Genomic DNA, 128424 nt, shown 5'->3' on the forward strand with positions numbered 1-128424 from the left:
TGGCGAAATATTTATGCCTGGCAAACTGCGAGACTCTCACAACACTGTGGGGTAATCCTGAAATCTGGGATAAACTGAGCCACTCAGTAAAACAACAGGATCTCAGGTCCAGCTCAACCCAGAAAACGGTTGGTACTGCTGGTGCTGTACTGTGCAAATCCATTGAGCTGCTGCTGGAAGTGAAGAATTCGAAGCAGCCGAAGTCAGACTCTGACATACAGAAACTTATGAAATGGAACACAGATGCGGTCGCTCTCCTGGGGCATGCACATGTTGACCTGTCCCACTGCCGCAGGAGTCGATCAAACCGCATCTAAATAAAGATTATGCAGGCCTGTGTGCTTTGCATGTTCTAGTAACAGTTTTACTGTTCAGAAACGACCTACAAACCCAGCTGAATAATATATGAGCATCCAACAGGGTAAGCACCACAGCAGTTGGGAGTCGCCCCAAAAACGTAGGGACACCCTTCACGAAACTACCAAAAATCTGATCAGCGAAGCCAGCCTTTTTTATCGAAAGGTCATCAGTGGAACTCAAAACCACCCCAAAAGCCCTTCTTCCGATTGCAGGACCAGGGGAAGAAGCAGCAATGATTTCCGTTGACACACTTGATAACTTAGAGGTAAATAATCTTTTGTTGTTTGAGACCCATATGAAACATTATTTTGCCAATAAGGTGCAAAGCTTCAAGGGTGGCTAACTGGTACGTTTCCTCGACAAATGGAAGGAAATAACTTCTGACTCAGAAGTCCTTAATTGTGTTAAGGGTCAGTATATTGAATTTTCCACACAGTCCACAAAGAACTTGGGCCCGAAAAGGAAAACATTCAACATCAGTGACTCACTGGTTAAAGAAGCTGGAAACCAAAAATTGCTTGAGATAAGTGTTATTGTATCCACCCATCATGAAAGTGGGGAATATATTTTGCCAATTTTTGTGGCAAAAAAAAAGATAGATAATATTGAATGATCTTGAATTTGAAACGCTTTAACCAGCATGTTGAATACCAACATGTCAAAATGGACTCAGTCTGGACAGCAATTAGGCTTATTACCGCAAATTGCTACATGGCATCCATTGATTAAAAGGACGCTTATTGTTCGGTCCCTATTGCAAACCCACACCAAAGGTACCTCAAATTTGAATGGAACAACGTGTTATTTAAGTTTACATGTTTCTTCATGTCCCAGAAAATTTACCAAGCTAATGAAACCAGTATTTGCCACCCTGCGACAGCTTGGTCACTTGTCGTCAGGTTATATAGATGACCTTTGGTTAATGGGGCCAATCTGGGATGACTGTGCATAAAATGTTGTTGACACAGTCAAACTATTGGATACTTTGGGTTCTGTAGTACACCCTGAAAAGTCGGGGTTCATCCCAACTCAGAAGCTGGTATTTTTAAGATTCATTCTAGACTCAGTTTTCATGCTAGTTTACCTTACCCCTGAGAAGGCTCTTAGGCTAAAACAGGCAGCTACTGACCTGTTTAACTGCAAAAATCTTACTATTAGAGATGTAGCCAAGGTTATGGGGCTTATAGTGTCAAGTTTCCGTGACATTACCTATGGACCCCTCCACTACTGCTATTTAGAATGAGACAAAACCACAGCTCTTAAAACTAGCAAATGGAACTTTGATGCGAAACTGTGTCTATCCAGCCAAGCAGGGGAAGAGTTTAAGTGGTGGATTGACTCAATCGAGTCTGCATCCAACCCAATTACTCGAGGAGACGTAGATATTACCATTACTTCTGATGCCTCAAAACAGGGTGAGGGTGCAGCAACCAGTGATTCTTCAAGTGGGGGACTCTGGATGGCTGAGGAGGCTAAAGAGCACATAAATTTTCTTGAAATGTTGGCTATGTTGTTTGCCTTAAAATCATTGGGTTCCTTGACTCATGGCAAACATGTCAAGGTCATGGTTGATAATACAACCACGGAATCTACCATCAAGCAGATGGGTACAAGCCACTCACCTAAACTAAATAAGCTGACAATAGATATATGGGATTGGTGTATTGAGCAACATATATGGTTTAGTATGGCTCGTATACCAGGGTCATGAAACTGTCGAGGCAGACAAAGAGTCGCATACATTTAGAAGGTGTACTCAATGGTGCTTAAAGAAAACCCTTTTCACAAATGCTTGCGCCAAGCTCAATGTTACCCCGAACATTGACCTATCTGCCTCCAGGATCGATTCCCAGATTACACCTTATGTCTCCTATCAAGCAGACCCAGCTGCTTTTGTTATTGATGCTTTTCACATGTCATGGCAGCATCACCTATTTTATGCTTTTCCACCCTTTAGTCTGATAACAAGAGTTCTCCACAAGATTCAAGAAGAGAAAGCAACAGGGCTCCTGCTTGTGCCAAAATGGCCAACCCAACCATGGTGGCCCAAGTTAATGCAGATGTTAATCCAGCTACCAATACAACTTCCAAGGGACAGAGATACTCTGTTTCTACCCAGCAACCCACAGGAACCCCACCTACTTCACAAGAAACTGTGTCTGATTCTATGTCACTTGTCTGGAGATACCTCAATGGCAAAGGCCTTTCGACAACAGCTACCAAAGTCATGGAACAATCCTGGAGGTCAGGGACTAGAAAGCAATATGCTACTTACCTTCAGAGATGGAGACGCTGCTGCAGTTCAAGGGGCAATGATCACATTTGTGCCTCTGTAGAGGATGGAATCAATTTTCTTGCTGAACTATATGATTCTGGCATAGGATACAGTGCTATCAACACTGCAAGGAGTGCTGCCTCATCCATTGTTACATTGCCTAACAATTCGTCCTTTGGCGCCCACCCCATGGTGTGTCGTTTCCTCAAAGGGGTGTTTGAATTGAAGCTTTCCTTACCAAAATACAAGAACATTTGGGATGTCAATACTGTCCTGATGTACTTGTCAAGCCTTCACCCACCTCAGGATTTAACTTTGAAGGATCTCACATACAAAACTACAATGATTTTAGCATTGTTGTCTGGGCAGAGATGTCAGACACTGCATTTGCTGTCTGTCAGAGGTATGGTATTGAAGCATGATAGCTGTGTGTTCACTATTCACAAACTTTTGAAGACCTCTCAACCAGGAAAGCATGTGTCAGCATTAACATTCACAGCCCTCTCACCAGACAGCCATTTGTGTCCTATTGTTTGCCTATCTGAATATGTCAAAAGGACAAGTGAGCTTAGGAAAGGGACTGACCAGCTGCTAGTGAGCTTCCAAAAGCCTTACCAACCAGTTTCAACCGACACAATTTCTCGATGGCTGTAAACGGTTCTACAAAGTCCGAAATAGATACCTCGGTCTTTAAAGGACGTAGCACCAGGGCAGCTTCTACATCTGCAGCTGCAGTGTGCAAGGTTGCTTTATCCACTATCCTGGACAATGCAGGCTGGTCAAATGCCACAACCTTTGGAAAATTCTACAAGAAACCCATTGTCCCAACAAGTAAAGCTTATGGACAGCTCTTGTTGGAAAACCTCCAAACATAGGATTATTGCAGTTTTTTCCACTGTAAACCAGTACTTATTATCACATGTTGTTGCGTTTGTTTAGTGCCTTCTATAGGCAGATTTCCTTGGATAGGCAGCAGGTCATTGTTTACTGTCTTTATTTATGTGCATTCTGTGTACCATAGACTGACAAGCCATATACTGTAGCTGTTTACACCAATATTTTGGGAATTAAAGCTGTTTCTGTTTATTTTTTCCGCTCATGATTGCACGCTTTGAAGTCTCACGTGACTGACTAGTGAGTAGGACTAGTATCGAAATAGAATTTATAAGTTAAACGAGATTTACCTGAAAGTTGAAGTTTGACTGTAATTCTATGAGATACCATCACGAACTAGGGAGTCACGTGCTCTACCCCTTCACTGGGTTCTGTAGTTTACTCTTCTACTTATTTTCCCACCCATTATTGTTTGCAATTACTTGTTATCTTTAAAGACTAATCGCTCGGGCTACTCGCACATATCTCACGTGACTCCCTAGTTCGTGACTGGTATCTCATAGAATTACAGTCAAACTTCAACTTACAGGTAAGTCTCGTTTAACTTATAAATTATGCAATACAATATTAACTCTTGTTAGCAATAAAATATTGAGACTTTCTTTTTTCCATTTTACTATCAATGTTGGAAAACAAATCAGCATCTAAGTATCATTCTTTTTATTTTTTAATACATTGTGTTAATTTCTTTTCAACCAATCTAGTTAATGTAAAGTTACTTAGTGGTCTTGTGTTTCTTTTTTCTTTTTTTTTTTTTTAAGGAAGAAAACGTTATCTCTTTTAAATCTGAAATTATGCAATACAATATTAATCCTGTTAGCAATAAAATATTGAGATTTTCTTTTTTCCATTTTATTATCCATGCTGGGAAACAAATCAGCTAGTAAGTATCATTCTTTCTACTTTGTAATGCATTGTGTCAATTTCTTTTCAACCAATCTACTTAATGTAAAGTTAGTGGTGTTGTGTTTCTTTTTAATTTTTTTTTTTAAAGGAAGAAAACGTTATCTCTTCAATCTGAAATTATGCAATAAAATGTTAATTCCTGGTAGCAATAAAATATTGAGATTTTCTATTTTTTCCCATTTTATTATCAATGTTGGGGAACAAATCAGGGGGAAAGGATCATTCTTTCTACTTTTTAATGCATTGTGTCAATTTCTTTTCAACCAATCTACTTAATGTAAAGTTAGTGGTGTTGTGTTTCTTTTTTAAATAATTTGTTTTTTTAAGGAAGGAAACGTTATCTCTTTTAAATCTGAAATAATGCAATACAATATTCATTCCTGTTAGCAATAAAATATTGAGATTTTCTTTTTCTTTTTCCCATTTTATTATCAATGTTGGGGAACAAATCAGTTCGTAAGGATCATTCTTTCTACTTTGTAATGCATTGTGTCAATTTCTTTTCAACCAATCTACTTAATGTAAAATTAGTTAGTGGTGTTGTGTTTCTTTTTTAAATAATTTTTTTTTTTAAGAAAGAAAACGCTACCTCTTTTAAATCTGGAATTATGCAATACAATATTCATTCCTGTTAGCAATAAAATATTGAGTTTTCCTTTTTTTCCATTTTATTATCAATGTTGGGGAACAAATCAGCTCGTAAGTATCATTCTTTCTACTTTTTAATGCATTGTGTCAATTTCTTTTCAATCAATCTGCTTAATGTAAAGTTAGGTAGTGGTGTTGTGTTTCTTTTTTAAATAATGTTTTTTTAAGGAAGAAAACATTATCTCTTTTAAATCTGAAATTATGCAATACAATATTCATTCCTGTTAGCAATAAAATATTGAGATTTTCTTTTTTTTCCCATTTTATTATCAATGTTGGGGAACAAATCAGCTCGTAAGTATCATTCTTTCTACTTTGTAATGCATTGTGTCAATTTGTTTTCAACCAATCTACTTAATGTAAAGTTAGTGGTGTTGCGTTTCTTTTTTAAATAATTTATTTTTTTTAAGAAAGAAAACGTTACCTCTTTTAAATCTGAAATTATGCAATACAATATTCATTGCAATACAATATTCATTCCTGATTTGTTCTAATTTGGTATAAATTCTTATCCCCCTTCTGCCTTTCTTAGTTTTGGACAATACTAAGTCTCATTGAATAAGCCATAACGAAGCTAAGGGATGTTAATCCTTTGCCCATTTGACTTGGTTTTCCCACCTGGCCTAATGATTCTTCCAAAGTCAATTGCCATGCAATAACCCTTGATTGAAACTGTAAGCTTGCAAAGTTCTTTTCTGTTGTTGTTGTTTCATTACTAATGTTAAGTTACAGATTGACGTTATTCAAATTATTTACAAATTAATGTTGAAAATGACCGAGAAACAAACAGTAATTTGGATTTAAAGTTCATGTTGATCCTGCATTTATATGTGAAACTGGCTATGAACAACAAAGTTTTGAGATAGAGAATGCTCATTTATTTGGTTAAAAGGGTTTGACGTAGGGACATTATGTTGTCCCTACATTTACAAGGACAAATGTTGCCTTAAACTTTGTTTCTCCAACAAAGTCCATCTTGTATGTGTGAGGCAATAAAGAAACCCAATTAATATTTTTTAAACTTATTGCTAACCTATCCTTCATTTCTAATTCTGTAATTCCACAAGTTCCTGTACGCTTAAATGGTGCAAAAGTAGATTATGGTGGAAGAGTGGAAGTTTTTTACCACGGAAAGTGGGGAAAGATCTGCCGTAAAGAATGGAATTTTGAAGATGTGAAGGTTATCTGTCGTCAACTTGGCTTCAAATGTGCACTGGCTGAATTTGTTGTGGACGATATCAGGGATGAGTACATTCCTTTTATAATGTCTGATGTAGCCTGTAATGGAGATGAGCCCAAGCTGGCATCCTGCCCGCGAACTGATGTGAATGTTGACTGTCAAAGGGATGACACAGGTGCTCAGGCATTGTGTGAACCAAAAAGTAAGTGATCTTTTAGCATAGTTTAGCCATCAACTTACTTAATAGTCAAGTATTGTCATAGCTAGAATGGCAACGAGGAGGTCTTACTAATATTGTAAACCTCAGGCATGGTTTCTTCCTCATCACCACTCTTTGCCACTAGTGTCTCTTAATTGTACATTCATATCTTAAGTTTACATGCATTTCTGTATGTGTGGGAAATAAAATAAATTCAAACTCAATCATCAAATAGAATTATATTTTGCCTTGATCATCTTCTTTAGTGTACAATGTACTGTACATGTGAGGTAACTTGAAAGAAATTGTCAATTTTGCCAGTTTTGCGAGATTTCAAATCCCTTAGTGAGGGTTTAATAAGGGTCCATTATTAATTTGTCTCATGGTTGTATGCTGATCAAAAGAAATCGAAAGTAAAACTGTAGTGAATGTTTTCATTCAGCCCCAGCCATACCATCTACATGTAGCAGCTAGTGTTCTTATCATAAATGACCTGCCTTTTACTCAACAACAAACTCTAAGAGACTGTTATATTGAAGACCCAAGACCTTAGATCTAACACCTGGTAATTAAAAGCAAATTAAAGTTCTCATTCTAAGACCTTCACATACAAAATTTTAAGACCTCGAAAAGGAACATCTACAAATGCTAAGACCGGTAAAAAGAAACTTGAAAACTAATGAAGTCCTGGGAAAACTGACCTTTAATGTTAGGAATGGCATGACTCAGGTATAGCTTCACTTTCAACAGACGTCATTTGCATAATAAATTATGCCCAACCTTATATCAGTAGTGGTCAAACTGTTCTTAGATGAAGAAGCTGTCAGAAAGTAAATGTGAGGGAAGTAAATCACTTATATTGGCAGGGAAAATGAAAAAAAAAAATAAAATAATAATAATAATCAATAGTAGTAATAAAAATAGGAAAGAAAATGACAAACAGACATACAGTGATCTCATTACTTGGTTACACATCCAGTAGTTAAAGCTTAGCTTTTGTGGTCGGATAAGAAGCCGTTAACTTTCCTTGTGGTAACCATCTCAGACAAGGCTGACCTCTTGCCTTTGCGGTGTCACGTCTCTATATGTATTCTCTTACAATTGCACATTGCACTATTTGTTAACAATGCTAGTGGGCTTCCACTTCATTTTTAGCCTCTGTAGTTGATAAATTATCTAAAATTAATGACATATGATCTGCTCAAAGCTCAGCTTGAATTCAGTGGCATCACAATTTCCATTTCTTAAAGAGGTCCATCCATTTTTTAAGTATGGTATATTTTAGTCATATAGCCACTTATGTAGCCATTATCAAAAATATGGCACACTGCCCTAGCTAGATCCTTGTTCTCTCTGAAATATTGGTTTGTTGTAAGAAACCAAGTATGTACCAGTATGCATTATCTTAAATTTACCAAACTATATAAACTAAGAGCTTTTTAAGGATCAAAAGACATGCAAAAACTAAGCATAAGACCAACAGTGAGTAGGAGGTATTTACTTGGAACTGTGTTAGTTGCTGCATGTGCACACTGCATTGCCTCCATAACTTGACACCAAGTTAAACATAACTTAATTCATTATTATTAATTCTGACATTGTCTTTCCAGCCATATGTTCTTAACATACAAATCCTGCCACAACCCTTCAACAGTTTTTTTGGGACAAGATAAATCTGTGTACAGTCAAAGTTCAAATGGCAAAAGTGCAGTTATTGATGCCAATCAGAATTTTTCAACCAATCATAGGAATGTAATCAGTGAGATGGCAAATTAGATGGTCAATATAACTGTTATCTATTTTTCATATCTACAATGGGTGGCACAAGTGTTGAGACACTTGGCAGTACAATTTGATTTTTGAGGGTCTTGGAAACATTGTCCCCCTACCCCCCCCCCAAACCCCCGCCACCCCACCTCCCAAACAATGTTGATTTTTCTATTTCTTAGGCGTCACAGACCACAGCACTTACACAACATTGAATTGGGGGGGGGGCATGGGTATTAGGGAATTAACGCTAAATGCAAATAAAATAGTATAAGTGGCTAAATGTCGAAAAGCGCCATTTTCTGAATGTGACTCATCAACTAATTTTGTCGCCCAATAACTGTAGCGAAACTACACTGTATGTGGATGGCAATGGTTTTGCTACTAACAACATCCCACCTCCTTTAAAGCAAAGGGTTGAGTAATTAACTAGGCTAGAGATAAGGTTTACTGCCCCTTTGTTGCATTGTGTTTAAGTGAACTTTGTCTATCATCAGTTTTATTTAGAAGCATCCTAGAATCTCAGTTATATCACAATGTGCCTCACATAGAAGTCTTTATCTTTCAGCGGACAAAACAGTATTGGAGGTATCGCGAGAATTTTTAGATGTTGAAAGCTGGGAAATTATTAGGTGCTCTCTTGAAAATGAAACTACCTACATAAGATGGTTCAATAACAAACATCAAGAGGTTAATTCTACATCTGGGACAAGGCTGACGGCAAACAATGGTGAACTGGCCATTAAAAACGTTCAGCTGTCTGATGGAGGAACCTATGAATGCAGGGGATTAGAGTACATCCGATACTACACCATCTATGTCAATGGTAGGCCAACTTATTTTTACTTGGTAGAATATCATTAATTTTGAGTATTCTGCTTCACCATGCATCTGTGTTTTTCTTGATGGCTGCATGTAAATGCATACAGTTTTTTGTTTCATCCACTTTTAGTCCAGAAGTCTAATTGACGGACCAACTTTTTGCATTCTGAGCAATTTCTACCATTGAATCTGCTACAACTGGAAATAAGGACACTCGTAGAACTTGTACTCCACACGTTTATTCTTAATTCTTTCTTCAACTTTGACGTAAATTGTAAATCATGGAGATGTAAATTACATCACAATGATTAGAGTACTTTAGACTTATACTAGTGATTGAGGAACAAGATTGTATCATCTTAGGGACAATTGAAAGAAGGCTGAATAAAGTCAGCTTGAAACCTGAAAGTAACCTGAATAAACTCAGGAGCATAAAGCAAGCTTGAAGCCTAGCTAAATTCAGCTGATGAATGGTGATCCCAACCAAGCTAGTTTCTCATATACGCCTGCTATTTGTAGTCTCAGCCTAAAAAGCTTTGTTAGGGCAGCTTAGCTTTGTATTTTCACCCTTGAAAGTTGTGTAAAGGCAGCTTTCATTCATATGTTCAGCTTAGAAAGCTGTGTACAGTCAGCTGCGTTTTCTTTTACAAAGTCAGCGACAATAAATTCATTCTATTTAAGGGACATACAAATTGTTGTGAAGGTGAATTAATCAACATGACACGAGCGTGGGACAAAGAAAAATTCTGAGTCCCCGACAGGAATCAAACCCATGACCTCCTGAACACCGGGCGGGCGCTCTATCCACTGAGCTACGAGAACTCATGAAGAGCAAGGTCATTTCACTGAGTTCATATATGATAGGTGTCCTGCATACTGCTAGGAGTATGCAGGACACCTATCATATATGAACTCAGTGAAATGACCTTGCTCTTCATGAGTTCTCGTAGCTCAGTGGATAGAGCCTAGCAGTATGCATACTGCTAGGAGTATGCAGGACACCTATCATATATGAACTCAGTGAAATGACCTTGCTCTCCATGAGTTCTCGTAGTTCAGTGGATACGGCAGGTTTCTTTTACAGGTCACAGGTCACAGGTCACAATCCAAACACTCAGTAAATTTACTCCTACAATAAATTTTCACCGAAGATTTGCATTTTCTCGACAGAATTCCACAAAGCTGATGATTTGATGTCCTCAAGTGTGATTTCAATAATTTACGTTAATTTGATGTTTTTGTTTTTAATTTTTAGAATTAAGGTAAAGCATTCAGTAAATACTCCTAGCAGTATGCAGGACACGTATCATATATGAACTCAGTGAAATGACCTTGCTCTCCATGAGTTCTCGTAGCTCAGAGGATAGAGCGCCCGCCCGGTGTTCGGGAGGTCATGGGTTCGATTCCTGTCGGGGACTCAGAATTTTTCTTTGTCCTACGCTCGTGTCATGTTCATTAATTCACCTTCACATTTCATTACCGAGCTTAAAATTCACCATCTTTATTAACTTATCATACAAATTGTTATTTATCCAGGTGTAAGATCTAAAGTTCGGTGAAAGTACAATATTTAATGCACTATTTTTACAGGTTTCCGGCAAAAATAACTTCTAAAACACCAAAAATCATACTTTTGTCTTTTTTCAGTTTATGTGAACACTATAACCTCAATGAGCCTATAAATTCTTGTAACAAAATGACACCCGTGGTAAACAATAAATTTTCACTGAAGATTTGCATTTTCTCGACAGAATTCCACAAAGCTGATGATTTGATGTCCTCAAGTGTGATTTCAATAATTTACGTTAATTTGATGTTTTTGTTTTTAATTTTTAGAATTAAGGTAAAGCATTCAGTAAATCCATGAATAAAATTTGATCCAAAATTGATAAACACTGGGATAAAATTTAACTTCATAGACTTGTTTGCAGATAGACAGTAATTGAAGACTTTTAAGGTGCAGCACTATTTACGTAAAAGTCATGTGGTAGCAATATCGTTTATTGTTCTTTTATATATTAAGTGCAAATAGCTCACTCAAAAGATGATATAAAATTAACTTACAAATAAACCAATGTTATTGATTCTTTCAACAGCAAGATTTATTGATTTGAAACCTCAACAAAATGTTATTGCTGATTCTTGTGGGATTATAAGCTGTAGTGCCGAAGGAACTCCAACTCCACAGATTGAGTGGAAGAGACAAGATGGAATACGACTGGACGAGGGAAGATTTACACAGCATTCTCGTGGCAGTTTAAACATTAATCCAGTTCGCCCACAAGACAGTGGAACATACATCTGTACCTTCAGACAAAGTAAAGGAAGTAAAAGGGTTACAACAAAAGAACTAGCCATCAATGTTTCAGTCATAAGTGAGTAACAAAATTAACCAAAGAAATTTATCAGACGAATTTATTAATAATATTAATAAACAGCTGTATTTAGAAGGCACTAGCTTCCATGCAACGTTTGCTTAGACTGAGATTTATGAACATTTTTTTGTGATAACTTGATAGGAATCGTTTGTTTTTGAAATGATTAACAATTATTCACTGAAGTGGAGGTGAATAGTGGTGGATATTTACCAAACCACGAAGCGGCGAGGTAAATATCCATCACTTTCACAGGCACTGAGGTGAATAATTGTTTTAGTATATACCACACAAGCTGAATAATTAGCAGACCAAAACGTTATTTTACGTGTGACAAGCGGTCGGAAATGTTATAATCTCTCGTGCCGACTGTTCAGAGGTGAACAGTACTTGCTAATTACCTCCGAGTTAACCAATTTATTAGGGAGCGGACATTTTTATTGCCATGCAGCTAGACCCTTGAAAACTAAGACATAAGACCTAAGACCCATCTTAGTTTTTGTTCTGTGACAAAAGATCCCAATGTAAAGCGATGTATAGACTATGAGAAGTCCCTCTTTCACTTAGTCTGTCAAGTGAGACCATAAATAAATCATGAGGAGAAAATGGCCATGTAAAATCCTGGGGGCGAGCTGCGAGCGAAAGGAGTGACTACGCGTAAGCCATGAAATTTGAATTATGGGTTGCCCTCACAACGCAAAAATATGACTGGCTTTTTTTAAAATAATGTTAGGAGCATTGACAACAGGTTGTCACCATTTGAGATACGTGTGACGTCCTGCAGGAATGTTTACTTCGTTCTCTTAAAAGAGGACGTTTTGGAACTGGAGCAAATCAAAGCATTGGAATTGCATCTCACAGACTGTTATGGGCTAGAGATTCTGCCAATAAACAGGCTATGGAAAGAGTTAAATTTATCAATTGTTTTGTTTGGCAAAGCTTTTTGCATCGAATCTTAATGCAAACATCTTAGTGATTTTGCCGCTCAACACCAGGTCAACTGCATCGTCGAAGAACAATTCCTTAAATATGAATTGATTGAGCTTGGCCTTTCTGCTGTTCATTTGAAAGATTGAACTGGACTTTCACTTAAAACGGACATTCACTTGAAACTCTCCGCTGCTATCGGCAAACATGTCACTACAGTTGGATGATCTCGAGTCTATCTTTTTGTCGAGGGTCGAGGGTCCCATGTCGAGGGTCCAGGGTCGAGGGTCCAGGGTGATATTTTTTTTCTGAGTTTTTTTTTTTTTTTGCAAATGACACAAATCGTAGGAGTTGTGAATCGGAGGCTTGCCAACCCTATTCACTACATTGAAGTGTGTTTGCTTTGTCATTAACATCAAACCTATGTGAAGATGAATTAATCAACATGACACAAGCGTGGGACAAAGAAAAATTCTGAGTCCCCAACAGGAATCGAACCCATGACCTCCCGAACACCAGGCAGGCGCTCTATCCACTGAGCTACCAGAACTCATGGAGAGCGAGGTCATTTAACTGAGTTCATATATGACAGGTAAGGCTCGTGTCATGTTGATTAATTCATCTTCACGTTTCATTACCGAGCTTAAAATTTACCATCTTTATTAATTTATCACAACATCAAACCTAATTTGGTAAAATGTTGGCGTGACTTCCTGTCACACGATCAGTCGAACTTTTCAATAAATTTTCTGAAATACATGCCGTAACTACACTGTAACTACTACAATGGTGGACAAAATTCCTTGGGACACTTGCGTCATTGCATGAATTATCTGTACTTTTAAAACGGAGTTTAAAAAAGCACTGTTATCCTTTTCGAAATTCGTTTCAGCCCCTCCCCCCCACCCCATACAATGTTGAAACTCTTGAGAAATGTCCAACATTGTATGGGGAGGGGGGGAGGGGCCGAGCAAGTGTAGTTGAATTCACGCGTGACTGTTTGTTTGGCACGTGTGAAAAAGCGCCACAAGTGCAAATTTGTCCCAAGACTTTTGTCCATGATTGTCTGAATTTTAGTTAGAAAAGAAAATGTCACTTTTCAGTGTTTTTCTACAGTTTAGATGGTTTTTTCCTCGGCTTTGTTAATAGATCGTATTACAGTAACTATTTTTGAACTATTTTGGGGTTTGTTAACGGGTTTTTTTCGGAAGGCTGGAAAAGTAACGGTCGTAAACGCGTGGTGTACATCCGAACTCGTTCTGTTTACTCGCGCGTGCAGTATTTGAAAGGATAAACATGCTTAACGGTAAAGGGAATAAAAGGCAGTTAAGATCATGGTGTTTTCGAGGAAAATCTCTGCCGAAAAGCGAGTAAAAGCCTGCTTTCTCAAGGAAAACACGAGATTTTCACTCCGGGAAATCGCGCCGATATGTCACATCTCAAAGTCCTCTGTAGCACGAATATGTCATTTATCCACGACGCGGACCTCGCTTAGGACCAACAGCTCATCCAGAAAAGTAGGTCGGCCAAGAAAAATAACCGAGAGAGATGGCCGTGCCCTTTGTCATGCATTAGAAAGATTACGTGCGAGAGGCGCGAACATTGCCGTGAAAAATGTAGTGAAAGAAAGCGGGTCCTCTTTGTAGTGTAGCGGCTAACAGCTTCAATTGTTCACTTGGTGATACAAGCATGAAATTTGGCAGGAACATTCTAAATTGTCTGCTCTTTCATTCTAGTCGATTAGCCACTTGAAATTCGCATTTACAAGAGTTTTTTTCAAAAAGGCAAAAAATGGGTGCGATGTGATCAGAATGGCGGCCATTTTAAGTAATATCTTTACTTCCAACTCACCTTAAGTTTGAAGCAACATTTGAGCAGTTTATTACTCCCTGATTACAACTTTTTGCTGCTAGCATCCTTTAACTACAACTGATTATTCCATACATCTTTCAGTTTCTGAAAATGGCCAAACAATTCTAAAGAATTCTTTCTTTAACAAGCGCTGATCTCATAGTGCTGTTATATACAGGTTACATCATGTGCCTATCCGGTATTCAGTACGGTAATTCAGTATGCTCAGCAGTTTCTTGGCTGGGTAATTCCCAAATGATTCTTTTTTTAAAGAACCTCTGATCACGTATACGTTTCAAATACACAAGTTACATTACGTGCGTACTTCAACCGAATTCTGGTATTCAAGACGGCAATTCATTACACCCAGCAGTTTCTAGCTGGTTAATTCAAAAACGGTTTTTTAAACAAGCTTTTGATTTCGTAACAGTGTCAAATAGTGCTGCTATACAATTAACATTGTATGCCTACTATAGTCGATGACCAGGTGGAGCTACTTTTCACACGAACAGCTACACAAAGCTGAACAGTTCAGTCCAGAGCGAAGACATTTGCACCTGCCACAACAGTCTTTCCTGCAGCCACATCTGGTTAGTTCTTGACAACTTGCAGCAACTGATGGAATGTCAGTCCAATGTATCTTCCACGTGTTGCCTTGCCTACTCCATCCCCAGTCAGCTGGACTTTTTGTGACAGGTCGAGGGAGAGTGGCTTGACCCCAGTTAATTCCTCCTTGGTAGGCAGCACGCTTTGAATGTAGCTTGAGGGCAGACTGGGTAGGTGGTATTGCATCATACGGCCTCTGTTTGCGAGCGAAGAGATTCAGTCTTGCATCATTCACACTTGTATCTGCACTGGACCTGTCATACATGACCACAACAAACTTCTCTAGAGTCTGGAGATCAGCATTGTCAATAGCTGTCACACACTGACTGAGTTTGGTGAAGGTGGTCGAGATCTCTTTACAGACATTCCATGTTTGCCATGCAGACTTCTTTCCTTTGCCACGGAAAGCAGACACAGTGTCGCATCCAGTGAATGCGTGAAAGAATGGGAGTGCACTGGCTTTCTCTGGACCGATTGTGTTAACCACTTCGTGCACTGGAATCCATCGAAAATTTCCTCCTTGGCCAAACGCAATCCACATTTTTTCAAGACCAAGCTCGTTTAAGGATTTCATGACAGATATGGCAATAACTACCACATCCGTGTCGTTTGCCTTAATCATTAAAGCCTTACTACCGTCCATTGCCGCATGTCGTGCGTGCACAAAAATACGTGAGTCTGCCTCTTCGTGCGTACATGGTGCTAAATCTTCTAATGCAATTACGCGATTGCAACAGACGTCTTCTTCTTTTGTCACAGTGACCAAGCACAGCATGTCTGCTTCGGCCAACCGGTCCGCAAGAAAATGGAAAAGTTCAGTCTTGTTGTTGTCATCTCTCAGGAAGCTTTTCCAATTTTGGGGGGTCTTGTTGGTTGGTGTTACCCTTCTTCGTATCCCTTTGCCCCTTTTGGATCGTGCCTCTACTTTCAGGCTGGACTCCTTATACACATCAAAAACAATGTCAACTCTTTGGTACTTGGTAGAATATGATCTAACTCTTGGTAGGATGTCCTCATTTGCATAGTCATCAAATGTCTTGGACGTACGTGGGGGTTGGGAGTTGACAAGAGCTGATCCATCTATGATGATTGCATCTGCCTCTGGTTCTGTGTTTGGCATCAAAGTCGTAGACTCAAGTATCTCAACCAATTGCGATTTCTGGCATGTGTGAAGCTTTCCACTGTCACTGAGGGAAGCTGGAGCTGACTGGTTTTCATGCTGGAAAAATTCATGTAAATCACACTGTCTGCTTTGACATGAAATGAAGAGTTGGGAAAATAGGTGACAGTCCTCTTTCAGTGTCTTCTCCTTGGAGCTGGCGGCACTGGAAATTTCCTCTTGCTTGAAGAAAATGATCTTGTTCTTTTTGATTGGTTGATAAAACAAGGTCTGCTCTTCTTTCTTCAGTCCTTCAATAAAGGATTGGAACTGATCTTTGCCTCTGCTATGGTGAGTAGCGACAAGTCTTGAATTAGCTGGATCGGCAATGTCCTTTGTGTCTAATACGAGGAGGTCCGCGGACTCTTCTTCAAAAGGATTGCCCAGTTCTTTAAATACGGTGAATAGCTTTTCCACTTTCTCAAAGAATGTTATTTGAGCACTTCCGCCTTGTTCGTGATGCTTGCTACTGATTGTTGCATCTTTAGTTCCAGCAACCTCTTCGTAGCGAGCGACTAGGCGGCTCACCTCTGGTCCAGCTATCATCCACCTCCGGAGTGCTGTTGGGTCCTCTGTCAAGCCTATCGCTCCTCCATCATCCTTGATGACAGCATTGTTTTGTTCGTGGGCTTGGTCGATTGCAATTGACGAGAATTCTTTGCAAGATTTGTGCACGACAAAATTTCCTTTGAAGAACTCTCTTGCTACTTCTGGATGTTGTTGATCGATGGTCATCATATCTCTGAGGTGAATTGAAAGCCACCGTGCATAATTCACATTGTTGTTTGCAAAGAAATAGGGCAAAAGTTCTGCCAGCGCCTCACGATACAGGCAGAAGTCAGCTTCTCTGAATGAACGGATCAGTGTTAGAGTGGTTAGCTCTTGAGCTAAAACAAGATCCCAAAATGCGAACTGTGGACTTTCGAGTCTTCATTTCTTACACCACTCTTCGAAATCAAGAACACCTTGTGAACTTTGAGATGCATCTCTGCTATAGCTGTTATATGCAGCTTTCCTCTGCTTGTATAGACAACATGCTGTGATCTGATGTGCTTGACGAGTTCTGGTAACACTTGAGGCTGACAGATAAGATTCTGCAGTACCAGATGAGGCAACTCCTGCCTCAACAAGAGCACTTGTCCAACCACTGTCTTGAAGTAAAGAACCTATCGATTTCAGGGCAGCCATTTCTATGTGAAGACCTCCAAACATCATTACAACCTTGTCCTCTCCGTACTCTGGCCACTGCCACTGAATTTGCTTAGCAAGGGAATAAAGCGGCTGGTCAGCAGCAACGACAGGTGTCTGTCCTGGATTCAGAAACCTCACTGTTTCTTTGATCTTTTCAAGTACGTGTTTAATTGTGGCAATAGAATGCGCCTCATCTCGAAGGAGGGGCAGCAAAGATGTGATGCTCACTTTGAATGGCTGGCCCCTCTTCTGCGTTGCATGGTGGGCTGACCATGTTACTGAAATGTTATTATCCACTTTCTCAGTAAGGTCCACTACCTCCAGCCATGTAAACTCCTGCTTTAACTGTATTTTGAATGATTCCAGGGCTGGTAGGACCAGAACTGGCGTTGTTGGTGGCGTGGGTTTCGTGGCAATGTAAGCAGGGGCGACATTTGTGAATGCTTCTGGAAGTTCAGGTACCTTCTTAACCTTGCTTTCTCCTTGTACTTTAAGCGAAGAACGCTCCTCACCAGCATTGTCAAAGTTGGGATGTTGGAAAATTGAAACACTGGTGCCATGAAAGGAAGTTGTAGCTGTGGTGGCAGTAGGGTTATGGTCGATGTTGTCTAACGCAGATGTAGTGAACAACCCTTTTCTCAGACTTGGTGGACAAACGACCCCATCCTCAAAATATTGGGTTATCACAGCTTCTCCCAGTTGTGCAGAAATTTGCAAAACTCTGTCGTATGAAATGCTAATCCCGTTCTCAAAAAGCATATCTATGAGTTTCCTTTTTCTGGTTTTTGCAAAAACTGACAGGCCAACATACACAGCAAAAGGCGTCTCACGATCTTTAGAATGTCTGTGAACTTTGACTCCTTCTTTGTATTTGTCAGAGCAGTTATACTGTAAAAGCTGTGCTAGGGCTAAGTCCGATTTAGATGCGCCACATTTTAGCTGTGATTTGATATCTGCCCCATGCTCGATCATGCACACGAACTCCAGAAGTGATGGTGGAATGGCTTTCTCAAGGCAATCATCGCTCAATGTGAAGTCAAATTTTGATTTGTGACCGAGCATCTCCCTTCGTAAGACGGCAGCAGCTTTAGTCAAGTGAACAGCCTCGCTGTATGTTGCAGACTCTGTCAGGATCGAACCGACATCATTCCGGAAAGCTAGCAGTACATCTCGTCCTGGACGGTGAGCTTCTAGCTGGGGAACATGTGACAGCAATTGTTCTTTCAACCTAGTAGCATTCACATCTGGTGAAGGAACACCTAATTGTTCAAGTCGTTCCTTGTAGGGTGATATCAGATCCGCCAGCCTAAATATGACAGCTTCTGAACTACTGTTGTTCGTCTCAATGATATAGGTAACTAGTTCGGAGAAAGCGGTTGGATATGCTTCTTTCCTGGTTGCCAGCTCTGTACTCTCCTTGTTACGTTGCCTATTTAAATGCAATCGCTCTTTGTTGTATAATGCTGCGAGGCAGGCGGGGTGATACTTTAACTCAAGTGCCACTGCATCTCCTACACTAAGTTTTGCGAGCAGTTTTTCATCGTTCAGTATCCTCGCACATCAGTTTAGCCTGTCATTAAGCTCCATCGTCATGGCTTTTCGCAAAGATGATTCTTGATCTTGTTTTTCACACAAGAAGCATACCGAAGCTTTAAGATCTAAAGTTCTCCTTCGTTTTCTGCCAACATTCTCTTCCCCGTGTGATAAACTGGCACTGGTAAAAGATCTTTTTTGTGCTCTTTGTAACTTTGAATTGCTGAATAGCAGCCTACAGCTTTGATGATATTTTGCATTGTTTTTTCTCAAAGTAGTCTCAATACCTTGGCCTTCATCTAATCTAGCTGGATCTAGCACTATCGGTAGGTCATTGATGGCATAAAACAAAGGAACATTTGAGCTTATGTTGCTATAACCATCTTCTCCTCGTTTGGTGGGGTTTGTAATTGGTGAAGTCAGAGCTTCCTTTTTATCTTGTTGACAAAGACAGCACTTAGCCCAGTCTGTCTTCCACTTACACTTGTCCGTTGCATCCATGGTCATGTTCTAGTCAATTAATTTCAAACAAAATATTAAAATGTGTTTCTTTAATGTCAGCCCTGTAAAACTCAAGTTTAGACAGCAATTTATTATTTAGTTATATATATATTATATTTTATTGGTTATTATTTTTTAGAGACCACTACGACAAGAATACATATGCGAAAGCATACTCTCCAGCATTACACAGAACAAAGAAAAATTACCAGCTGTTTGGCTGTGGAGGAAATATTTTTAGCGCAATAGATTTAACGCTACATTAATGTTTTTGTAGGCTAATATAATTGCAGTCATGATTTATTGTGGAAACTGAAAAGGTTAACGTGCTTGGTTAACTATTTAGTTATACGCCGGACAATAACTCAGACATCCGATTTCCAAAAAAAGGCAAGCAAACGGAGATAATCTTCTGAATTGTTTATTTAAGCCTTTACTTGTCTATTCATGGTTTACCAATGCCCATTTGCTAAAAAACTATAGTTAGTATTTTAATAAAAGACAACAGAATCATATAAAATTATTAAAAGATTGAGACAAATTGTTTAGACTACTGATGCCACATAAAAATCGATTTAACATGCATTGAAAAGAAAACATTTGACTCCTCAGGTATTAAATATTCGATGGAATTAGTCTTGGAATCCATTGAAATGCATTTGGTGTGACGCATACCCAAGTTTTTGCCTTTCTATAAATAGCTAAGAACGAACTTAACTAGAATGCGGTAAATTTAAACCGAACGTTTTATAACTTGAGATATTACTGTCCACTTGGTACGAATCTTTTATCATCTTTTTCACTACTAGCCAGAATTTGCTTCATTGCTGTTGATGGATTTTAAAAGTTAGAGAAAGTGAAAATACAGCATGTAACTTCCACCGGCAACTTGCAAGCAAGACATGATCATCAAAATGCTTTCTTTGAGATGAATCGTTTGAAAGGTTTAAAGTGCAAAAAGCTGTAAAACATACGTCAACCTTTCGACCCGAACACAAGTAATATATGAGGATTACGACGAACATTTATTATCGTAATCACCTAAGTACAAAATTCTTAAATACTTACAGGCATGCTCCACTGACCATGATAATGGTGCTCCTTCTGCGACTCTTGATAGCCTGCGAACGTTTTCACCAGCAATCTTTCCTATGTTAGTTGCCAGGTCTACTCAGCTATAGTATTTTTTTTAAGTTTCTTTCGCTCGACAATGAACTTTTGTACTGCAAAATCATCAACTTCTGCCGCATAAGGCTGTGAATTAACTCCATACCTCAAGTCAGTGGCAGCCATGTTGAGATATAAACCCCTTATTTGTAAATTGTTAAAAAAAAGTGTTATACCGCCAAATTTGACGTGGCTAATCGATCAGAATGAAAGAATACTTAATTTAGAACATTTCTGTCCAATTTCATGCTTGTATCACTAAGTGAACAATTTTGCCAAAAAAATGATGTTAGCCGCTACACTATTGCAAATGGCACATCGCCAAACGTTTTCTCGCTTTCTCAACGAAAGAGAATACGGCTATTTTGTAGTCAGAAGGAAAGGAATCGTTTCTGGAAAAGACCGAAAGCAACGCCTGAAATACGCTCGAAAAATGAAACGTGAACTAGCGAGAAATTCGGAGTTCTTCAAAGATGAAGTTGCGTTCTATTTAGATGGTGTCTCTTTCGTACATAAACAAAATCCCCTTCAGGCGGCAACCGGCACGAAAAGCAGAGTATGGAGGAAAAAAGGGGAGGGCCTGAAATTTACGGCGAAAGGCAGCAAAGACTTGGCTGTGGACATCAGTTACATTTAATAGTAGCTATCGCTTGCAGTAAAGGTGTAGCTCTTAAAGAGGCCCACGAAAAAATGAATGGGTGGTTTTTCGCACAGGTTATTCGGGAACATTTTAACATCGTGTTTGCACGATCTGGGCCAAAAAGAAACGGGCAATGACTTTTCATCATGGACAATGATCCCAATCAATGGAGCAAGGTTGCAGAGAAGGCCCTTGAGGACATTGAGGTGGTGTTGCACGAGATACCTGCCGTTCACCGGATATCAACGTCATTCAATCTATTTTCCACCTCTTAAGGATGGACCTCAAGGACAAAGCAATTTGTGAAAACATTACATCGGAGACATTTGAACAATTTTGTGACCGCGTCTTCAGGTCTCTCGAGAGACTTCCTGTAGATCTTATTGATCGCACTATTGAAAGCATGAACAATAGGATTGATGCCATAATTTATTCCAAAGGTTACCGAACCAAGTATTAGAAAATTGTGTCCAGGTATTGGAAGTCATTTCCTGTTCTATATTCATGAAATCATGTTGCGTGACACTTGTGACACGTAGTGCACTTGCTGTATTAGCATAACCTACGGTTCTCAGTGACAGTTCTCAGCTTAAAACTTTAAAATCTGTCTATGTAGTTGCTAAACCTCACATTAAAGACACGTTGAAGACAAATGTATTTGCCATTCAATCTTTCTACACTATTACTGCGCGAAAAATCTTAACTTGAAGCTCTACAAGCACAGTTCTCACTTTGCATTCCTTAAGTAGTGTTTTATAGTTAACTCTTCCACCTTGAATCAACTGAGAAATGTCGTATTCACTATCAGCGTGCCTTTCGCAGACCAATTTCGAAGAAATATGATACATTTCGCGTTGACAGAGGTATTTTAGTTGACAAAACAGTCTCTTTTTGTCGCCGAGAACATGGGTGAAGCCAGAGAAATGTTGACGTCACTGGGTGTCATTGTTACATTTGTCAAGATGAAACGAGCAAAGCAGTGTCTGCATGGAGAAAACTGACGTTGTTGTTCCTGCGGGATTTTTTTCCAGAAATGAAAAAAACGCCAACGGACATCCATCATTTCTGTACTCGTTCGATCTACTGATCCCCCGCAAATTAACACCATAGGAGCGTCAGCCGTTGCGAAGAAAGGTGTGTCCGCTGTAAACTCTAAATCCCTCTGACAAAACGTTTTAGGGGCTGGGAGGTGAACTACGCCTCCTTCAAGCGCCTGCAAAAGATCGGCCCAGGCAATAAGTTTTGGGTCCCACCTAAAGTCATCTAAGAAAATTACTTCGGCTTGCTCTGCCCCTATCCAGGTGAAAGAGCCCGTGGCTGGATTCGAAAATGTGTTGGAAATGACTTTCAGCAGCGAGAGAATAAAGCTCTTACCACAGTTTGAGCCTCTGTGGACATAAATGTTGCGGAATTTTCCTCTTCCCTTGGAGAGAGCCTCGTACACGGCTCCGCAAAAAACCGATGGCATAATTTCTTGGTTTGCCAGAACCTGGACAGCTGCCTCGAACCATTGTCCCGCACACCCCATAACACATTCGCCATCTTTGGCTTCTTCCAAGAGTTGCACTCTCGTTTTCTTAGAATGTGCCATTAGCGATTGAGCTGTAGAAAATTCTTTCGCTAAAGCTAGGGCTTCGTCCACAGCTTTATGGCCATGATTAGCAATGAACTGTGCCAAACACAGCTTCCCTTCTCTTTCTTGAGCCGTCGCGAGGCAAACCAACTGAAGCCTGCTCGTGATCGATTTCGCTTTGATGATTTCAGAGACGTCGTAGACAGTCAATCGTTCTTCGTCTCGTTTCCTCTTTATCCCAGCAGAAACTTCTTTCCCCTTTTGCTTTTTTCCTGCCATAGCTGCCTGTGTTTTAGGTACTGTGGTCAAGTCAGGGTGCCCCGGAAAGTGTAGTGCCTCAGTATCTTCTTTGGTGACGTACTTATATGCGCCATAGTAACCGTTATGGTGATCACTGAAATGGACTTGAATGCCGAAGTTTTCATTCAAGTACTTCTTGACCTGCAGCCACCGACCTCTCTTTTCTAATTTCACAGCCATGTGGAAATGATAATAGTTAAGATCATCACCGCTTTCAGAGTGTAAATTAGCATGAGCCTCTACGCATACTACCCAGTGCAGTATATTAATGCCATAGAACTTCCACGCTTCTATGATGGCTTGACTAAAGCTCTCTCTCGTTCTAACTTGGAAACTTTGATGTGTCAGCTCAACTGTACGTTATCATGTACACCATTCGCTGAGTTTGCAAATCAAGTGACGCCATAATCACTGAGATTACATACACTGTACAAGGCCTTTTATTTCTTCCGAAATCAACTCCTTTACCGGTGGAGCCAGAAACATTCCAAAAAAAATTGCGAAAAGCTGCAAAACAGGTTTCAGAAATGTCATTTTAATCTGCCATGTTCATATAGTCGTGTTCCAATAACATATAGGCCTGTAAAACACCCCAGTTGTGAATTTTCCCTCGAGACGCGCATATACGTGAAATTCAGACAATGGTGGACAAAATTCCTTGGGACACTTGGGTCATTGCGTGAATTATCTGTGTTTTTAAAACGGAGTTTGAAAAAGCACTGTTATTCTTTTTGAAATTCGTTTCAGCCCCTCCCCCCTCGACCCCATACTATGTTGAAACTCTTGAGAAATGTCCAACATTGTATGGGGAGGTGGGGGGAGGGGCCGAGCAAGTGTAGTTGAATTCACGCGTGACTGTTTGTTTGGCGCGTGTGAAAAAGCGCCACAAGTGCAAATTTGTCCCAAGACTTTTGTCCATGATTGTAGCTATTACAAGGGAAGAACCCGGTGGAGGAAATGTTCAAAAAGGTCTTACCGTCGCTTGCAACTGCCGATCAATCAAAATTCAAAGTTTTGACAATCAAACTTCAAAGTTTACCCGCCCACTTGGGAACGGTTTGGCACCTCTCCGCAAACACGTGAAGAGGAGGAAAATCAGCAACACGTACGGGCATTTTGTCTTTAGCAGTTTTGAAAATCAGAATGAATTATAGGAAATTTATAGAGGAATTTCTGTCGGATATCGACTGTGATCTTTTACAATATGCAGGGGAATTAAGGAAGAAAGGCTAGGGTTCACCTCAACATTGTCCGCGCGGTATCTAGCTGAAGATGATCTTCATTTTCTCCCTGAAGGCCACAAAAGGTAACAAAAGACTAGTCTTGAACATGATTGCACGGCTAACAATGCCTGAAGAGTAAAAAGAAGCTTGAAGCGTCAAACAGCGTCAACACAGCAGTTACAAAGCCCTGAATCAAATTTAAAATCTCCTGCACGAAAAAAGGTCTCCACGTCGGGCTGAACTGAACAACGATGCGGACGAGTATGGAGTACCGAAAACGAGCGACGTTTCTCTTCCGATAAGCAGGTGTCAGTTACTCAGCCCATGTGAAAGGTTCATTGAGGAAAAGACAGGGGCACCCTACGGATTGTTTCGGTAAATTATCTGTTCAGGAGGCCTTTAATCCCCTCTGATTTTCTGAAGAGAATTGTCACCTCGAGCTTTCGTGATATGAGAAATATCATGTAAGTTGTTTTCGAATTGTAAAAAATGTCGTTTTGGGTACCAAAAAAAGGTCAGCTATCATTTTCAGAAAGGCGACAAGACATAAGGTTTTAGGGGAATTGGCAAAAAAGCCCTAATAAATTTGAGAATACTCAAGTTCCCCTAGAATAACCGAACAGATAAAATCTCTTTAGCTCAACCTAAAATTAACCTACAGAGCTTAAAATTAAAAGTACCCCAGATAGCCTAAAACAGCATTTAAAAGCATTTGAGAGAAAACGGTCGTTGGCTGCCCCTGAAAATAGGCAAGAGGCTGGTTTTCACTAGAGCATAAGCACAAGCACAAGCATAAGCATAAGCACAAGTGAAAACAGCCGCAACATAAACATAAGCATAAGCAGAAACAAGAAGAACGAACCCACTTATTTGTCTTGTGCAGTTTTCACTAGTGATGCGCTCGACATAAGCATAAGCACAAGAAAAACGGAACTGTTCGTTTTTCTTATCCTTATGCTTATGCTTATGTTGAGCGCGTCACTAGTGAAAACTGCATAAGACAAATAAGTGGGTTCGTTCTTCTGTTTCTGCTTATGCTTATGTTTATGTTGCGGCTGTTTTCACTTGTGCTTATGCTTATGCTTGTGCTTGCGCTTATGTTCTAGTGAAATCCAGCCTTAATAAGGAAGCAAGCGCTAAAAGATAAGAACTTGAAGAAACCTCTGCCAAGATAAGAGACGCAGCTTCTGCGCTTGGAAATACCGGTCAACGGTATGTAAGCATAATTGTCATGAAAGAATTCACACAGTTCGCACCTGCTGAATGGCAAAATGTGAGTCAGTGTTTCTGTGGATGGTTGGGTAGGCATCCAGATGAAAAACAGGATTTTCAAGAAAAAAAAAAGGGAAATAGCAGCATTAGAAATGGCTGCCGTGAAAATAGAACTGGATTTGAACTGGCTTTCTCCCAAGTGAAAGTAGTTCTTTGAGTAGACACGTAGAGGAAATTTTGCTTGAAAAGTTTCTCCATGAATACCTTTAATATGTTTGAAATTCCTCTATTTATTTCCTATCATTCATTCTGACCAGGTATAAAATTCCAGGTGGAAGATTGTATTCACCAAGTTTGAAGGATGTAGCTTAGCTAGAGGACACTCAGTTAATTTTTCTAATTTTCCACACCTTTGTCTGTATTTTTTTTTCCCACGAATTGCGTCCACCCGGCCAAATTTACAGACAAATGTATGGAAAATTAGAAAAATAAACCGAGTGTCTTCTAGCCAAGCTACATCCTTTAAACGTGGTCAATAAGCTCGCAAATCTCACAAATGTTTTTCATTGCGACCAATCGCAAAGCCCTGTAAGTTTACCAAAGGAGAGTGTAATTTAGATCACAAAACTCAGAGATATTTTTTTCGACAGCAAATTTACCGAAGGAAGAAAATAGCCGTAAATTTGCTTCCAAAGCTTCCATCGCCTCCAGATTTCACCTACCGGTACATTTCCTGTTTGATAGATGGCAAAGGAATATTTCTCATCGCGGCCCGTCAATAACACTGGAAAACAATGAAGCCAACACTCCATGAAATCGCATTGGTAGTAACACGACCTAAACAATTCAGTACAGCGACAGAAAAAAAGGTACACAAATGAAGCCAAGGAAGGCGTTGTTATTTGTTTTCCACAGTGAAAAATTTGAAGCTAAAAATGTGAAATTCGAAGCGAGTGAGGCACTCTGACACAACATTGTCACTATCAATACAAATATTAACGCAAACCACATTCTGTTATCCCTATGTGTTATCTTTTTGTTGAAGAAATAACAACTGCAAAACTTAATGTTTAGATTTATTTCTATGCGGATAGCCATTCAAAAGTTGATGGCATTAGTACATCGGCCAAAGCATCCAGCGTGATGAAGTCACATGAAAAACCGGACTCTGAATGTTATAGAAGGTTATAGATAAATAATCAGGTCTGTGATATATTTTTAAACTCTCGACATGGGACCCAAAAAGATATCTGAATCGAGAAGACTACATTTAACCAAATCGGGGAAGAACATGTAGACCAGACTCGACTGAGCGGCGGAAATCGAGCCTAAAACAAGGAGTAAAACAACAAACCCAGAAAAAAATATTACCCTCGACCCTCGACCCTCGACCCTTGATATGGGACCCTCGACTCTCGACCCTCGACAAAAAGATAGACTCGATGATCTCCTATGTCAAATACATAATGTAAATTCCAGTTGAACCCTGCATTTGAAAATTTCGCAATGACTTTTAAAATTTAAACCTACAGATGACAAAAAATTGTTACAAGATGCCTCCTTTGCCATCTTTCAAAACTTTTTAAGCAGTTTCACTTGATGAACACCATAACGAAGTTACATTTCTCACGGCATGGTTTTGTTTTCCTACTTGAAGAGAAGAGCGATTTTATTCAAGACATCTCCCAGGGCCATTCGCAAGAGGCAATAATGAGAGCATGTCAAGATAAGGAATCCTATTGGATACGTGTGGTGAGATTAAAAATTTACACTGAAAAATCACTTGCCCGTGAGAGGTCAAATTCTCTGGCTTAGGTGGTAGACCCCCTTTCGCGTGCTTCTTATCCCCAGGAGTTCACACAGCGATTTTTTCCTCACAGTTTTCTTTCACGTCATGCACGACAGACTGAGCAAGAGGGACTACTTGTAGTCTAACCAATGTAAACCGTCAAATTCTGGGTTATGCAACATTTTACTGCTGTGTAAAGGCCAATTGGCTGCAATTGAAGTGTGGGATGTTTTCGTCAATTCTGTTGTCAGTCCTTACAAGCTCAGGTAGGTTGAACTTCCAAAGCATCAACATTCTTCAAGATTGTCAGTGGCCCAGTCTTACAAGAAAGATGCCTTGCGGTTATTTTTCCTTTCAAAACATCCCTATGGCTGTTGTGACAGGGCTATCATGCCATCTCACTGTGACGCGCGGCCATCACATGACAAGAATTTGCAATGTTGGCATGACTTCCTGTCAGTCAAAGCTAGTAAAATAAGAGAACTCAACTGAGATAAACACTAACTGACAAAAATAAAATAATCCCGGATTATTTTATTATTCGGTTTTCCTATAAGATCAAGAGCCACTTAGTATTCACAGCAATTTCTCACCAAAAATGTTTTGCTGAATATAGAATATATAACTCAAGCATTATTTAAGGATTTGCAAAGATAACTTTATTCTTAGTATTATGTTCCTTCACACAACCCTTGGTCCTCATGTAAGTAAACTTTTACACAGCATTCAAATTGACCGGTTTACATCGGGTTTCCTAGTTTTTCTAGTATGATGGTGTCTAAAACTGGGCTTCGGGTCTTAGGTCTTAGTTTTCAAGGGTCTTAGTTTTCGTAACACCCTTCTCAGGCCTTGCCTCTAATGAGTGAGGCAGCGATGAGAGGGATACCTTTTCTGGGCTGGGATTTGGTGAGCTCAATGGTATGGAAGGGTAAGAAGAACTCCCATGAACGAGTATTTTAAAAGCCCTTTAAAAAGTATGTTAAGAGGTTACTCAATCCATGATTATAGAAAAGGAATGTAGTGTGCATAATATTAATGTAGGTATGTGTGAAAAGAGCACCATTTTGAATTACAGAGGTACATGAGAGGGGTCCTTTTTCTGACATGAATGGCAATTGAATTGAATTGGCATATAAAAAGGGTACAGTTAAGACCTTGGGGCAAGGCTCCCCATATTAAACCTTGTTCAGCAGGGGGAGGGTTTATAAAAATTATGAAACTATCTTTTAATGCTGTTTAATTGTTTGTTCTTTTCAATAGTTCGCCCAAAGGTTTTGTTAAAAGCAAAAAGGCACATGCTAGAAGGAGATAGTGTCAACCTGACTTGTAAAATTATTGACGGTTTTCCTGAACCACAAATATTCTGGTCTAAAGATGGAAAACGTCTGTCTCAGGATATGAAGACAACTTTGATCTTAACAAATGTAACAGACAGGCACAAGGGAAGGTACACCTGCGAAGCACAAAATGCTGGTGGTAGTTTCACTAGTAGCATAAATATCATGGTTAAAAGTAAGTTAATAAAAATTGTCATGAATATACCAACAATTGAAAGCAACAGAATTTATTTTGCTAACTTTCTTCAATAAGATATTGCTTATTGATGACAGTATAAAGTTGGGCTTCCTATTAAAGGATTAGTTGTGATATAGTCTTGAAATTATTGTCATTATCAATACGGTAAATATAGAAACCCTGTAAATCAGCCATCTCTGTTGTTTGACTCCAGAAAATTTAATCCAAGTATACCTATCTTGTGCACAAGTCACTGGACATTCTGAGAGGTTAGGAGTTTCAAAAACCAAAAGGAGAGGTGGTGGGGGAAGGGGAGGGTAGTCCAAACCAAAATGTCTTCCATGGGAGGAATATGAATATTTCCTGGGCAAAAACACATTGAGTTGTTGTGGTCAACAAAGGCAGAGTTCTTAAATTGTTTTTACCTCTGTTTTAAGCAGCCGACAATAATTTAATACTTGTAGTTTGGCCTTGGTTTTAAAAAGATGGGAACAGGCAAGGGTCTGAAGAATCTAAGGCGAAGATAATGAAAACTGTCACATCTTTATTGTTGTGTTGATGTGATTCCTGTGTGACTAAAATTGATGATCATTTTATTTTCTCGTAAGTTACGCTAGAAACTGCCAATTTTTGAGATTTGTTTTAAGCAACCTTTACATTTCCCAAAGGTGGCTACTTTGTACAGGTTTGAATGTAGTACAGAAATATTCTATTTAGCCGTGCACTAGCTGATACCTCCACTCAGTGCACATTTGTTTTAACTGGAAAGTACATGTACAATTGCATGCATGCAACTTTTATATCCAAAGGTTTTACTAAGTGAAAAACATCCACCTCATTGTAATCTATGTCTTCTGGCTATGCTCTTTTGAATTTAACTCAGTATACATGTACTTATTCAGTCCTTAATGATTGGAAATTACATGAAAACAGCAAATTCACTCCTTTACTTTTTTTGCTTTTCAAGCTCCACCTACACTGAATCTGGAACTCAGGAATCGTTCTGTTGAATTGAACTCCACACTGAACTTGACATGCATTGTGAGAGGTGATCGGCCGCTACTGATTAACTGGACAAGGAATGGTGTGGATCTTGGTAACAGAAACAATAACACATACACTGTTGATCACATGACTTTTAACCACACAGGCTTGTATGGATGTATGGCCGAAAACTGGGCGGGAAAGACACATGCTTTATTTTGGATTGACGTAACAGGTAAGGTATCAAATTATTAAAACCATGGTTCCAATCAATAACCGAACCGGTTTAATGACACTTTTGGTTCAGTTGTTCAAAATTGGTGCACTTCTCAATCAAGTAATGGCATGAATAGTTTTTCACATTTTTGCCTTCTGTTGGATATTTAACATTTTAAACTTGTAACTATTGTGTTATACAGAGCAAGACTAACTTTAATTTCCTATAAAAATATTAAAAGCAACTATCCTCACAACTTTGAATAAAGGAACCTTTTCTCCCTACTTTCAGGGAATTGCTACTTTAAGGAATTAGCGAAAAGGACATCTTTTTTATCAGTTAACAATTTATTGTGACTTGTGAAAATGTGCTGGATTGATTTTGTTTCGAGTCCTTTTTGTTTTCAAGGAAATTCTGAAGAATCTGTTCCCTTTTTCACTCTTTATACTCTTAGGGTTAAGTTTAAGGGGAAGCTGTTTTTTAGCAGTTGGCACAAGATAGTGCTCTGCATGAGCTGTTGGAACAAGTTATGGAAATCAGATGTCTACTCTCTGAGGGTCAATATTATATTTATGGGGGCTATGCGTACCCTCTGAACTTTATAGTGCATGGATGCACTGTTTTTGTTAAAACTCATAAGATTTAGGTTACATGTAAGTAATAAATAACTGTTAGTAGTATTGCTTTCAGTCTTGAAATAAATTATTATATTGAACATGGAAAATACACAGTACAAAATGCTGAACCTAGGGTCGAGGCTATAAGCAAATATTTTGGGCTTACCCCTATCGTTCAGTATTCTTATTGAGCTTGGAGGGGTCCTAAAGCGCATGCACTGATTTAAAACTAACTTGAAAGATGTTGAAGTTATCGTGGTCAAGCCTGGAGACTTTCCGTGAAAAGTAAGGTGTGCTAATGATTTGTTCATGATCCTTGACGCTTCTTTGACAATCTTGTTTTGAAAGGAAGTTTTGTTCGAAGTTGAGTTTCAATTTTTGTTTTGTGAGATTTTAGATTGTTTAAAGTTGTTCAAGCTAAAATTCTGCGTTCTCACAAAAAAGCACATTCAGGCCAAATAAAGGGTTAATGACTGCGTGATTTATTTTATTGTTTGATTGCCCTAGCTGAGACCATCAGTTTAAAAGAGAATCTGTTGGTAAAAAGTCTCTCCTCAGATTTATGTTTCTCCAAGAAACAAGTCTGTTACTGAGGGCTACCCAGCAAACTTCAGCTGCAAAGCCACAGGCGTTCCCAAGCCAACATTGTCCTGGACATTTAATGATGGGGAGCTCCCATCAGGTGTCAATCAAAACAGTCTTGGTGAAGGATCATTTCTGGAGTTGCCTGACACTACAAAGCAAATGGAAGGCAGCTACAAGTGCACAGCAGAAAATAAAGCTAACTCAACGACTTCCTCTGCTTATCTTCATGTTTTTGGTAAGGATAGAACAATACATAGTATACTGTAATAAAGATCATCACAGTTATGAATGCAACTCAAGCTGTTTCTGAGAGCTGCAAACATAAACCCTAAAGAAAGTCAGGCTTAAAAGGGATTTGAAACCTTGACCTCTTAAGAGTTGGTTTAGTACTCTCACCATAAAGACAACTGTATTTGTGAACTTGTGCCACATTTGATATGATCTCCTGCTTCCTAGTATCTTGAATTCCAATAATTTTCTCTTGAATATCTTGTTTAAGGTGGCCGAACACAGTTTTCGCGCATGCTTTTGCTGATGCAATTCAGTGCGCGCACAAGGATTGCAAAAAATAAACATGCCGTGAATAGAGCGATCATTTTATTTACTGAATGCCCACGCTATCTGTACTATTTTTCCCTATAATTGAACGCAGTGTATTGATGGCTTTAGTCTTTTATTACAAAGATATGTTAGAAAAGGTAACGATGCAAAGAACCCAGCAATTCTCAGCTTTTTCTTTCTTACCGAAAGAACCCAGTTAAATGCAGCGCATGCATAGTAAGTCAAAAAATTGTGATTGAATGAAAAATTGCACTCTCGGGAATACGCCTATTTCTCGAGAACCACTCTTTAGAATTTCATGAAATTTGGTAGGAAAATACTTTAGGAAATAAGTAACTGGAGTATTGAAAATAATTGAACTTTAACAAAGGAAATTCTAGATATCTCAGGGAACCTTCAACAAGGGATAATTAAACATCTCTCTGTTAAATTATTAGCAAAGTGGTGTTAACTTGTGAGAATCGCTACAAGCTTATTGCATGCAAATTATAAAGAAAATCTAATGACTAGATTTTCTACAAATCAACAAAACCGATTTTAAAGACCTGTTTATATTTATTCATGTTGCCATGGCAATGGTACACACCTCAGCTTAACTGTCAAAAAACCAAAGTTTGTGTTGTTAACTTGCTTGTTGCCATTTCTGGCGATCAAGGGATCAAGGGTTTTCGAGTAAAAGGTGAATGAAACACAGGTATCAAAAACTGTGTTCAGCCACCTTAACTCATATCTTGAGAGGGGCTCAACTGTATAAACATGTCAACATTTTTACCCATCTCCAGAGGCAAATATTTGTAATGGATGTATATCCATAAACTGCTAATGGCCACAAATTGTGCTGATTGGCGAATCTAAATCAACTCACATGCTTAAATTCTTTTTATGGCGAGTTTGGTACTTGCATTGCCATGTTGAGAAAAAGGTGAATTGTATCTCTTTTCTCAGTAAATTTACATGTAGGGGAGATGAAGCTCAAACTTGGTGAAGATAAATAGAGAATGAAAATATTAAGCACTCCTGATAATAAATACCCCAAAACACCATGTCAACAAAATTGATATAAGCCCGTGACTTATCGGAATTTGACTGTTTTCTGTTAAACTTTACTGTTTGCTTGGTGGTGTTTGTCTTTAAAGAAAAACCCAGTGCTGAAGTGAGCCCAAGGCCTTATCCAAAACTTTCAGTAGGAGATGAGCTCAGATTAACTTGTCAAGTCAATGAAGCTACTGTGAAGATCATATGGAAGAAAGACGATGATGCAGTAATCCCGAGAGCACAGATTGATACACAGTTAGATGGCAAATTGAGCAAACTCTTTATTGAGGGAGTCGTTGAGGGTGATAGTGGTGAATATTCTTGTGAAGCACATAACAGACCAGGTATCGTGGTCCGCTCTTCTGTGAAGATCAATGTCAAGGGTAAGATGACTTTTCCATTTGTTTGGTAGAGGATAATTATCATTTTTATACTAATCAAATTGTTCTTGCATTTTGATTGGTTCTTACTTATGATCTTTTTTGTTTCGTTGTAACATAAAACAAATAGATTCTATGTTGCTGTTATTTGCTCAGCAATTAACCACAGAAGAGGAAAAAATGTAGTAAAAACATCAGTGATTCACTCACCTATTGGTAAAAGTGAAGAACAGTTGCCAAGAGATATTGTTGGGCGGCTGTCAGCCAACTGTTTGCCGACAGATGGCCAACAATTCTCGTTATGTTTCAGGCCAAAGTGTGGGCCAACTGTCGGCAACCTATCGGTAACCTGTCGGTGGGTCATAAACTGAAATGATCCTAAACATTTACTTATCTATTGCTTCTAAAACTACATAGAAAGGGGAAAAGTCAATTTAAAAAGATACCTTGCCCAGCACTTCCGATAGCTACTACGGCTTTTGCCCCGTGGACATGTTTCTGAGGGCCAGTGGGTGTTTGGAATGGTAAAGCAAGATGCTGGGAGAAGTCTAGTTTTTTGCATTCCAGATCGCCAATGAGAGACCTTGGTAACCAGACTAGTGCGCAATGAAGGTGAGAATGAGATAACCAAAGCCAAACTGCCAGGTTACCTTGACGAGCTCAACTGGAGTAAACTCCATCAAGAGGCATTTGGTGATGATGTTCAACTGGAAAAGTTTTGACTCTGTTTTTGGTCAATTTTTGGTCTATTTAACACTGTCGGTAATGTGTCGGTAACCTGTTAGCCGACAATTGACCAACAGGTTACCGACAGCCAAAAATGGGAGCCATTGTTCATTACTACATGGCTATTACCTTTTGTGCCACTTTTTTTGGTCTTACCACATTTTGATGTCATCTGTGATCAATTAACTGATTCATAACAACGTGAAATCTATTTGTATAAAAGACACAGGCGTTTTAGTGGAAAATACAGTACTCGTGAAATTCATATGAAAATACATCTGGAAGCCAAGTGACATATTTTTCATGTGCTCACTAGTGAGGATATTGATGACGTCATTTCCCACTTTTTCAGGGTTGTTTGCCCAAGCAGTGAGTTTGTCTATATAACAAGAAGAAATTTACTTAGTGGCTTGAAGATATGCATTTTATTTTCTCCTGTTGAGAGCAATATTTTACGCACTTACTATACTGTGCTTGTTTGTAAAATGTTTTTAATACTTAAAATAAATTTCATATATTCATGCCACCGTGTAATATTCTCTATTTATTACTGATCTTTTCCCTACAAATGGTAAAAAATGTTACAGGTAGTCTTTCATTGTCACTGTTGTGGCTTAACTGCTATGACCAGCTGCTGCTAAATTCAGCAGGGTGATGCTGGCAGGACTACTCTACAATACTAAAAATCTACAAGTCTACAATAATATTGTATAAACTCATAACTGCATATTTGTAAGCTACAGGCTATCTATTAAAGGCACAACACTTCAAAGTAACTTAGCAGTATATGTGACAGATGGACTAAATTTAACTGCTTACAATTTGGGAATATGTGGAGGCTGCAATGGTGCCTCATGGTGACCAAATTAGACATCCCGGTCCTCTAGGTTGGGTGTTGGGCATAGCGCTGACAAACCTACCCCATAAAAAGCTAATTGTTACAGGAACCTACACCAGAGACCATTAAGCTGTGGCAGCAGAAACAACACAATCCAAGCAACTGGACCAATGACAAGTGTTGAATTGGCCAAACCCAGTTGAAAGCCAACATCTTCAGAGCAGAGCTTCTGTTTTCAAAAGAGAAGATCAGAGTTGGCTGCTGGAATGTATGCACCATGTATCAGACTAACAAGCTGGCTCAAGTCATAATGGAGATGGACAGGTACAGAATAGACATCATTGGGATAAGTTGAAGGAAGATGGACAGGACCAGGGATGATAAAAGAAAGAAAGATCTGGGCACAAGGTGATATGCTCGGTATGAAAGGACAACCAACATGCAGAAGGGGTGGCGATCATCATGTCAGACAAAGCAGCAAAGGCATTGACAGAGTGGTAGCCATTTAGGGAAAGACTTGTCATGGCTATACCAAACTCACTATCATGACATGCTCGCACCCAAAAAAGATGCTGAGGAAGAGAAGAAAGATGTTTTCTATAATGAGCTACAGCAAGTCAATCAAGAGGTACAGTCACATGATGTGCTTTTCGTAATTGAGGATTTCAACACTCATGTTGGGAATGACAGTAAACGTCATGATAAGATTATGGGGAAGAATGGGTGTGGTAACATCAACAGCAACAGATGCAGATGTGTGTGAGAAGAATATAATTTGGCCATTTGAGGAAGTCTATTGCAGCACAAAGAGATTGGCAAGATAGCTTGGTCATCACCAGATGGCAAGACGCACACCCAGATAGATCACATTATCATTAGCAGCAAATGGAAGAACTGGCTTTCAGATAAGGAGGTACAAAGAGGAGTAGATGTCTGGAGTGACCACCGGTTGCTGATGGCAACACTGACCATCAACCTGCACAAAACTAAGTTCCAGAGACCAAGACAACCTCTAAGCTTGAACTCAGAAACTGCCTCCAAGCCCTCAAGGAAGAAGTGGTGGAACCTGACCTCTGCACTTTTCACTATTGGACAGTGAGAGAAGCAGGAGAGAAGTTCTTTTGATTCAGAAGGAAGAAAGAAGACTGGATTCAGGAAGGAACATGGGACAAGATGTCAGAAAGAATGGGGATGAAGGAGAAGATAGATTCTACAAGGTCAGAGAGAGTGAAAGATTGCTACAGAAAGAAATACCAAGACCTGGACTAGGAGGTGAAGAAGATGGCCAAGAGGGACAAGAAGGACTACATTGAAAATCTGGCTGAGAAAGCAGAAGTGGTTACAGCATGGCAAGAACTGAATATGCTTTATACCATCGTGAAGATACTCAGAGGTGGATATAACAGTGGAAACATGCCTGTGAAGGATGAAACAGCAGAGTTTTGTCTCGAGTAGAAGACAATCTAAAGAGATGGCATGAGCATTTCCATGGTATCTAACCCTAACCCTAACCTCAATCGTCCTAAACCTAAAAACGCAGCCCCAACATCCGAAGATGCTCAAGACATGGACATAAACACTGAGCTGCAGTCAATCCAGGAAATCAAGGCCATCAGAGAGATGACGAATGACAAAGCACCTGGATCATGGAGTAGTCGACATCACCACTGAACTACTAAACACAGTCGAATTTCTAATGCCCACCACCCTGCGGAAGATTTTCCACGAAAATTGATTTCCAAGAATATGCCTGAAGACTCTAAGACTGCCTTGATGGTGAAGCTGGTGAAAAAGGGAGACCTATCTAATTGTAACAACTGGAGGGGTATAACACTCTTGAGTCCTACAAGCAAAGAAGAATGAAGAAGAACATGCAAAGGGAATTCTTGCAGTGACCACATCTTAATGCTCAGGCAGATCTTGGAACAGGTATGAAAATGGACAGCACATAACAAAGAAACAAAAAAGCAGTGTTAATGACATCTATGCCAACTTCATAGACTTTGAAAAAGCGTTTGACAGTATTCACAGAGAAATGCTATGGCACATCCTACGACACAAGTTGGCACAGACTTCGCTCATCGAAACAGGTGTCAATCAAGGATGCACACTCTCCTTATTCCTATGAAGCAAAAGATGACAGGGGCATTTGATGGACTTTCTCAGACATGCTCGATGACCATTATGCAGATGACATTTTCCTCTTAGCCTACCACCACAGCGACATGGGGGCCATGGCCATGGAGCTATCATCCACAGCTGCTATGCTTGAGCTCGGGTGGGTTGGTTGGTGTGTGCGTGTGATGATAACTGGGACATCCAGAGGCCTCCACATTTGCTCACATTTAGGGTGTTCCTGGGTTAGCGCTAATCAGCTTTTGAACAACCAAGGTGAGATTGAGAGTGACACTGTGATTGTCTTAACCAAGAACTCAATGCAATGACCCTGGTCAGGGCTTGAACCTGGACTGCTTGGGCCCAAGTCCAGTGTGCCAACGTTAGGCCACTGTTCCTCACACCTGACCTCCACGGAGGTCTGTTGGCATCCCTAATTAACACCTTAGGAACAAATTCATCCACACATGATAGAAACAAGTCATACCAGCAAGCAGTACTGGCGTCGATGTCGTTGTCAACAAATACAGTGTCCCAAGGGAGGTACCGCAGCGCTGACTTTAAGCCAGACAGGTCAGCTTTCTTTAGGTTGTAAACGGACCGACGCGATTTCTTTAAGCAGGTAACCTTGGTAAACAAGGAAAAGTTAACCATAAAATGATCAGAGCTGAGGTCCTCGTGAAGGCTAACATCGATTATTTCAAAATTTTTTATCCTGATTATCTTATTTTTTAATGAGTTTAGAGTAATTTTTATCTAGCTGTACAATCATACAATGAAACACTAAGGCGGCTTATATTAAGGAATCTTGTATTCTGTTTTAAGCTGTCCTCAAATTCATTGGATTGACTTGTTCAATGGAATGTAATTTGGAATTTGTATTAAAGATTAAAGGTTAAAGATTAAAGATAAACAACACTAAATTAGAAAACTACCAAACGGAAGTTTTGTATAGTCATGCTAAATGTTCCCTACTCAGGTTCTATTTCCAAGCTGGCTCTGGAGTGGTATTATATTGTGGGACCTGTGCTTGGTTGCATTGTGATATTTGCTGTTGGCTGGTACATCTGCAAACGTCGAAGGGCAGGTGAAAAGATTTTGCTCAAACTTTGAGCAATAGGTGCAAAAAATATTTACTAAAAATCCACTCACAGCACGGTAACTTTTTGAATACTATTTAAAACATCTCACTGTAATTCATTTCTGTAAGTGACTCCACAATTAAATCCCCAAGCATTCTCTAGAAAGTTAATGTCAAACCTCGTAAGAAGGCTTAACACATGAGTTATTGTGTTTTCAACTAATGCAAAACGTCAGTTCTCATTGAAATATGGATCACTTCGAGTTCAATTTTCTCTTGCGGGGTCAGCTTAAGAGCTTAAGTCTCAATAAGTTCTTCTTACCTTTAATCAAAGTATTACCATGCTATGGGGATTTTTTGGTAACTTTATTTTTGCCATTATTGCTCGAATTTTCTGGGGAGATCATCTTAAAAGTGTTTATCTTAGTCCTCTGTTTTGCTGCGCTAGTCTTGCTAAAAGATTTTGTTTTAAAGAAGAAATAATCCACTTTGGCTCTCTTCTCTACCAATAAGTCACAGATTCATAAGAAATTTAGTTTCAGTGTCATGTAAAACACTAAAGTTGAACTGCTCAGCCCAAGACATAAATTGTTGTCACCTACACTGTAATTTAGCTACACCAAGTAGTGAATGCCAGATTTTAGAACATGTATTTGATAATAGACCATAAAATTATTCGTATTCTCTGTATTGGACTGGAACTATAGCTTGCAACTGAGGCTAACGCTGGGAATCTTTTTAAATCCAAATGACATCTATCTCTTTTCAATGATATTCCCCTGCATTGCAAGCTAGTTCCAGTCCAGTCTACTGAGAATACGAATATGGTTTATTGCTATTTAAGAAATCACTCTAAAGTCCAATACAGCAATTTTTATAGAATTTTTAACACACCTCAGGTCTGGCACATATTACACCTGACATTATTTTTTTGTTTGTGTCTTCTGCACATGTGTAACTTTTGTTATCTTTCGTTGGGAATGTACATTTACAGCTATGGCAAAACTGTAAGTCGAGAATTTTTGTTATAATTTTTTTTAACTGTAGGTGGTTACATAACATTTTACATCACTGAGTTTAAACATCCACCGATAACCCCGAGAAAGCTTGGTAAATACATATAGGAGATTTATTAAATGACAGAAAATGTTCAGAAAAAGTGCCACTATCATTGACTGGAAAAACATTGCAAACTTCAAGTTTGCAATTCTGATTGGGCACCAACCAGGCATATACTCTCACCTCAGCTGTTGAACGAAACAGAAGGGAGAGTTGAAAGAAAAAGAAAAGGAATGTTTTAGGTGAAAGCAAGTTCTTTAAAAATCATAAGCCACAAACTTACCAGAAAAGCTTAAAGGGTTATCATGGGGAAGCATTTGCGACAATGTCCAGTCCAGTACCAAGGACATTAGACTGGTAATAATAGTACAATCTGATTGATTAAATTTAGTTATTGGCCCTCTGAAGTAGCCTAGTCATGTAGTAATAGATCGTTTTCACTGTCACGCAATGAAAAAATAAATCGAAAACCATCCAATGGACAAAGCTATGAAATTATGATGTTATAGAAGATAACTAAATAAGACACCTCTCCAAGTTTTAGGCCTGTGCGTTTCCCCAAACTTCAGATATTCGTCGAAATGTTTTGCAGATATTTACAGAGCCCAGTATGAAAACGCCATGTTGGTGGACCTCCGTGGTACACCAATATGGCGGCCGAAAAATAGTGTAAACATCTGGAACTTACTTTGGCTATCTAGGCGACTGATTATCAGTACTGATCAAACAAGCATTTACATAAGCACTTTTCCTAATGCTCTAACTTCTAAAAAGGCTCAAAATCATGGGATAAGTATATATTTTTCGACAAACTCGATCATAACCTTGTGTCACGCACCTCCATAACCCTGAAATTCAAAATGCTCTGGTTTCCAAACGAAGCACGCTATTGAGCTGTAAAATTGTAAACAGATATAAATATACCGTCTCTTATGCCTGATGAGGATAAAAACTTTCTTGGCTCTTTAGTTTTGGATTTTAGAAAGTGATGACGTCACTTGAAAACCATCTATACAAGGTATATTAGTGGGGGTGGGAGGGAAGGAATGAATTATGGACAATAATAACCTTTGTGACTGGGTTTCTTGAAGGAGGATCTGTCTGTAATTGAATAATTAATCTCTTTAATTTTTTTGGTGATGAATGTACACACGGTGTGTTGCTTTACTTTATTCTGTTATTGCCCAGTCATAGAGGTCAGTAAGTCCAGATATGCAATTTTGATTAAGGCTTATTTTCAGATTCTTTGGCTGAGGGAAGACATACAGTAAGCAAGACCTCTGCATGAACTACACTTTTGAGGAATGCATGTCTTTAGAATACAAACTGATTAAAGAGGCTTTTGGATTATAAATATGATAACAACAGATAAGAGGTGCCCTTTAATTTTTGCAGAATGCTCCTCTTCATCAAAAAGATAGTTTTATAGATTTGTTAGGTTTGTCACATTGTGTTTCAATGTATCACAAAATCACTGACTTATATATAATTAGTTGCAATATTTTTTTTTTATTATTAGTTAGCCCTGCACTGTCATGGTTTTAATAGTGTTGACTTAAATTGTTTAGTCCGGATCAAGAGCAAGCAGTTGAGATGCAGTTGCTAAACGTTGAAGTGGATGAATGGGAGATTGCAGTTGACCGTATAATACTTCAAGAGGTCATTGGCAGGGGGGCATTTGGAGCAGTCTGGAGAGCACTTTTGAGTGAATCAGATGGAAAACCTGGAAATCGGACAGTTGCTGCAAAATCCTTTACACGTAAGATCATGTACAGGTGTACTGTAGGAGTAGCAAGACAAGCCGAGATGTGTGCTATTGCTATACTAAATACTTGATTGTATTAGATTTATATCTACATTGGTGTAGATATAGTAAATTGAAGTAAAAATAATAGTTATACATTGTTTATGTTTGCTTTTTTGTAAGCTTGAAGAATATACACATACAAACTGTACATTATTTGTTATGTACTAGGTCATTAAATAGGCAGCTAATACATGTAGTTGATGTCGACATACCAAATATAGTATATAGCTACTACGAATAGTTTATTTGTACTTTATTATGTTGTGGTGTTACACTGTAGCCACTTCTGGCGAAGATGGGAGGAAGTCTCTGATGAGAGAAATTGAGCTGGGAAAGCTTCTTGGAGGAAACCATCAGGCAAACATTGTCCAGTTTATTGGCTGTGTTACCACCCAAGGTAAAACGTTGCAATTATTGTGCTTGGTAAATGAATTATGGAAATTATTTCTTGTTTGGCTGCCTTCTTGCATATCTGAGAGCTCTATTTGATACGTTATGCCTAGGATAAAATGTCTCCATAGGTCTAAGTAGAATGAAGGATGTGACCTGTGGAAATACAAATGAAATGAGGTTGTGATCATCGCAGTTGTTGTCACAATTTAAGCAATTGTAAGTTAAGCCCTACAAAGGGCTTTTGGGCTTCATCAGGATTGGGACCTGTAGCCTGCATTACTGCTGCAGTGCAGAGCTGTGAAGACCCATACATTGGAGCAGACCAGTTTATCTTATCCTGTGAAAGGAAGTGAAATGTAGACTGAATGATGTGAACTGCAGAAATACAATAGAAAATGTAATTTGTGATAATCAGTATTGACATAAATTAATATTTTGCCGACATGAATCTAAGAACTGGGTGCGAGGGAAGTATGCAAAGGCTCATGGGTGGTGCATTTGTAAAAAGAGACAGTTGAGAAACTTGTGACATTTTACAGTCAGCCTTGCCACTAGCACTTTCGCATAAGGTTTACTTTTATTGTGAAATTAGCGTTATCTGATTTGTTTTTTCATTCTGTTGTTTATATATCAACCTTAAAACCCCAGAGGTGGCACCACTGCATTTGGTCGGGGGTACACGGTCCCTATTTTTCCTAACAAGAGGTTTTGGGGTTTACGTGTCCAGCTTTGGCGCATGTGGGACATTACTTGATGTATAGTTTATCCACTTAGTTGTAAGCTTATATTCACAATTAAAACATATCTTGGGCCTGGCTGACCAACGCACCTGGCTGACCAACGCACCCATGCCTCAACCTTTGAGTGTGTTTGGTTGTGTAGTGAAGGCACAATTAAAATGTGATCATAGTTATCGTAATTTAAGCAGAAGACTTCTTAACCTGTAAAAGGAAATGAAACTTTGTCAACGTTGACATTGCATACCCAGCATTGTCAAACAAGACGCAACAAGTGCTCAACAACACAGCAGACCTGGACCACGCAATCCTGTGTCCTGTATAGTAATTGTTAGGCAAGCACATTTATCAAATTTCACAGTAATATAGAGCACCTCAAAAGGTGAGTTGACTGTACATACTATTCTTGAACATGCTCTCATGCTCTTAGTTCATCCAATCATGGTCATGGAGTACTTGGTGCGCGGTGACTTGCTGGGTTATCTGAGGAAAAGCCGTGGAATCCATGATAAGTATCATCTTGGACAGGGAAGTGTTTCAGAACTGCAAATATATGACCTAGTGTTGTTTTCCAAACAAATTGCTGGTGGTATGGTGTTTCTTGGATCTCGAGGGGTAAGTAACCATCTCCAAAAAATAGGATTGCAACAAAATTCTACAAGTTAACACATTAACACTTACAAAAAAAATCATACTCGTCCTGTATTTTATTACAAACTCTAAATCTCCAGGTGGTAGTATATTGGTGTTAAGTGATTTTTTAAGCATATTTTCATTGAATAGGTTTTCTTCTTTACATAGTGTTAGGTCTGTGCTTGAGCCTGTTGACTCCGGGACTATGAATATTTCCACTCTCCCCACCCCCCCCCCCCCCCTCTAGATGGTATGCTAGTCCATCGCAGGGCCACCCCCAGCATTAAATTTGCTGCTACCCATTTTATGGACCTGGGTGAGGGAGGCACTGTGAGAGTAAAGTGCGTCGCCCAAATGCACTCCTGAATGTTCCCAGTTCGGGCTCGATTCCTGACTGTTTGATCTGGAGTCCAATGCAGTAACCCGCTCTTGATGATATGTACTTTGGGAGTGGAAATACTACTTTGTTATTACTCGCGCACTGTAATGCCTAGTGTTGTGAAGCGCCTGCAATCAATTTTTAACAAAAAAATTGTAGCTTTTGGAATTTGTTTAGAGTTTGAATCCTCTTCTATCCTTGGATTGCAATATAGCACTGACTTATTTGCAATGGTCAAAATGGAAGGCCCCTGGTTTCAAAACACTAGGAAAGGGTGTTGGCTTCTAGTCAAATTTATGTTTTTCCTTTCAGAATTACAACTAAGAGACTGAGACTTTTTGAAAAGTGTTAACATATTCAAAATGTAAAATAATGACTTTTTGTAGATAATCCATCGAGACCTGGCAGCTCGTAACGTTCTTCTTGATGACAACTTTGTTTGCAAAGTTACCGACTTTGGTCTGGCTTATCAAAATTTCAAGTATGGCCATGGCAATGCTAAAAAGGTATTTCACTTTACAATTGTACACACCCAAGACAAAATTAACACACCAATACTGGCCGCAAGGGAATCACTCATGGTGGCTTAAAACTGTTTCCAATGTTTTTCGGTATTTTCTTTATTGAATCAATACTATCACTCTTTTTACTTGACAGTATAATTTTGACATCAACCAAAGTCTCAATCATTATTAAACAAGTTATTAATAGTTCATGTAAGTTATATTCCTTTTCCTGATGCAAAAGTTTACCATAGCAATACTACAGGCCATTCAAAACATGCTTAGATTTAGCTTCAAGTACTCACAATTCGTTTTGCCAAGTTTAAAGAAAGTGTTTCAGGGTCTTTAGATCCACCTTGATTTTTTAAATGTTGATTTAGCGAAACAAAATTGAAATGAAATATTCCAGTGTCAACTTACAAGCTTTACACTGTTTGTATTTACAGGGCTGTATACCAATCAAATGGACGGCACCCGAAATTCTCTCAGGAAGTTTTGCCGAGCTCTCAACCCAGAGTGATGTGTATGTACAACACAAATTCTTTTGGTTGTGCCTCAGTTAAGGCTCTGTTAAACAAGGCCATTTTTCTTTACAACAACAACAACAACAACAACCATTTATTTGTACTCACAATTTATAAAATAATTACAATAAACATTAAATTAGTATAGAGTACTGTCTGCCCAAAAAAACCATGAGGGCTAAAAAGAATGGGCAGACATTAAGTTACATAGATTATTTATACAGTTATCGGTCGGTAACACACTTACACACGCACACACACACAAATACAAAGATACAAACAGAATGGAAACTTACAGCGGAACAGAATATATCCTTATGAATTAATTAAAATAATTGTAATATTTAATATGAATCAGTAAAGTGTATTTTTAATTTCTTCTTTAATTGAAAATCAAGTAATTTTTTTTTGTCAGACTCATCAAGAGAATTCCAAATTTTAGGTCCCTGATATCTAATGTAACTTAATTATCTTGAAGTTTTGTTGCGCCGTTGCAAAACAAGTTGCACAAGACATTGCTTAGTTTTACATTTACTGAATATATTGAACAATGTGGCAAAAACTAGAACTTGATTCTACTTTGTCCAAGGGTTTTTGCGACAAAAACTTTAAGAGACATGTTCATTTCAGGGAATTATACACTAAGCAATTTTTCATGCAACTTGTATCGTAACAAGAATTAGTAGTCAGACAAGGTGTGCAAAGAATTGCCTAATGTAACAGTGTTATTAATCTCATTGTTTTTGTCAAAAGAAAAGTTAAAACGAGTAGCTACTTTCAGAAATGCTGCTTTTTTTGCTGGTCATTGTTGCAACACATTCTGGCTGGATTCTCAAGGATTTGACAGACATACTAGATGAGATAGTCAACTACCAATACAATAAGCGTTAAAGCTAATTATTATTCAGTTGTAAAAAGACTCATGGCCAAATTTCAAATTGGTCGAATAGGCATTTCATCATGTGGTTTGCTGTGAATGCAATAAATTTGGTAGAATTTGGAAAGAGTAGGAGAAAAGAAAACCATAATTTTGTCATAATTTTGCATTTTGTTCTTCGATCTGTAGAATTCTAGTATACTCTCTCACCTGATCTTTAATGATCTTTAAAGCAGTAATTATCTTTCTATTACATTCCTTGTAGTTTTTCCTTGAAAATAGTACATTAGCTTAACCCAACTGTGATCTATTTTACTAATTTACAGGTGGTCTTATGGAATTGTCTTGTATGAGATCTTCACCATCGGTAAGTTTCAACATTTGATGAGTAATGACAGCAATGAAAAACAAAACAAAACAAAACAGAACGAAAACTAAAATCATGCAGTGTCAAACAACTAGCCAGCAGATCACAGCACACTTACATACATGTATTTAAATACGATTATTATTATTCCTTTAGTAGTAGTAGCAGTAGCAGTAGCAGTAGCAGTAGCAGTAGCAGTAGCAGTAGCAGTAGCAGTAGCAGTAGCAGTAGCAGTAGCAGTAGCAGTAGCAGTAGCAGTAGCAGTAGCAGTAGCAGTAGCAGTAGCAGTAGCAGTAGCAGTAGCAGTAGCAGTAGCAGTAGCAGTAGCAGTAGCAGTAGCAGTAGCAGTAGCAGTAGCAGTAGCAGTAGCAGTAGCAGTAGCAGTAGCAGTAGCAGTAGCAGTAGCAGTAGCAGTAGCAGTAGCAGTAGCAGTAGCAGTAGCAGTAGCAGTAGCAGTAGCAGTAGCAGTAGCAGTAGCAGTAGCAGTAGCAGTAGCAGTAGCAGTAGCAGTAGCAGTAGCAGTAGCAGTAGCAGTAGCAGTAGCAGTAGCAGTAGCAGTAGCAGTAGCAGTAGCAGTAGCAGTAGCAGTAGCAGTAGCAGTAGCAGTAGCAGTAGCAGTAGCAGTAGCAGTAGCAGTAGCAGTAGCAGTAGCAGTAGCAGTAGCAGTAGCAGTAGCAGTAGCAGTAGCAGTAGCAGTAGCAGTAGCAGTAGCAGTAGCAGTAGCAGTAGCAGTAGCAGTAGCAGTAGCAGTAGCAGTAGCAGTAGCAGTAGCAGTAGCAGTAGCAGTAGCAGTAGCAGTAGCAGTAGCAGTAGTAGTAGTAGTAGTAGTAGTAGTAGTAGTAGTAGTAGTAGTAGTAGTAGTAGTAGTAGTAGTAGTAATCGGACCGAGTGGAGTACAATTCGTATAGGAAATCGATCTGTTCGAGAATTGTACACGTGAGCAGATCGGACTTTTTAGTAATTTCCACAAGTGGCTGCCGCAGCCATGAGTGGAAATTACACAAAAGACCAATCTGTTCACAAGTACAATTATCCCTTATTGTTTCGAGAAAAAAGATCGATTTCCTTTTAATAATACGGCAACCGTAAATGCAAGCATTTATCTGACGTCTTTTCGTTATAGAGGGTTGCTAAAATGAAACCACGCTGTGATTAAATATTTTAGTTTGCAACTTTGTTTTCTCAACACTTTTCGCCAAAGTTCTCCGTAAAATAATTTTTTTCTTTCGCAAACGAGTCACAAAGACGAGCATGTCCCAAATTTGCATTATGAAGATGAATTCTTTTTCGTCATTGGCCTTTAGTCGCTACGGAGTCACGTGAGAAAAAAAAACCGAGAAGATCAGTTGCGTGCGATCCTTCGGGAAGGTCGGACGTTTGTTGTTTCGCTCGCTTAGTGTTGAGCAAACAGTGAGAAAATCGCAGCATGACTGCCGAAAATATGAGTAGAAGGGACCCCCTTTCACCGGCAGAAGAAGAAAATCTACTTTTTGAAGAAAACGAGTCAGCGAATTCTTCGCACCAGGGCACAGACAAAGTGCTTACTGACGTATTGTCAGCCATGACCCAAATGAGTTCCACCATGCTGTCCATGGAAAACGCAATGAAACGGTTAGCTGGTGCACCAGAAGACCATGCTACGCCACCGAAAAGGGGAAAAAACCACCTGCAACTAGTGCAATGAGCGATAGCGGAGATTCAGACCCTGAGAAGTCAGATTCCGAGGAACTCAATTTCCCGCCCGATGGCGACCCGCCAAAACTGGGCAGCTCTGTCACAGAGGACGCATTGCTCAATGAAATTGCTCAAGACTTTGAGTCGGACAAGCAAACTGACCCGAAAGTCGCGCAGAAATTTTCGGATATCGTCAATAAGCGATGAGGTTTTAAGTTGGAGGAAGCCAAATTAAAATAAAAATTGGCGAAATACAATCGACCCGATAATTCTGAGAAATTAACTGTGCCAAAGGTCAACCCCGAGATATGGAGTAAGCTGAAGCACGTTAAAAGAGCGCGGATTTACGTCTTGCAAACATGCAGAGAGTACTTGTCAAAGTCGGTAGTGCAGTCGCCAAATCGACTGACACATTGCTGGCTATCCGTGCAGATCATGAGAAGACTTCAGCGTCGGCTCTCACTGAGAAATTGGGGAAGTAAGTCACGTATAACGCGGACGCTCCCGCATTGTTAGGCCATGTAAACATTGAGCTGTCTTACCGTCGACGCGACGCTATCAAACTAAACTTAACGATATTCCTTGTTGTGTGGCTCTCAAGTACCCATCACGGGCTTGTTATTTGGCGATGAGCTGCAATCTCAACTTAACAATATCAAAGCAACTAACAAAATTGGCCATACGACTACTGCAAAGTCATCTTACCGAAACCATAGCGACGGCTGGAAGGGCAAATCTTCTCACTCTAGTGGAAAGCCTTTTTTAGGGAAGAGGGGCCGGTCTTACCGGCCACACAACAACAATTCCTACAAGCCACGGGAAACCGAGAAGAAATCCAGCCAGTGAAATGCTCTGATATCCCGACAGACAAGGTAAATATGTTACAGTTTCTTGAGCACAAAGTTCACTGCTTTAAAGCAGGGGGGCTGAGAGAATATTATAATCAGTGGCAGGCCTTAACCTCAGACCCTGAGATATTGCAAATGATATCAGGCCAGCCAATTGAATTTACTAGGACTCCATATCAAAGAGTAGTCCCTGGAGAGAAGAAAACCCTTGATTTGGATGAACAGCATGTCATTGATACAGAAATAGATAAACTACTTGCTAAAGGTGTTATTACCCCAAGTAGTCACGAAGAAGGGGAATATATCTCTCCTATTTTCACTAGAGCCAAAAAGGATGGCTCTTTCAGAGTTATTTTAAATCTCAAGTGCTTAAACACTCATGTGCAATATCACCATTTTAAAATGGACTCACGTTATACTGTTATACAAATGGTAAAACCTTGATGCTTTATGGCTTCCGTAGACTTGAAGGACGCTTATTATTCTGTGCCTATCGGCACTGCAGACCAAAAATACCTACTTTCAGTGGCGAGGAAAAGTGTATAAATATGTTTGTTTTCCAAATGGATTAGCATTTTGCCCCAGGAAGTTTACTAAATTATTAAAGCCAGTATATTCACAAAGCAGCTGGGGCACCTTTCAGCAAGTCATAATTATTGGTGACTCATATCTCCAGGGTGATGACTGTGATGAATGTGAAAAAAATGTTAGGGATACTGTCAAATTATTTGATTCTCTTGGGTTTACTGTCCAACCTGAAAAATCATCCTTTGTTCCACAACATCAAATCACCTTCATGGGTTTTATTATAGACTCAATTACAATGACAACCTCTGAGAAGATCGAGAAGATCGAGAAGATCATTCATACCTGTCAAGGCTTGTTGGAGTGTCCACACCCCACAGTAAGAGAGGTGGCATCCACCCTTGGGTTGCTCATATCAAATTTTCCAGCAGCAAAGCTAGGGCCCGTGCATTTTAGGTCACTGGACATGGACAAAACTGAGGCCTTGCGCCTAAACAAGGGTAACTTTGATGCATTTATGCAACTGTCTGAGTTGTCTCGCAGTGATTTGCAGTGGTGGATAAACTCAGCAAGGTCACTGCATAACCCTATAAGCCTTCCCCAGCCAGAGGTCACTTTATACACAGATGCAAGTATAGAAGGCTGGGGAGGAGTACTCAATAATGTAAAGATTGGGGGGCATTGGACTCCTGAAGAGGCTTATAATCACATTAATTATCTTGAAATGCTTGCAGTGTTGTTTTCTCTCAAGGCATTTCATAAAGAGTTATCAAGGAGTTATCAAGGAATCGATAACACGACTGCTGTGTCAGATTTAGGTAAAATGGGCACAAGCCATTTCAAAAAGAGAAATGATTTAACCCGTACGCTCTGGGAATGGTGCCTTGACAATAATATGTGGTTAACCATAAGTCATATCCCAGGAAAAGAGAATACTCTAGCTGATGCAGAGTCCAGGAAATCCAGAAAAGAAACTGAATGGACCTTAGACAGAGGAATTTTCCACGAGGCTGTCAAGAAAATTCATCTTGAGCCTCAGATTGACCTATTTGCCTGTAGGCTTAATTACCAGTTAAGTCCATTTGTTGCCTACCAACCAGATCCTGAAGCAATGGCTATTAATGCCTTTTCAATTTCTTGGAAACTTTATGTTTTTTATGCTTTTCCTCCTTTTAGTATCATCCCAAAAGTGTTACAGAAAATCCAAGCAGAGAAGGCCACAGGACTGTTGGTTGTGCCATGCTGGCCGACTCAGCCATGGTGGCCATTGGTAATGAGACTGCTGGTGCAGGAACCCCTTGTGCTTCCCAAAAAGAAACACACCTTATTTCTACATCGACGGCCAGACTTGGTGCATCCACTGCACCAGAAGCTCGCACTTCTGATATGCCACTTGTCCGGAAATCACTTGAAGGCAGAGGCCTTTCGGAATCGGCTACCTCACTCATCCTGCAGTCCTGGAGAAAGGGCACCAAACAACAATATAGACCATTCATCACTAAATGGGAACAGTACTGTAGTCAAAGGAAGATTAATCCTTTTTCAGCAACTATAGAACATGGGATTAATTTCCTGGCAGAACTTTACCAAACAGGGATTGGATATAGTGCCCTCAATACAGCACGGTGTGCTTTATCTCCTGTTTGTTTTACATCAGAGCATTACACTTTTGGACAGCATCCCTTAGTCTGTCGTTTCATCGAGGGAATTTTCGAATGCAGACCCTCTCTACCAAGGTACCAAGAAACTTGGGATGTGACGGTGGTATTAGACTATCTAGCTAAACTTGGCCCTCCTGAGAAACTTAGTTTGAGGAACTTGACTTTGAAAGTGGTTATGTTGATGGCATTGCTTTCGGGACAGCGTCGCCAGACTCTGAACACATTATCAATTGATTGTATGCAAATAAGTTCTGATAAGTGTGTGTTTTCCATTAACTCATTGTTGAAAACTTCGAGACCTGGTGAACATTTAGCTTGTATTGAGTTTCTGGCCTATGCACCAGATGTAAGTCTTTGTATTGTAAAGCAGCCTTTTATTAGTTACTCTAAGCCTCACAAAGCTGTTTCCCCTGATACAGTAAGCAGATGGATTAAGACTACACTGGTTGATGCTGGAATTGACACTTCAAAGTACAGTGCACACAGCACTAGATCAGCATCTACATCTGCAGTAAAAGGGAACAGCATTTCTATCGCCACAATTATGAAAAGTGCTGGGTGGTCCCAGGAGTCCACATTTACAAAGTTTTACGACAAACCAGTGGAACCTCGAGAGAATTTCCGGGCTGAGCTCCTTAAAGCTGTATGTGGTGACAACTAAGATAGTTTCTTACAGTTGCATGTTTGATGGCTAAGAGAGCATGTTGTTTAAGCAGATTCATATTGATATAAATCATTGCTGTCTCATTCGAGTTCGCACTCACACTGCTTTAAAATCTCACGTGACTCCGTAGCGACCAATGACCAATGACGAAACAGAATACCTAAATCAAACGAGGCTTACCTGTTAGGTGAAGTTTGATTGGGATTCTGAGTCATTGGTCGGGAGCGAAGGAGTCATGCGCTTTCTCACATGACTCCTTCGCTCCCGACCAATTACTCACAGAATCCCAATCAAACTTCACCTTACAGGTAAGCCTCGTTTAATTTAGGTATTTTATTGGCTTGAGAGCTCTCAAAACTCTTAACGCGTGAGCGACTTTTTGATAAATGACCTACAGGAAAGGAAGTGCGTGTCGAAACGGTAAAAGCGTTATTTTACGGACAAAACTCGCATGAAAACGTATTTTTGGTGTTTTTACTTACCGCTGCTTGTTCATAAGAAGCTTTTTGTTTGTCTGAGACGGAAAACGTGGAAGTTTTGTCCGACTCCATTGCTCAAATGTGACCGATACAATTAAAATTTAATTGTTCAGCTATCGATACCATTTGGGATAGCTAGGTCCGCTTCCAACCAATCAGAAGCGAGTATTTACGGTAGCAGTATTATTAAGGGAGTAACCGCGTGAGTAATTTGAAAATCAGACGAGCGTGAAGCGCAAAGCCGATTTGAAATTACGAGCACGATTACTCCCTAAATTGTTCAACATAAGGTCCAATTACTAATTAATCGTATCTATAACAAATTTCGGGAGAAAAAATGTCTTTTGAGAACTTCGTTTGAGCGAAAACCTCTGTAGCGCTTTTCATAAGCTTTGAAAACTGTAGAAAACAGTGCAAAGGAAGCTATTAAAGCGTATTTAAACATTTTTTTATCATTTACTCTTTGACTTGATAATGACGTTAGCAAAACGTCGAAACGTCGTCAACAAACTTTTAATATGCTTTTACGAAATGTTTTATCACAATTTTTTATCGCTCAATTATCATTAATATCATTATTACATTGATGGATAGATTGATCTAATACGAAAGAGTTTTTTTCTTTAAATCAACTTGTAACAAAGTTACAACACACCTGTATTCCTTAACAGGAGGAATTCCATACCCAGGATGGTCAGAAGGCAGAGTGGTTCAAGCAGTCCTGGATGGATATCGAATGCCAAAACCTGACCACATTGACGACCAGTTGTAAGTTTATTTACAACTTATACATTTTTTTTTTACAATTTTTACCTTAAGTTACATTAAAGTGCGTTCCAAATGTTAAATGCGTTAATGAGAACTTTTTTGTGATATCTGAGAATCTGACTGGTTTTGATTATAATGTTATGTGGCAGAAACAACTCAAAGCTGATTTTCTTTTGACGTAGTAAATGCTTCTTGAAAATTAATTTATTAAAACATGTATTAAATAAGACTTGTAATGTTTACAAATTTTAATGTGTATATTTTTAGGTATGATGTAATGACAAGGTGCTGGAACTTAAACCCTGAATTCCGTCCTCCTTTTGAAAACCTACGAAAAAAAATGGATACGTACCTTCGTGAGGAGGTTTGTAGTAATGAGACAATTATTAATCGAGGTCAACAGAATTCCATGGACTTGTTTAAAGACCATGACGATTATAATTATAGAATTACGCAGCTGTATTCTCTAACTAAAAAAAAAAAAAATCAGAAAAACTAAAAGTTCGATTGTCTGCCTCTCTGTCTCTCTGTCATATTTGAAGGCAAGAATTTACCTACTGCAAACATGCCGCATCTTATCCAGAGAACTTTTTAATCACTTTGTCCCATCCTGGCTATTCTGGGTTAATACTTACTATTTTAAACTCTTTGTAATACTAATTTCTTATTATTATTATTATTATTATTATTATTATTATTATTATTATTATTATTATTATTATTATTATTATTATTATTATTCCTTTCAGACATACACGGAACTGCTCAACATGGGGAAATATGACAGCATGCAATACTCCAAGGTTGAAGATCTTGGAGCTCAAGATGAACCAGCAAGTGAGCAAGTCAAGACGAGCACCACCGGAAAGAAATTGGGAAAATGGTCAAGTGTTCGTTAAATGAAAGTAAATATATGACATAATGGTTGCTATTATGTTTCTAAGCACAGCAATATAGTGTAGTGTGTGTTTTGTTCAGGATGAAATAGTATTTTTATGTACCAAACTGTAACCTTGAAAAACCGTCACCAAGTAAGATATAATGATTTAATTTGTAGGCTTTTTGTGAAAACTTAATTTTAAATCTGGCATTTTCCTTTTAAGCAGTAAAGAAAATATTTACTACAAATGTTACTGGTAGTAGTCAAACAAATCTGAAACAGACCTTGTGAAATTGTTCTTTGTTTTGGAGCTACTTAGTTCTGTAATCGCTTTAAACCTTGTTTGCTTTTTTTTGTTTTTGTGGTTATTGAGTTGTACAAATTTCTGCACCGAAAATGAGACGAAATTTGCAATGATTTCAGTTTGTTTGCAAATGAAGCAGCTCTAGTTGGTCAGAATAATATAAGAACTTTCCCTTTAAATGCTACATGAACAAAACGAAGTAACTAAGTAATAGTCGTAAACAGCCTTTGTGGAAGTAAACAGCCTCCATTACCTTTGAAATAATGTTAAGTTTACAAAAGATATTCGTTACAGTAACTTATCTGAAGAATTCTCTGATCAGTTCATTAATTTGATCAATTTAGAATAGTATGAGATAGACTCTTCTAAAAGGGCTGACTGTTTATTTAACTCTGTGCCGATGTATGCACGGAAAAAATTTTTACCTATTTAACTATTTACGTACAAAGTTAAACATGTAAACGTTATAACATGTGAAGGTTTCAAGTTAGGTTACATAATAAACTGCCTTTGGTACTATTTTACCATTGGTATCCATCATCACTGGACCTACTTATTCATTCTCTTTTTTGTTATAACGCCAGATTGCTCGTTTACCGTATAGTTGATTTAAGTGCGATTACGATGGTTTGCTTTGGTAGATACGAGCTAAAATTTCATAACTGATCAAGTCAGAACAAGGAAAGTAAATAGAGTGGTGAGTTTTTATAAAGCAACTCACTGTTTTAGTGACAATTCGTTGATATGTCAGTAGTAATGTTAACCGCAGTTTGCTTTAATAAATACGAGTTAAATTTCATTAACTGATCAAGTCAGAACAAGGATATTTCATAAATAGTTTGCAGAGTTTTTATAAAGCAACTCGCTGTTTTAGTGACACTTCGTTGATATGTCAGTAGTAATATTAGCTGCAGCTTGTTTAGTAAATACGAGTTAAATTTCGTAACTGATCAAGTCAGAACAAGGAAAATATTTCATAATTAGTTTGCAGAGTTTTTATAAAGCAACTCGCTGTTTTAGTGACACTTCGTTGATATGTCAGTAGTAATATTAGCTGCAGCTTGTTTAGTAAATACGAGTTAAATTTCGTAACTGATCAAGTCAGAACAAGGAAAATATTTCATAATTAGTTTGCAGAGTTTTTATAAGGCAACTCGCTGTTTTAGTGACACTTCGTTCATATGTCAGTAGTAATATTAACTGCAGTTTGCTTTAGTAAATACGAGTTAAAATTTCAATAACTGATCAAGTCAGAACAAGGATAATATTTCATAAATAGTTTGTAGAGCTTTTGTAAAGCAACTCGCTGTTTCAGTAGCACTTCGTTGATATGTCAGTAGTAATACTAGCTGCAGCTTGTTTAGTAAATACGAGTTAAATTTCGTAACTGATCAAGTCAGAACAAGGAAAATATTTCATAATTAGTTTGCAGAGTTTTTATAAGGCACCTCGCTGTCTTAGTGACACTTCGTTGATATGTCAGTAGTAATATAAACTGCAGTTTGCTTTAGTAAATACGAGTTAAAATTTCAATAACTGATCAAGCCAGAACAAGGATAATATTTCATAAATAGTTTGTAGAGCTTTTGTAAAGCAACTCGCTGTTTCAGTGGCACTTCGTTGATATGTCAGTAGTAATATTAACTGCAGTTTGCTTTAGTAAATACGAGTTAATTTTCAATAACTGATCAAGTCAGAACAAGGATAATATTTCATAAATAGTTTGTTGAGTTTTTATAAAGCAACTCGCTGTTTTAGTGACACTTCGTTGATATGTCAGTAGTAATATTAGCTGCAGCTTGTTTAGTAAATACGAGGTAAAATTCATTGACAGATCAAGCTAGAACAAGAAAAAAATATTTCATAACTAGTTTGCAGAGTTTTAATAAAGCAACTTGCTGTTTTAACAACACCTCGTTGATATATCAGAGTAATATTAGCTGCAGTTTGCAGTTCAATTTTCATTATTACCAGCTGATTAAGTCAGAACAAGGAAGATATTTCATATAGTTTTTATGGGTTGTTATATAACTTGAGGTTTTAGTAAAACTCACTCAATATATCAGCAACAAGTAAGAATATATTATTTCTCTGGTCAACACAATTCATGATTACTGAAGAAAATATTTAGTACAGCAGTTAGTACAGTATTTTCACGTTGTTATTTAATGATACTATCCGATCTGCCTTGTTCAATCAACATGTTCTTATTGATATGAGTATGCTATTGCTCGTTTGTCGCACATTACAGTGCTTTGTTTCTGATATTAAAACCTATTAACCATTTTGCTGTAATTCGATAACGATTTATGTTAACTGCTTTTTCTTAAACAGAGGAATACCTCTTTATAGAGTGTTATTTAAGTTAAAATAGCTATTTTAGTAACGGAGTTTAATGTGCAGAAGAAAAACACTTGTTGACAGTGCACGTAACAACTTAACCACGTGAGAGGGGTTTACTTACCATCAGCAACAAAATTTCATTTCACCCCATAGTCAAAATGAAAGAAGAATTCACCAGTGATATTTGAAAGCAAGCATGATGGGGGTGCTGGCTAGCCGAAATAACCTCATAGTCGAGAGGCACTAGAATCTGAAGAGGTGTTTTGAACTGCACAACTATCCTTAAGTAATATTTGATTCTTGTTAAACACTCTATATAACAGCTCGAATAAAAACGTAAAACTAAAAGCTAACTTTGTGTACAGATATTTTGCGGTACAGATTCATTGTCGTTCCCGTGGGTACCCTGTGGAAAACTTCAATTGACTAGCAATTGTTATTGGCTTCAGGTCAAGAGGACTTGTACTAAAATAGCCGGACTTTGTGCATTAATGAACCTAAAATTTCAGTTTGAAAATATCGTGTGCCCGACCTAGAATAGGCCCTTTTACAGTTGTGTGCTTAGTTACCTGGCCTATGAATGCAAGCGAGGCTGGAGGTGACCTTGCTTTGATACAAACCTCTCGCCTCTCCTCATTTAATGCCAACTATTTAGCATTTGACCAACTTGATTTACACAACAAAATCAGTGAGATCATTATCAAAACAAGGTCACCTCCAGCCTCGCTGCCATTCAGAGGCCAGGTCACTGAGCAGACAGCTGTAAAATGGTCTATTCTCCCGCGGGGTACGATGTATTTCCCATCAAAATCAAAATCAAACCAACGGGTGTTGGAGAAAAAGGTGTACACCTGCTGTCCAAAAGGAGCAAATACAGAACACACCTTATAAACTAATGATGGTAGGAAGAAAGCCGGTAACCCAGAACACGTTAAAGAAATCAATAGAAATTCCAAAGAAATGCTCGAAACTGTTTCAAGTTTCCATACAGTTGCTGTAGTTAATGAAACACTTTTTCAAGATCTCCCAAATGTATCACATGTAACATTCGGTAGTGATGGGTTACAGAAGATATTAATGCAATGTCCAGGATCAGTTTGTTTCACAGAAACATTGCACTTGGCCCAGAATATGTATGCACTTGTTGTTGATCAGTTGTGGTACAAGTCCTCTGTGGTGAAATGCTCACAAGATGTGGTCAAGTCCTGCCTTACTGGTTTTAAAAGTGTTAATGACTCTGAATGGATTTGTATAACTTGTGATTCAAATCTGAAGAAAGGCAAGTTGCCCAGCTGTTCTAAAGCCAATAAAATGGAGTTTCCTGACAAGCCTGAAGTATTAAATTTGACATCTTTGGAAGAGTGACTAATATCACCACGTATACCTTTTATGCAACTCCGTGAACTACCTAGAGGAGGTCAATTGTCTATTCATGGAAACATTGCAGATGACCCAAGTGATGTCAATTCCACTGTACATTGTCTCCCAAGGCCACTAAATGAATCACAAACTATTCCTATAAAATTTAAAAGGCGTCTCAGTTATAAGCACCATTATCAGTTTCAGAATGTTAGAACTAAGAGAGTATTAGATGCAGCCAAATATCTTGTAGACACAAGTGAGACCCTGTTGGGGGTAAATTCTGACAAGCGACATGGCCTTGAAACGGCGACATGAGAGCAATGAATTGGCGACGAACGACAGACTACCCCAGCGAAATAGGGAAAACGACACCAATGGCAAGATAGACCGACAACGAATTTCGGAACTAAGAATGCAGTGATTGTTTTAAACGTCTGAGTCGAAGTAAAGACGCATTTCCAGAGTTTTAAATGTGTTTTCCTCTCTCACGTGCGATGTCGACTGGTCGTGAAACCCAGGCTTTCTTATATATGCTAAAACGTCCAACGTTGAATAAATCGAGTCCGTCATTGCTGAGTATTTTTCTCACTCTCAGTTGAGTGAGCAGCGCCCTAAAACCGCTAAAGACACGCTTAAGGAAAAAGGAAAGAGATCTTCGAAAGGATGCTTCATATTTTTATCAGTGGGTCACCAGTAAAAAAATATGAAGTTGTATTATCAACAAATGGCATTATGGAAGGAAAAGAGAGACAGGGGGAAAGCTGGCAAGGTCTTCTCGTCTTCAGCAGAAAGTAAGGGTTACGCCAAATTCTTAGGAACATTATAGATAGGAGAGATTATCTGACTGAGGCCGTTGAGATTTTGAGTTAAAGAACGGTTGTTAAACATAGACATGGTAAAAATAGTCATAGGTTCGACTGTACTTTAGGTCCAAATAGTGACTGGAAAAAGGCTGAAAATAGCAATACACCGATTCCAGAAAAAAACCGGAAGTTGCATGCAAGCCAGGCTTAATAACCCTCGAGCTTTCAAAATGGTGGACGAAATGTTGGGGAAGAACGAAAAAATCTGAATGTATGTAGCTTAGAGCTACTTGTCTGGAGCAAATGTGGTAAGGAAAAGGAAAAGAGTTGGACACAAGTGTTGTGCGGCTGCAAACTCTAATAATCGAAGCAAAAACCGACCTGATTTATCATTTCCACGACTGAGATTCCTTCGGACAAGCCAGATAAACAAAGGATGAAAAAGTGGGAAATACTTATGAAAAGGGGAGATGCCTATTTTACTTCGGTAGGAAATAATTTCTGTTGTTCCGAGCACTTCTTACCAAGTGCTTTTAAACTGAGTACACTTATTGAAACTGGGAGCCGTACCCTCGGTTTTCCCCTGGACAAAAGTTGATGAGGAATCTCTGTGTAGATCGACAAGATGCGAGGCATCTGAGTCAGGCAAAGAAAAAATGAATACCCATCAGCTTCAATCAACTTAGGAATTAATCAGCTTTCATGCCTCTGAGGTAGACAAAAAAAGTTTCCAAAAAAACAGTGCTGAATATGGAAGGACATTAGTGATTTAAATACAGCCATTGATGAATTTTGAATCTTTTTTTACTCGCTTAATATTTCAGCAAGAACTGGCTTTTAGGTTTAGCAGCAAATATTACTATTCAACATGTCATTTGATTTGGTTTGAATTTTTAAGTAACTACATTGAGGATCGGAAAGGTGATGGCCTGCTGGTTAATGCGAACGACTCCGGATCGAGCAGTCCGGGTTCGAGTCCTGTTTGAGGATATTGCGTTGTGTTTTTAGGCAACACACTTGACTATTTCAGTGCCTTTCTTCCCCCAAGTGTGTAAATCAGTACCGGCGAATTTAATGCTGGTGGTAACCTTGCGATGGACTAGCGTCCCGTCCCCGTCTGGGAGGAAGTAGAAATACCCCTATTCGCTTCATGCTTCAGAAACCAGAGATAAGCGCCGACTTGGCTCGTATGCAGACCTTATCTACCTCTGCATTGAGAACTTATTTCTGAACCTAAGTCGACCGATTGATTCGCAACATTTACAACGGTCGAGAAAGAAGACAGATGGCTGACTTATTATGTAATAAGATAGAAGCATTCGAAAAAAGAATACAATCAAAAAACTTATATGCACATGACACCGGCTTTGGTGCCAAAAGATATTAATTTCATTGCATTACGGTTTCATTACATTTCAGATAGCATTGCAATCCGATTTTATTTCAGCCAGATTTCATTTTCCTCCTTTTGTTTTTGTTAATGTATCACTGCTTCCTTGAGTTTGTTGTTGGTTCTCGCCTGGCTCCAAGGGTTTTTTTCCCGGTCACTCCGGTTTCCCTCCATCCTGAAAATCCGGCATTGCCAAATTCCAATTTGATCAGGTTAGAGGACCTTCATGAAAACTAGCTGTGGCTGATTTGGCTTCCTCTCTAAATATTATAATTTATTTATTTATGCATTTATTTTTTTCTAGGAGGAACTCATTTGACGTATCAGCACATCAAATTCAGGAAAACGGAGCACTTAGAGAGATTTTCAAAGCCACCGGCGGTAAATTATGGCGGACAAAATGTTAAAAGGCAGTTCAGAAACCTTCTTGAATCAATTTTTACCCAAACGTTTATCGAGAATTATGCCCGTCAGAACCCCGTCGATCGATTTTGCCTCATGGAAAATTTAGAATGGAAGAAACGCTTGAAGCGACTGTTGGAGGGACAAACGACAAGGGGTTTGGTTACCTAGTAGTTTTACAGACAAATTTCCAAGCAGCGAGGGTTGAGATATAAACGCTGTGATCCAACAGCAATACAGCCTGGACGAAATCAAAGTCCCTCCGTAACGAGTACCTTTGTCTTGCGCCAAGAGTCACAAGGCAGCTTTTTATTCCAGCCTTGGATGGCGTCATTTTGCATTTCTGCAATCTATTCTCCAGACCAGAATTGTCGAGAGTTAAGTAAGTCTTTCTCGTAGGAGGTTTCGCTGACTCGGCAATTCTTTAGGAAATGATCAAGAGTCATTTTGGTAGCCCTTACCGCATTTTATTGCCGCGCAACGCTACTATGGCAGTTGTTCAAGGAGCAGTGATGTTTGGGCAGAAACCTGACCTACTTGAGTCTCGAATAATGACTTTGACCTACGGCATCCGTGTACACAAGTGGATTTTAGATGGGCTGCATCCGGAATCGAAGAAAAAAGTCATAGCAGGAATCCCACGCTGTAAAGATGTCTTCCTCAAATTCGTCAAAGTCAATGAAGTCGTTAAAGTCGGAGAAAAGCGTAGATTCCCCAGCTTTGCTTGTTTAACAGGCGAACAAAGACACGGAAAAACTGGTTCTTTCCGATCAGGACGTTCAGATTTGGAGTCTGTCACCGATTCTGATGTGGAAAAGACTCCTGGTCGCGGATTGGTACTTGAGACACCAGAAGCTTGGAAAACCAGGGACATTGAAATAAAGGTGCGCGTGGTAAATCTTACGAGTAGCACACAGTCTACAGCCTATCTAAACTTTTTAGCTACCAATTAGTGCATTGCTGAGTTCTGCAGTTGAATGCAGCACAGTGGAACAATAAGGTAAACATGTACGTCATGTTGGTGTTAGTGGTTTTTTGTTTTGACAAAGGAGGGAAACGTCTCGAAATTTATCCATTTCATAAAGACAACGACAACGCACACGTTCATTTTTCTTTAGTTTACAGAGGAAAAAATATGCAATATACAAATACAGAAAAGAAAAATCGAGTAGGTAATATTGATTTCAACAACAACAAGAAAAAATGTTTTTACAACTTGATGAAATAACGGAAAAACGGATCTCTTGAATACAGTTTTACAATATATGAAGTCATTAACTGGTAATTTTGTAATCATATAGTTGCTTTTTTTTGCTAAGGCCTAGCTGATGACCTTGTAGTAATAGATAGAAGTCGATATAACGACAACAAATAAGGCAGCTTCCACACTACGCCGGAGGAATTTGAAAATGCAGCTTTATTTCTACGGTTAGGCCTGCCGTCCACACTAAACGGAGCTTTCCGCAAACGCTCTTCAAACCGGAAGAATTTGGAAACGACGGCTTTCCGATTTCCCGAGGACGGAAAACATTTTGAAAATGGAGCTTTTCTAAAACGATGACGTCACGATAATCATGTGATTTCCCTGACCGCCGGAGTTTACCTCAAACACAAATCCAAAATGACCGGTGATTGTTGTGTCTTTAAATTCCTCCGGCGTAGTGTGAATGGAAATCATTTGATGCGTTTTCAGAGTGAAAGCTCCGTTTTCAAATTCCTCTGGCATAGAGTGGACGGGATCTTATTAGTAGTAGTAACTTATTTTATCCACATATCGCATATAATGAATGCAAATATGCCCTACTAGATGTAATAAATAAGATGTTAATTTTAATTAGCTCTTAATAACCGAGCAGGAGGTCTGTATGGGAGAATCTTGACCGAGGTCGTGAGTACAGACCGAACGCAGTGAGGTCTGTACTCACGACAGGTCAAGTTTCTCCCATACAGACCGACTTAGCTCGGTTAATAAGATGTTTATTATATGGCAAAGAAGAAAACTTTAATTTGTTTAATGTAACTGGTTTGCTGACATTTTGCTTGCGAACGGCGTTGAGCTTAACTTAAACCTGGTGAAATTTGCTCGTTCTCTTTACTTTTCTTTTGTCATCAAGCTTTTGGCACTTCCATAAATGTTTGAGAAGAAACTAAAAGAAAATGGTCAACATTTTTGTATTTTAGTTTGCTACTTTTTTTAAACGCAAAATGAAACCGGTCTAGATGCCGATCTAGACGGGAAAATCTAGACCGCGGTCAATATCGATTTCAGCCAATCAAATTCGTGAATTCGGTAGATACCAGTCCTTGTGAGACACAGCCATATAATAAATAGTGATATTAAATCGCTTAAGTATAGAAACAAAAGTAATAAAATGATAATATAAATAGTAAAAAGTCAATAATGCTTTTACTATTAACTGAGATCACGGTTACTTTCACACGAAAATGGCAATAGCAGCTGTTTTAAGGTTCTCCTAAGTACTGGAAGTGACGCTGATTTCCTAGTCTTGTCTGGCAAATTGTTCCCTGGTAAAATTAAAATGCTCTATGAGCAAACTTGTGAAAACAACAGGTGAATGAAATTTATCAGGAACTCCTGAATATCGGCTCCTGATTATGATTATAATTTTGTCTTTGATTTGCATGCTTTGAATACGAGTTATGTTGTACTGAGTCGCTTGCCAAAGTATTAAAGAGACATTTAAATGAGAATGCATGACGATATAAATGAACAGGTCATTGCATGTACGTAAGGCCATGAAACTCGATTCCGAAGGTGGTGTAACTCGCCTAGCTGTGCTCAAAAACTAGCCTGTGTTTGCATGCAGCCTTACCAGCCCCGCCATCCTTTAGTGAACTTCCTTAAGGGGAAGTAACGGATCAATTAATTCCAGCAGTGTCTAGGTCCCTGCAGGCAATAGCTGGATATTTGCTTATGTCGTAATTCTGAAGGTGGGGCATTTGATATTTTATTATTAAGCAGAAGACGGGCATTTTGGCTATCCCCGGAACAACTAAATGAAAGTTTATGTCGGTTAGCTTTTTGCACACACCACGAGCCAGAGCTAACCGGAAGCTCAAAAATTCGCCAGGTCCGGTTGTTATGGGGTGATGTCATTTATCTGTTGGGTTGCTGTCATCGCGAAACTTTTGCGGTTCTATTGTGGTTAGCGATAATTGCTTCCAGTGAGAGTAATTGTGTACAAAAGTAACCTGGTTATTTTCAGATATGATCTGGCCACATAATTGATATTTTATAATAAATTTTCATAACGCGGGAATATTGCGCGGTCATATATAAAAAAGACTTCGACTTCGAATGAACCCGTCATCGGTCGTTGAAAACGGACACAAAACGAGATGTGCCTCTGAGTTAGAAGATATGGTGTCTCTCTGACGCATTTGTGCGAAATTGAGCCAATTTCCAATCGAATTTGCCTCGAGGAGTCAAAGAAGGCGCGTGGGTTTTCTTTTCACGGGAAGGGAAACAAAGGAGCTGCCCTGACTATACATTTGGATTGGTTTTCGCTTAAACCATAAAACAGTTGTTGAAAACCAAACGAAACCGCCAGCCACAATTGCGTTATACATGAATTCATTCACCCAAGAACGACGGAGAGAACCAGAGAGTGTTTTCAGCTTGCGCTGCCCGTGACCAACCTCCCAGAGCATCGAATCAAGACAACAGCTGCAAAACTCAACAAGTCAAACGCACCAAGTTAAGTTTTCTGATTAATATTTTATTTACATCATAACTAACACCCATTGTCATGCTTTTAGACTGTATGGGGACTAGATAGCTTCTAAAATGTTAAATCACTATTTTCATTCGTGGGTTAGACCCCCGGGGCAGGTACTTTGGGAATTTCTGGGTGGGGATGTGCCGCTGTGTGACCTTGGAACCCTTAGCCTATACCAGAGCTAGTTCAGCTGAATTTTGCTAACCTATACTAGAGTAAACTCCCCAAATCCCCCCATCTATTGACACTGTTAAGGCTGATTTGCGTAAATTCAAACTTGCAGATTTGATGTTTTTATATTTTTGAGTGGCAATTTCTGGTTTCCTTACTCTAGATAAAATCTTCAACCAACCAGTCAGTTTTGTGAAAAATGATACCCTATTCTAGACCCAAACGCTCTGATTTATATACCCTATCCTAGAGTAAACTGCTTGAAAACCATACTTTTCACAGCGGCACATACCTATATAGCCCATTTATGGCAGTACACCAGCTTTCTGAAAGACGAATCCAGATATATAGTAAAATCACCATATAGCTACATATTATAAATCCGCTCTGGTTTGCCCACGCAAACGTCCTCGCAGTATTTCTACGTTACCGACTGCTACAGGATATTTTACAAAAACCACACAATTTTTCAGTAATAAGTGACACTATAGGAAACAAAAACAACAACAAAATCGTCATTTTTCCCTCGTGCGTGACATTACAGGAACATGTTACATATCCTTCTCTGGTTCATCCAGGCTGAGGTCCATGCAATACAGTCGCTGAGTGCTTCCGGATATGTAACAAAATCGTGATAGTGATTTTTCCGTCGTGCGTGACATTATAGTTAGGAACATGTTACATATCCTTTTCTGGTTCATCCAGGCTGAAGTCCATGCAGTACAGTTGCTGAGTGCTTCGGGATATGTAACAAAATCGTGATATTAATTTCTCCGTCGTACGTGACATTATGGGAACCTGTTACTTATCTTTTTCTGGTTCACCCAGGCTGAAGTCCATGCAACACACTTGCTGAGTGCTTCCGGATGTGTAACAAAATCGTGATAGTGATTTTTCCGTCGTGCGTGACATTATAGTTAGGAACATGTTACATATCCTTTTCTGGTTCATCCAGGCTGAAGTCCATGCAGTACAGTTGCTGAGTGCTTCGGGATATGTAACAAAATCGTGATATTAATTTCTCCGTCGTACGTGACATTATGGGAACCTGTTACTTATCTTTTTCTGGTTCACCCAGGCTGAAGTCCATGCAACACACTTGCTGAGTGCTTCCGGATGTGTAACAAAATCGTCATGGTGATTTTTCCGTCGTGCGTGACATTATAGGAACATGTTACATATCCTTTCTGGTTCATCCAGGCTGACGTCCATGCAATACAGTTGCTGAGTGCTTCGGGATATGTAACAAAATCGCCATAGTTATTTTTCCGTTGTGCGTGACATTGTAGGAACATGTTACATATCCTTTCTGGCTCATCCAGTCTGAAGTCCATGCAATACAGTTGCTGAGTGCTTCGGGATATGTAACAAAATCGTCATAGTTATTTTTCCGTCGTGCGTGACATTATAGGAACATGTTACATATCCTTTCTGGTTCATCCAGGCTGAAGTCCATGCAGTACAGTTGCTGAGTGCTTCGGGATAAGTTACAAAATCGTGATAGTGACATTTCCGTCGTTCTGTTTCCAGAATCGCTCGGCATTTCTCGTAAAGAATTACATTATGTACTCGAGATTTCTATCGCTCTTGAGAGCTTTGTCATAATTTTTGAGATAATTTCCTGACTGCCCATAACATTAACTGATTTTCAAAGTGTCGGTGCACATGATCTTCGAATTCGAATACTAGAAAATTCAGATTATTTTTAGAATCGCTAAGCAACAAACATGTATATAGAGAATACCCTAAACTGCCGTTTGCGCCCCAATCTAGAAAACACATTACTTCAACGTTATTTTTTCTTTTAATCCAAATTCTTCACGTCAGTCGCGCGATTTCCCGAATCGCCAACTATTAAAATGTTTTGTATCTTTCTGACACGATGGAATTGTGTTACAGTAAATATAATTTCACACTTTAGGATTATGACACATTAGTGCAAAACTTGACGCGTTTTATGGAACATAAACGATCACCGACAGGGATATGATTACACTGGAATGTTGTAAGCCACTGGATATCCCGTGGAGATGTAAGACTAAACGTTCTACATCTCCACGGGATCCCAGGTCTGTTTTTTGGTTGCTAAGAACGTCGACGTCTGGCTCGTTATGAAACAGTTGTCAATGCCTGTCTATTTCTACAAGCGGCACCATCTTCGAGTGAGATCGTTCAAGTCTCTCGGCGTGTACAAAAGTGACGCTCTGACGTGGACGGTACACTGCGACAATATAGTACAAAAGGCCAACCGATGTCGGTCACTAAAACGCAGCGGTGCTCCTTCTTCTGACATGTCAGAGTACACTGCTCACTTGTTCCGCGTGTCGCAAGTTTATTTGTACCTTGACTTCAGTGAATCCTGTCTATAAGCTCGTTAAAAGTCGCATACCTGATCTGCAAACCAATCAGTCATTGAGAGCTAGGAATTGAACTGTCTGTGCCACAGCCACCAATAGTTTTGGTGACTTCGTCACAGACAAGTAGCTGGCTTCTACGGCTTACGTATAACGTGGCACCGATACCGGGTTTCCTAACTGCTGCATCGTTCACTATCCAAAGCATATCATCAGGTCTTGGGAGGGTTATGGAGCGATTAGTGGACAGAGCGTGTTGGGCTGCATGGAATACGGTTCTAAGGTCATCGGACCATGTAATGGTCGCGTTGGACTGTCGGCTGGCTACTGTGTCGTCAAGTGGGGCCAGAAATGTCAAACATTTAGAGATTACCTTAGCGAGGACCTTGTAAGCGCCGATAAAGAAACGCAACGACCTGTCTTCGGGCTTTTTGAAGTATGTTTTGGACGTGAATCAGACCACAAGCTGCCACCACGCCATTAGTTTAACGAGTAAATCTATAGTTAAACGAGTAAATCTATAGTTAAAGGAGTAAATCTATCACACAAGTGAGCCGAAACACAACATGGCCGAGAAGAGCGCAACAAACGCACACAGCGAAACTAACGAAGTACCGCTGACCGGCACTGGCGCAATGAATAAAACACGATACAGGAAGACAGTGTCCAGTGCACTGTGGGTACAGATGACACTAGTGTTTTAATGGTTATCATCTATTTGGTGTCGTCACAGCTATACGCCATGACTGAATACGCCAGACGACCGACTTTGTCAGGGAAACAACGGTAGTCGTTTTGTTTAACTCATCCCTAAATATCTTTATTTACTTCCGGAAAATTAAAAAATATAAGACAAGCAATGAAGGACATTACTCGGTTTTGCTTTATCCCAAGCTAAGTGTCTACATCTCCAAATGTCCTTGTGAACGCTCTAAGCATAGAAGGCAGTCCACTGATGTTCCCGAAAACAGTGTCAACTACAATTTAATGATGGAACTTGGACCTTAACCAAGTACAAAAAGTGAAACTTCTTGGAAAGAAAGCAAAACTCGTTCAGTGGCTAAAATGAGAAGTAATTGAGATATATTACATGTCGCCTCTTACTACATGTTAGTAATTTGCTTTCATAGATCTACATTATTGATAATATATAGATTTAGGACAGCCTAAAAGCGTAGCTCCTGAGCCGAGTTGTTCAGAGCCAAATAACCCAGGAAAAGGTAAAATTTCGATTTGAGTTTTGTAACTTTGCGTTGAGGTTTTCTGTGTATTGTTTGGCCTTCTGTTTTGAGTTTTAATAATCACAACACACACAAAACAAAGCAGCAAAAAACATTTCCATAGAAGAAAAAGTTATTATTTGGTTAACTTTTAATCTTGGGTTAGCGTTAACCGGCTTCCGAACAACCCTGCCTTATTTTCAGCAAGTTAACCTCAAATGAGCCCGCGATCCAATCGAAAACTAGCACTTGATCAGCGGTCAACTTAAAAAAAACAGGCGACCTCGATGAGCTGTAAACTTGAGCCCGCGATATGGTCACGTGACACTGGTCAGCGGATACCTTGTTTTGACAGGTGTCAATGGATCATAACATGGATGTCTAATATCAAAGAAGTACACGGCAAATCAAGGCTGCATGTCTCTGTCAACCGATTATTTGGAGTATGGCCGCCATGTTGCGCGTTTCCGTCGTCGTCGTCGTCGCCGTCGTGCGTACGCGCCCACGAGCAATACCGCTAGCCATGATAACCAGGAGAAAATCAACTCACGGGTTTCCTTTTCTTTCCTATATGAGTATGGGGCTCTGCTTGGCGGCCCTTCGGGCCGCCGGAGCTCCGCTATTATTTTTCAGGATACTACACGACTTGGTAGAGTGAGAACAAAAAATTAAACTAATATAGAAACTACTCGATGTAGAGTCGTTTTTCGTTCTTGAAGTGGTCAGTTTGGCTAATCAACAAAATAGACATTTTTACAAACTGCCTAAAAAACAAAATGAATAACAATAACAATAATTTTACACAGTAAATGGTTTGAACCCAGGAGTATCAGTAGTTCGTATAGTTTGTCGACAAGATCAAGTGCTCCGACTGCCAGGCTTCCTACATTGGTGAGACTGGCAGAAACCTTAACACGAGACTGACTGAACACAAACGAGCCACGAGAAATGGTGATGCCAACAATCACATTGCTGTACATCACCAACTGACAAACCACAACATTGACTGGGACTCTGCTCAGTGCTTAACCTACAGTACAAACTATTTTCAACGACTGACTCTGGAAAGCTGGTACACTAACCTAGAACAAACGCCTCTTAACAGATGTCAACAACTACCGGCGCCTTACAAACGACTTATTCACGACAGAAACGAAGCCGACAAACGGACTTCTAACAGACCGACTTAACAATAGACGGACCAAAAACCGACCTACTTGACTAACAATAGACGGATCGAAACCCACCAATGACTGATGACAAACTTTACACGAGTCTTTCAGCCAATACCATCATGACTATACTGACCAATCACGTTCAACGGACCAGACTTATAACATCATCGACTGACAAACACTATTCACTTGACTCTGAAGATGACTTCCGCTCAGGTTGTCGAAACGTCAGTCACCAACAACAGTTCTTTTCAGAACTACACTCACCCGGACGATCACCCTATACGAACTAATAATTTTACATGTAGTCTACGATAGTGGAATGTGTGAAGATTTGTAAATAGGTTTTCTGAGGAGATTTTAATAAAGTTCTTCTTCTTATTATTATTCAAAAAATAGAATAATAATAATAATAATAATAATAATAATAATGATAATAATAAAGATTTAAGTAGGATTCCGAACGACCTTTGGTGCAGTTTCCAGCTCTTTCTAGTAGTTTTACTTGAACGGATCAATGCTATCTCTCTTTATCAACTCACGTTAAGATATCAGTAACACGCAAATGCCCAATATCATTTGTGTTGAACAAGCTGCAGTTATTGTAAAATTGATTGTGAAGCTGGGAACATGACGTTACTATTTTTTATTGATCTCCGGCTGTCTTGTTGACTTATTTCCCACGCTCCGGAACAGCTGACTAATGATAATTTGCATTCAGAAAACGATTCAGACCTTGGTAGTACGTGTTTTGCTTTGCAAAGAAAGTAGTTGTTTATTGGTCTTAAAAGAAGAACCGAAGAAACAACTCCGATAATTAATTAAAAAGGCAAGTACATAACTCAGTAATGGCTCATAATATTACCTTTAAAAGATACATTGCAAAGTGCACACTTGGGGTAGGGGATAAATTGCGACGGTTGTTACTTCACCCCCACACTCGAGAGCTCCTACTAAAACGAGACGAAATTCGTTATGGATAGAAGTGAACATCATTTTCTAGAAGTGTTCGATTCATTTAACCGCTATGCGTGGGAATAGGTTTGCTCGCAGTGTTAGTGTTTTGCACTTGGTAAATAAATGAACTATTTTTGATATTTTAGTGCATAACAGTATTTTGCTCAGCCTGTAGGGCGCTTCAAAATCAAATTGAGAGGTAAAAAATGTGCAGCTATACTACAGATTAAAAATGTTCAATAAGATATATTTGTCATCCCATGATTTCGAAACTTTGAACAATGTTTCCTTTGATTCCTGGGTTACCAAATCCATGGACTATTTGTACCTGTTAACTTGTAGTAAAGACTCAACTTGACATAAAGTTGTACCTTCTCGTACCTTCTTAACTTATATTCAGTTGAGTGAAAACATGTAGGGTTAAGACGTTGTTCGTAGAAAAAAGCTTGAGACTAAGTTATCATCATATAGTGTCCTTTGACTAGCCATTCTACGTTAACGAAGGTATAGTATAGCCCATTAAGGTAAACCATTGTCGACTAAAGGCAAATCACCGGAAAATTCGATTTAAAATTTTCACTGCATTTCTTGCGCTAGTAATATTTCAAAACGAAGGGAAATTGTAGTAAACTGTTACCTATATATATTTTTGGTATCGTTACCTCGTCTAAATAATCCAAAACAAATTATCGGGCATATTTCCTAACAGATATTGCCCCCCAAAATTGTCTTAAAATTATACACCCATGAACACTTTCCACAATTAAAAACAGTTAAAGCGCGTGGCAAATTTTCGAACAACTTTTGTTGACACGTTAAAACGCTCTTTTTTTTTTTTTGGGTGAAAAACACTCGAAATGAGATTTTAATATTGTTAGGGGAAAAAATATGTGGTTTTATTAACATCAGTGGTCCAGAATTTTGAATCGCACAATTATATTCAAAGTATATATCTTTGAACACCTGAGTAAATATGTGTGTTAATGTTGCACGCCTGAGTAAATTAAAGTCTGAATTTGCATTTTAATCTCCCCGAAGATCACGTAACTGTCTTGCGCTGTTCTTCTAGTTTTCACCTATAAAAAAATGTTTTCTCTGTTAGAGACGTACCAAAATTTCTTGATTTCTGCATAAAATTGGCCACAATTTTTCGTTAATTTTTAATTTGCGCTGCCGTGCAAATTACTGCGCGCACTTTGGTTAGCCTAAGGGCTTGTGCAATATACAGATAATTTTCAATTCTCAATCATAGATGTAGTGTAAGTACTTTATTGCACTCGTATTTATATGATTAACTAAACAATTCCATACGGTAATAGGTTCTATTCTTGTTTTTCTGTTTCTTTTTACTCTTTCTTTCATTATTATAGCCAAAGGTGGCAGCAAGCTGTTTGAAGGAAGACACTGAGACTCTCTTTACCGTTGTTGCAATTAACTGTAAAGACTACTGACCGCCGGTGATAACAGTGAAAATTCAACACATATATACTGACGTTCCATATGCATTTTATCCTGGATTAACCTGAACGAGCTAGAGCTGCGTTTATCGCTGATAAAATGGCCAACTTAACAGAAGATGGAAACCACACGACTCATGAAACTTTCTATTGCTCTGTAGCGATTAGTGGAACACAACAAAGTATATTTCTTTCAACCTTGAATATTCTTATATCTATCACTGCATTTCTTGGGAATGCTTTGATCATTGTCGCTCTTCAAAAGGTCTCGTCTCTTCATTCGTCGTCAAAGCTTTTGTTTCGTTACCTTGCCTACACCGATCTTTGCGTAGGCCTGATTTTACAGCCTCTTTACATTACATATTTACTGTCCGCAGAAAGTTCCAAATATTGTTACTATTTTGAGCCCATTACGTACATGGTAGCTGCCGTTTTTTGTGGAGTGTCGTTATCAACATTGACTGCAATAAGTGTGGACAGGCTTCTCGCCCTGTTATTGGGGTTAAGATACAGACATGTGGTAACTTTGAGGCGAGTACAGGTTGTTGTGGTTTTGTTTTGGGTTTTTCACGGTGCCACGGCGATGACATACCTTTACAGCGACATTCTCACTGTAGCTATCGTCGGTACAGGACTGTTACTTTGTTTAGTAACCTCGATCTTCAGTTACACGAACGTCTATATTATGCTCCACCATCACCAAACTCATGTTCAAGTACACGAAGATGACGACCAAGAGGAGTCCAAAAAAGTGGAAACTCATATAACTATAACAAAATACAAAAAGACAGTATCAAGTGCAATGTGGTTGCAAATGGCATTACTAGTTTGTTATCTTCCTTTTGGTATAGCAACGATGGTAGTTTATTTAAGTGAAGCTTATCCGCCATCCCTGGCACTCGTTTGGGAACTCACATTATCTCTCCTTACTTTTAACTCTTCTCTTAACCCGGTTCTTTATTGCTGGAAAATCAGAGGAGTACGACAAGCAGTAAAGAAAATAATAAGGAAGCTAGTCTGTCCTGTCAAGTTAACTGTACTATTGGCCTAGACTGCAAAGAAAATAATTATACTGAGAGCATGTTAGTTACAAAAGTGTTATCGCACACATTATTTCTGAGTTCTAGGAAAAGTAAATAAAGGAGCCTAAGTGTGAAAGCAGTAAACATTTTTACTTTTCTTTATTTTTAACTATTCAGTCAGGTCTGCATGATTAGAGCCGAGTTTCTCTCCAGAAAATCGTTACAATTTCCAAAATAACAGGTAAAGAAGTGATAAGTTAATAAAGATGGTGAATTTTAAGCTCGGTAACGAAATGTGAAGGTGAATTAATCAACATGACGCGAGCGTGGGACAAAGAAAAATTCTGAGTCCCCGACAGGAATTGAACCCATGACCTCCCGAACACCGGGCGGGCGCTCTATCCACTGAGCTACGAGAACTCATGGAGAGCAAGGTCATTTAACTGAGTTCATATATGATAGGTGTCCTGCATACTGCTAGGATCAACGCTATCGAATTCACCATCTTTATTAACTTATCACTACTCACGATGAGAATCTCACCAGTTGTCCAGCTTAACTCTCAATGTCTATTCCTTACTGTAGACAACATTTCTGAGTTCTAGAAAAAAATTAAACGAGCTTGAATGTAAAAGGAGGGAACATTTCTCTTTATTTTATTCCTTACTATTTAGTCAAATCTGAAAAGAATCAAGTTTCTTTTGAGAAAATCGCCTCAATTTTCCAAATGACTGGTAAAGAACACATATCAGATCAGCAGTGGGCGTTGTTTTGATGTACTCAATACAAATTTCAGGAGCAATAATAACAATAACAACAATCCTCATTGAACATCCAGATTTGTTGCTTCCTACAAGTATAGGCAAGAGAATCTCACCAGTTGTCCAGCTTAACTCTCAATGTCTATTCCTTAGCTCTGAATTTTGCGATTGCCGAACTAAGACTGCTATATATTCATTAGGAAAGTTACACTAGCTGATTATCACCGGAGGCCTATCAAGGGGAATGTCGAGGAAATAGGAAGCAACCTATTTTCGTTTAAACAGCTTGATAAAAACACTCAATGCAAGAAGAAAATAAAAAGGTGTAAGATAATAAAAAAAACACCGCAAACACTCAAACCAACTGAATGTACCAAAGAAAATATCTTGGCAAGTACCTCAGTATATCACAACAAGAGATTATAATCCTGATCACAAGACGATGATGGTGAACCTAACTGTGGATGAAAACGAGACAGTAATGGAAGATTTGTCATGTAACACAAGACTTTTTGGCGTGGATCAAAATGTATTATTTTCGGCTTTTAATGTTCCTCTTTCAATCGTTGCATTTCTAGGGAATGTTCTCATCATTTTTGCTTTTTAAATTTCGTCGTCCCTTCATCCATCATAGAAGCTTTTGTTTGGTTGACTTGCAGTCACCGATCTCTGCGTGGGTCTTATCACGCAACTTCTTCGTGTTACACACCTGATGTTTCCATTAAATTCCAAAGTTTGTTGCTGTGCTCTGAACCTTTAAAATTACCTTGGGACTAATTTTATGTGGAGTGTCTTTGTTGACACTGACTGCCATAAAAGATGACAGACTTCTCGTCCTAATGTTGGAGCTAAAATGGAGACACGTAGCTTTAAGGAGAGTATCACGGGGTCGTTGTTCAAGTTGTTAGTTTTTGGCTTCCTTTAATTGCCATTACAATTATAATGGCAATTGTAATGGGATAATTAGAACTTATTTTGTCGTCTGCACGATAAAACTGCTGTGTTTAATAATTTCATCTTGCTGTTACACGAAAATTTATTTCACATTAAGAAAACATCAAATTCAACTACAGAGTCGTGTTCACTAAGCCCAACCAAACGGAAGATACTCAGGACAATCCAAGATATCTACTCCACTGAATTTAGCACGATACAGAAGGTCAATAGATAGTGCATTGTGGGTACAAATGACGTTAATGGCTTGTTATCTTCCATTTGGTGTCGTCATAGCTATACATACCCTAAGTGGACTAAATACGCCATCTCTAGACTTGGCTTGAGAGACAACGATAGTTGTCGTAAATGTTAAATTCACCACCAAGTCCATTTATTTAATGCTGGGAAATTAAGGAAATTAGACTAGCAGTGAACGACACCATTAGTCAGTTTTATTGTTGCTCAAGGTAAATAACTCTGAATATCTTAAAGAAAACATGAAGCCTATAAAACAGGTCATTTATATTCTAGAAAACAACATAAATTACACACATAAGTGAAAGAAGAGCAACTGAAGTAAAAAAAAAAAAATGATTTGTGGAGGAGGAAGGTCAGGAGTGGATGAAAAAAAAAAATGCTTTAATCCCTTAAAGTTTCCTTCTGACAATTTTCGGTGGCAGGGCACGCATCTTAAGGAACCACTCGTATCTGTCTAACTGGTCCACCGTGACCCTTTTGCATAGGACTGTCTACCCAATATCATCTGGTAGTACACAGGCTGCGCTGGTATACTCAGGTATTTATTTGGAAGAATAGCTCCTTAGAACACGATTTAACAAAGAAAAAATGATCCTTTGAGAAGAAAGACGATTTCTCTTTTCCTAAAGTCACTACTCATTACAGTATTAGCTTTGAATTATTAAGTTTTAGTAATTTACTAATATTTTGTGATACCTAATATATATATATATTTTTGGTTCATTAACGTCTGTACGTAAACATCGCTTTATATTGATCTTTAATAATTATTTGCCGAAGGCGAAGTGAATATTGGTGAATATTCACGGAGACGAAGTCGAGGTGAATATTTACCAATGTTCAGCGGTGAATATCAAAGAATACAGAATAACGGACTAAAACATAAAGACGCAGACGCAATTGTTCGTTTGCATACACGTATGCAGCCGTGGTTTTAATAATAAGCTTACATGTACATCGATTGTCAGTCATCGAGTTCGGCAGTAAAAGAAACAAGTGAAACACTACGAAAAATTAATTCAATCGGTATCTTTGTTTTATCGTTGTTGAATCCATTCACAGTTGTCATCATCGCCTAAAGTGACTAGCTTTAGTTTAAAGCAATATAAATTTCGGTCAATCGATCTAACCTGCTGGCCATCAACGTAAACACGGCATTTACGTTTCTTAAATGTCTCAGCTAAATACAAGTTCTTGAAAGGACTTTTGTTCCAAGCGCGACAGCAGAATTTGAAAATTCTCCATCCTTTCAAATATCCTGGACTTGGAGTGATGTCTTCCGAATAAATGAGAAATTCGTTCAGCAACTGCCAGCCATGTTTATTTGCCGTGATGGCAAAGGTGGCGAGCTTAGTAACCGCCGCTGATGGAAATCGATTGATTTCTTCCAGTGTTGTTTGCTTTAAGATACATTAAGGTTAGTTTTTAGGGAATATCTTTTAAGGCGTATGCTTTTCCGCGAAATGACAGGCCTGACGCAGGGTTTCGAACGACCTTAGTAGGTTGGCCACAGTTTCCAGTTTCCAGCTCTGTCTAGCACTTATACCTAAACGGGTCAATACTATCATGCTTCATCAAGTCACGTTAAGATATCGGTAACACACAAATGCCCAATCATTGTTCAATAAGCTGTAATTATGGTAAAATTGATTGTAAAACTAAGGACATGACGCTATAATTTCTATCGATCCCAGCTGTCTTTTTGACTTATTTCCCACGATCCGGAACAGTTCACTAATAATAATTTGCATTCAGAAAACGATTCAAGCCTTGGTTCCTTTGGAACAGCTGTGGTTTATTCGCAAAGAAAGTCGTTGTTTGTTTTCCTTAAAAGAAAAATCACGGAAACTGAAGAGCTCCGACTACTAACTCAAAAGGTGGGTACACAACTCAGTAATTGCTCACAATATTAACTTGATAAAAGACATTGTAAAGTGTACACTTGGGGTAGAGGATAAATTGCGACGGTTACTTCGCCCCCACACTGAAAAGCTGTCACTGAAACGACACGAAAATCGTCATGGGCAGAAGTACACATCATTCCCCCGAAGTGTTCATTTGCTATGTGTCGGAATAGGTTTGTTCGCAATTTTAGTGTTTTAATTTGCATTTCACAAATAAATAAACTATTTTCGATATTTTATTGCGTAGCAGTATTTTGGTTAGCCTGTAGGGCGCTTCAAAATCAACGCAAATTGAGAAGTAAAATATGCAACTATAAATTAAAAATGTCCAATAAGGTAATATTTGTTACCCCATGATTTCCAAACTTTGAAAAATGTTTCCTTTGATGCCTGGGTTACCAAATCCAAGTAAAGACCCAGTTAACTTGAGGTTAAGTTGTACCTTCTTGTACCTTCTTAACTTATATTCAACTGAGTGAAAACATATAGGGTTAAGAAGTCGTTCGTACTAAATTATCAAAGTGTCCTTTAATTAGCCATTTTACGTTAACAAATAGTCCATTAAGGCAAACTATGTTCGACTTAAGACAAATACTGGAATATTCGATTTTATTTAAGATTTTCTACTGAAATTTAACTTTCTTGCGTTAGTAATATTTCAAAACGAAGGGAAATTATAATTAATGGTTACCAATAATTTTTTTTTGGACATCGTTACCTGGTCTAAATAATCCAAAACAAAATATCGGGCTTATTTCAGAACACATATTGCCCCGAAAATTGTCTCAATAAGATGCACCCATGAACACTTTCCACATTTAAAAACGACTAACTGCGTGGCAAATTTTCGAGCGACTTTTGTTGACACGTTTAAACGCTTTGTTTTTGGTGAAAAACACTCGAAATGAGATTTTAATACTGTTAGGGGAAAAATATGTGGGTTTAATCACATCAGTGAACCAGAATTTTAAATCGCACATTTATATTCAAAGTATATATCTTTGAACTCTTGGGTAAATATGTGTTCATGTGACACACCTGAGTAAATTATTAAATAAGTCTGAATTTGCATTTTAATCTCCCCGAAAAGAAGATCACGTAAATGATCTTGCGCCGTGAAAACTGAATTTCTAGATTTCACTAATAAAAGAAATGTTTACTCTTTTAAATACATATCGAGCTTTCTTGATTTCTGCATAAAATTTCTCTACAATTTTTCGTTGATTTTTATTTTACGCTGCCGTGCAAATTATTTCGCCCACTTTCGTTAGCCTAAGGGCTTGTGCAATTTTGAGATAATTTTCAATTTTCAATCATAGATGTAATGCAAATACTTTATTGCACTCGTATTTATATGATTATTCAGACAATTTCATACCGTAATACGTTCTATTCTTGTTCTTCTGTTTCTTTTTCATTATTATAGCCAAATTAAAGCTGGTAGCAAGCTGTATTAAAGAAGACACTGGGCCTTTTTTTACCGCTGTTGCAATTAACTGTGAAGACTACTGACCGATGACATCACTGTGAAAATTCAACACATATTTCCCTGACATTCCTTACGTATTTTATCCTGGATTAACCTGAACGAACTAGAGCTGCGGTTATCGCTGATAAAATGGCTAACTTAACAGGCAATGGAAACCACACGACTCATGAAACTTTCTATTGCTCTGTAGCGATTAGTGGAACACAACAAAGTATATTTCTTTCAACATTGAACATTCTTATATCTATCACTGCATTTTTTGGGAATGCTTTAATTATTGTCGCTCTCCAACAGGTTTCGTCCCTTCATTCGTCGTCAAAGCTTTTGCTTCGTTGCCTTGCCTACACCGATCTTTGCGTGGGCCTGATTTTACAGCCTCTTTACATTACATATTTACGGTCTGCAGAAAATTCCAAATGTTGTTACTATTTTGAACCCATTACGTACATGGTAGCTGCCGTTTTTTGTGGAGTGTCGCTATCGACGTTAACTGCAATAAGCGTGGACAGGCTTCTCGCCTTGTTATTGGGATTAAGATACAGACATGTGGTAACTTTGAGGCGAGTACAGGGTCTTGTGGTTTTGCTTTGGCTTTCTAACGGTGCCACGGCAATGACATACCTTTACAACGACATTCTTACAGTAGCTATCGTCTGTTCAGGACTGTTACTGTGTTTAGTAACCTCGACCTGCTGTTACACAAACATCTACATTACGCTCCATCATCACCAAGCTCATGTTCAAGTGCATGACGATGACGGCCAAGAGGAGCCTAACAAAGTGGGAACACATATAAATATAACAAAATACAAAAAGACAGTATCGAGTGCAATGTGGGTGCAAATGGCATTACTAGTTTGTTATCTTCCTTTTGGTGTAGCAACGATGGTAGTTTATTTAAGTGAAACTTATCCTCCATTCCTAGCACTCGTTTGGGAACTCACATTATCTCTCCTTACTTTTAACTCTTCTCTTAACCCGGTTCTTTATTGCTGGAAAATCAGAGGAGTACGACAAGCAGTAAAGAAAATAATAAGGAAGCTAGTCTGTCCTGTCAAGTTAACTGTACCGTTAGCCTAGACTGCAAAGAAAATAATTATACTGAGAGCATGTTAATTACAAAAGTGTTATCGCACACATTATTTCTGAGTTCTGGGAAGAAGAAATAAAGGAGCCTAAGTGTGAAAGTAGTAAACATTTGCATGTTTCTTTATTTTTAACTATTCAGTCAGGTCTGCATGATTAGAGCCGAGTTTCTCTCCAGAAAATCGTTACAATTTCCAAAATAACAGGTAAAGAACACAAACATTTACTGAGAGCATGATACTTACAAATTAAATGTTTATGTAGACAACATTTTTTAGTTCTAGAAAAAAACAAAAGAACTAAGCGAGCTTGAATGTAAAAGGAGGGAACATTTCTTTTTATTTTATTCTTTACTATTTAGTCAAATCTGGAAAGAATCAAGTTTCTTTTGAGAAAATCGCCTCAATTTTCCAAATGACTGGTAAAGAACACATATCAGATCAGAAGTGGGCGTTGTTTTGATGTAGTCAATACAAATTTCAGGAACAATAACAACAATAATAACAATCCTCATTGACTTGCACTTAGCGCTGAGTATTATATACGTTACAAGTTGATTAAAGAAAATAATAAGAAAAGTAATTGCCGATTGCAGCCTAGAGGCTAAAGGAACCGCAAGATTTTTGAGTTAGCCCTAAGAACTTGTTATTGTCAATTTTCATCAAAAACGAGAGCGGCAAGGAAGAAAACTAAATGATAGCATTATTATTCTCAAATTTCGTAGAGTATTGTAATGTTTTACTTCTTTGGTAATGAGGAAATTGATGCCAGAGGTCTATTGCCTGATGAGAGAACATTTGTTTTCCAATGCAAACTTGAACGAGGTATTAAATGCTGCCAGTGGTTCTGTCGGATGGCATCTCATTGGAGACACTCTAACAGAGAGGTTTAAATGCAAATACGGTTGTGATACTTTAATAGAAAGCTGTTCTTACCATGAACTTTTCGTCATGAAAAGTGATATCAGCCTTCCAGTTCAGTTTAAAAAGCTTCTATTGACCTTGGTCAATAGAAGCTCACAAAACCTAGTCCACTAATTGTCATGTAAATCGTGGTATATAACATTTTGTTTTAAGTTATAATGACAGGTAATTATACAGATAAACTAAGTTGTGAGTGCAAATTACAAAAGGTGACGTCAGTCATTTTTTCCTCTTGCCGTGATGTTTCTCAGCTTTGAACGAGTGAGGAACAATCGCGATTTGCATTTAGAGAGGATTCAAAGCTGCTTTTTTCCTGTATAACGGGTGTTTGGCTCGGCGAAGAAAGTCATTTATAGATCCTGAGAGAAAAAGGGACCGAAAACCTCTGACCAAAAAACAAAAAAAAAGGTAATAGTACATTTAAAATAGTGCCCTGACCAAGAATTCTATACATATTGATGAAAATAACGAGAAATTGCGTTTACGGGACGCAGGAAAAATCACAATATTTTGTCAAGAGAGGAGCCGATATTTTAGCTGAAACGACCCACGAAAATCGCCGGCAGCTTTTACTTATCATCATCAGTTCTCATACGAGTTTCTCTTGCTTAGGGTCGGGATAGGTATGCGAAATGCTGGATCTTCGTAAAAGATTTGTATTCCCGCCCTTCGATCGCAAGATAAAATCGAATATTCGTACGCTGGGGCAATGACTTGGCAGACATGATATACAATCGCGCAAAGGGGCCCTATTCAATACGCAACTTTTAGGGCTGTAAGGTTGAGAATTGAGAAGACCAAACTTTGAGACGAAACTATCATGATACGTAAGTGAACTTTGATTAGCCATCTTGTGGTAGCGACTCTAATTGTTCTTTAAACATTTTACGCTAAAACTTAGTCACCATGCATTCTAGTCTCCTTGTAGTTTTCGAGAAAAGTTGAAAGTATAAAATGTTTTGAGTTAGTAATATGTTAGAAAGAAGTGCTCAGTATAAGAAAAAATTGTTCAACAATAAAAGTATATTTTAATTTCGTTTTCACGTCCAAGCATAATTCGGGAAATGACAATATCTGAATACAACATTGTTGAGTTTCCACAGAAAAATCGTTTGTTCTATTATGAGTTCAATCAAAAAGTGAATTTTAGAGTGAAACTGACAAATTGGCAAACTGTCAATTTTTTCTTACTCGATGGACTCAAACAAAGCCTTCGCTTTTAAACGGTGCCGTTATCCTAATAACACTTGGAATTTTAATATCTATTCAACGAACTAATTCATTAATTTACATGAGGTTTTAAGTTTTTGATATGTCATTATCTACGAACAAATGGTGAATATAATGTCGTATGCTGAGTAAATAATGTTCTATTTTACTTCCGCTCAAACGATTGCGCTCCTTTTAAAATCAGTGCGGAGTTGAGCTCGAGATAATAAACGTTTTTAAGAAAATCTTTTTATTTCTACTTCATGCTGTTCGTTGAAAAACACTCGAAATCACCTTGTACAAAAGAAACAAATATATACAAAAAAACAATTATTACGCTAAAACCATTTGTCGTTTGTAATTAAGTAAATATATAACGCTGAATATTCACGTTCACCTGAGCAAATAATATTATCCTTTACTCTCGGGACAATGGCAAACATTATTTTAATATTAATTTCCCGAATCAAAATTTCAGCTTGAACAGGTAATTGTACTCTATAACAAGAATTAAGGACTTCGAACATTTTAAAATATATATATACATATTATTACTGTTATTATTTTTTGAAAAGCAGAATTGTTGCTATTATTAAACGAGGGTGCTGGGCTATTTCGGTCTTTTTTTTTTAATGGACCTACAACTTATCTGTCGTTGATTATATTCCTTAGGTGGCTGTGGAGTTCAGATGAAAGGAAATATTCTTTTCCACGGACGGCAAAATTGCGGAACGAGCCACTGGCAAAGGAAAATAATCATTCCACAACATCTTCCTTGCTATTCTGGACATTTTAACAGACCTATTTACTACGGAGTTAAAACAGAGAACTTATCGAGAAATCATGGCCAATTTAACAAACGATGGAAACCAAACAACTTATCAAGAACCCTTTTGCTACAAAGGGGCAGTAGATGAGATACATCAAAAAACGTTTCTTTTAACATTAAATATTCTTATATCCGTGACTGCATTTCTGGGGAATGCTCTGATCATTGCTGCTCTTCCAAAGGTGTCGTCTATTCATCCGTCTTCAAAGCTGTTGTTAAGTTGCCTTGTTTGGTCTGATCTCAGTGTGGGCCTCATTTCAGAGCCTCTATACATTACATTCCTACTTTCTCCGGCCGATACATTCCTATGTTACTATTCTGATATCATTAATACTACCACAGCTGTAGTATTCTGCGGAGTATCGTTCCAAACTATAACTGCAATAAGTGTGGACAGACTTCTCGCTCTGTCGTTGGGTCTGAGATACAGACAGATTGTAACTATAAGGCGAGTGAGAGTCTTCGTAATTATGTCTTGCCTTTTGAGCAGTGCCGCCTCACTAACATATCTATTCAACGAACTAATTCATACCTTCATCACCTGTGTAAGACTGTTAATCTGTGTGGCAGTCTCCACCTTCTGTTACACGAAAATCTATCTCATGTTATCATTTATCAAGTTAGTTGTGCTGTGAACGCAAAACTACAGGAAGTTGTTACTTACAAAAGAGTTGTTTTTATTGCTTTTTTGGTCTTTCAGCTTATGGCATAAAAAATAGAAATGGTAACTGATTATCACGAAACTGGGATATCATAGATGATTTATTTATAAACAACCTTGCTAAGATTAAGTTCTATGCGGTTTCCATACTTGCGCTATTTGGAGACATTTTTCACTTAAATGTAGAGCTTTGGACGGAGACGTCCTCCCCGAGGGGCAATAACGTCGCGGCCAAAGGATAATAGCAACATATGTCACAGAAATTTGCTATTAAATCGAAAAGTTATTACTCGAGAGCTTCACCACATTAAAATTGATACCTTATCTAGTGTATGGCCTGTTCACCTAGCAAGTACTTAAAAAAGGCTTCCTTCGACTCACCTCATAGCCTTCAAAATTTATAAAACGAATAATGCTGTCGAGCTTCATCTTTGTAAAACATCAGCTTCCCAGAGGGTCTTAATTTAATGAAACTAAAAACCCAGACGCATTTTTTTCTCTTTAGTTACTATTATTATTATCATTATCGTTATCGTTATCGTTATCGTTATCGTTATCATTAGCATTAGCATTAGCATTTAGCATTAGCATTAGCGTTATTTTAGTATTGTCATTTTCGAATATGTCAACGTTACATGAAAAGCGGCAATAAAGAAAATTTATAATAATAGAGCGACATTTCAATTTATATTTTCGTAAACTTTGGCTTTGGCTGATAGTTTTCAATAATAACTTCGCTATTATTTGCCTTCTGTAAGACTGAAGAAGATTCCGTGGAGAATTAGACGTTTTTGTAGACAGCAACTGAAGGTTTTTGGAAAGAGTGTCATCATGGCTACTCATCCATGAAAACGAAATGTTTAATTTTTCACTTATGGATGTTTTGTTCGTAAATCTGATATTGATAAAGACCTTATGGTAATCAACCACATTGTTTTGCTTGGAATTTTATCTATAGGTGTAAGCTTGATTATACAAAATCATTCTTAGAAGTTTTTGAAAGCTAAGTTGAAAGTAACTCTAAGCATAGAATTTTATATTGTCGGAGAAAAGGGTAAACTCGTATAACATTAAAAAAATCAAGTAGGATTCCTTTATTCCTGGATTAGTATAAGTAACTCCTCTTTCTATTCTGTCACTAGCATAACTATATAATGTTTCGTGTAACTTATATTCGCAGCCAGTTTTGGGACTTTGTTAACTAAGCTGGCTGTTCTTTTCCCCCCGAACTCTCCATAGTAGTGCGTACTGCAGTGTTATTGTAATGTTATTATTGTGGGTAATGTTAGGATAAATTGTAAGATATGCCAGTATCTTAAGTAATGCCGCTATTGTAAGTGATATTAGTATTGCAAGTATTGTTAGCATTGTAAGTAATGTTAGTATTGTAAACGAATGTTTGCATTGTGGGTAATGTTAGTATTGTAAGCAATGTTAGCATTATAAGTAATGTTAGTATTGTCAGTAATGTAAGTACTGTAAGTAATGTTAGTATTGTAAGTAATGTTAGTATTGCAAGTAATCATGGTAAGTATGGTAGGTAATGAAAGTATGGTAAGTAATGTTAGTAATCGTAATAAATCTTTCGTTTGGTGACTCAAGCAAATTAAGGCAAGGGCTTCCAGTTATTCACCCGAAAAGTTAGGGGGTAGTCTTTCTTTTGAAGCTTCAGTTGAAGCAGGTCAAAAGGTTGTTAGATTTTGTCAATTTCGCGTGTCGAGAATTGGCAAATTAGGTCATGTGACCTCTTAAAGCCGCAAAATCTCTTACATTAAATGGGAACAATTTTTTTTTTCATTAAAAGGTGATGTTTGTTCCATGATTTTAGGGCCATTAGGTACATCGTTACTACGCTTGGAAAAGTTGAGATATTTTGAAACAAAAATTTAAAACGACACATCACTTTTATCGGGGGACTGGGTACTAGCAGAAAAAACCGTTTACTTCCAAAATCAATAAAATATTCAACAATTGTCAAGCATAGTTCCTTTGCTGTTGCCATTAGGGCTTGTCTTGTACCGGTTGAGTTGAAACCTTCTTTTAATAAACTGTTCCCATTTTGTTAGCCGTATCAAGTCACGTTACCTAATTTGCATAAGTGCGACAAGTCCAAATGATCACTCAAGGAGAAGTATTTGTCTACCAAAATTTTGTTTTGTTATGAACGACATCTGAGAAGGTAGACCACCCCCTCACCTTTTTGAGGAAAATTAACTGCTGACCCATGTCTTAAATTACCTGAGGACGTTTTCGTTGCCGTTGCCGTCCTGGTTGCTTAAGGGTCCCGATTTAATAAGAATTTGGCTGAACGACTATCATCAGTATAGTGACGCTTTGTTCTTTTGTTTGTTTGTTTGTTTGTTTGTTTGTTTGTCTTGGGCAATGATAAGCCCTGCCTAATAAATGAATTTCGCCTTCACGTTTAAGTACACTTTCCCCCTGAACCTAAACACATGCATTCAATACTTTCCAACGCTTGAGTAAATATAATATACATTTTAATCTTTAAAAAACGACAGCCATCTCATAGCATATATGTCACGGCAAATTTAACTGCTTTTCATGTTATTCGCGGGCTATGACGCTTATGAAAGTCTTTGAATTGCGGCTAGCATTTTTTGCTGAAAGGCAGGCTAAATGTAGACTAATTGTAATCACATGAAGATATGATATCCTCACATGAAGATATGATATTCTCACATGTGAAGATATCATGTTTGATAACATTTCTCTTTTGTGCCATTAACTACACTTAAATTTGTTGGTGTATGATCGAAACATCTTCGGATCTTCTTCGGTCGTCTTCGGCAATCTTCGGAAAATCGTCAAAAACGGCGTCATCAGCATGTCAACATAATAAAAAGAACATTACACGGTGGCGAGAAGATATGAATTTTATGCTCGAGTGGCAAGAACTATATCTCACGAGTGAGCACAGCCAACTATGGCTGAACTGGTCCGCGATGAAAAGAAAAAATTCTGATTGGTCCCCTTAGCGGTCTGAATTTATATCCTTATATGATTATTAACTGAATCATATTTTTGGACTGAAACGAACCATTCTTAATTTCTAGTTCAATGCTGTTTTGATGATCTTCTTTCTCCCTTTTCAGTTTGAGAAAAAAGTGGTATTGAAGTAAGAATACGTCACTCAGAGGAAACACATGGAAATTGACGTCTGCTGGTCAACTTCAACAACTGAGGTGATGATAGTATTGCTTCCATCTTCGCCCTTATCAAAGGTTGATATGTAAGAAAAGATGTTATCTTGTGTGAATGTACGGGTCGTTTTCAAAACTAATAGAAGACATAAAAGTTATTTCTGCCAGGGCCAGCGTTGGGTATGACCTTGGCATGTTTCTTTAAGATTTTGGCCTTGCTTAGCCCCAGCTTTTTTATAGAAAGGTCATAACTTACAATATCTAGTAATACCTGCATTAAAATTAGCGGCATTTCAAAAATTACGATTTTCTATGATCAGGAAAGACGCCCGAATTCATCTGTAGCAGGCTTCAGTTTCATCCGTCATCAACTCTTAAGATAAAAACGGAACAAAAACAAGAACAACTTAAACAAAGTTTTCAACACTGATGTACATTTAAGACCATTTAGGGATATGTTATTTGCAGTGCTGGAAAGAGTTTAAGTTTTATTTCCGGATCGTGTTCTTCAATCATAGCCGCGCATTCATTCGGCGGAAAGATCTGCCCCAGTTAAATACTTTCACATGTGATCCACGCCGGGCAAAAACTGAATGCCAACAGATCTTTCTTGAACAATGAAGAATAAAGACTGAGAGACTTGCAGTAAGTAATCAGAAAGGCTATCAAGCTTTACATATAAAAGTGCGAAAATGGGTGTATGAACGTACTTGGAAAAATTGAATACACCGTCGGTTCATAGAGCTGGCCCTTTTCACGTTTTACAATGTCGTGCAGTCATAAAACTATAGAGTTATAAATAACTCTTCGTAAAGATCACAAGAATGAAGCCAAGCCGATAATTAATTATAGAGTCTGTACTCTAGACTGTGTACAATTTGGAATCGACAATAAAACTGATTCAACACTATACCATGTGGCACATTGGGGGTGGGTGTTCTATAAATTAACAAATTGCGTGCTTGAGTTGAGGTAATCCTTTCAAATAATTCATGTTGGCAACAAACATTGAGAGAAATAGAGTAGAATTTTGAAATTCACGCTGTTAGACTACTATATCTCTGAAGTGTTATTAGCCCCGGTGTAAGACTGATAAGTTGACAGATTCGCTTCCCGCTTCCTAAATTAGTTTATTTTCTTTAATATGGTTATTATACCACCAGGGGTTCAATATACATAAAACCGCAAGCGTCAAAACAAAGTGAAGAATGCGATATTAATTAAAAGCGTTCCCTTCTTTAATATGTTCCTGTTAATTGCTCTGTGTATACCTCGTTATTAGTTGGCTTTTTGCGGCTTTTTTTTTTAGGTCACCACAAAATCACAGAAGACTTAAATACTTCACGGTGAGCTTTGTCTCCGGGCGTGATAAGTTGCTGACCGCGGCTTACACTGAAGCCAAACGGACTTATTATTCAGTTCATGAACTGATATCCGGACCTATATAGTACTTATTATTCACCACATAAAGATTTCATGACTTTTATGTTTTAGCCAAGATTTACTCCAAGCACATCAAGATAACATCTGTCAATGTTTGTGTAGGACTCCACCTGAATCTGTCAGCTTGTTTTGAAAAAATAAAACATAAAGTGATAAATTATTTCCTGTTCGGGATTATTGTTTGCGCGATCGGTATGATAATAAGTCACTTTGTTCATTTCAATGGCCTCCTTATGCTCTAGTAAAGTTCAAGTTGCTCAGATCTCCAATCTTTAAGCACGGGAACCGCTCGGCTGCAAGGAAAGATCGGTCAGTGAAATTTCGTTGTTGAGATTGTAGACCGAAAAAAAATTAGAATTGAGAAAAGAATTTGAACACAGCTGCAAGTCAGCACGTACTACAGACACGTTTGTCGACAGATACGGAAAAACATGAATTTCGGCAAATCTAGTATTTCCAGAGGAATGTTTAAAAAATCACCGTTAATGACTCTTTGGAAAACTCGTTACGAGAAAATAAAGGCGACTTCCTAAGTTGAGTTCCACTACTCTGTACCCATATTCGTAAAATGCCGGAATCAGTGGAACCACGATTTAACGAACCTCTTTGGAACGAAGTCCTCGGTATGACGAACGATATTCCTCGCCCCAGCAATAGTAAAATAAAATACATGGAAAAGAACCTTGATACAACGAAACCTCGTTATAGACGTTATAACGAACATATTTTGCCAGTCCCTTGCCCCTTCGTTATATCTAGGTTCCACTTTATGTTTTTTTTTTCCATTAGGCTTATGAGTATTCAGTCCACTGCATTGTTAAGGACGTCTAAAATTTAATCAGCGCAACGTTTCAGAACTTTACGAATTAAAATGGCAGATACACCTCTTGTTTGGAACGAACTCTGTTCTCACTGACTCGTGTTTTAATTAATTAACTTAAGTGAATTTTTTCGTACACGTTTCGTAAGCAGATGTTTGCTGTCGAGGGAGAAAAGGTCAATAGTTACTTTTCCCAATCAGATTAATTTCAAAATACCGCCTCTTCAAAATAACACTACGGTTTAGGGTGTCGAGTTAATTACCACATTTATTTCCTTTTTTCTGCACGTCCCAATGCCTGTGGTCCCTGCTTTCACTCGTTTATTGAATCAGCCATTATCTATCGCAAAGGGCAAATCTGAAAATAAAAGAGCGCGAACTCGATCCTAAATAGAAAATGTTACAATCTCTTTTTCTGATCAGGGTATGTTTCGTAAGGTATTTTTCGGTTTTTTATAGATGAGCATCTCTAGTCCCAGGTTTCTTTCTAGATAGCCACACCCTACTGACTTTTTCTCCATTATATAAAGTCTAAATGCGAAAAAAATTCAATTTACTTGCTACTAATCGATTTGAGTGTTATTTAATTGACTGATTCTTCAATGTCATCAAGTTAGTCTATGAGCTAATCTTGTTTAAGAAACATCTCCGTAGTAAACGGTGAGTTGTGAGGTAAATATAGATTCCATTTTCCAACGCTGGAGCATTCAAATCATTTATGGAATGATAACAGAATCCAGCCCGACCAACCGAATTTAACGGACCGGCCATGAAACAAATCTCTCAGAAATGCATGCTTGAGTTATTCCAAAATTAGATAATATTTTTATTCTAACCTGTTGACTTCTGGAACACCGTTAGGGGCAAGTATATTTTAATGAGCTGCCATTAATAAATGACTTAATTATTGTGGAGAACAATTGAGAAGCGGCACCGTTTCTATAGTTGAAATACCGCTTTTGTTCTTAAGACAGCGAATAGAATAAGCCTGTCTGTTTTCCCACCTACCCTCCCTACCAAACCTGAATAAATACGACTTTATTCATCAAAGCCTGTGAAGTCAATGTGTATTTCTACAGTATTGTGTCTCGATAGGCTTATTCTTGGTATTCACGTGAGGTCATCATTCTCAAAAATCTAAAACTAAAGAGCCACCAAAGTTATTATCCTCATCAGGCGTAAGAGGCGGCAAATTTATATCTGTTAACAACCTTTCAGCTCAGTAGCTTGCTTCGTTTGAAAACAGGCATATTTTGAATTTCAGAGTTAAGGCGGTGTGTGACATAAAGCTATGAACGCGTTTGTCCAAAAAGATATGCTTATGTCGTGATTTTTAGGCTTTTTATTAGGAAAAGTGCTCATTTAAATGTTTGGTTGATCACTTCAGATAATCAGTCACCTAGATAGCTAAAGTAAGTTCCAGATGTTCACACTACTTTCGGGCCGCCATGTTGGTGTACCATGGAGGTACACCAACATATGGCGGCTCTACACTGGGGTCTGTAAATTTGTGCAAACTATTACGACCAATATTTAAAGTTTTGGAAAATGTACAGACCTAAAACTCGGAGAAGTGTTCTATTTATTTATCTCCTATAACATCATAATTTCTTGACTTATACACTGCATGGTTTTCCAATTTCTTTTTAACTAATAATTTCTTGAAATGATAACAATTGTAAACATGCCATTCCGATTGCGCTGATCAACGGTTTTCTCACAAAACCTGGAGCAGAAAAGTTTGGTGCGCTTTCCCAACCTTAATTCAACGTCTGGCGTTACATTTTTGCTAACTGTCAGGATCTTTGATCTTTGAAATCAGTGTATCTTTTCAAACGTATCTTATAATCTTAACGCCTTACCACCAATGGTAGTTTCTATACCAAATGAAATATATGAAAGTAATGTAATTTGCACCAACAATGCAGTGCACACTGTCTTTTTATATCGCTCTGCCTTCAGTCCAAATTCTCTACTTGTTTATGTCGTCGAGACGGGTGATGACGGGTGATAACAGCAGCCCTATGCAAACGATAGTTACAATAATAATTTCATAATAAGTATATATAATTGCTACACTGCTTAAAGCCAAAACAGAATAACAAATAGCCGAACCAACAACAAAGCAAGAAGTCTGTCAACACTCACTGCATGCAGTCAAAGTAAACATCGATAGCCCACAAAACATTACAGCCGCCACATTAGCAAAGATTTCTAATAGTAACAGAGTTTGGTATGTCATTCTGGAGAAATTAGGTATGAAATGTTAAGAGGCTGTAAAATCAAGCCCACGCAAAGATCGGTGGAGGCGAGACAGTGGAAGAGAATTAAGTTTTGACGAGGAATGGAGGAAAGACACCTTCGGAAGAGCGGCAATGATCAGGACATTGCCCAGAATTGCAGCCACTGAGATGAGAATGTTTAACGTTGCCAGAAATATACTTTGACGTATTCCACCAAGCTTTGCTGAGCGTAGGTAATCTTCAGTAGACGTATAGACTCTGTCTCTAGTTGATTGGGCCATTTTCATCTCTATCATCAAATTGAAGAAGACACATGTTACTTTAATAGGTTCTTCGAATTCATGATGACCATTGCATCTGTTTGCTCCAAGTAGTGGCAACAGGATTGTATATTGACTTGAACGTGCCTTTGCCTATGGGATATCTAAAATAAAAGTATAAAAAGATATTGAAAGATTTAAATGCGGTATAATCATAACTATAAAAAAATTGACAAGGAACAACACAATTTTCGTTGCACTTCGATGTAAACTACTAATTTTGAACCCTATGGTGTTTCTCGTCCTCTGCACATTTGCAAAGAACTACCCCTATGAGAGAAAGATATTTCCCACGAAGAAAACCAAATTAAAAGACAGTTCCGTGATCTTTTTGTCGAAACAAAAATGCAGTATTACATTATTTGAGGTAAAAATGATGAAATCATTTAACACATATTTGCTCAGTATTTTGAAAGATAGACAGTTTGAATCTAATTACACATTTGATTGATTGAAAAAAGTGCATGAAGTGTCATGTAAACTAGATGTAGACTAATTTATCAATTAGTTACCACCCGGTAAACCACTGAGTTTTATATATATTATATATATTCCCTAATTCACATTGCTGCATAGATTTAAGAATTTTTGAGTGAAGAAAATGTCTTAGTTTTGGTAAAATGGTGGACATTTCTCTTTCCCTGGTTATACTTTTGAGCAAAATCAGCCACTATTTTGCTGGCTTCTTGGCCGAGTTTCAGTGCCAAGGCGTCAACTATGTAGACGGGCACACTGGTTTGATTTGTTTTTAGGGAAAAGCCTGGTAAACTCCTTGAAAAGCCTTCTTAGGTCTTGCCGGGGAGTAAACGCAACCGGCTTGCCTTTGTTATGTCGCAAGCTTGAAGTAGAAAATTATTTGGAATATTTCTATTACTCTTTTCTCTTACACAATATAGCTTATTGCACAGAATTTCTAACAGTAAGAGCTATTTGCCTATTTCTTTTCTCCACCTACGTTTTTCTTCTCTCGTCGCAGTTATATACTACGCTACAATGTCATGCAGTTTACAGCCCATCAAGCGTCACAGCGTAATTACTTTTAATCCTGGCTCACCATCAACGATGTCTAACTTCTATGTTGTCAAAAGGTTTTCAAAAAAGTAGACACTGCTAGTCACTAGTCACTGTTCTTGCCATCAAATAACTTAAAGGGGCTAGGTCACGCTATTTTAGGTAATTTTGTTTAATTTCGTTAATTATGAGCTCTAAGCGTGAAATTGGCAGAGCAAAAGTCTTTCATTTGCAAAATCAAGCCCACATAACAACTGAGAATGATTTTCCAGCTGTCAGTAAATGACATTTTGATATAAACTGATGTAAATTTAAAAAAAGATGGGCCGACGTTTCTCAAATTTACCCAAATGCAGTCCATTTTATCCTCTCCAGTATTGTCCATCCATGACCCTTCCTGGCTTTCCTGTGTTTTGTTTGAGATCTTCTATAGTTTTGAGCCGTTTTTGTGATATTTTACTTAATTCTATGACCATTTGAACAGTGCTGAAATTGCCTAAAATTGCGTGACTAGCCCCTTTAACAGTTGTCATATAAAGTTGTGCTAGGTCGACAAGTTTTACCAAACTCTGACGGATCAAGAACAAAACCTTCAATGTCATGTTGTATGCAAGGGGGCATAGCTCAGTGGTAGAGCATTCGACTGCAGATCGAGATGTCACCGGTTCAACCCCGGTTGCCCCCTTAAATTGGGTTTTGGTTTATTTTTTTCCCCGGCTTTTTCCTAATTAGAAAAGAGGTTTGCGGCCACTGTGTTTGGTAAACCATGGCGTTGTGTTTTGCTCAATAAAAAGAATATGCTCTTTTATCTCACTTAAGCTTCAATGAACTGGAAAACCATTTTCAACTTCATGAATCGGATGTCGTTAACAACCAAACACTTAAGCCAAGCTACAATCAAAACCTTAATGAACAAAATTTTACAAGGTGTGAGGCTGATCAAGCGTTCTTTTCAATACAAGTGTCACCAAAAATTTCGGTTGTGGAAACTAACTTTCACCAGTGTTTGAGAAATCTTAGTCCAGATGGAATGAAATGGTTTCATCATAGAGGAATTAAACAATTAGATTATGAGCTCGAGATTTCTATCGCGTGATAGTTGACGAGGGCGCAGTCCGAATAAACTACCTGCCGACGCATAGAAATCGAGAGCGAATAATCTAATTGTTTTAGTATAAATCTACTAGACATTCAAGACTATCTAAATCCTCTTCACAGATACCTCGAAAACACAAAGAAGCGGCAGTCATTTTGTTAACAAGGGCACACTGCTACGCTACTCACTATCTATCACAGAATAGATAGCGAGTAGAGTAGCCAATCAGAGAACGGCATTCGTGATAGCACGCTAGTAGATTTATACTAAAATGTGATAGACCACAGTTTGTTATTGTGTTATTGATAAACGAGAATAAAATGTAGGCATAAAGAAAAATTTGCACTGGCCGGGAATCGAACCCGGGCCTCCCGCGTGGCAGGCGAGAATTCTACCACTGAACCACCAGTGCTTGTCTGAACACAATTTCTTGTGATAAGAGGACTGTTGGTTTGGTAACAAACTGAAAACTACTAATACGTAGATAGGAAAAGACCTCTCTGAAGTTAATCCCTGGCCAAACGGACTCGCAAGTTGTCGAAAGTAGCCGCACTTGCAAAGAGACTTGCGTAGGGTGGCCAAACGTACTCGCAAGTTTCCTCGCAAGCATACGCAAGTCGCAAAAAACTCATTCCAAGGCAGACATGTCCTGTATCTCATTGGCTAAAAGGTTGCTTTAACAGCGAATGAACGTCACTCAACTTGCGTTGATTTTCTTTTGGTGGCTAAACGGTGAAAAACTTGCGTTGACATGCGTGCAAATTTGATCTCGACCAAAGTGAGCGCAAGTCATGATCAACGCAAGTCAACGCAAGCGCGCGCAAGCCCACGCCAAGTAGACGCAAGTTGAAAATTTAAGTCCACTTGCGAGTCCGTTTGGCTAGGACTTTAGAACAATTATAGCAGTTAAGTTGTTTTGAGCGTCGAGGTAATTCACATTTGCACTGTTTTTGGTTGAGTTACTACGCTAAGTGATTGGCTTAAAGAATTCGCGCCTCTGTATCATCCAATTTTTTATGCATACTAATTCAGTCCCCTGTTTAACTTGTTGACGTTGTGTTTTGCTTAATAAAAGTAATATGCTCTTAATTACACTTAAGTTTCACTGAACTTTTTCACCTTCAAGAACTTGAGTAGGCAAGAACCAAACACTTAAGGTGGCTTACTACAGTTTGATAGATTATAACAGCCCAACTTCTAACTCTTTTCATAAATGTTCCAAGATGCTTTTCCTCTCTCTATTTACTATTTACTTAAGTCTTTTACCATTCTAAGTGAAACTTGAACAATTAAACGTCAACAAATGGCAAAAATGAACGACCGAGTACCTAAGGAGAGACTGGGAACTAGTAGGTTAAATCACTTTTTTCTCAAAATCTACCCGCGTGACCCCACCTCAAAATTTCAGAAATTAGCAATTAGCTCTGGTTTAACGTTCATGCAAAGTAAAATAAAAATCTGAAAGACAGATTTTTCGTAAACTAAGAAAATGTGAAATCAAAAATAGCTCAAAATCGGTCTTACAGACTTTTTTTAAAATTTTGGCTCTAAACGTGATTCACCCCTATAAATCAACTGTGAAAATTTCATCATGGGTTGTATGGTAGGTTTTCGAGCAATTCTCGATCAAAGACTGGCTTTTACAACCTTGGACGAGAATTAAATTGCGCCCGCCCTTTATTTAAGCGCGCGCTCATGTGACGCCATGCATCGCGTGCGAGAAAGTAAGAGCAAATTAGAACTCTTTTACCGGTTGTTTATCGAGCTTTTTTGTAATATTTTTTTGGCCTTAGGCTTAAACACATCTTTGAAAGGAGTTTGAAACTATTGCTACGCATACCGAAGTGATTAACGCCTTTCAAGTCCTGAAGTAATTTTCGTTTCTTCTTAGGGTTTCTTGCGTCATTTTTGCACGCGCGATTGCTACTGGCCATGATGTCTGGCAGGCAATCATAGCACGCGTTAGTGAGTCTCGGAATAACTGTAGTAAGCCACAGGTCAATCACCAGTATTGCACTGCGCATCCCTACTGCGCATAATTTTACGTGATTAAAAAATGGCGGCTTTCTCTTTACGGCTGAACCTCGCCATAGAGATAAATCGTCATTTTCTCGCAAACGAGTTTGGTGACCTATCATTTTTTTCTGTTGTTTTGAATTGAGTAATAAATTTCTCTGTCTAATATAAATATGGACCAGTTCTCAGTGTAGAACAAAAAACAATCGTCGGAAACGTGAATTTAGCAAGCAATCGTGACTACAATCATGGTGCTATTATTAGGATTTATAGATCGTTTTCACTGTCACGCAATAAAAAAATAAATCGAAAACCATCCAGTGGAAAAAACTATGAAATTATGATGTTATAGAAGATAACTAAATAAGTCACTTCTCCAAGTTTTAGGCCTGTGCGTTTCCCCAAACTTCAGATATTCGTCGAAATGTTTCGCAGATATTTACAGAGCTCATGCAGTATGAAAACGCCATGTTGGTGTACCTCCGTGGTACACCAATATGGCGGCCGGTAAATAGTGTAAACATCTGGAACTTACTTTGGCTATCTAGGCGACTGATCATCAGTACTGATCAAACATGCATTTACATAAGCACTTTTCCTAATGCTCTAACTTCTAAAAAGGCTCAAAATCATGGGATAAGTATATATTTTTCGACAAATTCGATCATAGCCTTGTGTCACGTATCTCCATAACCCTGAAATTCAAAATGCTCTGGATTCCAAACGAAGCACGCTATTGAGCTGTAAAATTGTAAACAGATATAAATATACCGCCTCTTGTGCCTGATGAGGATAAAAACTTGGGTGGCTCTTTACGTTTGGATTTTAGAAAGTGATGAGTCACGTGAAAACGATCTATTGAGTATAAACAAGGTGCTGTTGCTCCTAAACGAACGTGGGGACCCCTCATTTTTATTTCAAAATTTGAGTTCCTACAATATAGCCAATCAGTAGGCAAATTTTCACAAAAATCTCAGTGCAGGTTCTGTTTAAGTGGAATGACCTTAAGCCAAGCCATAACTAACTATGGCCAAGCACAATCGAAGCCAGTTAAGATGCGAGGCTGATCAAGCAGCTGGGAATGTCTTTCCAATACTGATATGAACCAGAATTTCGGTTTGTGAGAACCAACTTTCATCAGGGGCTGAGAAAGCCTGGTCAAGATTGAAATGCGATAGACGATACGCTGTTTATGTGAACAAAAATAAAATAGTGGCGTAAAGAAACTTTGCACTGGCCGGGAATCGAACCCGGGCCTCCCGCGTGGCAGGCGAGAATTCTACCACTGAACCACCAGTGCTGGTCTGAGTACAACCACTTGTGGCGAAGACTCTTCTTTTGATAACAAACTTAAAACTGCAAATACGCAGATAGGAAAAGACCTGTAAGTGAAACTGAACCCGCGTCACCTTGTCATCAAATCAGAATTAAAACCAAAACCAATCGTGACTCGCTCGCACACGTTTCCCGCACTTTGCGTCAGCTACGTATGCATTTATAAAATACTTGAAATATTACGCGCGTTCTCATTGGTCGATAGATGTGTTTAGCCGAGAGCCGTGTGAACACGGTTGTGACGTTTAAGATTCGCACGCAGTTTTGAGAAATATCTTATAAAAGCAATAAAGAACTTTTTTCCGTGTTTACATATAGCTTCACCTAAACACTTGGAAAAAAACGTACTCTATTACTCTTGTAAAATATTTCTAAAAAATACTCGCGAATCTTAGATATAAAATTGCTCTACGTCGACAAGTTTTACCTGTAGTTAACTCTCACGGGCTTAGGATAGGAACATCATTATCTAGTTGTATACAAAGGGGCATAGTACAGTGGTAGAGCATTCGACTGCAGGTCGAGAGGTCACCGGTTCAACCCCTGTTGCCCCCTTTAGTTTGGTCTTGCTTTGTCCTTGCTTTTGCCCAATTAGAAAAGTGGTTCCCGCCCAATGTGGTCGGCAAACTAATTCAGTACTTCGTTTAACTGGTTGACGTTGTGTTTTGCTTACTAAAAGCAATATGTTCTTTTATCACACTTAGGATTCACTGAACTGGAAAACCATTTTCAACTTCATGAACTTGAGTAGGCAGGAAACAAACACTTAGGCCAAGCACAATCAAAGCCCTAATGAACAAAATTTTACAAGATGTGAGGCTGATCAAGCAGCTGGGAATGTTTTCTTCTCAACATTTATGTGACCCAAAATTTCGGTTTGTGGAAACTAAGTTTCATCAGGGACTGAGAAAGCTTAGTCAAGATTGAAATGCGATAGACCATAGGATGTTAATGGTAAACGAAAATAAAATAGGCATAAAGAAAATTTGCACTGGCCGGGAATCGAACCCGGGCCTCCCGCGTGGCAGGCGAGAATTCTACCACTGAACCACCAGTGCTTGTCTGAGTACACTTACTAGTTACAAGAGTAGGGTTGGATTGGTAACAAACTTAAAACTACTAAGACGTAGATATATGTAGGAAAAGTCCTATCTGAAGTTACAGCAATTATAACAGTTAAGTTGTTTTGAGTGGTGATGTAATTCACCTTTGCACTGCTTTTGGTTGTGTTACTACGCTAAGTGATTGGCTTAAAGAATTCGTAGCTGTGGATCTACTTTGACAATGTTATGGCGAAATTCATGGTCAATAACAGAACAGACGCATTAAAAACTGACATCAATTTGTTTTTTTACGATATCAAATTTTCAAACTGTCCGCTCTCGTTTGTTGACGCATCGCATAAATTTTAAATTCATGTCTGTCCGCTTATTAACAATAAAAATTAGCCAATGAGCGCCCGAGAAGTTCTGCAGTTATCGCGAAAAAACTGTCTCAAAACCTTCCTCGTGTTTAGATCAGGCTATGTAAGCACGGAAAAAGTGCTCTATTGCTTTTATGAAATATTTCTCTAAAAAACACACGAGTCTTAAAAGGTCCTAGTAAGCAACACCTTTGTTTTTGTTTACATGCGAGAGTTTGGCTATAATATTTTATTCCGAGCATGTCGAAACGAAAGAAATCACTGTAAAACTACTAAAGATAATTGAACATACTTTCACGAAAACAACTTACCGTAAAGTAATAAGATTACGCTTCACCATGCATTATCAATAATTTCGATGGTATCGAAAACGGCGGAGGCTGACTAGGGCCCTTTAAACATAAAATTTTTCTCCGGTCGACAAGTTTTACTTGTAGTTAACTCTCACGGGTTAAGAATAAAAACTTCACCGCCTTGTTGTATACAAGGGGGCATAGCTCAGTGGTAGAGCATTCGACTGCAGATCGAGAGGTCACCGGTTCAATCCCAGTTGTCCCCTTTAGCTTTCTTTCACTTTTCCCCTGCGTTTGTCTAATTTGAAAGGTAGTTCCCGTCCACTGTGGTTAGCAAACTAATTCATGATCTGTACCCTGTTTAACTTTTTGATGTTGTGTTTTGCTTAGTAAAATAATATGCTTTTCTAACACGCGTAGGGCTCCATGGACTGGAAAACCATTTTCAACTTTGAGTAGGCAACAACCAAACACTGAAGCCAAGCACAATCGAAGCCTCAGTGAACAAAATTTAAAGAGATGTAAGTCTGATCAAGCAGCTGGGAATGTTTTCTTTAGTCTCAATACCAATGTGACCCAAAATTTCGGTTTGTGGAAACTAACGTTCATCAGGGACTGGGAAAGCTTAAACAAGATTGAAATGCGATATACCATAGGCTGTTAATGGTAAACTAAAATAAAATAGTGGCACAAAGAAAGTCTGCACTGGCCGGGAATCGAACCCGGGCCTCCCGCGTGGCAGGCGAGAATTCTACCACTGAACCACCAGTGCTTGTCTGAATAGGCTCACTAGTTACAAGAGGACTCTTGGTTTGGTAACAAACTTAAAACTACTTATGGAGGTTTTGCACGGCAGCCATGTTGCATGGCAGGAACAATAGATTCTTTTTCGTATGGGAAAAAATGTTCTTTCTAACGCAGAACATTTTCATTGTTCCTGCCACGCAACATGGCTGCCGTGCAAAACCTCTATACGTACATATATATATAGATAGGAAAAGACTAATCTGAAGTCACACCAATATTGGTGCTGTTAAATTGTTTTCACTTGTGTGTCGATGTAATTCACATTTGCAGTGTTTTTAGTTGCATTACTATCTACTTGCTACGCTGAGCGATTGGCTTAAAAAACTCGCGCCACTTTTTCATCCAATCAGAATTAAAACCAAACCCAATCGTGACTCGCTCTGACACATTTCACGCGCTTTGCGTCAGCTACATGTGCATTTATAAAATAACTGAAATATTACGGGCGCTCTCATTGGTCGATAAGTGTGTTTAGATGACAGTGAGTAAGCACGGTTGTGACGTTTAAGATTCTCGCGTATTTTTGAGAATTATTTTATAAAAGCAATAAAGTACTTTTTCCGTGTTTACATAGCCTCATCTAAACACTCGGAAGGCTGGAAGAATTCTCGAATGTTTCAGGTTTGCATGACTGACTCGAATTCTCTCAACCTCCCTGGTGTTAAAATGAGGCTATGTAAACAAGGGAAAAGTGTTCTGTTGCTTTTACAAAGTAGTTCTGAAAATACGCGCGAATCTTAAACATAAAATTGCTCTCGGTTGACAAGTTTTACCTGTAGTTAACTCTCACCGGTTAAGAAGAGAAACTCCATTATCTCGTTGTATGTAAGGGGGCATAGCTCAGTGGTAGAGCATTCGACTGCAGATCGAGAGGTCACCGGTTCAATCCCGGTTGCCCCCTATGGTTTTGTTTTACTTTTATTCCCGGCTTTTGCCTAATTAGAAAAGTGATTGGCCACGAAATTGATTCAGTACCTTTTTTAACCGGGGGATGTCGCATTGTGCTTAATAAAAAGAATACGTTCTTTTATCACTCTTAGACTTCACTGAACGAGGCAACCATTTTCCTTCTTGAACTTGACTGAGGAACAACCAAAGACTTCATCTAAGTACAATCGAAGCTTTAAGGAACAAAATGCTACAAGAAGCGAGGATGATCAAGCAGCTGGGAATGTTTTTCTTCAATATTTAAGTAACCCAAAATTTCGGTTTGTGGAAAATAACTTTTATCAGAGGCTGAGAAAGCTTAGTCAAGATGGAGATGTGATAGACCACATGTTGATAAACGAAAATAAAATAGTGGCATAAAGAAAAATTGCACTGGCCGGGAATCGAGCCCGGGCCTCCCGCGTGGCAGGCGAGAATTCTACCACTGAACCACCAGTGCTAGATACCCTACAAAGCGGGAATGCAGGCAAAAGCTTTTGCCACCGATAGATTTTTACAGGGGCTTAATAAAAAGAATCTGCTCTTTTATCACACTTAGGCTTCATTGAACTGGAAAAGTATTCTCAACTTCATGAACTTGAGTAGGCAAGAACCAAAAACTATCGGAGCCTTAATGAGCAAAATTTTACAAGATGTGAGGTTGATCAAGCAGCTGGAAATGGTTTCTTTCGTTTTGTGGAAACCAACTTTCATTAGAATCTGAGAAAGCCTAGCCAAGAGTGAAATACGATAGACCATAGGCTGTTAATGGTAAACGAAAATAACATTGTGGCATAAAGAAAATCTGCACTGGCCGGGAATTGAGCCCGGGCCTCCCGCGTGGCAGGCGAGAATTCAACCACTGAACCACCAGTGCTTCTCTGGGAACATTTGTCTGAGACAAGAGAACTCATGGTTGTTAACAAACTTAAACCCACTAAACGTAGATAGGAAAAGACTCATCTGAAGTTCCAGCAATTAGAGCAGTTTTAAAGTTGTTTTCACTTGACGGTCGAAGTAATTTACATTTGCATGAAAACCAATCGTGACTCGCTAGTTACAAGAGCACTGTTGTTTTGGTAACGAACGTAAAACTACTAATACGTAGATATATATAAGAAAAGACTAATCTGAAGTTACAGCAATTAGAGCAGTTAAGTTGTTTTGAATGTCGATGTAATTCATATTTGCTGTGCTTTTGGTTGCATTAATATCCACTTGCTACGCTAAGCGATTGGCTTAAAGAACTCGCGCCACTTTTTCATCCAGTCAGGATTAAAATCAAAACCAATCGTGACTCGCTCTAACACGTTTCCCGCGCTTTGCGTCAGCTATATATGCATTTATAAAATAGCCGAAATACTACGCGCGATCTCATTGGTCGATAGGTGTGTTTAGATGAGAATATGTAAACACGGTTGTGACCTTTAAGATATATATTTAAGCAATAGACCACAGGTTTTTATGGTTTATAGGCTGATAAACCACGCGGGATGCTGGAAGAACACGAGAAGAATTCGTAAATCACGAGCAGCAGGCGAGTGATTTACGAATTCTTCGAGAGTTTATATGATTTATGATTATATGATTTATACGATTTATTTATGATTTACGAATTCTTCGAGAGTTTATATAATAATTCAGAAGACAAGCGAAATTTCCATGAGTCTACTGGCACAATAAACCATAGCTGATTGACCAATCAGAGCGGGCGCATTCATTTGATTATTACATAAATCTTATTAGATGTTTTGGTGTGTGGTAGCTCTATATATTTCTACGAGTTGTGCTGTATTTTGACGAGCCCGTAGGACGAGTCAAGATGCAAACAACGAGTACAAATATAAAGCGATACTACACACCAAAACATCTAATAAGAGATTTATAAAAACAAAAGAGTACTTTTTCAATGCTTACATAACCTCATCTAAACGAGAAGAATGCTCGAAAGTTATGCCTTTCGAGTTTGCATAACTGTCTCGAATTCTCTCAACCTCCCTGGTGTTTAGATGAGGCTATAAACTTGGAAAAAGTGCTCTATCGCTTTTGTTAGATATTTCTGAAAAATACGCCCGAATCATACATATAAAATTATTGCTCTACGTCTACAAGTTTTACCTGTAATTAACTCTCTCGGGATAAGTATAGAAACATGCAGGGAGCATAGCTCAATGGTAGAGCATTCGACTGCAGATCGAGAGGTCACCGGTTCAATCCCGGTTGCTCCCTCTAGTTTTGTTTTATTTTTTCCTTGCTATTGCCTATATTAGAAAAGTGGTTCACTTCAACTGGGGTCGGCATACTAATTCAGTACTCTGTTTAACTACGACTGATGTGCATGTTGTGTTTTTCTTAATGAAAAGAACATGCTTCACTGAACTGAAAAACCATTTTCAACTTCATGAACTTGAGTAGGCAAGAACCAAACACGATCGAAGCCTTAATGAACAAAATTTTACAAGATGTGCATGTGAGTCTGATCAAGCAGCTGGGAATGATTTCTTTCGTTTTGTGGAAACCAACTTTCATCAGAGTCTGAGAAAGCTTAGTCAAGAGTGAAATGCGCTAGACCATAGGCTGTTAATGGTAAACGAAAATAAAAAAGTGGCATAAAGAAAAATTGCATTGGCCGGTAATCGAACTCGTGCCTCCCGCGTGGCAGGCGAGAATTCTACCACTGAACCACCAGTGCTTTTCGCAGAACACCCAATTGAGACAAGAGAAGTCGTGGTTGTTAACAAACTCAAACCCACTAAATGTAGTTATGAAAAGACTCATCTGAATTGACAGCTATTAGAGCAGTTTTAAAGTTGTTTTCACTTGACGGTCGAAGTCATTCACATTTGCATGAAAACTAATCGTGACTCGCTCGCATAAGTTTCCCGCACTTTGCGTCAGCTATATATGCATTTATAATTTAACTGAAATATTACGCGCGCTCTCATTGGTTGATAGGTGTGTTTGAATAAGAGTATGTGAGCAATGTTGCGACGTTTTGGATTCGCGCGTCTTTATGAAAAAGTGCTTTATTGCTTTTATGAAATATTTCTCAAAACTACGCGCAAATCTTAAATTTAAAATTGATCTCGCTGGACAAGTTTACTTGTAGTTAACTCTCACTGGCTAAAAAAGTTAATTGCCTTGTTGTATACAAGGGGGCATAGCTCAGTGGTAGAGCATTCGACTGCAGATCGAGAGGTCACCGGTTCAATCCCAGTTGTCCCCTTTAGCTTTCTTTCACTTTTCCCCTGCGTTTGTCTAATTTGAAAGGTGGTTCCCGTCCACTGTGGTTAGCAAACTAATTCATGATCTGTTCCCTGTTTAACTTTTTGATGTTGTGTTTTGCTTAATAAAATAATATGCTTTTCCAACACGCTTAGGGCTCCATGGACTAGAAAACCATTTTCAACTTTGAGTAGGCAACAACCAAACACTGAAGCCAAGCACAATCGAAGCCTCAGTGAACAAAATTTAAAGAGATGTGAGTCTGATCAAGCAGCTGGGAATGTTTTCTTCAATCTCAATACCAGTGTGACCCAAAATTTCAGTTTGTGGAAACTAACTTTCATCAGCGACTGGGAAAGCTTAAACAAGATTGAAATGCTATATACCATAGGCTGTTAATGGCAAACGAAAATAAACTAGTGGGATAAAGAAAGTCTGCACTAGCCGGGAATCGAACCCGGGCCTCCCGCGTGGCAGGCGAGAATTCTACCACTGAACCACCAGTGCTTGTCTGAACAGGCTCACTAGTTATAAGAGGACTCTTAGTTTGGTAACAAACTTAAAACTATTAATAGAGGTTTTGCACGGCAGCCACATTGCATGGCAGGAACAATAGATTCTTTTTCGTATGGGAAAAAATGTTCTTTCCAGTGCAGTACATTTTCATTGTTCCTGCCATGCAACATGGCTGCCGTGCAAAACTTCTATACGTAGATAGGAAGAGACTAATCTGAAGTCACACCAATATTGGTGCTGTTAAATTGTTTTCACTTGTGTGTTGATGTAATTCACATTTGCAGTGTTTTTGGTTGCGTTACTATCTACTTGCTACGCTGAGCGATTGGCTTAAAAGACTCGCGCCACTCTTTCATCCAATCAGAATTAAAACCAAAACCAATCGTGACTCGCTCTAACACGTTTCAAGCGCTTTGCGTCAGCTACATGTGCATTTATAAAATAACAGAGATATTACGGGCGCTCTCATTGGTCGATAGGTGTGTTTAGATGACAGTGAGTAAGCACGGTTGTAGCACTATTCCCTGCAAGTTTTTTTAAAGTTGCCATAAAGTCCAACCGATTTTTAACTTTCAAATTGTTGTCTGTGTGTGTAAGGCTCACCGGTATCTTTTCACAAAACCCATAAACGTCAAGAAACGTAATAGTAGAGTGAAGACAAAAGCAAAAAATTCTACCCTCCACGGCCCTCACACCTGTAAACGTTGTAAGCCCTATGTTTAGACCATTGTTTTACTCCCTATTTTTGTTGTGGCTTGCCGAAAACTCCGGCTAGGGATGGGTAAAATTAACAACTAACTATGCATTTTCGCTCGCGTTTATTTATTGAAATGTCCCTCCGAAATTGTAGGAAATGGCATTTCCGAGACCTTAGATTTCAAATTTTTTGAGGGAGCCCCCAAGTTACGTTTGAAGCACCATTCTTGTGCGTATACCTTCACAATCTCACGGTACGCCCCTGTTTTCTCCATGAACTTGAATAGGCAAGAACCAAACACTATCGAAGCCTTAATGAACAAAACTTTACAAGATGTGAGGCTGATCAAGCAGCTGGGAATGATTTCTTTCGTTTTGTGGAAACCAACTTTCATCAGAGCCTGAGAATACCTAGTCAAGAGTGAAATGCGATAGACCATAGGCTGTTAATGGTAAACGAAAACAAAATAGTGGCATAAAGAAAAATTGCATTGGCCGGTAATCGAACCCGGGCCTCCCGCGTGGCAGGCAAGAATTCTACCACTGAATTACCAGTGCTTGGCTGTTAACACTCTCTCTAAACGAGAGAAATCATGCTTGTTAACAATTTGAAACCTACTAAACGTAGATAGGAAAAGACTCATCTGAATTGACAGCAATTAGAGCAGTTTGAAAGTTGTTTTCACTTGACGGTCGAAGTAATTCATTTTTTGCATCCAATCGTGACTCGCTCGCAGAAGCTTCCCGTCGGCTACATATGTATTTATAAATTAACTGAATATTACACGCGCTCTCATTGGTTGATAGGTGTGTTTGAATGAGAGTTTGTAAGCAATGTTGTGACGTTTTGGATTAATATTCGCCCGTCTTTTTGAAAAAATGCTTTAGCGCTATTATGAAATATTTTTCTTTCATGAAATTGTTCTCGGTCGACAAGTTTTACCTACAGTTAACTCTCACGGGTTAAGAAAAGAAATGTTATTTCTTTGTTGTATACAAGGGGGCATAGCGCAGTGGTAGAGCATTCGGCTGCAGATCAAGAGGTCACCGTTCCAACCCGGTTCCCCCCTTTTATTTTATTTCATTGTGTTCTTGGTTTTTACCCAATTAGAAAAATTGTTTCCGTCCACTGTGTTCGACAAACTATTTGCGTCCTTTTCAAATGCGTAACGTTGTGTTTTGCTTTAAAAAAAATACGCTTTCTATCATGCTTACGCTTCACTGAACAGGAAAACCATTTTCAACTTCATGAATTCGAGCAAGCAGCATCCAAAAACTTATAAAGCCAAGCAAAATCGAAGACTGATGAACCAAATTTGAAACGAAGCGAGGCTTATCATGCAACTGGGAATGTTTTCTTTCCAATATTAATATGATCCAAACTTTGGGTTTGTGAAAACCAACTTTCAACAGGGGCTGGGAAATCTTAGCCAAGATGAAATGAAATGGATAATACCGATAGACGATAGGCTGTTAGAGGTAAAAATAGTGGCATAAAAATGTTTTGCATTGGCCGGGAATCGAACCCGGGCCTCCCGCGTGGCAGGCGAGAATTCTACCACTGAACCGCCATTGCTGGTCTGAGTACTACCACTTGTGGCGAAGACTCTTCTTTTGATAACAAACTTAAAACTGCTACATATTGAATACAACGGGAACGCAGGCCAATGTTTTCCCCACTCATAGATTTTAGAACGGCGGTTTGAATTTCCAAGAGCACTGTGGAAGTTTCTTGAGATCTTTACGATATATTTCACAAAAAATTAACAGATGCAAGGATTTAATGTGTGTGAGTCATAAACCTGAAAATATAAACATGTAAGAGAACCACGCAACAAGCTGTCAATATGTGTTAAGCAAAACAAGAATACTGTGGGGCGCCAGCATATAGCAAAACCCTGCCGCAATGGCAATTTCCATTACTAAGCACATTTATAATTTCGATCGTTTTTCACACGTTCTTATCTAACACTACTCGATAGCTTACATGGAATCTTCTGTGACTTGAGTTTTTAAAGGATGTTAATGGTGTTATAGCAAGTAGGAAATGGATTTCATTCAGAGGCCCTAATACGTCCCCTGACCGCCCCGGTGAGGCAAAAAAGATGCACTAGCCCGGAATCGAACCCGGGCCTCCCGCGTGGCAGGCGAGAATTCTACCACTGAACCATCAGTGCTTGTCTGAACACAATCGCTTGTAACAAGCGGGCTGTTGGTTTGGTAACTATCAACTAACTGAAATCCCGAGCTCATAATCTAATTGTTCATTATTATTCAGTTATTGGGTATAGCTCAGTAGTGGAGCATTCGACCGCACATCGATAGGTCACCAGTTCGTTCCTGGTTGCCCCCTATTCTCGGTCAACAAGATGTACTTGTAGATAACTCTCACTGGTTAAGAAAAGTTAATCACCCGTTCTTATCTAGCACTACCTCGATAGCTCACATGAAATCTTCTGTGACTTGAGCTTTTAACGGATGATAGTGTAGTTATTATTATGCTTACCAAACAGCCAACGGGTGTAAAGAAATGTAATGTATACTTCTAAAAAGTATTTGTTATGGGACAAGTATTTCGTTGTGCCTCTCCGAAAGTTATAACTTTATAAACTATCCATTTCCTCCAATTAAAAGCTCAAGTAACTTAATTTCTCAACCTTTCAGTTGAGATAGGGGCTTCATTTTGCTCTTGGAAAGACCCTCCTAACTTTTATTATTCAGTTAGTAACACTTTGCTTAACACAGTTCCTTATGGCAGCTCAATTTCGCCTTTGATCGACATGGATGACATCATACCATTTCTGAATTATGATTTCGGTGATACTCATAAATGTGGGCAAACAATGATTTTTCATCTCAGTTTCTTGCAAGTAGTAGGTACATGATGAGATTTTACAGTTGTCGCAAAGCTAAAGATTCGTTTACATAGGTTAATTTTAAACAGTGTTTCAAAGTCGATAACTTGGTCTCACTTCAACCTAAAGGCCTCAAACTTGACCAGAAAGCCAATCTCAAACATGATCTTTCATGGTTGTGTCAGTTAGCGATCGGTTAAAACTTGAAACTCCTCTTAGTTCTCTGCGCAACTCCAAATTGGCCAATATAGTACGTACTGCACACTAAGCTTTAAGTCTCTGAAACACCGAGGGCAGGTCGCATTTACAACTAAGGCATTGTATAGTTAACATGAGAAACAACAAAACTGTCTGATCGTGACCTTCACTGCTTGCCTTACTTCCTTCATCTTCCAGCAGTACAGAAATGGGTTAAGAGACGAGTTGAACAAAACAAGAGTTACCGCTGCTCCCAAAGAAAGGTCAAGTGACTGTGTGCGCCTTTCCGTGGAGGCGAATGTTGTAGCTACGATAGCATATGGAAGATAACAAACCACTAATGTAATTTGTACCCATAATGCACTGGACACCGTTTTTTTGTACCGTTCTATGTTCAGCGAAATTCCATCTCCGTTCGTTTGTCCTTGGTGGACATTATCTTGAACTCGTCCTTGGTGATTACGAAGCGCAAGTATATTTTCGTGTAACATAGAGTCGATGTTACTATACAGAATAACATCGCTATGGAAATGATGAAGATGGTAATACGAAAGTTGAAAAAGAATATCATTGCAACCGTAATGCTAAAAAGCCAAAACAGAGCAACAAAAATCCATGCCCGTCTTAAGGTTACCACCTGTCTCTACCTTAGTCCCATTAACAGGGCTAGAAGTCTGTCCACACTTATTGCAGTCAATGTTAACAAAGACACTCCCGCGAACAGTGCAGCCAAGCTATTAAAAATATTGAAAATGCAGTTCTGAGCTAGGGAATCTTCTGGTGACGCCAAAGAGACGGCAAAGAGAGGCTGTGTGATCATACCCACACAGAGATCGGTGCAGGCAAGACAACCCAATAATAGTTTTGATGGCGGAGGAAGGGACGACACCTTTTGAAGAGCAGCAATGACCGATACATTTCCCAAAAGTGCAATTACAGCTAGAATACTGTTTAATGCCGAGTACACAATCTTTTGATGTGTCATCATCACGCAAAGACCTGTCATGCATCCAACATTTTCAGTTACGTTCGCCATTTTTGCTTTTCTTTTGTTGGGAGAATAAAATGTTCCTTTAGTTTGTCGCCCCCTGTTGGAGTGAACACTTTTGTAATAAACGTGCTTCATGCAGAAGATAATAACACCGCCTTAGTTGTCTTATCTGATTACTAGAAAGTAATAATTAATTTGCAAGGAAATTGCTTTTAGATGATCATACCATATGTACGTGTTTTACAATGTAAACAGATTAATTCCAGTTGGTTTATTTTGTGAAAATTGAATCATGAACTTACATAGTTTTTTAAATGCTATTCGAAAACCAAAAAACAAATTGTTGAACAAGTTATCATGTCGGGAAAATGAGAATGGCGTTTCAGGGTTCCCATAACTTAAAAACCACTGAATTGCAGAGATAATCTGCCAACATTTGTTAGTTTTCATAATGGCTCCTTTTTCGCTTGTGGGTGACAATTTCCGTTTCAGTAAAAGGAAATGCTTGCCGGTAAAGTAATACTCAAGTACTTGGCATTACAGGCAAGACAGATAGCACTGATCTAGAACAGATGAAAATAGCAAAAAAAAAACAAAACAGTTTTTTGTGTGTGCGCTATACATGTAATAACCATAAACCACTCCGAGAATTACGGCTTACTACGCTTTGATAGACTTTTAATAACCCAGAGTCAATATTCTAAAACGGAATTAATGAAAATTGGAAAATTTTGAAAGTCAGTGCAGTTACTTTTGTGCTCAGGCTTCTCGGTAGATGACTCAGCTTTGGCTAGCTAGGATGATGTAATTGAGCGTCTTTTTAAATAATATTATGTATGCATTATCGACGTAGCAATGCTTTGGTTGTGTTTCGTGCCACAGTGTGATTTTATTCGTTTTGAGTGATATAAGGAATATAAGTTATGTTATCAGCCTTCCGCTTCAGCTGATAAAACTAAAATCTACCTTTTTACTCCGGATACCATAGGAAAATGATCAAACTGTATACCCTTGTACTCTGTACAAGGTTCTGCTTCACTCGCACCATTATTTATGCTGTTAGGTACAAATGATACATACAAGAGATGACGTCTTTAGTTTATATTTTAATTCCCTCACTGTCTTTTTAACTTATATAATCAACACAATTTCGAGAAGGGGGCCATTTCAACCCATTTCAGCGATTCATAGCTTGATAATAAAGCTTTTCATCTACAGAGGATTCAAATACTCAAGTGTGTGGCTCAACAAAGAAAAGATTTTACTCTCCCGACAAGATAATCGGTACCAAATTGAGCTTTCTTCTTTTAGGTTTGAATGTTTTTTTTTTGACTAGTGCTAATGAAAATCTTGCGAGCTGCAACTCGTGTTGTGTCTAGAAAAAGCACTCAAACTGTGACATTAATTTATTGCAATACAATCTTTTTCGTACGGACCAGCACATACTAAATGTACTCAAAATGTTTATACCATGTACGTTTATTACTCATACTTGAATAAATATATAAGCATGTGTTATTTAATTATTTTAATTTATTTTGCAGAAGTCTCCACAAAATGGCGTTTTTGCATTTCATTTTCCTGAAATTTTATTGATTACTTTAAACTAATCTTGAAATCTGATTGGTTGTTTTGTTTTACTGTCTCATTCTCATTGGCTGAGAAAAAGATTCGATTTAGAGCAAAAAATAGTGCGATTCGTGAATAAATCACACCACTGAGAGCCAATCAGATTGCAAGGATAACCAGTGATTTCAAAATGGATTTAATAAAAGTCTTAAAAATGAAACATATAGAGGCGGTGGCGAGAAGATATGAATTTTTGTGTTCGAGTGGCAAGAACAATATCTCACGGGTTAGCGCAGCGAACGAGTGAGATATTGTTCTTGCCACGAGAACATAAAATTCGTATGTTCGCGCTAACGTGTACTGTTCTTTTTATTATATAGACATACTGATGACGGCGTTTTTGACGATTTTCCGAAGATTTCCGACCACTTTCCGAAGACTTCCGAAGATTCTCCAAAACTTGTCCGAAAGTCACACGAACGTTGTCGAACATTTTCCGAAAATTTCCAAATATTACAGAAGATGTAAACGTAAGTTGAAATTAAAATGTTCAGACCTTGTAACAAAACCGTATTTTTTTCAGAGTCGGGAGACTCGATTGATGGTAGTGGGAGTGGGCAGAACTCCCCCCCCCCCCCGCCCCCCCTCCCCACCCCGTCGTTGGCAGAAGTACCTACCACCTGGCCGCACAATAATTCCTTGAGTGTACCATCTTTTCTCAGATTGGATAGGTCTGACTAGCTATTCTTTATCTTTAACAAGCGGCGTTATTTTGGCAAGGCAGAAATTAAAATAACGAGGAAAACAGGAGATCTGCGAGAGAAGACAGAGTCCGAATTTAACTTTTGACTGCTTTTATTAATTATGCCTTTCGGAGTTATCGAGACAGTAAACTTCAGAAAAACCATAACTGCTTGATCGTGTTCTTCATTGCTTGCCTTATATCCCTCATCATCCAGCAGTACAGAAATGGGTTTAGAGATGAGTTGAACATAACGAAAGATATCGCTACTCCCCAGGCAAGGTCAATAAATTTTGCAAGTAATCCAGTTAAAACAAATATAGTTACGGTAAAGTAAGGAAGATAACAAACCACTAATGTTATCTGTACCCACAAAGAAGTGAATACAGTTTTTCTGTATCGCGCTATATTCAGTTTAATTACTCCTCCATTCGATTGTCCTTGGTGAACATGACCTTGTACTTGAGTTTGGTGAAGGCGAAGCTTGAGGTAAATCTTAGTGTAACAAAAGGTTGAGGTTACTATGCATAATAACATTGATATACATATGATAAATAGAGCTGCAGGGATGTTAAAAAGTAGTATTATTGCAAGAGCAGTGCTAGAGAGCCAAATGGCTGCAGCGAGGGTCCGCATTCGCCTCAAAGTTACCACTTGTCTGTATCTTAGTCCTAACAGCAGGGCAAGAAGTCTGTCCAGACTAATTGCAGTCAATGTTAGCAACGACACTCCACAAAATATTGAACCCACGACATTACTAAGGATTACAGAATAGTAACAACGCCTGGAATTTTCTGGGGACAATAAAAAGTTAACGTAGATGGGTTGTGTAATGAGGCCAACACAGAGATCAGTAGTTGCTAGGCAACCTAACAAAAGTTTTGATGGTGAATGAAGGGACGACACCTTTGGAAGAGCAACAATGATCAGAACATTCCCCAGAAATGCAGTGAAAGCTAACAAAGCATTTAAAGTTGAAACAATTATGTTTTGATTTGTTCCACTAAAGTGTGGCGTGCAAACTAAGTCTTGAATTGTCGTGTGGTTTCCATCTTCAGTTAAGTTTACCATCCTCTGTCTTTCCTTGTCACGGCGACCTTTTTATTCTATGTCATCTTCTGCTCCTCAAAGATAATACTAGTTCGTCTAATTCCTAACAATAAAGAGTAATAGTTTGTGAAGAAATTTTGAAAGTAAACCCGTAAAACTGACAAGTTGGTTACAACCTTGGAAATATATACTTTGACTGGGAACTTGAAAGGTTGAAGTTCATAATTATTTCGAATTTTGATTTGGTTGATAACGAAAACCTATTTTCCCATCCACCGTTGGCTACAAAGAAATTATTGTAAGTTGTGTTACTAATTTTAACTACAATGAAATATACGAGGGAAAACCGTCATTCGATTCATGTAGCTTTTGTTTTGGAGAAGAAAAATATCATGTCTACCACACCTGTTTGTTGGCGTTGATTCCAGAATTTCGTTTTCTGACATAAGCACCTGAATTTGTCTCGTAGAGCATGTGCTGGGGTAACGAGAAGGTTTCTTTTGCAGCTGAGCAAGGTTAAAATAATAAATGTCAGCCGCCGGAAAACATTGGGTCACCGGCAAAATTTATCCCACTTCAATCAATCAACGTTAACGCGTTATTGTTAAATTAAAAAAAAAATTAAATTTTAAAGAAAATTAAAACTGTCAAGACCACTGTTTTAAAAAAGGACAGTGACATCAGAAATATTCTTTTCGGATGTTTCTTGTTTCTTGTTTCTTCTAACTTATTATCATAGTTCTAATGAAGCAACATGTTTGTTTAGTCATGAAATTAATTGACCAATATTTTCACGTTTGGATTTTGTCAATAAATCTTTGAAGTTGAAGTGATGTGATTCAATTCGTCGTGACATTCGCCATGCAATTTGCCCTAAATTTTTATTGAATTCTACATGTAAAATCCTCTCTCATATAATCTAAATATGGCGTTTTATGAAAAAAAAAAAGCAAACAAACAAACAAAAAAAACAAAAACAAAAAAAACAAATACCAGTTTATATGGAATGAAAAATAATCCTATAAAGTTTGAGTCTGGTTCACTTGCAATTGAGCCTTGTGAGATAATAAAAGGGCATAAAGGACTTCAAAGTTGGGAAAACACTTGTTTTCATATTTTCGTTAACCATGTCTCTTTTGTCGGGTGGGTTTCATTTACGTTTATTTGAGGAGGGAAATGAAAAAATTCTATTTACTTATCACGACAGTGACAACACAAATATTTTATGGTGGACGTTAACAAATTGATGGTAGTGTCTTTTGAGTCTCTCTCTCAGGAGTCAATGTTTAAACGGAATATATCTCATTTTCTTTACAGTAGCCTTCATAAATTGATATCGTTCTGAACCCTATAACTGCATTGTTGTCTTCTGCTTTATATCATAGATCCGAAATTTAATCATAATTGACTCAAGTGTCATTGTAAGAGAAAACTGGGCAATACCAAAATATCGAGGTCGGCCGTTTACTTTCATCTTTTCATAGTATAAAAGCTATCCGAAAAGATTAACGACCATGACATTTGCCGAGGTAGGCGTTAGTTTTTCTTCGAGATATCACCACATCATGATTTTGGCTTCTCAAGCGGTCTAAAATGGCCGACGTTTCGGGAAACTTTAGGTGAACCTAAAAAATACTTCGTACAAATTCCAGAACAGTCTTATTTTCGTGCGATAATGTTGGTTAAAATTGGTATCTACAGACAAATCGCAGTAATTGGTCTCGCAAAGTCCAAATCATTAGTCAGAAACATTTCCCGCCAAATTTTTAGCGAAAAATATCACCTTATGCCGACTCTCTGAGATTGTTATCGATGATTTACTGAAATGATCTGCAATAAATAGTAAGCTGGACTGCAGCATAGAATATTTAAGCCGTGACATCGTTATTAACCTATGTAAACATTCCGATTTGCCTGTAGATACCAATGTTAACTAAACTGGATATTGATAGCAGTGCAAAAGACTGTCACAGAAATGTCTTTCTGGGGAAATAAACTGCCGCACTTTTGATAAACGACTCGCTGAAAATGGCTAAAATTTGGGTCATGCTCATTAACGACTCGGCAGCGATATTTGGCACCTCGTGAACACCAGAAAATTAAAGCGAAAGACCTCTAATATTTCTCAATCAACTAACACGGGGACAAATATTATCGCAAGAAAATAAGAGTTTCTGGAATTTGTACGAAGTATTTTTTTTAAGCTCACGTAAAGTTACCCGAAGCTTCGGCCGTTTTAGACCGCTTGAGAGGTCAAAATCATGATGTGGTGATATCTCGAAGAAAAACGAACGTCTACCTCGGCAAATGTCATGGTTGTTGATCTTTTCGGATAGCTTTCATGCTGTGAGAAGATGAAGGTAGATGGTCGACTGCGATCTTTTGGTACTGCCCGGTTTACTCTGACAATGACAGTTAATATGTAAAGTTGAATGATTTCGTACCCTTCAGGCAACATCAGCGTTTTACGGTCGCTCTCTCGGATCCAATTCCCGAAGCTCGTCCACCAGAAGTCGCCGGTATCTTCGGGAGGAGTAGCGCGGACTTATCTTTCCAAACAGCGGTTGATAATGAAGTATACGAAGCTCATTGATCTTTCTTATGATGCAGAGACGAATCTTAAAGCTCGAATTTGTGTTTAAACGGGTAATTTTGTTATGTAGATAATCATTTTCTTTATTACCAGAATGTGATATAATCAAGGACTTGACCCCTTTCACTATATCAAGCCTGATGCAGCCACACTTTGACTATTGCAAAATTGTTTTGGCAACCTGAGGATAACTTTAAGATAAGATACAAGATACAAAGATACAAATTAGAGCAGCCCGTGTTTTGACCTAGACTCAAACTGTGACCTGTTCAAATTTCTCACGTGGAAGAATCTAGCATGTCAGCGGCCAATTCAAAGAGCTGCAGTGGTTAACAATTCCAGAATATCTCAGTTGTAAATTCGAAAGGCGATAAACCGTATATAACCAAATGGACTCTGAGAATAAACCCAATGTTCCATTGCCGCGCAAAAAATAGCTTTAGCTATTGTGGCGCCATTCTTTGGAATAGTCTTCCTTGTGACTTAGGCATTTTAAACTCTTACTCAAAGGAGAAGAATAAGACACGCGGGCATTCGTGGAAAACAACTTCTTATTTAATTAATTTCATTATATTCCATGTTTCTTATAATAGGCGTCAAAAATTCACCACAGATGACTTATACCCAATAAAATTAAAATCGAAGTCAAATTTTGAGGTACTCGAGGTTGTTAAGTACATGAAATGTTACTTATCAGAGACTTGTCACCATCTCTCAATGTCCAAACAGACTCAATCCAGGCAAAACTATTTGCGTGGCATTGCATATTAATTAAATATTTATCATGTTAATCTTTTTCTTGACAGTTTATTTCATATCTTTTTGAACTTGGAATTAGTGTCATGTCGACTTCGAAACGTCGTTCCCTTTTACCGTTTAGTTTTACTTGCCTCGAGTTTTTGTTTCAAGAAAATTGTAAAATTGGTAAAAAATGTCTGCTAAAACGCAGTTACTATGGAAGCATAAGTCTCGGATCCCTGTGGAGGGGGACTCTCATATGAAGAGGTCGGGGATGCCCGTCGTCTCACTTAGGTGTGTAAATCAAGGATTCCGGTCTCAGTTAAGGTGTTCATGACGAAATACCATTATTTTAGCTGTTAAGTATGTTTTAGGGTGAAATCGAAGAAATAATAGCAAAAACACCGCTCTTATTACGGTGTTTAGGTTCGATTTCCATCGGTCTCTCAAGTTCAGTCTATTAGAGCGGACTTTTTTCCAGAACAGCGACTGGTAATCGAGCTTATTGCGTTTTAAGTGGTATCTTTCGGAGTCTTTTAGGGGTAAAGTAAAGTTTGAACCACACCCGTATTGGTCTCCTTTATGGGTTTAATTCAACTTTCCGACGAACATGTCCGACCTTTTCATATAGGAGTCCTTCCCTTCCGGTCTCGGGTCCCTCTCCCGATTCTGAATAGGGTTAACCAAGTCATTGCTTTCCTATACACAAAAACAAAGCCTAATCTGCCGTTTAGTTACACGAGTTTCACGTTCAACGAGGCAGCTACGTCGAGAAACAAGAAAACCGTCTGAACGTGTCCATCACTGCTTGTCTTATTTCCTTTATCTTCCAGCAGTAGAGGAGTGGGTTTAAGGTCGAGTTTAGCATAAACAGAGATAGTGTTAGTTCCCATGCAAGATCAAGAAGTTGCGTTCTTGATCCATTGAGGGTAAAAATAGCCGCGATGCCATAGGGAAGATAACAGACAACTAATGTTATCTGTATCCACAATGCACTGGACAGTGTCTTCCTGTATTGAGTTATATTCAGTGGCATTCCTCCTCCGTTTGGTTGTCCTTGGTGAGCATGCCCTTGCACTTGAGCTTGATGATTGCGAAGCGTCAGATAGATTTTTGTGTAAGAGAAGATCGAGGTAACTATACAAAGTATTGTCGCTGAAAATGTGATCGATAGCGTTATTCGCGCGTCGTAACTGGACGTCAATGTAGTGACGATGCTGAAAAACCAGCTAATAACAACATAACTCTGCACAAGTCTTAATGTTACAACGTGTCTGTATCTTAGACCCAACAACAAGGCAAGAAGTCTGTCCACACTTATCGCAGTCAGCGTTGACACAGATACTCCGCCAAGAATTATGCTTAATCTATTAAAGAGGATTGAAAGATAATAACACAGCATGGAGTGTTCTGGAGACATTATATAAGCCACGAAAAGAGGCTGAGTAATGAGACCCACGCAGACATCGGTGCTTGCAAGACAACCTAACAAGAGCTTTGATGGCGGACGAAGAGATGACACCCTTTTAAGTGCAATAATGATCAAAATATTTTCAAGAAATGCAGTGATAGATAGGGTGATGTTCACTGCTGAAATAAGTAGTTTTTGATATGCTGCATAAGAACCGGTCGTGCAAAATAGGCTTTGGGTCTCTGTGCGGTTTCTATCTTCTGTTAAGTTCACCATGTTTATGTCCTTTCCAGCTGGTTAGTAGAGGTGTAAATGTTGCTTTAGTTTGTTATCCCAGGAGTGTTTTTGGGTTCATGGCTTGCCAAGAAGACTTCTTTTTTCAACGCGCGCCTGTTCCCTTATCCAGGGGATCGTAACGTAGGTCCAGTCCTTTTTCTGATGGGAAGAAAGTAACAAACGGTAGAGAATTGATTTTGTTCTGAAAAACAAACCTTAAGTAAACAGATGATCCCAAGACTTGATGAACTTAATTGTTTTGCCTAACAACAACAAAAAATAAATCCCAAACTGCTTTGTCATTCTCACCGGCGCCATTTTACCTTTGGACCATTGACTACAAACAACAGCTAATGCCTTACTTTCTAGAAACATAGAGACAACGCCAATCGAAGCTAATATGGCCCGTAACGTATGAGATCGCGTATTTGAGAAACCTGCTTTTTGGCATTAACCCTTTTTCGGCGTCGATTTTTGAACGGAAAGGTCATCACAAATAGCACGAGTTGCAGTCAAGGCGAAGATTTATTTTGTAATTAAAGGTAAGAAATCTTTTCTTGTAGCGGACAGCTGCTGAAAAACGCCATCTAATCAAATAAGGAAAGTATTATTCCACCAGATCGACCAACCTAACATGTGGATCAAACAAATTTAAATTTTCTATTTTTTTTCAAAGCTAAGGTGAATGATATCTTCATGTATTAGCTTTCAATCAGAAATATGGGATTGTGACAAAAAATGATTACTTCAAGTTAAAAATAAATTAAATCGATTTTAAGGCTCTTTTAAATTCAAAAACAAGTACAGGACATCGACATTTCTTGTTTATTACCTGTGGGTTTCATTTTATTCTGTTATTAAATCCGCACTTCTCAAAACGTATGTATTTGATTGTAGCATTAACTTAAGTTAATGTCTAAATGTCAGTCATTTCTTTTGTATTTATATCATATGCTGCCTGGCTTTGGGCCTTGCTGTAAAAAAACGCTGCCGAATTTCTTGGTCAGTAAGCAAATTACTACAGCTACCCACCTTTCTATTTTGCCTTGTTCTCGAGCATTTTTCCCATGTTTTCAATCAAGTTCGTACAGCCAAGTTTAAAAATACAACCACACACATCTACCACGCCTGCTTTTGGGCACCAAACTTGATTTAACTCTTGTCATGAAATCATCATTATTGATTACAACATATCAACATGGTGATATTAAAATTAAATTAAAATTAAATTAAAATTGAAAAGAGCTGAACAAAAAGCAGATCAAAATCTCATATATTTTCTTTTTGTCTCAACCTTCCACGCATGTTTCTATTCCCATTTGTTTAATTTGACGTCTGGTTCAAACTTACATTGTACATGTAGTATGAAATCATATTCGATTTGTATTTCATTCAAGTGCTTTTGTTGTGGCACTTCCATTGCACAAGGGGGGTGGCTGGATCCCCTACCCTTCCTCTTAGCGTTTCCGTACCGTTACGCTATTTTGAAAATGTTTTACCTTTAATGGATATCTTGTTATATCGTTTACAAGATGATGTTAATATATTGGGATAAAAATGCAAAGAGCTCTGATGGGGGGCCAGTTACGTCGTTCAACATGCATGGCGGACAATTTTAGATTTTTTACTCTTTCCAAATTGCAGTTTTGGCTTGTAAAAGAAGAGTAACTATTCAATTTGAAAGGATAGAAAACAAGATACAGGAAAAAAATAGGTGTACTTTTCAACTTTAAAACATTGATTCTTTCATAGTGATATCAACCCTTAAACTTTTCGTTTAATATCTCTTATATCTAGAAGCCGATTATCATAGAATTTTCAGCATATATGTCTCGTAGATAAACGAACAGAGGTTGAAATGGGCAGGTGCCCAGAGAGATAATCTTGGCAAAATTAAAAAAAGAATCCGATGTACATGTGTAAATGGAACGGTGTTTGGGACAATCGATTCAGCTTTCAGCTTTTAACACTTCACCGCTTGCCTAACTTCTCTTACTTTCCGAAAATACAGAAATGGTTCAGAGTTGAATTAATAAAGTGTAGAGAAAGAGTCACAGGCGAAGTAATGCCAGGGGTTGTCGTAATTGGCTGAATGATTGCAAAGATTCCAACAGTTATAATGTATGGAAGATAACAAACCAGTAATGTCATTTAAAGAACGTCATTTAAGTTTTCTATAGATCGGCTTTAAATTCATCTGTTTTTGTTTTTTTGTTTTTATCTTATCACCCGATAGGTTGTGAACAATTAACCACTCGCTCTTTCTTGATTTTTCTCTAAGTCAACAGTAAATCAACAAATAGTTTTTAGATTCCTTTTTGCGCCAAATCTTTGGATTCCAAATGTTTTCCACATAATAGAGTGGATCAAGAAAATACTATATGAATCCTAATATATCATTCCTTAACTTGTTTAAAGCTGTCAAGCTGCGGTATAAAGTTCATTCCAAACCTTCTACTTGAGGCGTTTCTTTAATTTTTTTTTTTTCTGAACAATAACACACATGGAAAGAAGAAAAGTGTGAACGTTTGCATTGAGTCCACCAATATGAATAACAATGCTATAGTTTTCTATCCAACATCATTGCACAAATATTAATGTACATTTTAGGTGGCTTTGCTCGTCTAGCACCAGCACCGGACTGGAAAGGCTTCATTTCGTGAAATATTTTAACTTCTGTATCAGTGGTTGTACAACAGGTACCGCTTAATTGATTTGGCTGATTAAATATTTTCACACTTTTCCTATTCTTTTCTCCTCGTTTAACTTTACCATGAAAACGTTTGGTGTCTAACCATAGTTAGTAGAGGAAAATGGTTATGAAACCTGGCAAAGTTCTTTGTTGTAGGTTTTTGTTGGCTATTTTTGGGGTTGATCCTGCACAAAACCTGGGAAAATACAGAAGTTGATTATTTGTGCTCATACGACTAACCAATCAGGAAGATTATGTAATTCATGCATAGTCAATGAGTATAAAACAAAAGATGTGCACGGTCAAGGACCTTCTAACATAAATCTTAGCCTGTTTGTTTTATTCTTGATGTTTACCGGCCTTCTTAACCATTTCCCTCTATTCACTACTGTCTAGCGACCACTGCGTTTTATAAAGGTTATGAGTATTTCAAAATAAGACAAACCAGGCTAAAAAACACTGAGAAATTAGAGAGGGAACGATAGTTCTATATAGCTAGCTTCTTTTCGTAATGCTAGTTCAAAATGGTAACAAATGAATTCATCGATTGTAAAGTTTATTGAAAGTTGAGTTTAGCTTCTTGCAATTAGTAGGTACATGATGTAATTTTACAGTTCTTACAAAGGTAAAGATTCGTTTACATAGGTACGGTTAATTCAAAACAATGTTTAAAAGTTCATAACCTTGTCTTACTTCAACCTAAAAGCCTCAAAGTTGGTCGAAAAACCAATCTCAAAGTGATCTTTCATTCTTTTATGTGGTTGTGTCAGTTATCGATCGTTTGAAATTTGACACTCGCCCCAGTTACCTGCGCAACTCCAAATTGGCCAATATAGTAATGCACACTAAGCGTTCAGTCTCTGAAACACCTAGGGCAAGTCGCAGTTACAACTAGGGCATTGTATAGTTAACAAGAGAAACAACAAAACTGGCTTATCGTGACCTTCACTGCTTGCCCTGCTTTTTTCATCTTCCAGCAGTACAGAAATGGGCTCTGAGATGAGTTGCACAAAACAAGAGTTAGCGCTGCTTCCAAAGAAAGATCAAGTTACTGTGTGTGCGCTTCCGTGATGGCGAATATTGTAGCTACGATAGCACATGGAATATAACAAACCACAAATGTAATTTGTACCCATAATGCACTGGACATAGTTTGTTTGGTACCGGTCTATGTTCAGCGAAATTCCTCCTCCATTCGCTATAGAAATCATGAAAATGGTAATACGAAAGTTGAAAAATATCATTGCAACCGTAATGCTAAAGAGCCAAAACACAGCAACAAGAATCCATGCACGTCTTAAGGTTACCACCTGTCTGTAACTTAGTCCTATTAACAGGACAAGAAGTCTGTCCACACTTACTGCAGTCAGTGTCAGCAAAGACACTTCACCGAGCATTGCAGTCAAGCTATTAAAAACAATGAAAATATAGTTCTGAGCTTGGGAATCTTCTGGTGATGACGAAAGGGCAACGTGGAGAGGCTGTGTGATCATACCCAGACAGAGATCGGTGCAGGCAAGACAACCCAACAATAGTTTTGATGGCGGATGCAGGGACGACAGCTCTCGAAGAGCAACAATGACCCCAAACATTTCCCAAAAAGGCAATTACAACTAGAGTACTGTTTACTGCCGAGTACACAATCTTTTGATGTGTCACGCATCCAACATTTTCAGTTACGTTCGCCATTTTCTTGCTTTTCTCTCAGCTTTTCGTTAGAAGTGTAGAATGTTCCTTTAGTTTGTTGCCCTCTGTTGGAGTCAACACTATTGTAATTAATATGCTTCATGTCGAAGATAATAACACCGGCTTAGTTGTCTTATCTGATTACTAGAAAGTAATAAGACTCCGTGGGATGCTTTGGCAAGTGAGCGTAGTATTGGAATGAATTGTGAAGTTACTAGTAAAGTACCACGATTAGTCAGTAAGATCAGCCATAGAAATTACTGTAGAAAGTGTTGATCATGAAGAAACCGTCACTGTGCTTGTAGTGGAAAATAGGGTGGTCAGAAAATTACTGTGCGAGTACAGTCTCTTTCCGGGTGATCGACAAGATGGAGCGAGAGTGAGCATGGTGTTTAGAAATGGCATCAAAACTGGCTGAAGTAGTGTTGCAACGTGTAAAATGATATTTGTTTTTGTTTTTGTTTTTGTTTTTTTTTTGTAATGAGGCCAGATTTTCAGTGTCACTTCGTTCAAAATAAATCAAAACAGTTCAATAGATGAAGTCCAGAATCTTGAAAAGAAAGAAGGTAAATATACAAAGACTCTCGCCAAGATTCAGGCGCAAAATATGCGGAGAAATTTTTTACCCAGATTTATAGGGATTTTCATGGAGAAACCACGCTGGTACCCATCCGGATGGCGGCAGGGAACCAGCAGAAACATCTGTCATTGAGTTTTGCTACAAACGTGTGAATTTATCTCTCCACGACCTCGAAAACATTTTAAAAATAATACTTTTTCTAATACATAAACTGTTCAGATAGCCAAATTCCCCGAAATAAGTCACTTTTTCAACCGACATGACAGCTCTCTTGGCCGTCATGTAAATGCCGCGTCACGCAAAAGTTTAGAAATTCAAGCGTAATCTATTACAAAACCAAGAACCACTTGGAGCGAAAATTTGTATGAATATTAGTTTTCAGCTGCTCTTATACATCATGGAAGTAAAATCTCAGGAGGATCAATAGTTTTGTAGTTTGAATTTTAGCGACGTCATGTCAAAATCAGATTTAGGGGACTGTTGATTTATCGATTAAATAACCAAAAATGTGTTTTTCTTTGATTTGTCGTTAAGTCGTAAGTCGTTCCATTAGCACGTGATAAGGCTAGGACAAATATCTATCGCGGCGAAACTCAATATAAAAACGTCACAGTCCGGAGTTAAGATAAATCCAGGCGGTTCGATTCTTCGGTCGGTGTAACGGATCTCAAAGAGTGAGAATCGAATCGCTCCACTATCCCGCTAATCCGATGTGCTTTAATAGCGTACAATATAATTACAATGAATAAATTTTACAACTGCATTTGTACCTCTTGAGTTGAAACATGTGACAGACTAACAGCTTCCGGTGCGAAAATGAGGTATTCTCGCTCACTTTTCAGTAAAGATTAATTAACGCGATTAAATATTCCCCATTTTAAAGATTCCCGGTTTTAAAGAACCCCGTGTGAAAGATTCCCGCTTTTAACGATTCCTCATTTTAAAGATTCCCCATTTTAAAGATTCCTCATTTTAAAGATTCCCGCTTTTAAAGATTCCCCGTTTTAAAGATTCCCGCTTGTAAAGATTCCCCATTTTAAAGATTCCTGCTTTTAAAGATTCCCCATTTTAAAGATTCCCGCTTTTAAAGATTCCCCATTTTAAAGATTCCCGTTTTTAAAGATTCCCCGTTGCCCGTTGCCCGTTCTTCATTTTCTTTTCCCGTTCCCCATTCCCGTTGCCCATTTCCCATTCCCGTTCCCCATTCCCATTCTCCGATTCCCAGTTCCCTGTTTTAAAGATAGCCGTTTCGAGATATGAAGGAAAATATACTTTTGGGCGTTCTTCCGTTGTAATGAGATAATTACACAAAACGCGTGGAAATTAATGACCCGTTGATCGACCAAGTGAAGGCTTGTTTTACTTTAACAACAGAGCTCATATCAATTGCAAAGCGGGTTCAAATGTTGCTCCTGGCGGGAAATATCCTTTGCAAGATCTGAATTCCGCCGCTCGCGCAACAGGGTTAGTAAGGAAATAATGTTCGTTCAATTTTTCGTTTTCCATTTTTTAAATGCCGTAGCTAATGTGGATTCACATTACATCTAACGAAACAGGTTGATAGATGCCGAAGACAGGTAAAAAGCGCTCGCGTAAACAAGGGAAAGGAACCCACGGGGACGTACGCGTGCAGATCAAGACGTTACCACTTCGAACGGCGAAAGCGCCAAGGATTGTAATCTATGATTAGAGCAATCAACTTCTCCTGCTCAAAGTAGGAACCTCAGTCGTTAGCAGCTAACACATCAGTTCGATCCTTAATGAATGAATTCGAAAGGTTTTTCCTCTTTGAAGGTTTCTTCGCACTTGCAAAAGGACAAGGACTTTTGCTTTTTTTCTATGACGACATGGAATAGATATACTATAAGCTTTTAAATCTATAATCTACAAAAGTAAAACACTCGAAGCAACTCGTCGACGACCAATTTTAAAACACAAACGCAAACGTGTGAAAATCGCACAACACCGAGTCTGTCACCTGATCATTTAATGGCAATTTACTTCTCATGAGAACATGTTGACAACTATCAATTAGAGATAATTTATGGTAAGAAACGTTTTTCGCTAATAACTTTGCGTAGAATCAGTCTTTTTTCACAGGATTTTATTTGAAATGAAAGATTGCAATAAGATCTGTCTGAAATAGCGAAAAACAGTTTTTTTGAAAAATGATCAAATTTGGAGTACACTAATACCTTAAATAAGTCCACACTGGTTCTCGAATGGCTGCCATTGCGACACTTCAAAAAATTCATTTCGTGCAATATGTCTTTCAAGATTGCATAGTCAAGTTCAAGAAAACAGTCTACTGCAAATGAAAACTTTCCTGAGTGAGTTAAGCAATAATTATTTAGGAAATGTTGTCTTCGGTCGTTTGTCCTCGTTGCAGTTCGCTGATGGCGGTGACATTTATCTGTTTCTTTGGTACGAGCTGGTATACTCCCATTGAGAATGTGTGCATGTTTATTTGAGATCATGAAACGATTAAAGCTTCCATGAGAAGCACGAGGAATTCTTCTTAACAAATATTTCCCTTTGTATTTATAAATGTTAACAGTGGAACACTGAAAATAAAATAAACATCGACTGGAATAAACCTTCTCTCAAGCACTATTTACATGTGCGTTCTGGTAAACAAGTTAGCACATTGTTAGCAAGAATACACAAAACCTTAAACATACACGTAGTACGATTGTCGACTCATGGATTGAGAGTAAAACTCTCGAGGCTTAAATATCTTCACTTGCAAACCAATAAATATCTGAGCCAATTTTTGAAATGGTTGGTGTCAATGTTTTCCGTGATGGACTCCTTGATTTTTGAATACTCTGATTTCATAATTATCGTGTGTCAAAGTTGCTTCAAACTTCTTGTTTAGACTAAGCGTTAGGCACGTAGGCCGGATGAACACGCAGGTGCGGTTGCTGAACTCGTCGGCTCGTTTGGCACATAGGTCAAGTGAACAGTGAACTCGTTGGCTCGATGCGTAACACGGAACGGATGAACCGCGAACTCTATGCAATTTTCACAGTTCAGTTCAATACACAAAGTCGAAACGCCTTCTAAAATGTCTTACCTTATGTTTATTTCCTGAACAAGTACACGTTGTTAAGAGCACTACACTGTCGACACAAGCGATCCTTGCCAGAATCGCAGATTCTTTGGAAATAACATTACTTTTACTCTTGTCAAAAACTTGTCATATTGCATGTGCTTCCAAGTTTAACCCAATAAAAACAGCTGTGACACGCATTTCATTGTCAATCAAATTTGTCGATTTTCGTCGACGGTGAAAAGGGAACCCCGGGCAAACCTTACCGTGGCCTGCCACAGGCATCCCAGGCAATAATTAGCACGGTATAATTGCTTTTAGATGGTCACATGATATGTACGTGTTATACAGTGTAAACAGATTAACTCCTGTTGGTTTATTTTGTGAAAATTGAATCATGAACTTCCAACGTTTTGTAAATGCTATCCGAAAAACAAAAAGGAAATTGTTGAACAAGTTATCATGTCGATCGGGAAAATGAGAATAGCGTTTCAGGGTTCTTATAAATTAAAAACCACTGAAGTGCAGAGACAATCTGCTAATATTTGTTAGATTATCATAATGGCTCCTTTTTTGTTCGTGGGTGACAATTTCCGTTTCACTATCAGGAAATGCATGCCGGTAAAGTATTACTCAAGCACTTAGCATTACAGGCAAGACAGATAGCACTGTTTTAGAACAGACGAAAATAGAAAATAACAGTTTTTATGCGTTCACTATATATATAATAACCTTAAATTACGGCTTAGTATACGCTTCAATATACTTTTAATAACCCAGAGTCAATATTCTAATTAACAATCAGATTATGGGCTCGAGATTTCTATGAGGTTATATTTGATGTGGCCGAAGGCCGTGTCAACTATCGCCTCATACAAATCAAGAGCGAATAATCTAATTGCTTTAGAGAATGTCTAAATGAAATTAACGCAAATAATGGTTTCTAATTATTTTTCTACGCAGTATTGAACCTTACACTTTAGCAAAATTGCAGGTACTGAATTTGCCTTTGATATTTTGCAGTTGTTTACACGCGCTCATCTGTTTTTTCAATGGTTTCAAGTTTTAAAGTCAAGAAACCGTCAATGTCCTTCTTTTAGTCTTCTCAGGAATTTAATTACCCATTTACATCCAAACTTTCTTCCAAAACTTTGAAAAAACGATGAAAACGTCGCATTTCGTGGACGACCGACAGCTACTGCACTCTAATGGCTGATCGATAGTGTACCAGTAGCTCAGCCAATCAGATTGCAACATCTACATTAGCATACTACTAGTAGAATTCTACCAAACAGAATTAATGAAATTTCTTTTCAGTTGAAACACCTTGAAAGTCAGTGCAGTCACTTTCAGGTGTAAAGTCTTCTCTGTAGATGACCCAGCTTTGGTTAAGGTGATGCAATTGAGCGTCTTTTAAAATAATGTTATGCATGCATTATTGACGTAACCATGCTTTCGTTGTGTTTCGTGCCACTACATGATTTTATTCGGTTTGAGTGATATGAGTAATGTTGTCAGCCTTCCGCTTCAGCTGATAAAACTAAAATCTACCTTTATTACTCCGGATACCATCACAAAATAACAAAATAGCTGATCAAACACTATACGCCGCCTGTACAATGTTCTGCCTCACTCACACCATTATTCATGTTGTTAGGTACAGTTGTTTTAGATACAAGAGGTGATGTCTTTATTTGATTTTTTAATTCCCGCACTATCTTTTTAACTTGTATAATTAACACAATTTGGGAACGGGAGGCATTTCAACTATTCATAGCCTGATAATAAAACCTTTCATCTAGCGAGGATTCAAATACTCAAGTGTGTGGTTCAACAAAGGAAAGTTTTTACTCTCCCGACAAGAAAATCCCTCATTTCGGAACCAAATTGATTTTTTCTTTGACGCTGACTATTGCTACTGAAAATCCTGCGAGCTGCAGCTCGTGTTGTTTGTAGAAAAAGCACTCAAACTTTGACATTAAATTATTGGCAATACAATCTTTTTCGCATGGACCAGCCAATACTAAATGTGCTCAAAATGTTTATCTTTCATACTTGAGTAAACATATACAGCGTGTAATATTCAATTAGTTCGTACGCTTAGCAGATAAGAAACCTTTTTTGCGGTGGCCTCAAAGATCACGCAACGGTCTTTGTAATAAGGTAAAGACAAAATTTAAAGTTCGACTTTGCCTTCAGGGAGTAATTCACGTCATGTAGCCACCTGTTTTCTTAAAGGCAGTAATTTTGGTTGCAAACCCTGCCTTTATATGACCTTGCGCAGCCTGAACTTTTCTTAAGAGCTAGTAGAAAAACTAACTCCGCATCGCTTTGTTTGATCTTACCGAAGTGCCCTGGTAGTGTAAATTGCGCACGCGCTAATAGAGTAACTTCCACTATATATCGGGCGCACTTCCGGTTTCTTTAAATGGTAAAGGAAACGCGGTTTTCCAATAAATCCAGCCTTTTTCGACGAATTTCGATTAAAGCCAACGTTAGAAACATAGCTACGCATTCCTTTTCTGAAATTATGCTTTTTACAGAAAATTACGAATTTTTCAATATTTTGAAATTCTCTCAAAATCTGACCTTTTAGAAATGAAACAAAATCTATGCACGGCGTAAAGAGGAGTAAAATTAAAATATTAAATCAATGAAAAAAATCCCGATAAAGCAATTTGCCTAGGAACATTTGCATCTTTTGTGTATTAGTCACATGACCACTGGCGTGGCCTGATGACGTCTTCACTAGTGTTACTGACCATGAAATAGTTACAACACATGAAATAGCTCTGAACTAACTAAAAATGATGAGGTTATATGAGAAAGAATTTTCCCTAACAACGGCTCGAAAAGATCAGTTAATGGGCCCTTAACCAGTGACCCAAAGTCAGTTCCGGAGTGAAATTTCTTATTCTGAGCAATCTTTCTGGGAGAGAATTTAGCATAAATGTACAGAAACTCTTAAGGTTGGTGCTTTAGGCTATTCCAAGACCCCCAGCAGAGAACATCAATGTTTCCAAAAGCCCATTTTATCAACAAACAGAACTACTCTGCTAGATATTTCGGAAAGAACTGCTTATATTTCATCATATCAAGTGCATAAAAGTGATGTTAAGTGTCACATCACACCTTTTGTGGTCATGACATCAGAAAACACCTTTTTGTGAATAGGTTAGCTTGCAAAAAAACTTTTACACCAATTTGCTGTCGACGTGTTGCCTAGGTAAAACAAATGTCGATAAATTGACAATGTCCAATCAGACTCAATCCTGGCAAAACTGTTTGCGTGACATTGCATATTAATTAAGTATTTATTATATTAAACTTTTTCTGACAGTTTATTTCTTATCTTTTTGAACTTGGAAATAGTGTCATGTCGACTCCGAAACGTCCTTCGCTTTTATCGCTCGTTTTTACTTGCTTCGAGTTTTTTTGTTTCAAGAAAATTGCAAAATTGGGAAAAAATGCCCGCTAAAATACCACTACCATGGAAACATAAGTCTCGGGTCCCTGAGGAGATGGACTCTCACTTGAAAAGGTCGGGGATGCTCTTCGTGTCGATCAGGTGTATAAATAAAGGATTCTCGTCTCAGTTAGGGTGTTCATTACGTAACGCCACTAGTTTTAGCTGTTAAAGTATGTTTTAGGGCGCAGTCGAAAAAATAATAGCAAAAACACTTTATCTCGGTTTTTAGGCTGATTTCCATCGGTCTCTCAAGTTCGGTCTACTAGCGCGACTTTTTTCCAGACCAGCGGCTGGTAATCGAACTATTACGTTTAAACTGGTATCTTTTGGGGTCTTTTAGGGGTAAAATAAAGCTTCAACACACAGAGATTGGCCACCTTTAAGGGTTTAATTCAAAATTTCCGACGAACATTCCCGACCTTTTCATATAGGAGTTCTCCCCTGCCGGTCTCGGGTCCCTCTCCCGATTCTTAATTGGGTTAACCAAGTCATTGCTTTCCTAAACACAAAACCCGAAACCTGATCTATCGTTTGGTTACACGAGTTTCACGTTCAACATGACGGCTTCGTCCAGAAACAAGAAAACCGTCTGAGCGTGTCCATGACTGCTTGTCTTATTTCCTTTATCTTCCAGCAGTAGAGGAGTGGGTTTAAGGTCGAGTTTAGCATAAACAGAGATATTGTTAGTTCCCATGCAAAATCAAAAAATTGCGTTTGTGATCCATTGAGGACAAAAATAGCCGCGATGCCATAGGGAAGATAACAGACAACTAATGTTATCTGTATCCACAATGCACTGGACACTGTCTTTCTGTATTGAGTTATATTCAGTGGCATTCCTCTTCCGTTTGGTTGTCCTTGGTGAGCATACCCTTGCACTTGAGCTTGATGATTGCGAAGCGTCAGATAGATTTTTGTGTAAGAGAATATCGAAGTAACTTTGCATAGTATTGTCCCTGAAAATGTGATCGATAGCGTTATTCGTGCGTCGTAACTGGATGTCAATGTAGTGGCGATGCTGAAAAACCAGCTAATAGCAACATAACTCTGTACACGTCTTAATGTCACTACCTGTCTGTATCTTAGCCCCAACAACAAGGCGAGAAGTCTGTCCGCACTTATTGCAGTTAGCGTTGACACAGATACTGGCCGCCAAGAATTATGCTTAATCTGTCAAAGAGGATTGAAAGATAATAACAAAGCATGGAGTGTTCTGGAGACATCATATAAGCCACAAAAAGAGGCTGTGTAATGAGACCCACGCAGACATCGGTGCTTGCAAGACAACCTAACAAGAGCTTTGATGGCGGACGAAGAGATGACACCCTTTTAAGTGCAATAATGATCAAAATATTTCCAAGAAATGCAGTGATAGCTAAAGTGATGTTTACAGCTGAAATAAGTAGTTTTTGATATGTTGCATAAGAACCGGTCGGCAAAATAAGTCTTGGGTTGCCCTGCGGTTTCTATCTTGTGGTAAGTTCGCCATTTTGTTGTCCTTCTTCCAGCTGGTTAGTAGAGGTGTAAATGTTCCTTTAGCTTGTTATCCCAGAATTGTTTGTGAGTTCATAGCTTGCCAAGAGGATTTCTTTTTTCAACGTTTGCCTGTTCCCTTACCCAGGGGATCGTAACATGGGTCCAGTCCTTTTTCTGATGGGAGGAAAGTAGTAAACGGTAAGAAATTGATTTTGTTCTGAAAAACAGACCCTATGTAAACAAACTAATACCAAAGGGTCTTTCTTTAAAGTAATTAAACGTGAACTTAATTCGTTTTGCCAAAGAACACCAAGACATAAATCATAAACTGCTGTGTTCTTAATAGCTATCTAAAGAGAGACAACGGCAATCGAAGCTCATATGGCCCCAAACGTATAAGCTCGATCGCGTATTTGAGACACCTGCTT

The 128424-nt window shown here is 38.4% G+C and overlaps 6 protein-coding genes, 1 long non-coding RNA gene, 14 other non-coding genes and 6 pseudogenes across 23 annotated transcripts; 13 read left to right on the top strand and 14 right to left on the bottom strand.

The window, feature by feature from the left end:
• Nucleotides 1–3719, top strand: part of LOC149100945 (uncharacterized) — a 6270-nt pseudogene extending 2551 nt beyond the window's left edge.
• Nucleotides 3720–37650: 33931 nt separating this feature from the next.
• Nucleotides 37651–55530, top strand: LOC149100946 (tyrosine kinase receptor Cad96Ca-like). Of its 3 annotated transcripts, none has more exons than XM_089276177.1 (10): nucleotides 37651–37758; nucleotides 40380–40570; nucleotides 40899–41015; nucleotides 42179–42363; nucleotides 43147–43266; nucleotides 43710–43786; nucleotides 44991–45031; nucleotides 51554–51650; nucleotides 51918–52014; nucleotides 52400–55530. In XM_089276177.1, the coding sequence occupies exons 2-10, from the start codon at nucleotides 40405–40407 to the stop codon at nucleotides 52547–52549; spliced, it is 1050 nt and encodes a 349-aa protein (XP_089132303.1). In that variant the 5' UTR covers nucleotides 37651–37758; nucleotides 40380–40404; the 3' UTR covers nucleotides 52550–55530. The 3 variants fall into 3 exon arrangements, with proteins under 3 accessions (XP_089132303.1, XP_089132301.1, XP_089132302.1); XM_089276175.1 differs by lacking the exon at nucleotides 37651–37758 and adding an exon at nucleotides 38636–38759; XM_089276176.1 differs by lacking the exon at nucleotides 37651–37758 and adding an exon at nucleotides 39798–39829.
• Nucleotides 49154–50568, top strand: LOC149100947 (uncharacterized). The gene has a single exon (XM_089276178.1). The coding sequence runs from the start codon at nucleotides 49318–49320 to the stop codon at nucleotides 50398–50400; it is 1083 nt and encodes a 360-aa protein (XP_089132304.1). The 5' UTR covers nucleotides 49154–49317; the 3' UTR covers nucleotides 50401–50568.
• Nucleotides 55531–58708: 3178 nt separating the features above from the next.
• LOC149100948 (heat shock 70 kDa protein 12A-like) lies at nucleotides 58709–60087 on the top strand (annotated as a pseudogene).
• Nucleotides 60088–69583: 9496 nt separating this feature from the next.
• On the top strand, nucleotides 69584–71572 carry LOC149100949 (adenosine receptor A3-like). Its single transcript, XM_089276185.1, has 2 exons — nucleotides 69584–70010; nucleotides 70122–71572. Exon 2 carries the CDS (start codon nucleotides 70309–70311, stop codon nucleotides 71257–71259), a length of 951 nt encoding a protein of 316 aa, XP_089132311.1. The 5' UTR covers nucleotides 69584–70010; nucleotides 70122–70308; the 3' UTR covers nucleotides 71260–71572.
• Nucleotides 71573–72344: 772 nt separating this feature from the next.
• Nucleotides 72345–73817, top strand: LOC149100950 (uncharacterized; annotated as a pseudogene).
• A 2436-nt stretch (nucleotides 73818–76253) lies between these two features.
• Nucleotides 76254–78969, top strand: LOC149100951 (melanocyte-stimulating hormone receptor-like). The gene has a single exon (XM_089276186.1). The coding sequence runs from the start codon at nucleotides 76708–76710 to the stop codon at nucleotides 77656–77658; it is 951 nt and encodes a 316-aa protein (XP_089132312.1). The 5' UTR covers nucleotides 76254–76707; the 3' UTR covers nucleotides 77659–78969.
• A 1282-nt stretch (nucleotides 78970–80251) lies between these two features.
• On the top strand, nucleotides 80252–81954 carry LOC149100952 (uncharacterized). The gene is made up of 2 exons (XR_016203101.1): nucleotides 80252–80283; nucleotides 80469–81954. It is a non-coding gene; the product is annotated as an uncharacterized LOC149100952 (long non-coding RNA).
• An 8943-nt stretch (nucleotides 81955–90897) lies between these two features.
• Nucleotides 90898–90969, top strand: Trnac-gca (transfer RNA cysteine (anticodon GCA)). Its single transcript has one exon. It is a non-coding gene; the product is annotated as a tRNA-Cys (tRNA).
• A 752-nt stretch (nucleotides 90970–91721) lies between these two features.
• Nucleotides 91722–91792, bottom strand: Trnag-gcc (transfer RNA glycine (anticodon GCC)). The gene has a single exon. It is a non-coding gene; the product is annotated as a tRNA-Gly (tRNA).
• A 2833-nt stretch (nucleotides 91793–94625) lies between these two features.
• On the bottom strand, nucleotides 94626–94696 carry Trnag-gcc (transfer RNA glycine (anticodon GCC)). Its single transcript has one exon. It is a non-coding gene; the product is annotated as a tRNA-Gly (tRNA).
• A 1022-nt stretch (nucleotides 94697–95718) lies between these two features.
• Nucleotides 95719–95789, bottom strand: Trnag-gcc (transfer RNA glycine (anticodon GCC)). The gene has a single exon. It is a non-coding gene; the product is annotated as a tRNA-Gly (tRNA).
• Nucleotides 95790–96641: 852 nt separating this feature from the next.
• Nucleotides 96642–96713, top strand: Trnac-gca (transfer RNA cysteine (anticodon GCA)). Its single transcript has one exon. It is a non-coding gene; the product is annotated as a tRNA-Cys (tRNA).
• Nucleotides 96714–97148: 435 nt separating this feature from the next.
• On the bottom strand, nucleotides 97149–97219 carry Trnag-gcc (transfer RNA glycine (anticodon GCC)). The gene has a single exon. It is a non-coding gene; the product is annotated as a tRNA-Gly (tRNA).
• An 864-nt stretch (nucleotides 97220–98083) lies between these two features.
• Trnac-gca (transfer RNA cysteine (anticodon GCA)) lies at nucleotides 98084–98155 on the top strand. Its single transcript has one exon. It is a non-coding gene; the product is annotated as a tRNA-Cys (tRNA).
• Nucleotides 98156–98570: 415 nt separating this feature from the next.
• Nucleotides 98571–98641, bottom strand: Trnag-gcc (transfer RNA glycine (anticodon GCC)). The gene has a single exon. It is a non-coding gene; the product is annotated as a tRNA-Gly (tRNA).
• A 346-nt stretch (nucleotides 98642–98987) lies between these two features.
• On the bottom strand, nucleotides 98988–99058 carry Trnag-gcc (transfer RNA glycine (anticodon GCC)). The gene has a single exon. It is a non-coding gene; the product is annotated as a tRNA-Gly (tRNA).
• A 1280-nt stretch (nucleotides 99059–100338) lies between these two features.
• Trnac-gca (transfer RNA cysteine (anticodon GCA)) lies at nucleotides 100339–100410 on the top strand. Its single transcript has one exon. It is a non-coding gene; the product is annotated as a tRNA-Cys (tRNA).
• Nucleotides 100411–101335: 925 nt separating this feature from the next.
• On the top strand, nucleotides 101336–101407 carry Trnac-gca (transfer RNA cysteine (anticodon GCA)). The gene has a single exon. It is a non-coding gene; the product is annotated as a tRNA-Cys (tRNA).
• Nucleotides 101408–101842: 435 nt separating this feature from the next.
• Trnag-gcc (transfer RNA glycine (anticodon GCC)) lies at nucleotides 101843–101913 on the bottom strand. Its single transcript has one exon. It is a non-coding gene; the product is annotated as a tRNA-Gly (tRNA).
• A 2210-nt stretch (nucleotides 101914–104123) lies between these two features.
• On the bottom strand, nucleotides 104124–104194 carry Trnag-gcc (transfer RNA glycine (anticodon GCC)). The gene has a single exon. It is a non-coding gene; the product is annotated as a tRNA-Gly (tRNA).
• A 310-nt stretch (nucleotides 104195–104504) lies between these two features.
• LOC149100966 (melanocortin receptor 5-like) lies at nucleotides 104505–107247 on the bottom strand (annotated as a pseudogene).
• Trnag-gcc (transfer RNA glycine (anticodon GCC)) lies at nucleotides 104725–104795 on the bottom strand. Its single transcript has one exon. It is a non-coding gene; the product is annotated as a tRNA-Gly (tRNA).
• Nucleotides 107248–108926: 1679 nt separating the features above from the next.
• LOC149100968 (melanocortin receptor 4-like) lies at nucleotides 108927–110119 on the bottom strand. The gene has a single exon (XM_089276208.1). It carries the CDS (start codon nucleotides 110042–110044, stop codon nucleotides 109127–109129), a length of 918 nt encoding a protein of 305 aa, XP_089132334.1. The 5' UTR covers nucleotides 110045–110119; the 3' UTR covers nucleotides 108927–109126.
• Nucleotides 110120–113879: 3760 nt separating this feature from the next.
• Nucleotides 113880–115508, bottom strand: LOC149100969 (melanocortin receptor 5-like). Its single transcript, XM_089276206.1, has one exon. It carries the CDS (start codon nucleotides 115039–115041, stop codon nucleotides 114118–114120), a length of 924 nt encoding a protein of 307 aa, XP_089132332.1. The 5' UTR covers nucleotides 115042–115508; the 3' UTR covers nucleotides 113880–114117.
• A 3132-nt stretch (nucleotides 115509–118640) lies between these two features.
• LOC149100970 (melanocortin receptor 5-like) lies at nucleotides 118641–119422 on the bottom strand (annotated as a pseudogene).
• Nucleotides 119423–126112: 6690 nt separating this feature from the next.
• Nucleotides 126113–128424, bottom strand: part of LOC149100971 (adenosine receptor A3-like) — a 2339-nt pseudogene continuing 27 nt past the window's right edge.

The sequence above is a fragment of the Orbicella faveolata genome, unplaced genomic scaffold (genome assembly GCF_042242905.1).
Source record: "Orbicella faveolata isolate gen_17 unplaced genomic scaffold, um_ofav_v1 contig_4, whole genome shotgun sequence".
Taxonomy (NCBI): domain Eukaryota; kingdom Metazoa; phylum Cnidaria; class Anthozoa; order Scleractinia; family Merulinidae; genus Orbicella; species Orbicella faveolata.

Bases quoted from the DNA above. Each gene is read 5' to 3' on its own strand.
- LOC149100946 (XM_089276175.1), top strand. The intron at 42,364-43,146 runs GTAAGTAACCAT...GACTTTTTGTAG, and splicing joins TGTTTCTTGGATCTCGAGGG to ATAATCCATCGAGACCTGGC. The intron at 45,032-51,553 runs GTAAGTTTCAAC...ATTCCTTAACAG, and splicing joins GTATGAGATCTTCACCATCG to GAGGAATTCCATACCCAGGA.
- LOC149100949 (XM_089276185.1), top strand. From the start codon at position 70,309: ATGGCCAACTTAACAGAAGATGGAAACCACACGACTCATGAAACTTTC.
- LOC149100969 (XM_089276206.1), bottom strand. From the start codon at position 115,041: ATGGTGAACTTAACAGAAGATAGAAACCGCACAGAGACCCAAAGCCTA.
- LOC149100968 (XM_089276208.1), bottom strand. From the start codon at position 110,044: ATGGTAAACTTAACTGAAGATGGAAACCACACGACAATTCAAGACTTA.
- LOC149100951 (XM_089276186.1), top strand. From the start codon at position 76,708: ATGGCTAACTTAACAGGCAATGGAAACCACACGACTCATGAAACTTTC.
- LOC149100947 (XM_089276178.1), top strand. From the start codon at position 49,318: ATGCTGGCCGACTCAGCCATGGTGGCCATTGGTAATGAGACTGCTGGT.